Raw genomic sequence first — 144,179 nt, 5'->3', positions numbered from 1 at the left:
CTGTGAAAATGCTTTTTTAAGAAACGTTTTGAAAAATACATTCAATTTTGCATAGCTCGCTGTCACCATCTAGTGTCACATTTGTATATTGCACTTTACAACACATTTAAAATGTTTTATTTGCAGCTGTATAGCTGAGTCCCAGCTTTCAAAATTCACACTCATCTGAATTTTGCAAGCCAGTTGTCTAACCAAAGAATGTCCACACAAATGCATATATTAGGGGGAAGTGTACATAAGAATTAATATATTAACAAAAATAACATACAGAAATGCATTACAGTAGAGGAAATTGCTTGTAAAATGTGCACATCAGTCAAACCTGCATTCAGAATGTTTTTATTCAGAGAAATTTTCACTGAAATGCTAATGAATTTTCATGGACAGTTGTTTTTTTTTTAATGCAAATTGCTGCAGAAATGTCAAGAATTGAATTTAAGGTTGGAAAAGTGAAAATTAAAATTGACAGGTCCTTCAATCTCCATTTGGCAATCTCTCTATTGAACTCAGTCGGGCTTATTTCTGATTCGATTTGCATATGATATGATTGCTCTCAGTTTCCAACCTTCCCCCCCCAACCCCCCAGCAAGGGGCACCTTCTACACCTCAGGGTAGAGGCAAAGCAAAGCATATCTGAGTTTTATCAAACATTATTAAAAGAAAGAAAAGTATTCATGTATAAAAGAAGTTTCTCTTGTATTTCAGGTTTATAAATAAGCTCGCATAGAATGGCAACATTATATGCTTAACAAGCCTGCTTCAATCATTGCACTTTCTTTGCAGTGTATTTTAATAATCTCAAATAAAATAAGCGGCTTGAGAAACCGTCTGCCCATTCTTTAAAAGCGTCTGCTTTTCTGTAAATATTCTACTTCTGTACACTATAATGGTAGCCCTCCGTGAGTGGAAAGAGGTAGCATTTGTGGTGTGGTGGTATTCAAATACACTGCTGAGATCAATGTTTTCTCAGAACAAAATACCATAGATTTGTTTTCCCTGAGACAATATCACATCCATCATGAAATACTTACTCCCAAAGTGGGCAAAATGATTGCAAACTAGTCAGTTTGCTACAGCTGTCCTCTGGCAGCTCTTTGGGGTCCAACAACCTGGCAGGGTCTACCACTGATGCCCGCCCCCTTTAAAAAAACACATTCCAATCAGTGCTGGGCATCTGGGTCTGGGAGATGCCAGTTTAATTTTCCAGAATGTCCCCAATGTAGCATCACCATGGAGCACTGTGGCAAATTTAAATGCTCCATGTGCCTTGGGCTGATTCAGACAGCTATTGCCACTGCTAGACTAGCCCTCCAGAATCTCTGTTTCCCTTTTACCTTAAACATTTGCACCTGCAAATAAATTCCTTTACAATATTACCAGATCTATATTAGGTACCCGTCTCAAAATGCAAAATACAACTTTCCCCCACTTCATCTAATTAATAACTTGGGGGAAAGGGGGGGAGGGGGGAGCCTACAGAATTGCATTGGTACAGCTGAGCTTTCTACAAACATCTTCAAAATCTCATCACTAGATGGCAGCGACCTTCACAAATTTCCAATCAATGAAATCTTTATACGAACTCAACATATGAGCCAGCCTTTTGCATTTCCCTTATTAAATGCTGATTAGTGCCTAATGTGGATGTTTTGTTTCCATCCGCAAATACTATTCACTCGGATTCCTCACAATATTACCAAACCATTTGTCAGGAAATTAAATAGGCAGGTTTTCAAGATATGCCATTTAGAAAATGAATATTTGCATGCAGGGAAAGCGTCACCTTCATTTAAAGTAGAGTTCTGCAGCAAACTTAAGGAAAACTTCTAAACAGCTTCTAGCTGATTTTGGTTAAATGGAGAATGTGCATACAGACCAGCCGTTGTGCACATTTATCCAAAAGTGGATAATGTGTACAAATGAGAATGGACAATGGTCAGGGACTATGCAGACCTTCTGATCATCAATGGTACCATATTTTGCACATTGCCTGTTGCACAAATTCATATTCTCCATTTGGAGACTATGGGCATTAGCTGGTCAATGTGTGTAATATATTGTCCAACATGATGTGACGTCTATGCATATGAAACAGACAATGTGCACAGCTCTCTATTCCTGATGTCCATGAATGAGCATAACAGACCATTTTTATGCACATTCTCTATTAAACTCACATCAATTAACCCATTGTAAAGGAATGAGCTGTTGGAAAGTGCCCAAAGATTTTTTTAAAAGCACAATATACAGTAAGCATCACTTAAACCAAAGCGATGGGTTGAAGAATTAACCAGATCAGTTGAGCCCTAGATACTAGTGAGTCCAATTCTCAAGAAGGTGGCTACTGCACATGCTGTAGAGCAGGGGCCCCCAAACTCAGCCCTCCAGATGTTTTGGGACTACAATTCACATCATCTCTGACTACTGGTCCTGTTAGCTAGGGATGATGGGAGTTGTAGTCTCAAAACAGCTGGAGGTCTGAATTTGGAGATGCCTGCTGTAGAGGGAAGTAAAGGATAGATGGGGCTCCTCAACCTGGGAAGGTAGCCCATCTAGGAGAAAGAAAACTCTGATCCTAAACCTCCTCTGCCTTGCAGGATATCTTCAGAAGAAGAAAAGGCTAAGGAGTAAACCCTACACCAATCCACAGTGGAGTTGGGTGGCATTTGTACACTCCCTTCCAGCAACTCCTGGTGCCAAATGTACTGTCCTGCTTTCCTTTGGACCACATCAATGAAGTCAAGAGGGGGTTCTTATTGTCTGGGCAGCCCAGAACCTCTGCACACACTGCCAAGGCTTCCTCAACCTTGGCCCTCCAGATGATTTGAGACTAGAATTCCCAGCATCCCTGACCACTGGTCCTGCTAGCTAGGGATCATGGGAGTTGTAGGCCAAAAGCATCTGGAGGACCGAGGTTGAGGAAGCCTGTCCTAGGGCTTGCACCTGAGGTCATTTCAGTGCTGCTAACACAGCCATTTGACTTCACCCCCGGAGGCACATTCCATTGTCTCTTGAGACAGATGGATGCCAACAACAGATGCTAGGCAAGGAGGCTCACAGGGGAAGAATAGGAAGAGGAAGAATAAGCCTATTTGTCTCTACAGTTGAGTGTCTGGTGTTATAAAGAGTTCCAGGAGGAGGATAGATGATGGTACATATGGCATGGAAAGGAAGGGGCAAAATAAGAGATACTGAGGCAGAACAGGACGAGTCAGAGCTGAGGCTAGGCTGCTGCAAGGCTATGCTAAGGTCAGAAATGATTCAGTGAGGAAAGATGAGCTGAAGGCAAACAAATCTGAACAAAAACCAAGAGCACAGAGAGGTTTAGTAATCGATAGTATGCACCAAATCGTGTTGCCCCCAGTGCATCTGCCTGATGCTCAAGTCACACACCTCTATAATTAAAAGTTGGGTTTATCTCTCCACTCCTTTCAGGTCATGATTATTGATAGATGGGGGAAACAATTAGTGATTAATTCCAGATAATTACTGGCAATTACTCTAGATTAATAAATCAGGAGTAAAAGGTTGAACTGTATGTACATAGTACTGACTGGTGGCGCTTGTAAATTCGACCTATACAATTTATTATCACGATCCTCTTTAATAATGAACTTGCATGTTTGAGTGATTGCAAGTTTGGAAGTGAAACAGGGCCACCCAAAAATAAGAAAGGGGTTTCTACATCCTTGTGGGAGCTCTCTAGGTACAGAAATTGTGCAAACTAATAAACTGAAAGGGGGGGACTAAACAAAAAGAGGTTGCAGTCTTTCAGGACCCGAGAGCTTCCAGCACTTTTTGGAATGTTTAGGGCATATCAATTATAAAAGTCTAGAGCAACTCATTTTTCTGGAGTGGGGGCATCCATATTCACACTGAATGCTACTTTTTGCTTGGCGTGAGATACCCTCCCTATCACATGCACACAAAAACCATGCATCTCGCCATCCCTTTGCCATGGACAGATCTCCCATTTGCTCCAGAAAAAGGAGGGGAAAGGGTTTAAATGAATTGGAATACTTGCAGATGTGGGTGTTGCAAGCCAGTCTTTAATTAAGGGCAGTTGAGTCATAGTATGTTTGAAGTGTCAGCTGAAGAAGAAAATATGAAAACAAAGAGAGGATTCTGGGCTGCTTGAGCTCCTAACATCTTCTGCTATACTTCTCTCCACCCCACTTCTCAAATTTGTTGTTGTTGTGGTTGTTGTTGTTGTTGTTGTTGTTTAAAGGAACAGGGTCAGCACTGACAGTCCTGATACTGATACCTTCTGAACAGCAGGAGGTGGTTTGAGGAGAATGAGAAAGCAAAATATGTCTCTTCTTATGAGCACTAAGCCAGGTGTGGAGAACTTTTTGCCCTCCAAGCTCTTGCTGAGCTACAATGCCCATCAGCCCAGGGGTGTAGCGTGGGGAGGGCCAGGGAAGCCGTAGCCCTGGGCACATGATTTTGAGGGGGTGTGAGCCAGGCACACCCATGCAGAACTCTCTGCCCTGTCTGCCGCTGGGGGTGGTGTCTCTGGGCCCCAGAGCCTGCCCTGGCCTTACTGCCACACCCCTCAGCTCCTCGCTGAATTGCTGCCTGGACAGTGTTGGGGAGATGCTCCTGCCAAGGGCAGCCGCCTGGGCTCTCACCTGCACAGGCAGGCAGGCAGCACAGCGCAGCCCCATTAACCCTCTGTGCCCTGCACCCACCTGGCTGGCGCAATGGGTTTTGTTCAGCCCCAGCAAGGATAACAGCCGGAGCTGATGGAAATTGTAGTTTGAAACAGTTGGTGGACCAGAATTTTCCTACACCTGCCCTAAGGAATGCTATGCTATGAGGTTCTTGTTTCATAATAGCTGGAGCTCTGATCAGGAATACTCCTGTTAGGGACTGGGGAGACACAGCGCCACAGGGACACACATAAGTCCCTATTCACTCCCTCTAATGCCAAATGTGAGTGGTCTGGTGCCACCCAAAAATAAAAGGAGTGTAAGGAAACTCTGTAGGAATTTATTGCTTTTAAAAAAATAAAATAAAAAGAAATGTTTATAACCTCCAAACATAGCCAACAAAAAAAACCTATGCCCAGTGACTTCCAAGAAAACATTGAAGGAAACCGAGCCACAGAATGCCAGCAGTAGGTACTTCCAGTTGGGGCTAATGTTAAAATTGGGTCGCTCAGATACAGTGGTACCTCAGGTTAAGTACTTAATTCGTTCCAGAGGTCCGTTCTTAACCTGAAACTGTTCTTAACCTGAAGCACCACTTTAGCTAATGGGGCCTCCTGCTGCCGCTGTGCCACCACTGCACAATTTCTGTTCTCATCCTGAAGCAAAGTTCTTAACCCAAGGTAGTATTTCTGGGTTAGCGGAGTCTGTAACCTGAAGCGTATGTAACCTGAAGCGTATGTAACCCGAGGTACTACTGTATCACAAAGAGTACACTGGCAATAGAGGTTTGTTTCCTAACATACTGAATTTCCTTTGGAAGAGGAAAATCTAAATTGAATTGGGTGGGGACGGGGGAAATATCGGCTGGCATTTTGATGGCAAGAATGTTGCATGAACCCTGCGGGGGGAAGAGAGACATGTATGTGGAACATCAACCTCACAATAAATACAGTGGTACCTTGGGTTACAGACGCTTCAGGTTACAGACTCCACCAACCCAGAAATAGTACCTCAGGTTAAGAACTTTGCTTCAGGATGAGAATAGAAATCGCACGGCGGCAGCAGCAGGAGGCCCCATTAGCTAAAGTGGTACCTCAGGTTAAGAACAGTTTCAGCTTAAGACCTCCAGAACGAATTAAGTTCTTAACCCAAGGTATCACTGTGCTGGCCTGGAAGCATAACTTGTAAGGTGAAGAAATGGAGTGGGTTTATAAGAGTCTTGGAGGGAGGGTTAGAGATTGTGTGTGTTTCCATGCATGCATGCACGCAGGGGCAGCACATCTCATTTCACCACCTGAGGCGAGACAAGAACGTGCCGCTGCCCCGCCCCTGCCACCCCGCCACCAGCACTGCTCCCTCTCTTACTTGCATTGCATAGCCGCACCCATGAAAAACCAGCAGCAGCACTGGTTTCTGGCGAGATCTCACCAAAATCTCGCAAGATCTTACCGGAAACTGGTGCCAGGGTAGCTTTCCCACTGGCAGCAGAGACAGCAGAGTGGGCAGTAGAAGCAAGGGGGGTACCGTTCCTTGGGCTTCCGCTGCTCAAAGCAGGCGCCTCACCTTGCCTCATCACTGGGCTGGGCCTAGGTGTGTGCATGTGCGTGTATATGACATGAGATTCTTAAAAACTCTCTTCTCTGCACTGCATGGGGAGGTTTCTAGAGGAGGAAAACAAAAGAGGACAACTTCGTTCTCCTTGTTCTCCAAAACACTCTCCAGCACATCCTACATAACACCAGGGAAAGGGGGTGGGTAGTTTCTGAAACAGAAAAGGAAACGATCTTATTTGTCCCTCCTCACTGCCAAAACTCTCTGCCCAAGCCCTGAACTCCAGATCTGAACACTTGTTTGTTTTAGACTACTTATAACCACTGCTTTTTTCTGGGGGGACGCAGGAGTATGCATACCCCTAAATATTTTGTGAATCTAAGTTTGGCCTCATTGAGGGGCAGTATTTCAATGCGTGGAGGAAAATGATAGTGCCCCTAAACATTTTTTAAAAGGAAAAAAATAGCACTGTTTATAACCAACTTTAGGGGATATAAATAGAGATGCTTCCAAAAAAACCTTCTCACAATAAAAAGGATGCCCACAGAAATGTCCCACAGAGGTCCTCTGAAGCAAAGGAGAGGGGTTGAGCAGCTGGGCCTCACTCAGAAAATCAAAGAGGCCAGTCAACCCTTGCTGGTAGTTAGCATTGCCAGACAACAGCTCATACTGAGACTGTAGAATGCGCTGCAAGGTTTTGTTGCCGATTCCTAGTTGTGACTTAATATTTATAAGATTTGTTATTTATAATGACTATTTATGTAGAACCAGCAATACCCAATGACACCTTATGGAGGACAAGCCTCAAGGTAAAGGTAAAGGGACCCTTGACCATTAGGTCCAGTCGTGACCGACTCTGGGGTTGCGGCGCTCATCTCGCTTTATTGGCCGAGGGAGCTGGTGCACAGCTTCCGGGTCATGTGGCCAGCATGATTAAGCCGCTTCTGGCGAACCAGAGCAGCACACGGAAATGCCGTTTACCTTCCCGCTGGAGCGGTTCCTATTTGTCTACTAGCACTTTGACATGCTTTCGAACTGCTAGGTTGGCAGGAGCAGGGACCGAGGAACAGGAGCTGACCCCGTTGCGGGGGTTTGAACCACCAACCTTCTGATCGGCAAGTCCTAGGCTCTGTGGTTTAACCCACAGCGCCACCCACGTCCCAGCCTCAAGGTACATACCATCAAAAATATGACACAGGAGGATTTAACATAACATGTTCAAAATCAATGCACAGGAAGAAGCAAAAGAAAGAGAGTCGATTGAACTCTACACAAAGGGTTTAACAAGGTGCTCAGGCAGTGGTGCATAAGAAAAGAAATGCAGTGTTAACGCTGAACCTGCTAATTTTCTTATTGACACCTGTATAAGTAACTTATAGATGTTTTGACCTCAGAGAAGCTGCTCTGCCTTCATACTGATTTAACACCCCGAATTGTGAGCCCAGAGAAAAGGGAGGCTGTAAAATTGAACCCTGCTTTAGAAAATGGAATTGCATGTCATCCGTCAAAAAATGGTCAGAGGCAGAGAAAAGACAAAATCAAGTTCATAAGTTCAGTTTCTGGGATCAGAGAGGCTGATTCACAGAAGTTAAGTACAGTTTAAAAATCCATAAAATTGACTTTTCAGAAACCTTAGCATTGCTTGATGTTCATAACGCAAATAAGAACACAGCATATTTTTAATCAGTAGCCCTCAAATCTCTAAGACAGAAATAACACTGCTGCTCTTCCTTTCTCTGCAGGCAGAGTAATTCATACATTCATACACAAGAGGGAGTCTCTCTTTTCAAATAAATAATTGTTTATGCGACACACAATCTGCCTTGCGTATTGATACAGAGTCAGTCAATGGAGATTGCACTGTAATTTTGTGCTTTTTATTTCCAACAATAACAATACAGTAGTGATAATAACAGAACAGAAGCTGTTTTGATTTTCTTCCTCATTCAGCTAATCTGCAGGGTTTATTAACTGATGCTGAAGTTTGGTGAGATGAGTTAGCAGCACAATTCCATACAAGTCTATTGAGAAATATGTGCCATTGATATCAATGGGACTCACTCCCAGGTAAGTGGGTATATGATTGCAGCATCAGATACACAAAACCAGCTAGTTGCTGCATTTTAGCAGACTAGCTTGATTTGAGAAAGACCATCCAAGATCAGGCCTGCCAACTGAGGGAAGGCAGATCAAAAACTGGAGAGCATGCATATACATTTAAATCAACAGAAGTATAGTCTCCAGATCAAGGGAAGTAATAGTGCCGTTCTTAATTTTTCTCCTGCAGTTTTCACCTGTTCTGAAACCAATGGCTTAAAGTTACAAGAAAGGAGATTCCGACAAGAAAAACTTTGTGTCAGTAAGAGCTGTTTGGCAGTGGAACTGTCTCCCTCAGGAGGTTGTGGACTCCCCTTCCTTGGATGTTTTTAAGCAGAGGTTGGGTGGCCATCTGTCATGGATGCTTTAGCTGAGATTCTTACATTTCAGATGACCCTCAGGATACCTTCCAGTTCTACAACTCTATGAAACCTGGAAGGACAGAGATCAATGTCTGACAAGCAAGCTATGTCGTCACATTTGTAACCAGCCCTTTGCAAAAAGAACTCAAGGTGGTGTGTGCTCCGTAACTCTACAGAGAATCCCAAGTACCCCTTCCAAAGGCAGCTCCCAGTTCCAGCCAACCAGCCACAGCTAGCAACTTAGGTTGACTTTGGACGTGTCTTCTAAAAGCACAAAGAAATGCAGAGGTGGGGGAGAGTGAAAGGACTCCAAGCAGTCTTGAAGAGACCTTAGGTACCCCAGAATGCAAGCTTTTTTGTATGGACGGGCCTTCACCCACCAGTCTTTGTTAGACAGAATGAGAAAGTAGCTAATTCTCAGCTCTACTCACAATATGGATTACTTACAAAGACCGGTGCAAATATTTTCAAGCCCTTAAACAAATAGTGCCGCAGGCACAAAAACAGATAATGCTCAAATTATCTTGTACACAATGCAAATGCAGCTAAGGCAGAGGCAATCTTGTGCAGAACTTGAACACAACAAGGATTGATTTCCACTTGGTCTTTGCATTCTTACCAGGACTGCCAAAGTTCCATCTGAATTCAGGAATGATTTCTGTGAGTTGCATCAGCTCCTACAGTAGCAGCTCTCAAACCATTCCCCTTCTGAAAGTTGTGCCTTTGTTTTAAAGCTTCCTTTTCACTTGGACTGAAAAATCACTTCTCTCCGGGGCATCAAGCAGCATTTCCTCCACCATCTAATCCTAAAAACTTGACACTTTACCTGCAACCCTTTGATGTCCCACCAGGCCTTTTCACAGACCTTTAATTCAAGACTCCAACAATATCTGAAGGGCCACAGGTTGCCCACCCCTTATTTATAAAAAAAAAACCACAAGACCATCTTATTTGTCTAGAACAGCCAAACAACAAGGAATATATATGTAGGGTTTTCATTATGTGCACAAGCTTTTTGTTTCAGTGAACAAAAAGTCAGTCCGAGTTCTACATAAGGGCTGCTTCTCAAGTCTTAAAACAGTCACCTTCAGAGCTGCAATGGCTAGAGTCTAGACCTTTCCATTGTAGAGAAATCGGGGAAAGTGCAAACAACGTTTTACCCAATTGCTCACTAGTAAGTAATAGAAACATATCACTTTTAACAGTTCCAGAGTACCTGTGTTTATATGCTGGCTATTATTCGGTGACTCGCATGGCCACCATGTCCTATCAGAACAACATTTCCTGTTATAGCCCTGGTCCTCTTGCAAGAGATGAATGCTACAGGTGGCTTCTAATTAACCTCCTAATGACTTTATGATCGGGGGATGGGAATGCACCTGCTGGCCACCCCCTCCCATACTAATATGTCTGTTGGCCATGTATTAACATAGAGAAAGGAGCTGTGGACACACATGTAAGTCTTCTTCATCTGGTCAGGAATGTTCATTTACCAGACTTTCCCAATTAGGTGGAGGAGTCCACAGACCTACAGCAGAATGTACGTATTACGTCCCTTTTCTTACTAACGTCGAATATGCAGAGCTGCTATGGGCATGTTTTCAGTATGTGAAGTGTCTGGCCAGAAGATGGCCTGTTTCCACTACCCCTTCATACCACTGAATGTGTGAAGGGAATCGTTGGAACCCCCTTTATATGCAAATATAGTGTGAGACCACTCATACACAGAGGACATGGTCCCTTTGAAAGAAATGGGACTTAAGGTAGAAAAAGAGGCACCAGAACTTACTGTGAACACCTCCCTCATTCTCTTATAATGGCAGAGAATGAGAGGTGCCAGAACTGAATTCTGGAGAGTTCAGGCTGAAAAAAAGCACTGAATAGGACCACAGTCACAACTGGGGTCAGAATTAGGCTGGAAAGAAGACATTGGGAGTAAATAACTGTTCTCTCAGTACATTTATGTACCCTCCAGGTTTGTTGCATTCAATGTGTTGGGAGAATATTATATACGGAGAGATGAAGGTGTCTTATCTGAGTGCGCCAGTGTCATTAAAATGTGACCTGAGGAAATGGCCCTCGTTTCATGTTCTCTATTCATACGTGTGTGTTTTCCCCCCTGCTTTGAAGCAAGGTGAGAACGTGGAGCTGGAACAGGAAAGTCGTAATGTATAGATGTTTTGTGCTAATACAAAGGGAAAGGTTATCATCTCTCAGCTCCTTCTCACAGAGTGCTGGGAAGAAAAACGAGATAAGAATTCTAAAGCTCTTTGTGCATTGAAAAAAGGCAGCAGAAGTATATTTCATAATGGTAAGGTTAAGAAAACGCATCACGTTTGTCTAGAGGGCCCTAATAAAACGCCTGCTTTTTCTCCCAAAGCTGGAGCACTTAAAGTATGAGCATTGGAGGAACAAGCAGGTCGGTCTGCATTTCACCGTAATAACAACATCCTTTAAGATCCTTTCAGGGAAATTCTATGCCAAAACCTGTCAAAGATTTGCAATGAACTGACATTACATGTGGGCAGCCTCCTGGGGGGGGGGGGAGGACGACCACCAATGCTCATTTTCAGCCCATCACTCAATCTTGGGGGAGGGAGAACGAGAGAAACTCTTGTGGAAATCCTAAAAGCAGGGGGTCAAGAGGAGGTTGCAATAGCAATGAAAATATGAATGGAACCAAATATTAATGGTTCTTCTGGCTCAATTGTGGTCATTTTGCGTTGAAAGCTTCTGTACTGTTTCAAGCTTCCTAACAGTCAACGTCGATTAACATAGCCATTCAGTAAAAAGCAGGGAGAGAGGTACATAATGAGCACCTGCCTGTACACGTGGAAAATGGAAACTCTTAACGCTATTTCACTTCTCTGTACCAAGCGGCAAGTCGTTATTGTAAAAATGCAAATGCCCTCTGTGAAGGACTGTTTCATTCTGGCGTTTCGTTCTGCCTTAGGTATTCCATTCTATTCCACCTAAAGGGCATTTGAAGACAAGGGGGCTAGTATTACATGGAAGAGGCTAATTCTGCAGAATAACGTTAAGAGAATGAGCTTGCAAATGCAAGTCGGGCTAATTCTCCCTGAGATGGTAAACCTGTGTCTGTGGTCTGTGTACCACATAAGTGCTGGGTGACTCATGCAATTAAATCTTCCTTAAACAAAACAAACATTTCCCAGATAGAAAATGAGAAATCAAGGGCAAAGGATTCTATCAAAATCATTTATTTTAAATTCTAGTTTTCTATACTCAATCATCATTGTTGCTCGTGTCTGCTGGTTCGTGCAGGGGTGCATTCAGGTATGTGAATTGCCACCACTTGCGGTCAGCATTTGGCTGACAATGCAAAATAACTTCCCCAAATGAATTACCGTATTTTTCGCTCTATAGGACGCACCCGACCATAGGACGCACCTTGTTTTAGAGGGGGAGAACAAGAAAAAAAATCTCCCCCTCTCTGCTCAGCGCCCCTTCAGCGAAGCAGCAGGAGAAACGGAGCCCCTTCCATTTCTCCTCCCGCTTGGCTGAAGGGGCACTGCACAGGTATCCCTCTCTGCTGAAGCCAGGAGAGCCTTACTCTCCCGGCTTCATGCAGCTATCCCTGAAGCCTGGAGAGTGAGAGGGGTCAGTGCGCACCAACCCCTCTCGCTCTCCAGGCTTCAGCGAAAGCAACGTGAAGCCTCCGGAGCGTGGAGGGAACGCTCCCTCTGCGCTTCGGAGGCTTCGCATTGCTATCGCTGAAGCCAAGGAGCCTGCATTCACCCCATAGGATGCACAAACATTTCCCCTTAATTTTTGGAGGGGGAAAAGTGCGTCCTATAGAGCAAAAAATACGGTAGGTCATTTAAGACTCTCTGTATTAGTCATTCACTTACTCTTTTTGGAAAAAAAGAGCTTCTCTATCCGAAAACTATCAAGTCACCACAGGAAAGCAGAAAAATGGCTATTTGGCAGCCTTAATTTAGGGAGCTGTGCAGGTCAGGACAGAGGTAATTAGAACTTTGCAGGTTGTGGGTGTAAAGCACAGTAAAATCTGAAATCTACCAAATTTTCAGACCCCCAGTACCTGTCACCTGAAACACAATTTTTCAGCAGTCAAACTCATGAAAGACAGCATGTTGACAACCCTACATGAAATGGTAAGAAGAATATGAAGCATGGTTTTAATTTGCTACAGGGAAAGAAAGCTCTTCGTGCTGGCATGACTCAAGAAAGCTCCAAAAGTAATGTTTCCTCTTTGATCAAATGGCAGCAATGCGCATGAAACATTTCACAAGAGTGAATCACTATAATTCAAAGAACCTATGACTTTGAGCACCAGGTGCCCTTTGGAGCTCAGACTTGAGATTCGGTAACCTCTAGTCACATAGCAAACATCTTTTGAAACTGAATGGGGAGGAGTAGGAAAAAGAGGGGGGGTGGGAGAGACAGTGATGTGGCAAATAAGCCAAAAAAACTGAAAGAAAATATTCTCTGGGCACAAATGAGACCTTGCTTTAGCCTAAAGTAGTTCTCTGGATCCTGGCCAACATCTCTGGACAAGTTCAGCCAACGAGAAATGTATACAAGCTCTCAGCTTGAAGAGCCTTGCTTGCAAAACATGTGCAGAAGTATAAGGCACTCATGTAAGAGTTGGGAACTGTCATGACCAGGACAACAGGTCGCACAGCTGCTGCATCCCCACGCCACTCTCCCCGAGTGGCCTTGAAAGGCTCAGATCCCGGGAAGGTGCTGCAAGAAGGATGCAACAGTCATGCACCTCTCAAAGATGAGCCTGGGAACGAAAGGCACATGGCTGCGGCCCCACTTCCTACATGGTCGCTCCCATGAGCGGCCCTTGCAAGGCTGGGATCCAGCAAGAGCAGCGCAAGGAGGATGCAACAGTCATGTGCTCCTTGATCCCAGCCTCACCTTTACTGGCAAGGCTGGGATTGAAGGGCTCATGTCCACCCTCTCATAGCACCCTTCCTGAGCTGCTTTGCAAGGTCTTGGGGAGGGCAGCAGGGGCAGTCATCCCAACAGCCCCACCACGACACACTATGCCCCTGGTAGCAAAAGGAGGAGGAGAGTGAGAGGAAGCTGTATATGTGATTTTAATAAGCACATTTGCTGGGCAACCACCAGGTAGACGGTCTTTTCAGTAGCTGGTTATGCAACAGCCTTTTCCAAGAAGGCTCACCTGGTTCCAACCTCTGTGGTCCTTTCAGTGCCTGGTGAAGACTTTTCAACTCAACTAACCAAGCATATATCCACCCATCTTAAACTGTTCCCCATCAGCCAAAGATAACCCACCAATTCAAACAATCCAATTCTGGAACGTAAAACAAGTGTAGAAAGAAGTTAAAGTCATGAGTGTTTTAGAAGTACAAATGAAACAGAATTTACATGATAATGATTCATCCAAGTTGGCACCGCTCGTTCAAAGTGAAGCCATCGCTTGAATTGTAAGTGGCACTTCCATTGTGGGTTAATAATCAGTCTCTACTGTCATCAAAGGAATTATTAGTATGGGGGACAGCCATTCAAGGTTGGGCTGGGCAGAAGGATATGTTGGCAGTTTGCAAATATTTGATAGGACCTCGGATAGGAGAAGAATACCAAGCGCTGACTCTGTTCCAGTGCTGGGCAATAGTTTAACTAGTTGTTTACTACTCGGGCATAAGAAAAGCCTGGTGGATCAGGCCAATGGCTCATCTAGTCCTTCATCCTGGTCTCACACTGGCCAACCAGATGCTTATGGGATGCCAGAAAGGAGGACCAGAGCAGAGCAGCCCTCTCCCTGCTAGTGATTTCCAGTTCAACAACTTTACATGTAGTTGAATGACAATTGCAACTACTTTCAGAAAAGTGGTTTAAACTATGTTGTAGTGGAGGCTGACAGAGTTTGGTAGGGCTAAATGGAAGGACACCTCTGCCCCATAAAGTCATATCTAGGGTCCCTTGGGCCCTTGGCAAGGAGCTGTATTGGCATCCCCACTCCCAAAAAAAAACCCGCAACAAACCTGTGGGAATGTTCAGGGATGCAGGAGAGGATATATTGTTTGATTATATCCTTTCCAACTTGTGTTAACAAGTTCTACAATTTAGCAGAGTAACATTCCCCTTTTTAAACTTGCACAGCGGATGTGTTTGCTCAGGCTTGCTAAAGCCTCTAAAATACTTTTGATTGGCAATTTCCCCTTTAGTCCCTCACAAAAAGATAGACACGACATAGTCTTCTATAAAAGTACAAAAATAGTTTACTCAGTCACAATCTGTTCACAAATGGATCCCAGAAGGCAGATTTAAGTTACAAAAGTAATATACCTGGAATCTATCCCATAAAGAGACAGTCCCTTTGTCCTCTCTTCGCTGGAAGACAAGAGAGCATCTTAGGCTAAGCAAATGTTGCTTCTACGACAAATGTAGTCAGAGAGAGAGAGAGAGAGAGAGAGAGAGAGAGAGAGAGAGAGAGAGAGAGATGGCTGACCAGTCCTGCTCTTTTGTTACCTGGGCAGGTGAGGTCACACCCACCTCTAGTCACATGCAGAGGAAGTCTGTCCCAGCCTAGGAGAAACAGGAAGTTCCGACTGGCTGGTCCAGACATCCCCTTTTATGTCTATTCTAGGGATGTTGTACTTGTCTGCTCTTGTGTTTCACATCCCGCAAAACCCTTTTCCACAACAGCCACATTATTTGTCTAAAAATTACTGCAAAAACGACATTAATGACTGTCAATTTAGTTGTGAATGCTTTCGTTTCATTGATGAAATGTGGCATGTAATTTAATGGTGTAAATAATAAAGTATATAAATCAATTAGACAGTAAATCAATATACACTATGAGCATAAATCAGTTACCACTATAATACATGGGCTAAATGTATTAACTTAACTCTGGATTACTAACCCTGACTAAAACTTACGTTGTAACTAACCCATCATATTTGTTGCAACTTGAGTAACCTTTTTTAAAAAACTTTTTTCCCCTATTCATGTTTATTTGGGCGGTGGGTTACATGATCTACTATGGTATAATATGGGGATGCAGGATAAAATAAATAAAGGCCAATCTAATTTCATTACTTATATAGTTACATTTAGGAAAACGTTAGCTTTCTAAATGCACTATCAGATGGCTTTTTAGGTCCCATGTTGTTTTATACCATTTTATTACACTTTATACACTGCACAATACTGTACGCTGAACCAGCATTGCATGCTGGCATCTACAACAATCAACTACCACTACTTTACAAAGGGACACACCTATCTTACCATCTAGAAAAAGACAGTATTGAGAAATAATATTTTTTTTTACAAATGAATGTGTGACAAGCATTTGAATTTCCCAACATCTCTATAGGTGATCCGAGGATGACCAGCTTCCCAGTTGATTGATTAGCCTTCTGTTCATGTAACATAATCCTCCCTGTCAACAAAATCCAGCATAATCTAATTTACTACTCTACATTTATAAGTGAAGAAATCAAAGTACATTCAGGTTCCATAGTGCCCAAAGGAGTGGGAGGCATCAGGGCGATCTCCTGACAGGTTTCACACAATCAATTTTAGCCGCTCTGGAGTGTTGAAGTTCTACATAATTTTCCCTGTCATCTTGCAGGGCATGAAAACCAAGTTCTGAGCTTCTTGTGTGTGCGCATGTCATTTCAGAACGAAGTCCGATGCAATGTATCATAAGGCACAAGGTGCTAATGGATGAGCAATGATGTGATAACAGGCAGATTCCAACATAGTAGCACGCCCTGCTTCTGCAAAAGAGCTGGATGCAAAGCTACTTGTGGAATTGGAAACAGTGGTTGGTGGCCATAGAACATGCCGTTCAGGAGCTGGCAGCCCAACGGCACCAAGTCACAGTGTGGTTTTTCGCCCCCTGCCGGCCTGCATCCATGGCAGGAGCTGGTTCTGCCAATCCCTAGGTATGTCCTTGCCACCCGATCCAAACCTGCTCTAGATGAGAAATTTGGATTGCTCTGTTAGTGCCCATCAGTACTTTTATCCACTTATTATTTGAAGCCTGCAAAGTGTGCCTCTCCTTAGTCAGACTCAAAGCCGCTAACAAGAGTAAATTAAGGCAACTTTAACACACACACACACACACACACACACACACACACACACACACACTGGTACCTCTGGTTGCGGACGGGATCCATTCCGTAGGTCCAGCCGGATCCCGAGGTTTTTGCAACTGGAGAGACCGCTTCTGCGCATGCACATGCATGCATGGCAGTAGAGCGCTTCAAATATCCTTCCGGGTTTGCAGCTTATGTATCCCGAAGTTTGCGTAACCGGAGGGATACGTAAGCGGAGGTACGAATGCATATACTCAAAGCTGCCATAAAATAATAAAAGGGGAATCAATAGAGTATTTCACAAACACACACTCACACAAGCTTAGGAAAGCAGGTGGAGTAACTCTGAAACAGTTTCCTGCCATGACGCATACAGATGTTTCAGGTGTGCTTTACAACACAGTGGGAGGCAGGACCTGGCGTCACCTCCCAGTCACATATACAGCAAGGAATGTAGCATAAGTACAAGCGTGAGCATGTGTGACACACACACACACACACACATTCCTGACCATTGGTCATGCTGTCTGGGGTTGATGGAAGATGGAGTCCCACAACATCTGGAAGGCAGTGCATGAGCTACCACTGTACCATTCCTGGGGTAAACATCCACCCGTCTTCCCTGCCCAAGGAGATTGAATATGCTGCTGGGAAGTGACACAGAGAAGCAACCTCTGTCTCCCCAGTCAGGGTGCAAGAAGGGTGATATTCAATAGCCTTTGTAATGGATTTCCCCATTGAGCAAAAGAACAGAAATGTATTCCCTTTACCTGTTTATTCAATGCAACAAGATGGCAGAAAGAAAGAAAAACTAGTCAAAAGATTAATTTCAGTTCCTTGGGCAATATCTGGGCTTGAATTCATACCAGCTTGAGCAAATCATTCATGTGTCACCAGGTTATCTCCTATGATAGCTTTCATTACGTTTTTACTACCACATTATGCAATTATAAACTGCTAGACACCTATATAACTATATAGCATTAAGTTTGCTTTTAATTTTATTTTTAGAATTCATACCAGCCTTTCAGGAGGACTGTCTCAGCGTGGCATGCCCTCCAGTTCCATGAGAGCTTGAAGCTCACAGGGGAAGCAGGCATGGCAGTGCCATGGCAAAGCAAAGGGCAGACAAGAGCAGGACCATGGACAGCTCCAAGAGGAGCCTTGCTGGATGAAACATTCTTATCCTATGGCAAGGATGCTAACTAACAGCAGCACGTCATCATCGTAGTCCAAAGGGAGGAGGAGTGGGAGTAAGTTTTTACCTGGTACCGAAAAAGATGTCAGCAAAGGTGCCAGGCATACCTCACTGGGGAGAGCATCTCATGAATAGAGCCACAACTGAAAAGGCCCTTTTATCGTATCAAGCCACCCTGATCTGCTTGCGACATTGTACATATAGGAACTCCAGCACAAACACATACCTCCATACATGAATCTACATCGCCTTCTTGAGGAGTTGGATAATAGGTGGGTGGAGTGTGCCTTCCCTGTTTGGGGAAAGGGTCATAGCTCATGCTTTGCACACAGGTTCAGTCTCTGAATCTTCAGTTAAGAGGACTTGGGTAGTGTGACAGGATCTCACAGAGCTTTTGAAGGAAAGCAGTGAAGGAACACCTGCCTTGCATCCAGAAGGCCAATGTCCAGTCTCTAGTATCCCCACTTAAAAGAATCTAAGCTGCAAGGCTGAGAAAAAGCTCAGGGCCTGGAGAGTCACAGCCGATTAGGCACTAATGAGCTGACCCACCATAGGTGCATTACACAGCAGTGTAAACCTAGTAGCCTTCTAGACCAGGGTTTCCCAAACTTGTTTTTGGACTACAACTCCCATCATCCCTGGCTAGCAGGACCAGTGGTCAGGGATGGTGGGAACTGTAGTGGAAAAACAGCTGGACACACACCCAAGTTTGAGAAACTCTGATCTGGATGTTGCTAAACTACATCTCCTACCACCCCTGGTCATTAATGGTAGAGCATTCATAAGGCCCCAGTTTCAGCCACTGCTAGCTCCACATTAGGGCTGGGGAAGTCTCCTGCCTGGAACCTCAGATAACTGCTGCCATTCAGAATGGATAGTACTTTAATAAATATTACTTTAAATAAATACTTTATTTAAATACTTTAAATAAATATGCAGGGAGGTGGGACCAATTTGGATGGTCTGCCCCCGCCACTTAATGGATCCAAATGGTTTCCAGAGAGCGGTAGGGAATGCTTTATCCCATGTTAATGGCCTTTCAGCCAATTCCCTGGTAGCCCGCTGGAATGTGGAGTTAACCAGGGCTATTGACTGTTTGGCTCCGAAGCGCCCTCTCTGATTGCATGGAGCCCGGACAGCCCCGTGGTTTTCCACGGATCTGAGGGCAATGAAACAATCGTTGAGACAGCTAGAGCGCCGGTGGCGGATAACTCATTCCGAATCTTACCGGACACAGGTTAGAGCTCAACGTTGAGCCTACCAAGTGGCGATAGCGATGGCGAAGAAGACTTTCTTCGCCGCCTCTATTGCATCTGCAGAAAACAGCAGCAGGAGACTTTTTCAGGTGATTCGCAATTTAGCGGAACCACCTGCGACATCTGGGCCCGGTACGGGCCACATGATCTCCTGCAATGATTTTGCAAAGTTTTTTGCAGATAAAATCGCTCAGATTCGGGAAGAAGTAGACTCCACCGTGGGAGCAGGGCCAGGGCGGGAGAGTGCTAGAGTCCTGTCTAGTCAAGTTGCGTGGGATCAATTCCAACCTGTTACCTCCGAGGATGTGGACAGGCTGCTTGGACGAGTGAAGCCAACCACCTGTCTCCTGGATCCTTGCCCATCCTGGCTTATAAAAGCTAGCCGGGAAGGACTGGGCGATGGGCTTCGTGGGGTGGTGAATGCTTCCCTTCGTGAGGGAGCCTTCCCAGACCCGCTGAAGGAGGCGGTTATTAAACCGCTTCTTAAAAAACCATCTTTAGATGCGGCCACGATGGCCAATTATCGCCCAGTCTCAAATCTTCCATTCTTGGGCAAGGTGATTGAGCGAGTGGTTGCTGAACAACTCCAGGCACGCCTGGAAGAAGCGGACCATTTGGATCCCTTCCAGTCGGGATTCAGGCCTCATCATGGGACTGAAACTGCCTTGGTCGCACTGGTTGATGATCTCCGGCGGGCTAGGGACAAAGGTGAGAGCTGTTTCCTAGTTCTGCTGAATCTCTCACCATCGACCATAACATCCTTCTGGACCGTCTTGAGGGGCTGGGAGCACTGACATACAGTGGTTCTGCTCCTTCCTCCTGGGCCGTGTTCAGAAAGTGGTGGTGGGGGATGAGTGTTCAGACCCCTGGGCTCTCACTTGTGGGGTGCCTCAGGGTTCTGTCCTCTCCCCCATGCTTTTCAACATTTACATGCAGCCACTGGGAGAGATCACCAGGAGGTTTGGGCTGGGTGTTCATCAGTATGCGGATGATACCCAGCTCTACCTCTCTTTTAAATCAGAACCAGTGAAGGAGGTGAAGGTCCTGTGTGAGTGTCTGGAGGCAGTTGGAGGATGGATGGCGGCTAACAGATTGAGGTTGAATGCTGACAAGACAGAAGTACTGTTTTGGGGGGACAGGAGGCGGGCAGGTGTGGAGGATTCCCTGGTCCTGAATGGGGTAACTGTGCCCCTGAAGGACCAGGTGCGCAGCCTGGGAGTCATTTTGGACTCACAGCTGTCCATGGAGGCACAGGTCAAATCTGTATCCAGGGCAGCTGTTTACCAGTTCCATCTGGTACGTAGGCTGAGACCCTATCTGCCTGCAGACTGTCTCGCCAGAGTGGTGCATGCTCTGGTTATCTCCCGCTTGGGCTACTGCAATGCGCTCTACGTGGGGCTACCTTTGAAGGTGACCCGGAAACTACAACTAATCCAGAATGCGGCAGCTAGACTGGTGACTGGGAGCGGCCGCCGAGACCATATAACACCAGTCTTGAAAGACCTACATTGGTTCCCAGTACGTTTCCGAGCACAATTCAAAGTGTTGGTGCTGACCTTTAAAGCCCTAACTGGCTTTAAGTATATCTGAAGGAGCGTCTCCACCCCCATTGTTCTGCCCGGACACTGAGGTCCAGCTCCGAGGGCCTTCTGGCGGTTCCCTCACTGCAGGGAACCAGGCAGAGGGCCTTCTCGGTAGTGGCGCCCGCCCTGTGGAACGCCCTCCCGTCAGATGTCAAAGCAATAAACAACTACCTGACATTCAGAAGACATCTGAAGGCAGCCCTGTTCAGGGAAGTTTTTAATATGTGACATTTTAGTGTATTTTTCATCTTTGTTGGAAGCTGCCCTGAGTGGCTGGGGAAACCCAGCCAGATGGGTGGGGTACAAATAAATTATTATTATTATTATTATTATTATTATTATTATTATTATTATTATATACTGAATCAGACCATTGGCCTAAGACAGCCACCTACTATCCTAAAGGAACTTAGGTTTTCATTCCCATGCAGCATTTCCTGAAATGGAAGGATTCATGAAGGAGCAGGGTGTGTCACAAGGCACTCTGTATGTTCACAGGAACTCGGTCATATCAATTCCTAGTCCGTCCGTCCCAGAACTAAAGAATCAAAGCCAGAGTGATATGGACTCTCTAATACAGCAATGCTAAATATTTCCATTTTTAGCTTTTCAGCATGATGTTAAAATATTATGTATATAAATGTATATAAAACGTTCAAGCAAGTTTAAAGTAACATGATGCAAAAATCAGGAAAGAACTATGTATGTTGGATTACAGCCACTATGTATGTTGGATTACAACTGTGATGAATACTGAAGTTCATGGCATTATTTTGTCAATATTTCTGTCAGGTAGTTTCAAAGGAGAATGTAAAATTATTAAGGTATTTCTGTGTTGTATCCAAAAATACTTTTTTTTTTACAGCATAATATTCAGAGATGTTTTCTAGATAAGGTCAGCCATGATGACCACAAAACCACTGAGATCAGGGATAAAACGTTTAAGTGGTGCTTACATAGGTATCACAGAAGCAGTAAACAAATGTAATTCAAAGCTCATTCTGCTTACATGTTCATCTTAACCTTAGGTCACCCCAGTACATTTCATTTCCTCCTCATTCATTCCTCCTTTATTCATGAAGAGGAAAATCTAGCAGAGCATCATCAACATTTTCCCCAAGCAGAAGAAACTATATTACCATTAATCTTACTATTTATACCAAAGATAACCGGTATATATAGCCACTGTAAAATAAAAACATGCAAAAAAAAACCCTGAATGCTACTCAAAACATTGAAAATAAAAATATGTGTTACTCAAGGGTCCGTTGTGCCATTAAGAAACTAGTGACAAGGATGACCAAAACTTCCAAAGCATATCAAAATCATTTCTACACTCATTTTGTAATGGAGTGTCAAAAGGACGACTCACAAATGCAATTCTCTGCTTGACTCTTTAAGAGTGCTTGTTTTGGAAGCTCATCTGCTGATAAGAATTTGCCTAGGAACATTTAAGAACACCAACAGAAAAGTGTTCCTATGTTCATTGCGAATGTCTAAAGTATTCTGTAAAATGTCTGTCTGTAAAAAATGGAGAGACAGTGGACAGTCTGTTCAAATGAAAGGACAGCCAACGCAAGAAGCCTATAGTCCCAGCTTTTTTCCCCCACTATATGATTATGTGAATACTTTGAACAATGTGCTGGTACTTGACCATTTTGGATCATATACAGAGCTTTGCATAATGTTAAATATTTTTAGATTACAGTACCTAAATTTTGTTCATTTCACTTGCAGGTCCAGGCACCTTCTAAGAAAAAGCTGTTCTGCTAGAAATTTGCGAGACACAAAAATGTTTGCAAAAAATAATAATAGTTTTTTATAGTTAAACTATTTTTTTCCAGAACTTTAGAATTTGTTGCCTTTTCTGGCCCGAAGTTGTGCTTTCTCCCACTCATTTTGTCTTTCTGGTACTATAAGGGAAACGGTCAATGAATACTGTGAACATTCGAATTCCAACTGCCACTGGCCAACAGCAACTTTGTTGTTGAACCTAGCCATCTATGAGGGTGTAAATGTGTGTCAGATTGTGCAGCAAAAATGTACTTCTAGGAATTAGAGCAGATCTGCAGCAGGGATGGGGAATCTGAGGTTCTCCAGGTGTTGACAAGACTAGAATTCCCATCATCCCTTGGTCACTGACCATGCTGACTGGGGTTGATCAGATTTGGAGTCCAACAATACCTGAAGGTTCTCCATCCCTGATCCAGAAGAAGGCATAGTCAGGTGTTGTTGGATTCCAACGCCAATTAGTCTCAGCATGACCAATAGGTGGGGATGGTGTGAACTGTAATCCATCAACTTCTTGGGGGAGGGGACAGCACCACAGTAGCTACCTCTGAAGAGACTAGAGTAGATCTGAAAATGCATGTTGTTGTTGTTGTTGTTGTTGTTGTGTCATTTAGTCGTGTCCAACTCTTCGTGACCCCATGGACCAGAGCACTCCAGGCACTTCTGTCTTCCACTGCCTCCCACAGTTTGGTCAAACTCATGCTGGTAGCTTCAAGAACACTGTCCAACCATCTCGTCCTCTGTCATCCCCTTCTCCTTGTGCCCTCCATCTTTCCCCACATCAGGGTCTTTTCCAGGGAGTCTTCTCTTCTCATGAGGTGGCCAAAGTATTGGAGCCTCAGCTTCAGGATCTGTCCTTCCAGTGAGCACTCAGGGCTGATTTCCTTAAGAATGGATAGGTTTGATCTTCTTGCAGTCCATAGGACTCTCAAGAGTCTCCTCCAGCACCATAATTCAAAAGCATCAATTCTTCGGTGATCAGCCTTCTTTATGGTCCAGCTTTCACTTCCATACATCACTACTGGGAAAACCATAGCTTTTACTATACGGACCTTTGTTGGCAAGGTGATTCTCTATTTTTTATTATGCATGTTAGCCATCCCTAAATTCTATGCTATCCAACACATTTATTGATATATTTCATTCTTTTGAAAAACCCTCCCTTCCAAACAGGGTAATGACCACTGTGAGAACACAATGGTAGATTCAATGGACCTTTGGTCTGGCCCAGCAAAAATCATCTTCTAATTTTCTTACACATATTTAGGTCCAAGCACCTCTCTTTTTTTGTTGCCCATGGCAGCCATTTGGCAGCCATTTGGTGCTGGCATCCATGGCACTTTTATCAAGATATGACTTCACTATCACTTCATTATTATTCATTATTATTATTTTTCAAAAAAGGCATTGTATATCTTCCTCTGTTATCACATGCATGCTTTCTTGATAATAAATCCGTTATAATAAGCTTGTTGATCCTGCATCTTCTACCAGTTCCCATCAGGTGGTTTTCTTTTCCTGACACAGCTTATATACCTGGGATGCTAACCTCACAGACATTAGATGAACTCACTTCCACATAAATGCATCTAGGACTTGAACTGCAGGAAGGGGCATGGTTATGTCCCAATTAAACATCCACAACATTTGTTGATATCAGCTAAAATGACACTGACCTATATTAACATAAGGTAGCTATCAGCAGTAGACTTGCCAAAAAAAATATTTGGGCGGTTCTTGTTTGTGTTATTACTTAAGTACAGTGGTACCTCGAGTTGCATACACTTCAGGTTACATATGCTTCAGGTTACAGACTCCGCTAACCCAGAAATAGTACCTCGGGTTAAGAACTTTGCTTCAGGATGAGAACAGAAATCGTGCTCTAGCGGTGCGGCAGCAGCAGGAGGCCCCATTAGCTAAAGTGGTGCTTCAAGTTAAGAACAGTTTCAGGTTAAGAACGGACCTCCAGAACGAATTAAGTACGTAACCAGAGGTACCACTGTAACTTGGTTTCACATAATTGCATTGGGTAATTATGGATGGGAGGGTATTCCTTTGAAAAACAACTGCAGTTATCAAAAAGTGTGTTCATAAAAACACTTAAACCAGCAAAAGTTGTGGTGCATTTGAAGTCCTCCGGTCCTACCAGATGAATAATAAGCAGTGAGGTCCCTGACACTGAGGGAGACGGCAGGTATATTATAAAGAGAGCTCCACTGGTTCTCTCATCCATGAAGGAGTGACCCCTATCCACACTCACGACTTAAGGCTGTAATCATAATCATACTTATTGGGGAGTAAGCCCCACCACTCAGGGATAGCCCTACCATTAAGAGTATAACTTGATTGCCTAAACTGGCAGATACTGGGCAGTAATGGCTGCCCTCGACCATGTCACCTACTTCCTTCTCTCAACCAAACACAGGTAGCGTTCTTGGGAAAGGGCCCTGACTGATTAAGTGAGCTAACAGAATAATGGCCAGGCCATGCGCTCCAGAGGGCATTGTGCATGTGTTGCGCAGCTCATGCGATGCACCCTGAGGCTGCTGCTGCTGCATCACAACATTTGTTTCAGTGGGCTGTGAGCAGCTGCCAGGTGGAGCAGTGAGTGAGTAGAGATTAGTTGGTGAGGAAAGAGCTCTGTGTGAGATGAGGCCTGTCTTGTACCCGTAAGCTAGCCTGCTGCCCCTCTGCTTCAGTGAAAGCTGCTTTCCAGTGACTAGTCTTGAAGTCAGATTCAGCTTCGAGTTTTTTTAATATTATTATGCCCCCATCCAACTGGGTTGCCCCAGCCACACTGGACAGCTCCAAGCAAATAATAGTAATAATAATAGTAATAGTAAAAACACAACACAACATCACACACTAAAAACTACCCCGTACAGGGCTGCTTTCAGACGTCTTTTAAAAACCACATACAGTGGTACCTTGGGTTACATACGCTTCAGGTTACATACGCTTCAGGTTGCAGACTCCGCTAAACCCAGAAATAGTACCTCGGGTTAAGAACTTTGCTTCAGGATGAGAACAGAAATCGTGCTCCAGCAGCGCGGCGGCAGCAGGAGGCCCCATTAGCTAAAGTGGTGCTTCAGGTTAAGAACAGTTTCAGGTTAAGAACGGACCTCCAGAACGAATTAAGTACTTAACCCGAGGTACCACTGTAACTATCTGTTTGGCATCTGCTGGGAGGGCGTTCCACAGGTGGATGTGACTACCGAAAAGGCCCGCTTGGCCTCTCTACGTCGATTGGTGAGGGACTCCGTCTTGTCCATCAGCTAGGAAAGATGCATTATGCCAGCCTAAATACTCCCCCCCCCCCAAAAAAAAGAGCAATGGAAAGTTCCCAAGTAAGCACTCAAAAGATTGTACAGATGTGAATCAAACTCTGGCTCAGCTGTCAGCCTTGTTCCACTACCAAGGCTCCAGGTGTCTTGTACTTTAATTTATTTCCGAGTGCTCCAATCCATTTGCCTTCTTTAATACATTTTTTTCCAAAGCACAAAACTGATTCAGAAATAAGAGGATAGGAGTTCACAGTCTCAGGAAGGAGACCTGGGAAAGAATGTCTGGGTCATTATGAGGTGATCTAGGAACATTGACGTATCCATTGCAACATTTCATTTTCATGTCCTAACTGTAAAGTTAACACGGTCATTATACATTATAGAGGGTCTTTCTTGAGCCTCCATATCTCAGATTAATGTTGGTAGTTTATGGAAGGGGCAGGCGGGGGGCTGATCAAGATCTAGTGGTGGATCTCTGAGCGATTTGCCTGAGATCAGCAAAGAGTTTCTATCTCCCAGTTGATTAACAATAGCAACAGCAACCTTACTGCCCCACCTAAATTAGGCTGTTGAAGTGAAGAAAGCTTGAAGTATCCAGTAGTGGTTGGAGGAAATGTGAGTTCAGTTTTGTTTTGCAACTTAGAATAAATTTCTGGGCTCAGATGTATCCTGTTCTTTAATATGAAATACATGCCTTTAGTACCTTGTTCTGGTTGCTAGATCTTGAGGTTCTTAATAAAAAGCAAAATGTCTGAAGTCTGTCTACCCCTGGTTTAGGGCAACAATGTAAACTACCTAAACTTATATAAAATATGATGTATTGGTGTTAGGTGCCATTTTCGAAGCAATTCCTTAAAGGTGCCATTTTAATATCCAAAACTGGGCAAAATGTTGGGTGATACTGCACTAGCTGAACTTCCAACTTCAGTTAATGTGATGTTATGGGGCACAGCTCTGAGAAAGCTGGATGTGATTATATCCTGCTGAGATAGGGGAAATTCTGAAGTCCCATTTCTGAAGTGTGCATGCTTTGTTTTGTTTTTACTGAATTATGACCTTTGGGGTTTTTTTGTTTTGTTTTCCTCTCATTTCCCTCCAGTGGTTCCTTCCTGAGGTGCTTCTGGGATCAAGAGATTTACAAAGCAATCATGATACATAAGTAAGTACATGACGATCCCAACGCAAGATGAAAAGGCAAAGTGGTGGGATTCATGTTATACCATAAACCTACATAGACAGTTATCACTTTATACCAAAATACCACCACTAAGCATGCTGAATTTGCATATCAACATTTCCATGTATCTTCCATAAGTGTTGCAACAGATATTGAACCAATGAGATATACCAACTAGCTTTATCCATTTCTTATATGTATAACCTTCCAAAACATTATATATATATATATATATATATATATATATATATATATATATATATATATTCAAAAATATGTTTGAAATAAAACTTCATCGTCCTGCAAAGTCCAATGACCAGCATTTTTATCTATTTCTAAAACATGTACACCGCAGTTCTAAAGCAGAACTCATTTGGATGTACATCTCATTGAAAGCGGAAAGAAAAGTTGAAGTATATTACACTATTACTCAACAACCAAGCAACTATAAAGCACATGCAGGCGAATGCTGGGAAGCAAATTCAACTGAAGTCAGTTAGCTTGAGGCTAGTTCTACATAGACAGAAAAATGAGGGGGTGGGATGGACTGTCCCATTTTTTCCAAATGCAGGTAGAGAAAACTGGTTTTGAATGCTGCCCATAACAAAACGTAATCTGGGAGGACACTAACCTTGGCTTCTGCCTGTTCTTCTAGGCTTATTTGAAGTGATTATTTCAAATATTTTTATGCCACCTTTATTAACTCGCTATATAATTTAAGACCATATGTCTACTTTCAGGAAGCATTTTACAAAGAGGAGAATTCCAGTCAAATTAACACCCCCTGCAGCCTGAAGCAGTACAACCCATTTTTACCATCCAGGGGCTACACCTGACGACTTTACCACCTTTTCCAGCCTTCAAGCTGTTCTACACTTTAAGCAGAACAAGGCAGTGGGATGAGGTGGTAGAATTCTGGACTAAGCCACTCTTGTAAACTTTTCTAAATACAGGGAAATTTTCATTCTGTGAGAGAGTACTACAGAATACAGCCTCCCCATTCTCCACCTTGCAATCTGAATTCTACCACCTCAGTTTTTCACCTCATTCTGCCTAATATGTGGGATGGATCTTGTTGTGTACAAAACCGCTTAGAAATTCTAAGGATTAAGCAGTATATAAATGCCTTAAACAAACAAACAAGTACATGTGTGATGGGCTGAGGCGCAAGGGATTCGTCCAAAGATGAAGTAGCAGGCATACTTAACTTGGAAGGGCATTCCACTTCAATAAATAACAGTTTCAGGAAAATGTATTATTTTACTTCCACTCCAGGTGAACAAAATAGTGACAACCACAAATGTTTGCACTCTGTATCATGTGCGTGAGAGCCAGAAAGAAAGGTATGTTTAAATCACCCAACCTTCAACGCCCCCCCCCCCCGCCCAACATGCTGGTTTTACTAATTGGATAATAACACATATTACCATGACTGTCAGTTACCACTGTGCTCATAAAAGTTATGTGACTTAAGTGTGCAATTTCATCACTGAACTGCATAAATAATCAAGTAATGGCAAATCATTTAATGTGAGGCATATTCCCCCCTCTTTCTCTATTTCTTCCAACACAGCATTTGGGTTTCTCTGCTACAGTGATGTGTACATTTCAAGCTCTTGTCCGAATTCTACACTGCAAAGGTAAGCATTTCCTTTACCTTATTGTAAACCCAACTCAAGAGTTTACCAAGATAAAACCCAAAAAGACATGGTGTGCATCTGGTCTCTTTACTTCATAGCATAAGACTGGAGTTTCTGGACCTGCTGTTGTGAACAGTGTAATCTCTCATTATAAAAGCTGAGGGGGGGGGTGTCATTAATCCATCGGTACATCATCTCGCTGTCTTCTAACAGAGTTTCAGTCTGCATGCAGGAACCCTTTTCTGACACATTCTTCTAACACTGATCTTAATCTATAAATCTGCAAGCAACTGAAAGATATACTGCCCACTGCTTTCTTCCAACCAACATCTGTAGACTAACAAAACTACTGACATCTTTAATATAGTAGGGATTCCAGATGTTGAAAGAATGTGTGGTTTGCTGAAGGTTGAATGTAGCTTCTGCAAATATTAATAAATGTCTCACAAACTTGAGACCTGTGGCTGAATTTTTAAAATAGTTTTTATATGAGAATTCATGAACATGACAGGTACTAAACAATATCCAAAGTCGAAATAAATGTAAGCACACACACACACACACACACACATTCATTCACAGATAACTTCTCCTTCCCCAGCCTCCAAGTTAAGGCAGAGAACAACATCCACTTTGGACAATAGAGCGTCTTCTTCATATACCCAAAAAGTCTCTGTCTAAAAGTACCAAGAAAATGTATGGCACGGGACAAGCAAATGCATCCATAAAGCAATACTGGTGTGTCTATTGCCATGTGTCAGATAATGCACGTTAAAGATTCTCCAGATTGTGTGCTAGAACCATATAGCCGACATCTCTCTTTAAGAAAAACCAAACCAAAAGCACTTCACACAGTTTCCAGTGCAGTCTTAGCATACATGTCCTTACCAAAAAAAAAAAAAAAGACTCTACTCCATCTCAAAAATAATACAACTTCCATTCTGGTAAAGTAGCCAAGCACACACACTCTTTCCTTAGTTGTTCCTTCAACACCACTTCCAAGTTCACCGGTAGAACTTTCCCCAGTTTCTTTTCCCTCATCTATTCCTTGACTCACACTTAAAAGCGAAGGGGATTTCAGCCTACCTCTGGGTGTCTTGCGGTCCAGTCGCCCGTACTGTATGTACACAGTGATGGAGAGCAGGGAACTCTTCTGTGATAATCAGTGCTGAGAGGCTGCTCCCTTGCATAATGTACATCCTCTAGCAGCAGGCTCTGTTCCCCGCAGCTGGCAGCAGCCTTTGCAGGAGCAGTGATGAGCACAGCTTGAGACTATCCACAATTAACCAAATATTGTATGGCAGCAACAAATCAACAACTGAAAAAAAAGGGGGGGAGAAACCGAGCTTATAAATAAGAGCAAAGTACAATTTCAGATGGGAGCTGAAAGCTTCGAGTCACCGAACAGTACATTTCGTCTTGAAGATTATTCCAGCAAAGCTCCTTCTGCTATTTTTTTTTTTTTTTACTGTACCATAATGCACTAGGTCTGGCTTTTACCCTATTGAAAGAACATGAATATATTATTATCCACACAAAAGAGCAGGTTATTGTTTATGAATTACCAGCCTTCCCAGCAACAAAGGCTATTTTCATAAGAAAACTCAATTTCATTTTAGCTCCAATTTGATTACCAGCTGAAGAAAAGAAACCCTATGCCTAAACCTCAAAGGATTTTTATTCATGCCACTGAATGGGCTTTATTGCTTCCCTTTCAAGACTGACGTAGAAAGCTTTTAGAGTAAAACATTGACAAAAAATTATTGCGCTGCTATTTTGTGCAATAACAGAGCTGAAGAGGGGCAATGATTTCTCAGTCATCCTTCACTGTACTTCAGAATAGCAAAGGCTGGAATTAATGACAGACCATAGAGAGGAGCCAAGCTAAGGTCTCACAATGCATGTCAAATCTAAATGATCACTATACATTGAAAAGGCCCCCAAAAAAGAGCTTGCAGCTGATTGATTCATGGCTTTCACAAGAAAGACAGGCTTGAAGAGTTTATTGCACCACAATTTACTCTGAATTATCATAAAAATGAATGTAGAGGCTGAATGTCACCCCGGCACACTCCAAAATCACACATCCAATGACAAAGTTCAACCAGGAATTATAGCAAGGCTGTTCATGCTACTGTAGTTAAAGGTCTGACAGGGGTTTTTTTTGGGGGGGGGGTTGCTCCCCCTATTATAAGCCTGTTGGTCGTTGTTGTTTTTAGCTCAGCTGTAAAACTAGGATTTAAAAAGAACTTGGCGCACAGGGTTTCCTTTTAAAAAGAGTATTCTTTTAGCAAATTTAACAATTTCCCCCTCCTTCCTGCCTGGTTTAAAGTTAAACATTTGGAAAAGAAAAACACAGAGCAACAGCTTAGCAATTTCTTCTGACTCAACCATTCTGTGTCGCTTGAGAACACTGTGTGAGATGTTTGTGATGCGTGTCTTTAAAAATAAGATTAACTATCAGATCACTGGTTATGAAGGTTGGCTTCAGTGGTAAAGTCTTTTATCTAACTTATATAGAAACATCTTTACATGTTGTGTAATTCACTTATATCAGTATCTATACATTCTTGGGCATTTCCTTCCCACTCAGAGTAGTTTCCATCTTCCTCCTCCTTCTCCTCCTCTTCCCCCTCATCTTCTGTATTCACAACTTGACTGAAGTAACTGATCAGTCGATGATTATTTCTGCTAAGAAATCTCCACACACCTAAGAATATGTAAACCAAAATAATTCTGCAACTTATAAATATTAAAAAATGGTCTCACTCCGTTTTTATACAACATTGTGTTTGCTGCCTTCTGCACCGCATCTAGAATTGGCTTCACCACAGTGCACAAGTTTGATTCAATCAGACCTAGGCTTCAGTCCTCTATATCAGCCTTCCCTAACTTGATGCCCTCTCAGAACCACACCTCTCATCATCCCTAACCATTACCTGTGGTTGACTGGAGTTGTATTCCAAAACACCGTTAGGGCATCTAATTGAGAAAGGCTGCTATACACCTTTCCATGCGAGAATGCCCCACTGAATTCAGCAGTAAACTTATTTCTGCCACAGATGGCAATATTGGAGGCTTAACGCCTACCTGATAAGGAAGGTGTACGAATGTGCCTCAACACAAGAGGAATAACCAGTATCAATACAATCATACATTATTATTCTAAATGAATGGAATCTAATGTAAGAGATCTTTGCTTCTTCTTTGACTTAAACTTGTACTTGAACTCTGAGTTAGACACTTCCCCTAAAGGAGGCATTCTGAAAGTGGGCATGAGTGAATGATTTAGCATTCAGTAAAACAATAAACTACAAAACAGACTTTCAGCAGGCTCGGCTCTATCATGGTTTCCTTTTGGGTTTAGAAATCCAAGTATTGAATAGCTTGTCCCTAAATCCTTAACTTCTGGTGCCTTACACTTAATCTGATTTTATGTTCTTTTCTTCATCAGTAAATGGTAATTTGACTTCTAAAAAATAATAATAAAGAAATTGAACAGCCCTTGGAAACTTGGATGGAGATCCTAAGTTAGAAGAGGTACCGACAACACAGCTTAAGTCAACATCACACCAGGGCTGCCATAAGGCTTGGCATCTGAGATCCCTTTCAGATACCCTCCCTATGCAGAAATCTCACCCCTCCATTAATCTCTGCTGTAATAACATGAAAATTACTAAATTTAGGATCCCAGATCATAAGAAGTCTGTCAGCTACCCCCCACCTCAGTACTCAACCAACAAGAAATATTGTTTACCTTTTAATCGACAATGTGGCTTTAGATGTGAAATGCTGCTTTTCTAAAACTGCATTTATTAGACTTCAACTAAAAGCCAACAAGCACAATCGCTAGGTCACAAAGCAGCATCTTATTTGCATGTTATGTTTGCATCCTGCTAGTCTTTCAAAGCCTTCACAGCAACTCAGGTAGTTCCCAGGTGGTCTCTCATTTACATGCTGCTCGGGGCCAGACCTGGTTAGCTTCAGGCATTCTATACCTTCAGACAATGCTCTGAATTACGATTACATGAAGTAACTTCAGAGGAAGTAATGCTTCTAAATGCTTCTAAACCACAGGAGGGGAGACTGCCCTTGTGCTTGGGGTTCCCTCAAGCATCTGGGTGGCCACTATGAGAACAGAATACTAGACTAGGTGGACCATTGGCCTAAGCCATCAAGTTCTTCTTTTGTTCTTCTGTTAACTGCATATTCCTAAGCATGTTGATTCATTTTCTATCACCAGCCATTTGTGCACACGGTAGCAGAGCCATGTAGCCGTATGTTGTTCCTCATATCTCCACACACTTGAAAAATGGCATTTGCTGCAATGTGCAAATGCTGGAATCTGCGTGGCAGTAGGTAGTTGCACATGACTAGCCAATCATAGGCAAGGAATCAACAGGCACAGAAAGCTCAAGTAACTAACACACCCCAAAGACAGAATCTTTTGTTTTACAAGCCAGAGTTGTCCTGCCAACCTAGTAATTCGAAAGCATACCAACATGAGTAGATAAATAGGTACGGCTGTGGTGGGAGGTAAACAGCGTTTCCGTGCGCTCTGGCACTTGTCACAGTGTTCCGTTGTGCTAGAAGCAGTTTAGTCATGCTGGCCACAGGACCCAGAAAGCTGTCTGCGGACAAACGCCAGCTCCCTTGGCCTGAAAGTGGAGATAAGTGCCTCAACCTATAGTCAAATTTGACTGGACTTAACCATCCAGCAGTCCTTTACAGCCTTTTTGAAAACTTACGGTGATCCATAACCTCTCAACATATCAGTGATGCATTCAGGTGAACATTATCATAAAGGGACTTTCATTAGTTTTTCCTTTACTGATCAATGCAAATCTCTTTCCCAAACTTACTGTCCTCCTTGCAGTAATTTGAGGCACTATTATTTTGCAAAACACAGGTAATGAAGGAAGTCTGAAATTTATTTCACAGCAGGCTTATCACACACAAGAATAAAGTAGACTAACATACCAGGCAAATGACAATCTCGCCTTTCAGTTGCTGGGAGCCCCAAGGATGTAGCAGCAGAGTAGACCTCATTCTGGCCAGCCTATGCAGCACATATGTCACTTTATTCCTGCATCAAAGCTCCCCCACTCAAGCCCTAAGGTTTTTAAGCTACCTTCCCCTGGCTTGATTGTTAAGCTACCTTCACCAGGCATGGGGGTCTCATGACCTAGACCAGCAGGCAAACAAAGTATTTAACTACAGCTGTGTTATCTCAGTGCCAGGAGCACAGCTGTAAGCAATCAAGTCAGCATTAGAATCACTACTGCTGGGCTTTAGGAGAGCCATGAAGCCCTGTTTTCATATGGTGATAGGTAAAGATAAAGGGACCCCTGACTATTAGGTCCAATCATGGACGACTCTGGGGTTGCGGCGCTCATCTCGCTTTATTGGCCGAGGGAGCCAGCATACAGCTTCCAGGTCATGTAACCAGCATGACTAAGCCGCTTCTGGTGAACCAGAGCAGCGCACGGAAACACCATTTGCCTTCCCACCAGAGCAGTACCTATTTATCTACTTGCACTTTGACATGCTTTCGAACTGCTAGGTGGGCAGGAGCAGGGACCGAGTAACGGGAGCTCACCCCGTAGCGGGGATCCGAACCGCCAACCTTCTGATCAGCAAGTCCTAGGCTCTGTGGTTTAACCCACAGCGCCACCCGCGTCACTTCATATGGTGATATGAAGGGTTAATTGTGCAAGGCCACATGCACATTTTCAGATTAACCATTCATCTTCCACATTTCTACTACAGTTCCTAATATGGAGTTCCCGTGCAACTCGCTCTTTGATCCTGAGGTAACATTCTCACATACTTCCAGTGGCATGGGACCTCATGGTAAAATGCAGGTAAGGAATCTAGAGTACTAAAACAATAATTCTCTGTGGGGTGACTCCAAGTCACTTGGAGTACGAGTATATTTCACATTTGTGTATTGGAGTACTACTTTTTGTGGGTCTTTCCCAGCCAAAGGGCACCCTCTCTACCAGGCAGTGATCAGGTAAATGTTTTATTGAGGTGGAGATAATTACTACTCCTTGGTTTAAAAAAGTACTCCCTGCTGTTCTCAGCAATTAATATATCGTCTGCTGCAGTTCTGCTCCCCCAACTGCACCCCAGCATCCTTTCATCTTTTTACAGCATGGCACAGATAGTGAAGAAGCCTGCGTGCCATTAATAAGCACACTCTCCAAAAAGGAGTGCAGCCAATTCAGAACTCACCAAACAGTCTCTGTTCAATCTAATCTCTGTAGAGGAGAGAAGGGTGAAGATCCGTGCCAGCTGGCTAACAATGTCACCAGGGATGCACAGAAGCAAATAGAAAGCTTGAAGAAAAGCCATGGAAAATGAGAAGAAGCCTGAGATACAGAGCTGAGGGCAGAATGGTTGCTTGTGAGATAGCACTGCATGAGTCAGTCAAACCGGTCAATTAGTCAGAGGGGTTGGAGCTGGGAGTTAAGAGCACGTATCTTCTGTTTTTCAGGTTATTCCCCCCCCCCCGGTGTGTTATTGGTAATAATATGAAACAAAAAATAAAATATTAAAGGTGGCCTTTCCTTCTAACAATGAGAGCTTTTGTTTATTCAATTGTACAATACCACAGGATCCCTAAAAGACACATTTAATTAGCAGGGATGCTCTGCAAATCTACTTAAATGTTCTACATGTGGACATCATAATCAGTGAAAAAGCAAACGCTTAAAACTGAAAACTATTTAATCATTTGACAACTCTAATATGTGGTTGTCTTAAGCCTGCCTTGTTAATTCTGGTTTTCCAGTTTGGGGTTTTCATTTCATTTTTAGAAATGAATGCTATTTACTAGTTATACCATTCAAGAGTTTCTTAACAAGGCGGGCTGTAAGGAGGGGGGATTCCTCTGATTCTGAGCAATTTATAAATGTGAAATAAGTGAAAATACCCAGTGGGGTGGGGGAAGGGAACTAGAGAGTCAAAAGCATGCGCCGATCAAAGCACATTTCCTGGTTATTGGGAACTGCTTACAAATCATGAGGAAAATACAAGGTTTCTCATCAGGTATTCTGGGAAGGTCAGTTTATTCACACATGTGGAATAGTAGAGAATGGAGTACTCAGAAAGTAGTAAACTTTGGCCATTGCTAGAATGACAGTGATGGAACGGTTCCTTATTTAGAACCAAGCATGCCTACACACAACACCTCAAAGGGCCCACAAGATCTGCGTATCCCAGCTTTGTTATCATGGCCAGAGATTCCTTTTGCAAGCCAAGCCCCATTCTGTGGAACCCAGAGATGAAATAGAGAGATATCATTAAAATCTATCCTTGTTGATAACATTGTAGAATAGGGAACTTGGCGTCTAATGCTGACGCCCCGAGACATTTCCCACCTTGGAAACATGAAGTCAAAATGTCTCTTGTTCCTCCTCCCAGCTTTCAAGATGGATGCTGGAAGCCTCTCAAAACAACTGCTTTACTTCACTTTGTGGCAAGACCAGCCCCTTTGCCTTTGTCTTATTTTAAGTACAATCCTGGCATTCAATTGCATTTTGTTTTATAGTTGTTTGGTTGTTTAATAACACAGTGACATACCTCAAGTTTTCTTTCAGCCTTCAGTGAGTTATACCCAGTGCTTTTTCCTCAGAAAAAAGTATGCATTTCCTCCAGAAGAAGCCCAAAGAGATCCTCTTCTCCTTTCCAGTCAGAGGCTTGCTGAGGCTGCTCAGCTGAGGCGATGGGAGCCTTCCACAACCAGCCAAGCAGCTTAACGAGCCCCCACTGCACCTGTCTGGCTCATGTGAGCTGGAACAGCTGGGGCCTTGCTCAGCTGAGGTGAGGCTTTCCCGCGGGTCACCTGTTAGCTGGGAGGCTGAAGAGCCTCAGTAAAGCCCTGCTGTGCCTCTGGCTCGCGAGGAGACCCTCTCCAGAGCCCTTGGACAATGTCCGCTTTGGACTCTAGGGTGGGTCTCCTCGTGAGCCAGGAGCATAGTGGGGCTTTGCTGAGGACTGGTCAGATCCAGCATTCTCTTACTATGTTCTTAGGTTTCGTTCTCACTTAATTCTTTGTGCTCCGGTCGCTATGTAAAAGGTGATCTTGATGCAACCACTTGCTCTGCAAAAAGTAAATCTACAGGGTGACATCTAGTACAATGGTACCTCGGTTTACGAACTTAATCCGTTCCGGAAGTCCGTTCTTAAACCGAAACCATTCTTAAACCGAGGCGTGCTTTCCCTAATGAGGCCTGCCCTTCTACCGTTCGGATTCCATTCTTAGACCGAGGTAAAGTTCGCAAACCGGGACACTACTTCCGGTTTTGCGGAGTTCGTAAACCGAATAGTTCGTAAACAGGGCTGTTCTTAAACCGAGGTATTAGTACAGTGGTACCTCGGGTTACATACACTTCAGGTTACATATGCTTCAGGTTACAGACTCCGCTAACCCAGAAATATTACCTCGGGTTAAGAACTTTGCTTCAGGATGAGAACAGAAATAGTGCTCCGGCGGTGCTGCGGCAACGGGAGGCCCCATTAGCTAAAGTGGTGCCTCAGGTTAAGAACAGTTTCAGGTTAAGAACAGACCTCCGGAACGAATTAAGTTCTTAACCCGAGGTACCACTGTACACCCATTGAAAGCAATGGATGTGTTCTGACTATCTCCTTTTTTACACACGGACACAACATTTTTGTGGAACTGGGGTTATGCTGGTCTTCAGGAACAAGAAATGCAAAGCAATGGCTTTATTAAGCCCACTTGTTTGTTTGCAACCTTTTTATATATATATTTATATATATATTATATAAAAATAAAAAATGGTGTTGCAGAAGAATTAAAGTTTTGGCTCTATACAAACACTATTCAAGGTGTGGCACCGTTTTTCATGCTAAGAAAAAGTGACTTCTCTATTCCAAAAGAAAGAAAGTATGCAAGAGAGAATCAGAACTGGAAGCAGATAAGAGGGAATTGAAAGCAACATAAATTAACTGGTGGCACCCTTTGCGTTCTCCTCAGTATAGTGCATTAAGCGCATTATGTTTCAAAATATTAAGAAGGGCTTCTTCTTCTTTTTAAGTCCACTGTTATTGAACTTGAAGCCTTTAATGGTGAGCAAAGCAGTGTTTTTCTTTAATATAATTTTACTATTGATTTCTTCATTCATTCAATCTGAATGATTCTGACAGTTTTTTGAAAAGATACATTACCTTGATGAAAGATGCAATATTTCGCATCCAAGGAAGCAAAGGCTGATAGCCTTGCCTCCTGTGCCATGGAACTGAATACTAAACTGCAGCTTCGTAGCATCAGCAAATGGAGCAATGCATTAAGTTTGCATTCTTTCATTATGCACCATCATAATGTATATGTTAAAATGCAGGAGTTAACCAAGGTGGGACTATGTCTTCATCTTCTATTCATCTTGGTCCTCTCTAGAATAGCAGAACGCTATTTTCTTTGGCCATGATTTATGCAAGTTGGTTGGGGTCCCTGACGCATGGAGGCGGGGAGGGGAAGGGAGCAAGATTGTCCCACCTTGGTGTGGCTGTGCTGCTGAGGGAGGAGGCCGTATAGTGACATCAGCACAGGTGGGGGCGGTGGTTTGCCCATGGCAGTCAATTCGGTGGGACCCCCAAGCAGACCAGAGAGAAGAGTGCTATTTAAATAGGCCCACCCCCAGCTTGCTCAACCAGTCTGTCAAAAAAAGGTTGTTTGAGTTTTGTTTTGATTATTGAGAAAGCATACAGAGAAGTTCCATGAACAACCAATGAGGGGTTTATTTACTTTCAATTTCTTCATGGCCCCACTGGATAAAAATTCAATGGGGAGGACCTATAAGGCAATACAGTGGTACCTCTGGTTGCGAATGGGATCCATTCCGGAGCAGCGAAACCCAGAAATAACCCTTTCTGGTACTTCCGGGTTGCCGCGGGACGCAACCTGAAAATGCGCAGCCTGAAGCAAACGTAACATGAGGTATGACTGTATGGTAAAACAGCACTACCTGGTGTGCGCAGGTTGAGAAGCCTGGACTAAAATCAGATGCTGGAAATTAGTTCATATTCCAGTACTGTCTCACTCTGTACTATCACTGTGTTGTCACACCGGTTGATGCTGCAATGCACTCGCCCTTTTCATGCGTTGAAAAGAATGCATGTGAGCAGAGAGTGTAAACGGTGTGGCGGGCCTGGCCCACTCATGGGGCAGGGTGAAGGAGCTGCCTAGAAGCAGCAGAGGCCCCTGAGGGGACAACCCCATGGATGCTCTACCAGTAACTCCATGGCTGATGCAAGAACCGCTTCTCCCATTGGTGATGAAGATGGCGGAGCAGGCAGAACAGAGGGAGCCATGTGGGATGCTACTTCCTGCTTCACCTCAAGTGGATGCACTGGCTATGCAATGTGGACATACCTTCTCCAGCCCCAGTCTTCCTGTGTCAAACAGAAAGGTCAGAAGGTGTTTTCTTGTTTTTAAAGTACGCTCAGCATCAAGTACACAACAGTATCAAGTACACGTAGAAGGCTCTTCATGATGAGTGAACCCATCTTTAGGTACTAAGTAGGGTTCACAATTTCAGGGAATCTGACCACATCTTTAGCTATCAGACTTGATTGTATGATAAGAGAGAGTGAGCTGGTGTCAGAAAATGGCAGCCAATCTGCTCAGCAGCTTAATGAAGTATGCTTCCTAGGAGGAGGAAGGCATCATACCAACTGTGTGACTGTCAGTGGTACAAGCAAGGATGTAGACACAGCACTGCTGGATCAGGGGAAAGTAGGAAAACTTAGGCAGAGTGTGTGCAACATCTTGTTTAACAAGGTTGGAAACAAAGGGCAAACATGGAAGGGCCATCTATCCCCTGCTCCTTCCTCCAGACAACCAATCAATGTGCCAACCAAAGTGAACAGCAGTTGCATGCTGGATTTTGCATTGTGAATGTATCCAGTTCTCTTTCGAACTTGTTCAACCAATGTTTATTCCAGGGAGACTATTCTAGAATGTTGTATCGCCAACCATTGGAAACGTTCTTTGGATTTCGACTCTAAATTCCATGTTGCAGTCACCGGAGTTTGTACACACAACACTCTTTAACCTAATTAGGTGGCTTTCCTATTATCCGTTGCTAATATATTAGCATCATATCTTCTCTTAGCCTCGTTTCCAAGCTAAAAAGGACAAGCTCCCTTTAATCTCTTGTCACAAAATGAATTTGGATGAAATTATCTAAACCAGATAATATTATTTAGTTCTTTTATCTTCTTCATTGCACTCTCTCAGTCTCTCGTTCTCTGGCAGGCATCTAGACCAGCTTTAATTCTTTCCTATTGAACTTGGTTACTAACAATGGACAATACTATTCCAGATGTAACCTCACCAGTGTCTTGTACAAAGGTCCAAACATTCTCCTGTCCTTACTAAAAATGCTTTGCCTAATTAATTAATCCAACTATGTAATCTACCCTCTTTGTATAATCATCACATTATACTTTTTTTTCCATGCAGGAGGATGTAATGGTGCCTACCCCTGGCTTGGCCTACCACACACTCAGCAAACATTTGCACATGCAAGTTTATGGATGTAGGTTCCATGCAATGGGCAGCGCTGCCTTTTGCAGGGTTTCCAGCTGCGTGGAGAGCAGCTACAATATGCATTGGCCAAGAACAGAGACAGCAGGCACAACCCCCAGTTGGTCTGTTGACAATTCTGTGATCTCTTCAATCTGTCCTGGATGCTTTCGCTAAAATTCTTATATTGTTGTCCTTACAATAATGATCAGTTACTTGAGCTGTTGAATTCGGTTCTGTATTTCTCCACATGATGAAGTCACACAATGTTGACTCCAGATCTTGGGTGGGTCTGTGGTTGGACCCTAAGCAGAACACCTCCATGCCTCCTCGTTCTTTTGACCACACCCTCTTGCAACAATTTGTAAAGGTAAAGGTAACCCTGACCATTAGGTCCAGTCGTGACCGACTCTGGGGTTGCGGCGCTCATCTCGCTTTATTGGAAGAGGGAGCCGGCGTACAGCTTCCAGGTCATGGGGCCAGCATGACTAGGCCGCTTCTGGAGAACCAGAGCAGCGCACAGAAACGCCGTTTACCTTCCCGCCGGAGCGGTACCTATTTATCTGCTTGCACTTTGACGTGCTTTCGAACTGCTAGGTTGGCAGGAGCAGGGACCAAGCAACGGGAGCTCACCCCGTCACGGGGATTCGAACCGCCAACCTTCTGATCGGCAAATCCTAGGCTCTGTGATTTAACCCACAGCGCCATCTGCAACAATTTGTACCTCTGCCCAAAGGGCAAGGCAAGTGGAGACCTTCTCTTTGCATTGCTCCGAAATTGAGAGAGTGCCATTGAACAGGGAGCAACCGTGAGGAAGAGGAAGGATGCATCGGGGGGATCAGCAGTGATACCCTCAGGTAAATTGAAGGCTTGAGCCCTATGATGCCAACCTTTGATGCCCAGCCTGTATCTGGTTCACACAGTGTAATTTTTAAATCCCCCAGCGGTGTTAACAATGCCTCCCAACTTTGTATTTATTTACACATGCCATACCCGCCCCACCTCCTGCTGTTCAATTGTCCAGATTTCTGCATAAACTTTCTTACAGAGATAATTACATGATTCTGTCTAGGCCAGCAAAGTATGAATTTCTGTGAAATTCTTATTCAAATGCTCCGGTTGAATGAAAGTGCATGGATCAATACAGTCATTCTGTGTCGAGCTTTCATCAAACCTTCTTAAAGCTACCTATTTGAAGAAAGAAAGAAAGAAAATACTACTTTTTCCATAAAATTTAATCTAAGTTGTGTCCACACAAAGGGGAAAAAACACCCTCAGCATTAAGGTAGAAATTAACCTAATTGAAATTATTGGATGAGAACAGCATGCCACAGGATCTAATTCATGTACAATTCATATACTGATGATAGGTTTTACTGGACCAAGTGAATATATTTAAAATATTGAACATTAAGACCAAAGTTCAGCTGAGTCGACAGCTGAGTAACCATTTTTTAAATGAAATTCATTATTGTTGCCCTGGCTAGTCTTAAACTACAGAACAAGGAAATAGAAGTTCCCCTATAGTCAAGCTACACCAAACGTTAACCCTTCAATCATCTTTTAACTTGACCACTTCCACATTCTAGGATGACAGGAGGAGAGTGACTTAACTAATATAGTGAAAAACAGCAGGATTTAGCTAGATGTTGCAGCTGATCAGGAAGTTATGGGATGGTAGTGTAAAAGGCCTCTTCCACATAAATCTCCATGTATTAACATGGGATGGTATTTTTCAAATGAAAAGGAAAATGCAAATTGCAGGATGCTATCCATTTGAATAGATTCCCCTCCCCTATTGTTACCCTGTTAAGCTCTGCTGGGACATGGAATAAGCAAACTGTACAAATATGAATACAGTAGGGTGCTTTCTTGGGGCTTGCAGAATTTGCAGATTACTACTGAGTGTGGTGAAGTCATTATTTTTCTCTTAGCCAGGATGTCTGGTTTTTCCTCTTTGAAAACACAGTATTCAGGCCCAACTGAAGTGAACTGCAATTGCTGCGTACTTTGCAAAATCTGGTGCAGAACAATTTACACTGGCCAGAGTTGCAGATGAACGCACGTATCAAAGCAATTTCAGAATGCTCATGTTCAAGATTTTCCCGGTCTGTATAAGCTTTGTAAATTGGTTTTCTCCCCTTCAGAGATGTTTGGCATGCTGGGTTTTGCAGGTCTGTCTTCCTGCCACACATTCTACACCTGGACGGTTCTATAATTGATAACATAATTATCAGCAGAGTCATATTACTTCACCTGGAACATTCTCAACCATTTATCACAATGTTGATCTTTATTTTAAACATAAAAAAATCGGGCGATCATTTATGTCTCCCGTGCTCTTTGTATTTATTCAAGAATATTTAACAGGAGACAAAAGGTGACTTATTCATTATTCATCCCGAACAAGGCAAGTATGGCAATTTGAAAAGCCTGACATTTGAGCTTTTTGCCAACACTAGCAAAATTATATCCTTCCCATTGTAAATCAATGAAGTAGAATCATTGTGCACAAAAGAATTAAATTGCCTTGTCACTTTAATAAGGCCACCTTATATACATCCTTCAGCCAGTGCCATTGAGCAAAGAAAGAGTGCTTCCTTTGCCTCAGCTGCCTTAGATCTCAGTAGGCTTTCCAATTAAACGAACATCCTCTTAGTCTTTTGCAGCACTCTGGGCAAAGAGGAGGAATGAAGTTAGGATGGCTTTGGCACGAACCTTCTACCAATGGCACATACCTATCAACGTGAATTAACACTCACCTTTCCTCCCTATTTTTTTTTGGGGGGGGCAAACTTTTAACTGGTTTACCCATTATCAAAATGCGAGAGAAGCACTTGAAAAAAAATCCATTGAAGATTTTGCCCTCTGGGATACAAATATTAGTATCCTGGACAGTACCACCAAGACACCATGTCCAATCAAGCTGAATACAAGTGGCATGAGAAAGAATGGGCATAATTTTCTGTATTGTTAACCTACGACTCTGTTATTATAATCAGAACTGGGTCCGTCCCCCCTTTTGCTAGCCTAACCCCTTCAGCACTTCTCTCCCTAGAACGCTAACCTTTGGCGTTGCTATTTTAGTTCTCCGAGACAAACAGCGATTTGATGATTCAGAATCAATGGTCCTCCTCATCCATTGAATCCATTGCACACTAACATTCATGGAGCAAAAGTGTGTACTCAAACGACATTTCCCCCGTCCTTGAGAAAGAGAAGGAGATGGGAGGGAGAGAATACTGCCATTAATTTCTCTCCTAGGGCAGTCTTTCAATAGAATCTTCATATTTCAAAACATGTGCAAACTGCTGCAACCTCAAATTTATGTGGGGCATCAATATTTGGCATTGTTTTGATATTGTTCTGGAATATAGATAATGGGGTGGTTAAGAGGGGTGGGAAGGAGGGATAAAAATAAGACCATGGCAAGGAGCCTTGAATAGTCTCAATGCCGCCAACATTTCAAGTTTTCGTCAGAAAATGTTAATGCCAAATGACCTTTTTTCTGAAGGGCGTTTTGAGGAGACCAGGCGAAAAGATCATTTCTGTAATATGGTTACCATAGTGATCAGCCCTTTTTAAAAGGCTGGAGGGGGGTGGGAGAATGGATGTACATTTGCAATCAACTAGTGACTATAACAACAAATGGGCTTGATAAAGCAACACTTTGAATTTAATTCCAAGCAACAAGGATAGCAGGGAAGAAAAGAAGCTATTCAAGGAGGTGGACAAAGGGGACCTTTGGTAACATTTATGATGAACTGGGAAGCATTTTGCTTGAAAAGGATATACTTGAACATAATAGCAGCCAGGTTTCTCTTCCCAGCTATGATTTCACCATATGTACTGGAATAATGAAACGTGTGATGCAGTGATTCTCAAACTGTGGGGGTTGGGGCGACAGTTCCACACATTTAAAGGGCAGGACTTCTCCCAAAGAATCATGGGAACTGTAGTGTTTACCCTCACAGATATACAATTCCCGGGATCCTTCACAAACCAGTTACCAGGATACTTTGGGGGAAGCCATGTGCATTGAATGTGCTTTAAATGTATGGTACGGGGCAATCTAGTGTGTCAAGAAACACTAGTGTGCTAAGAGATGAGCAGATATAGGAACATAGGGCCATTGATCCATCTACCTCAGTACTGTCTACAGCAGCCTTTCTCACCCATGGGTTTCCAAATGTTTTCAGACTACCACTACCATAATCCCTGACTGCTGCCCCTGCAGTATGTTAAGTGGGAAAAACAAGTCCCCATTGATTCTAGAATTAAACATCATTTGTACACACCCTTTGGGAAAGATTTTGAACCAAGCTTTTTTTTTTACAAAATTTTATTTTGTGTGTGTGCACAAACCTCCCCTTCCAACACAACTCCATAACTGCCTCTTAGGATTTTGGGGTTTTTAATTTTCTTTTTAATGGGCATGTTGCAGCTATTCTAAAGCAAGCACAGTAAGATTTTAAAAGGGCACAGTTGGGACTTGTTTAATAAGACCCTATTGTTTCAGGAGTCAGCGCTGGGCAGGCTCTTAGTAAGCAATGAAGTCATCATGGCCAAATTAAATCCAAGTTTGGTGTCCACTTCTGTCTTGCCATTCTACAATGCAGTGAGAGCTAAACAGAACAAAATTTAGATTTTGGATTTAGAATCAATCAAATCCAGAAAGAGAGAGAGCGAGCAATTTTTTTTCTGACATGTCCACTTCCAGTACTAACCCTTTCTGTCTCAATCAGTACTTTGAGTGCTGTCTGCTGGAAAGAGAATTGATTGATTGATTGATTGATTGATTGATAATCCACACGGTCATAAAAATATATCAAGGTAGTATACAGCATTTAAGAATAAAGTCAGCAATAAGCATCCATTAAAATATAATCAAAACAACAGTCAGTTTTGCTTCTCTCTGTTTCTCTTTTCTCCAATCTTCAATTCAGTTCTCTGCATTTGTGCAACAACTTGTGATTTTTAAAAAAACAACAACCTCATGAAATGTCTTTAAAAATTTGGTGCAAATTTCTCCTAACACATTTTTGTATGTGATTCTGACTAGTGGACACATTTTTGCCAGCCATTTCTCCTAATATTAGGCATTTCTGAATGTTATGCTCACTAGTATGTTCCTTTTTATGCATGCACAATTTCTCCTAATGCATGCCTTAAAAAAAATTGGTTGGTTTGAGAACTGCATTGCAAAATTTTTTTAAAAAGGTGAATTTCAAAAGATGGCTGCATTTCAGTTCTCTTACCGTTTCAAAAAGTGCAAATTTGATTCATTCAGTTTTAAATGTGAATGTGAATCAAATTTCGCCTCCATCCCTAACAGGGATGGAATCTGAGCTGGGATCTTAAGTAAACTTTTGCTTCTATGTACATGTCTGAATACCATCTTGGACTTCCCCAGTGATCACTACTGTATCAGATAATGAGAAAGCATTCAGTGATTGCTTCCACAGGGCAACACACACACAAAAACCACTTACTTTTCATATACCTGGAGCTAATCTTCATCAGACTCTGCAGAACTGTCACTTTCATCTGATGAACTTTTCACTTCCTCCTCTAAAGATGACTTTCTCTTTTTTCCTGCACAACAACTGTTTTGAAATTTTGTTATTTGCTATTAATAATAACCAGGGTGGATTTGATTTGAATAAAATTGATTTAAATCACGATTTAAATCACGTCAGTTAGAATTGATTTAAATCTCTTTTTTACAGAAAGACTCATTCTTGCTGGTATAATCTATAATTTACAACCAGATGAAGATTTCATTTTTGGAATAATAAATTTTCAGAGTAGATTTTACAATTATATCAAAAATTACTGATTTGGTTATACTATTAGAAGATAGACAGATAATTGGGAAATTATTGTGAGGTTTAATAAGTTAACTGTTTATATTTGGACAACTTTTCTGCTGTACTTTACTGGAAGGAAAAAATCATTTCCTTAATAACAATTTAAACAATTTAACTAAAACAATAACATTATAGCATATGTATCCATGTTTGTTAACTGATTTGGTTAAACAATAAAAAGAAAAATTTAGACTGAGTTTTAGGCACATATGAAAAACTTAAAAAACAAATACCGGTACTTATTTCCTGATGAATAGCCTTTGGACTATAATGTAACTTAAATGTAACTTAAATAGAAAACTATCTTTAGAAATATTTTTTCTCCTAAAGCTTTTTATTTTAAAAATCCAATTTAAATTTAAATTTTAAAAATCTGTTTTAAAATTTTAAAAATCTGGTTTCTTTAATCATTTTTATCCACTCTGATAACAATAATAATAGTACAAATTCCACACTGCACTGTTGGATTGAGGCGGACTTTATGTTAAACTAGTGGTTTTCAAACAGTTTCAGGAATCCCTGGATTTTCTCAAAAGCTCATTAGCAGCTCCTCAGCTTGAAGATCAGTAATACTAGAAGAGGCAGTTTTACGGTAGACCCATGTGACCATACTGGGCATTGCACAGCAGAGGGTGCCACAACAATGCTGTAGAACAGAGTGAATGAGGCGGTGTGTGCGTGCCAAAATTTAGCATCACCCAGGGCACCACCAAAATTTGAGAGTCCAAAGTCCGCCACTGATACAGGCCAAGTTTCCCCAAAGATTAAAATTTAAAAACTCATTCTCTATCACTTATCTCACCCTGCAGTGTGCAGTCCCAAGATAATATTGGGTTCATGCGCTTTTATGTCAGGGGTGTTCCAATGTTTTGCCCTCCAGCTGTTTTGGACTACAACTCCCATCAGCCCTGGTCCTCATGGCCTATGTAGGTGTGTGGGGATCTGTAGTTCACATCATTCAGAAGGCCACAGGTTACCCACACTTTGCTATCTGAGAAACCATTCCTGGGGAAAGCTTCCTTACAGGTGCTTCTCGATGGAATGGGACCCTGATCTTACCTGTAGTTAAGCTATTAATAGCCTTTTGATGAAAACACACACATAAAACCAAAGAAAATTGCCTTGCTTGTCCCAGTGCAGCATGTTGATTAATTTAGGAATCTAAAGCTTAAGATTTTAAATTTAGAATTCTACTGGTATATATTGGTGTGATGTATTCCCTGTATAGGGAACTTTTTAAATGTCTACCATTTTATTAGGTTTTCGTATGTTGGAAGCTGCCAAGAGTGGCTGGGACAACCCAGTCAGATGGACAGGGTGCAAATAATAAAGTTATTTATTATTATTATTATTATTATTATTATTATTATTATTATTATTATTTCCCACTCTTCCATATAGTTAGACCACCAAACAAGAAAGCCCCCTCTTCCAGATGCAACCAGTTTAAAATATTACAAACGATCTAAACTTTCTTACAAAGAAAATAAAGGCATTTTATAGGCTCTAGATTGAACTATCCCATTCATTCATTTATTCAGTCAGTCAGTCCAAAACCTATACCCCTCAGCCACACATCTCTCAATCTCCTCTTTTTTGTGGATCTCATAACTTCTTTCATGAATCAATATGAAGAAAAAAATAAACTCCTGCTCTCCTTTTCTAAACTATAACATTAGAAACGTTTTCTTGGGGCTAAATCCTGGAATATTTTAAGTAACTCATGGGAGGCCAACATTTAGCTAATCAAGTTTGTATAAAGCGTCAACTTACCTATACAGCACAAATATACAGAAGGCCACCATGACGATCACTATTAAGCAAATAAACGCTTTCATGTATTCTAAAAATAAAAATGCAACTTCAAATTTCTGACAGAATGAAGTTCACAATTGAATTCCAGTGCAAAGAGAACACTGAAAATGAAATGCAATAAAAAATAAATAAAAAATGGAACGTCACCATTCCTGTGCAAAATCAAAGTTCCCTTTCCAGAAACTTTTCTGCCTACTCCATTATATAGCTCTAAAGCACTTAGGCATGAGATTGGCTGGCTGCCCCAAATCTGAGTTCTTTAACACAGGAGTGGAAATATTTGGATAATGATTCCTCCCCCCCCCCCACTTCGTCTCTTTTTATAATTTTCCATGTCTCCGTAAACCAGGGGTCCTCAAACTTGTTTAAACAGGGGGCCGATTCACTGTCCCTCAGACACTGTTGGGGGCCGGACGGGAAGTTTTGAAGAGTGGGCTGGTGCGCTCGCAGGAGCTGGGCGCCTCAGAAGCTGGGAGCCTGCAGGAGCTGGCCGAGAGCGGCACGCACTACCCGGTGCACCTCTTTCAAGGCACACAGAGATGGAGACAAGGACAAGCTGGTGCCTCGCCTGCATCTGCCGCCACGTGCAGGTGTTTCCACCCCTTCATCTTCCTGAGGTGAAGGCCACCGCCTGGGCCACTTCACTGCAGCAGAAGAGCGGCGGCGGCTCTGCCAATCAAACGCCGCGCCTGGTTTACCTCAGCGCAGCGCGGGGATGTCTCTGCCAATCAAACGCTGCGCCTGGTGCAGTGCAGCATTTGAGTGGCAGAGACGTCCCCATGCCATGAGGTAAACCAGGCATGGCGATTGATTGGCAGAGCCACCACTTGGTTTCTTCCTCCCGTCACCATCGCCGTGAGTCTTGGCTTCGCAGTGGGTTCTTAAATGGCCGGGCGGGCCGGATTTAGAACCCTGGTGGGCCTGATCTGGCCCGTGGACAGCAGTTTGCTGACCCCTGCTGTAAACCTTCAATACACTACAAGGCTCCTGTTAAAGACTGGAAGGAACAACTGGGACATTTTGTCTTTCCTCCAGTCGCAAAATTCATGGTGCCATGTCTGTCAGTTTGGTTGTGATACAAAACCATCCACAGTAAAGTCAAGCTGATGGATGCAATACTACTATCCATACATATACATATACATACATAGTATATTCATTAGTAAATGAAAGAAAAGAGCTCTCCTGCCAGAGAGAGAGAAACTAGGAATGAGCATGCTCAGTAGCCATGGGGTGTTGATAGTGTCCATTGGAGAGGAGGAAGGAAAAACAGGGTGGGCCGATAGGAGTTGCCTTGCTTAAGCGATGGGATCTTATAGGATTCTTGAAATAAGGACTTGGGTGTAGGAGAAGTGCACACCATGAGTTTTAAGAAAAGCTCTTCTCCTTGTGCTATATACAATGTGCTATATACAAAGAGGGAAGAAAGGGGAAATGATACGTTTCCTTTCCTACTCTCCCGAACCCCCGTCATCACATCTCGTTTTTGTGCAGTAATTGCCAAGTTAATTTCTGGCTGTCCCAGGAAAACTGCTTTCTAGAAGCAGCCACAGAGGGATAATAATAATAATAATAATAATAATAATAAATGTTCTTGAAGAAAGGGGAATTTGCTCTTAAGGTTGGCAACTGAGATTGAGTTTGGGCTACAAAATTATAGTTACTTACGTGGTACAGCTTTCTTATAGCACGTTTCTTTGTGGTAACAGCACCCCAACTCTGAACACTCAATTCTTGATACATTTTCACGGCATATTTCATAAAACGGGAATTCACATACTTCAAAAAAGAGAAATACCCAAAGAGCCAAAATGAATTGCAAGCATGATCTTTTAAATAGATCTGTTCAAATAAGTTAAGAGTTCTGTTTATTTTAAATAGATTACGAGCTGCATTCAATAGCCTTAATCAATAGCCTGCATTCAATAACCTTATATCCAAAGACTTTTTGCACATATGTGGATCTGTCATGCTCCCATATGACTGTTTTGGTACAGGGAAACCAAACTTCTCACAAAATTTCTGTGTCAGGTGGAATGCAAACAGCAGGCAGATATTGTAAGACACTTCTGCACACAGATTTCCATGCTGAAGTTAACGTAGCAGGTCAAAGTAAATGGGAAATGAGTCACTTGAGGTGTGGGACAGGATGAAGCCCCAAAAGACTAGATTCCAGCCATACCCCTTCCTCTCAATAGTTCTTCAAGTCGGAAGTTTCTTTTTCTGTACTCCTGCATCTCCTGACCCATGTTTCCCACTGACACTTCCTTCGTGGTTCTACTTAATGACCTTTGGCAAGTAGACATTGGAGACTGTAACTCAGCAGCCTCTCAACAGATATGGATACCATGAACCACAGTGTCCTTCTGGACTGGCTGTTCAGGATAGAAACTCTGGCACACTTTCATTGCTACCTAGTGTGCCCCACAGAAGGCAGTACTTGTGGGACCATTACTCGGCCAGCATCCTGCACATATTTGCAGGACCATATTTTGGAACACAGGAAGCTGAGCTTTAGACAGGCAGCCAGATCACTGACCCACCAAGCTCAGTTTTGTTGACAATGAGTGGTAGCTGCTCTCTGGGGTCTCAGGCAAGGGCCCTTCCCTGTCCTACCTGGACATGCCAGGAATTGGACCAAAGATCTTTTGCATGAGAAGCAAATGCTCAACCACTGAACTATGGTGGCTCTTCCCCATCCCCTCTATGTGAGAGACCTTCACATATTTGACGATGGCTACCATTTTGCCTCTTTTCCAGAATAAAGATACTCCTTCAAACATTCCTCATCGGACTTGGTTTCCTAGCCCCTTTAGGGCTGGGCAATATCTGGTTTTCAATGCTGTGAAATTTCAGCAGCTAAATACCGCAATATGCTGATATATCAGGGGGTTGGACTCGATGGCCCTTGTGGTCTCTTCCAACTCTATGATTCTATGATCATGTCTGACTCTGGTATGTATCACGGCTGCTTCTTCCTCCCTGCCCAGCCCTACAAAGCCCCCATACCACTCCAGCTCACGCGAGCTAGAGGAGCATCAGGGCTTCGTTCAGTTGCTCAGCTGTGGGACAGGAGGTTTCCTTAAAGGTGCAAGCAAGCAGGCAGATGGAGCCCATCTGCAGGCAATTTGAGCTGGCGTGTTTTAGCACCAGCTCAAATTGTCTGAAACTGGTATCGTGATCTGAATGCCATACCAGTTTCAGACGATTTATCAATTTATCTATGCACATATATATGTAATTTTTTTATATTAAAAAATACGTTCAAAAATGCCAGTTTCAACTGCTCCTTTGCTCTTGTATGTGTCCACTTGCATGCACTCTTCCCATTTTTAACAGATTTATATGTGGTTGCCACCAGAGGGAGCTCCCCAGCAGATAATATAACACCTGCACAACTTTTGCCAGAAGTCTTATGGTGGTGGCCTCAGTTGCAAAGAACGATTGAAAACGTTTCCTGAAATAATTGAATCATCATTGTTTCAGCCAGGAACAGCACAGCCAACAGCAAAATTAGTCCACAAATGTTGTAAAAGATGTTTGTTTTTAGCACGATGCCCCCCACCCCCATTTGCTTGATCTGCTTGAAAACATAGATTTTTACTTATTCCATTAAGGACTTCCAGCAGTGAGGCATAGCTGAATAGCTTTCAAACACAGAGCTAGGGAAGCAGCTTGTGTTAGTGTAGTAAAGATTGTTTTATTATGAGCAACAGGTTAAATACAACTCTGTACTATTAAAACACACAGAAAAACCAAGGTTACCAGAACACTTCCTGTGTAACTTAATTTGTTCTGTATCCCAACAGTGAACATGAATATAGTGCAAAGTTAACTTGAGCGTCTCTTGCAAAATGTCATCTTATTATAGGGTACTTTAATCAGTTCATGGCAGCAAAGCAATAGTTTGCTAACTTCTTACCTGCAAACCCGTAACGGAGGAAATTGGTATTTCGTTTTTCCAGCCGATGAGGCAAGGGTGGAGATTGTATTGCCCTGTTCAACTTCAGAGGCGACTGAACACACAAGCCAGGAGGAGACCACAATGTTAGGCAATACATTAAGAAAATAAGCCTTGGATTCTGCCCATGTTCTTCCAGGTCTTTCATTAATGGGCTTAATTATACTGATCCGTAAAAAAATATTTAATGCAGTCATGTAAACAAAAAAACCAGTTACATTCTTGTGGATTTGCCAACAGCTTTGATTCGTAAGTTCTTTCAGGAAAAAAATACTCAAGATATTGGTTAAGTGCTACTATTTCCATACATTTAGCAGGTGGCTGATCTAGCTAGTGTGGAAACCTGCCTTGACCCCTCTCTGATTCTTTCTCTCCACCAAGTCTGCCAAATGATCTCCCCGCTGTCATGGGGAACAACTAAAGGATGCTGCAAGTTATGACATCACAGTTGACTGTGTGTTGTCATTAAACTGGTTGCCTAGGGTACTGAAAGTTGAGAGGATACAGGTATGGAAGTAAAAAATGCAACACAAAGCCTGAACAAAGAAAGGAGAAGATGAGGTTTGTAGCTCTCTCCAAAACTGCCCATGGCTTGGAGAAGTTATCTCTTGCTTCTAGCTGAGGAGGCTGTACCACATTGTCCATACAGGGTGTACTGCTAAGTTAACAGGAATTGAGCAGACTCTGAAGCCTAAGGCTCAAGTGTCAGGTGGAGGGAAGCACATTCAGTGCTGGTGCTGGTGAAGATTACAGCACAGACACTAGAAATTGATAAGCTAGCTCCCTTTATATGAATGTAGAAATCTGTCTCGACTTGGGGTTGGGGATCTAGCCACCCAAAAATTATTATGTACCAGTTCCTTTTGTGGCTGAAAAGCCGGGAAAGTCCAGACATGCAGAGGGTTGCAATGAGAGAACAGGACTATTCATTAATGTTTTCCCCATTCCCTAGATTGCAGAATGATCTCCCCAAGAAAACTCAGCTTTCCAATGCCAGGCAAATACATATTTGTTCTCAAAAACTGATACCATTTTTAGCCTGTCTTGATGCTCCTCATTTAATGGGGTAGAAAAGCACATGCTTTTTTGTGTGTGTGTATGTTTATTTATTTTTGTTTATTTTGGGGGCATTTTTATATTTCAATTCCTTGCAAGTCACTTTTCCTTGCAAAAAGATATGGGGGGAAATCGTAAATAAAAATAATGCAGCATAACTCAAAAGTGTCAAAGGTAAGCCTGGCGAAACCTGTTGAAAGTTTCAGTTGTAAGCTCCTCAAGGCAAGGGACTGTCCTTTAAGCTCCTGCACATTTGCACTAACATATACTGTGCGGTAATGCAATGCCAAACAGGGTTAGTCCCAGGATTGGGATTAGTTCCTATTTCCAAATTCACAACACCACTTAAGTATTTAGATATTTAGCCCCACGAAATTTACTCCCACTCCTAAAATTATGTGTGTATGAAGCCAGTTCATAAAATAAGCAGCCACATAAGCCCTTTATCATCACAATAAACATTTATTTTCAACGGAAGTATAGCTGCCCATTTCTGGTTGCTGACAGCGAGAAACAATAAACAGCTGAGTCTTATTGCTTTGTGGGTGGGGAATGTGGATTGCCTGTTTGATGGAAGAATCAACCATACAGCATACGGTATCAGAGACATGTGTCATCTTTTAGGGGTGACATTACAAGAAACACAAGAGCTACCTCCTTAGATGGCTCCCCTATGTTGGGTTCGCTCCTCCTGTAACATGCAGTAAAAGCAATCTTGACTTCTGATCTCATCACAAGTGTTCCCCCCTACTCCAAATCACCAGCTGAGGGGCAGGAAAAGTAACATATGTGATGTCATTAAGAGTCAGGCAAAAGTTTTACTACGCCATAAGGCAGGGGAAGAGCTCAGAACAAGGGTGCGTTCTGCTGCAGGATCCTGCCTAGACTCAGCAGTAAGACTGATATTTAACACCCACCAGGATTTGAACTGATTCACTGACTTCAGGAGCCAAATCCCTTAGTTCCTTTGTCTTCAAGAAATGTTACGCAACCTTCAGTCTGACGCACTGACATGGTACATGATCACAATGGTAATTTAAAAGTATATACTGCCAAAACTGCACGTCATAGAGTCCCTGATTACCAACACATTGCAGAGTCCCAGGCTGCAACCCAAAATGTCACAGTGCCGCGTTTCACCGTAACAGCCATTTTATACGGACAGAGAAAACTAAAGAGACTTCTTTTCATAAAGCACTGGGTTTTCCCCCTCATTCCTTTCTTTGTTATTTATTACTTGTATAAAGGGAATGGAGGTTATGTGGACTATAATTTCATTTGACCTTAAAGGATGGAGGGGATGTTTTCTGCACAGTAGTGGAAGATCAAATGTCAGTTCTGAGGTTTGAGTTTTGCAAATGCTTTACATGCATACATTAACCTAAACTTGCTACGATCATGATAAAAATAAATAATACATTTTTTTTCCATCCCAAAACAAAAACAAAAAACCCTACACACACTTGATTGGGACTTTTTGTTTTGACAGCAGTGCTTGAGTGTTCAATTAAAATACTAGCCAGCTGTATGTTAAAAGTATATGCACAACCATAAAAAACAACGTACTACACAAATCATCTAATAACTAGCCATTAAAAAAAAAGAGCAAGTACATCCACCTTTAACTAGTAATTCTGCATATTGGCATGCCAAAAGAAACTTAACTGTCTGTCTTGGATCTTTAAGATGCTAGCTTGAATACAAAATGGTGCCAAGTGTCACTGCATTGACAGCTTGGTGTTTTTAAAAAGCGGGTTAAAATTGTGTCTGAAGCTTTAAACAGACATAAATAAATTTAAGTTATTAAAACAGGCTGGTGAATACTGGGAAATAGGTCGGGAAATTACAAAAAAGAAAAAAATTGCAACTAACATCTACTATGTCTAGAACAATTTTAAACAATCCAACTCAGAGCAGAATTTTCAGTAAATTTTAGAGGAGCATCAGGCACTGCCATGTCTGTCTGCTGCAATCATTACAGGAAGAAACTATAACACTATATCAGTCCTGATACATTGATCACATATGCATTCAAAATTACAGATAATATTTACAAAGTGTTTTTGGGGGTGGGGTGGCGTCATGGACTGCTTAGCCAGCTGTTGCACTTGCTGCAAAAATGAGGTAATTTAAATGCACACAAGTTAATTCTAGTTCAGTTCAGGGTCCATGCTATCTACACTTAAGTACAGACAGCTTAAGTGGATGGATTATTATCATCATTATTATCATCATCATTATTATTATTATACATTGTAAGAAATAAAAATAATTTGATCCAGTTAAGTCCTACTTTGTAGTGCTTGTTATGCAACACTGACTAAATGTCAGAAGACTTCCCAGCTTGATTTGACAACTGGTCTTTCAATAGAAAGAAAAAGAAAAGAACAACAGTAAGTTTGTTATAAATTGGTTTCATCCCAAGATGGATCATTCATACTCTTTAGAACTTTCCGGACAAGTTTTTCCAACTCCTTGCGAGCTCTTTGTTCTTCTTCCAGCGACTTCTTCATCTTTTTGTTATCCTAACAAAAGACAAACATATCATGGTAACTTGGTCTGAACAGCTGGAAGATTAGTTTCTCATCGAGATGTTTTTATAAGGAGAAGACATGAGGATCTCATGGAGCACTAGTCTGTTGCTCTAGAATATTATCCAGGGACCAGAGATATTTTGCCTCATGAGGTAAAAAAAACATTTCTACATCAGTAGGCCCAAGCCACAAATGGAAGAAAGGGTATCATATTAGAAGGGGCTCCATTTTAAGTACATGAACAATGTTAAGTAAATAGTCATAAAGTATAACTATCGGGTGGCACTGTGGGTTAAACCACAGAGCCTAGGACGTGCTGATCAGAAGGTTGCCGGTTTGAATCCCTGCAACGGGGTGAGCTCCTGTTGCTCGGTCCCTGTGCCTGCCAACCTAGCAGTTCGAAAGCACGTCAAAGTGCAAGTAGATAAATAGGTACCGCTCTGGCGGGAAGGTAAACGGCGTTTCCATGCGCTGCTCTGGTTCTCCAGAAGCGGCTTAGTCATGCTGGCCACATGACCCGGAAGCTGTACGCCAGCTCCCTTGGCCAATAAAGCGAGATGAGTGCCGCAACCCCAGAGTCGGTCACACTGGACCTAATGGTCGGGGGTACCTTTACTATAACGGGGGGAATTCCACAAAACATTAAAATCATGGCACTACTCAAAACTTAACATGTCTCCAAAAATAATAATCTTGTACAAGTTAATGCTGAAATGTAGGACGAAGTTATCTGTCCTGTCATCACAAGAATTTCCACTTGCACAACGAGACTTTCCCACCTCTACTACCCCTGTGCGCCCCCTAAATCTGTTCCCCAAATGCTTCAGAGCTGATCTAGGAAGGGCATGGGCTGTGCACAGGACAGGGGGTAAGGAGACAGGGAAAGCAGAAATCCTTGAGCTGACAGCATGATTACTTAACACTACTGAAAGGTTCATTTTATTCCTTTTAGTCTCTGACCAAGAAATCCTGATATTTAGGGATATATTTCACTTTGGAAACTTGGAACACTGAGAGCAAAACACTGACTAGCCAACGTTCTAGACATGTGTCCAGCATACATTTCCGCATCTGCATTACTTGGGAATCGCTTTCCGGGGTTTGTCTTATATGGCTTTCATTTTCACAAACTGTTTACAATAATGCATCTGCTTAAATGCCGCAACAGTTAGTAAGCATCAAAAGCAAAGAGAAGGCCGTGTGTTTATAGCTGATGATGGGGGGTAAGGGGAGTTGCGACGCAGCTTCACGTTCACTGTTTCTCGATAGGGCTTATGCATTTCCATAGTATGACTCGGCTTTTCACAGTTAGTACACTAGGTATTACATTGCCGTCAGGTCATAGGAGAGCAAGTGCAAAGGCCTAGTGCCTATATGTCACAAGGAAGAGACCAGCAGGGAAGAAGGAGGGAGCTGTATGGAGTAATGCTGACCCCACATTAGTAACAGTGATAGCAGTAATCAGCAAAGTAAGGAGGATATGTAGAATGTTGGCCCACCTTGACACCTGACAGACAGATCTAAAGGAGGCAGAGCACACTCTTCAGACATTTGCTATATAGCCCATGGTGCAGGGAGCAGAAAATTAATGCTCCTCCTTCAACCTCCACTCCAGCATCGATGCTATGAAACAGCATTGCTACTGGGGCTTACTGATTCTATTGCTAACTCTTTCAAATCTTAAATGGCCTAAAGCACAGCATACGGCCCCTCCTAGTCTGTGTTGATAAAGGGTGGGATATATATCTTTTACCAACCTGTCTTAATTCCTGAACTTCATCCTTTAATGCATATACTGTGTCAACAAGACTTCTAAAACAGAAAATTAAGATAGAATACTTGGTAAATATATTACATTAAAATAAATATAAAAATCACATCAAGAACTATCAATACACATTTAAATGAGAATTTTTAAGGTGGAAAAGACAGGGAAACAAAAATGGCCAACGTATTCCTCCGCAGTATCTCTTGGTCTTTTCTGGCATATTCTTAATTTAGCCTTTCTTGGAATAGAGGTTATACAACTAGGCAGCATAAAATCACTTTGCTTGGTTAGGGAGCAATCTGCTATAGCAGATGCTGTTCATCTGCAAATCCTCTTTGTTTTAATGGGCTTTGAGATGAAGCAACTCTTAACTGCACATTTTAAAATGGAAACAATAACGTTAACTGGTACCAAAAAAAAAGCACCTAGTAGTGATTCTATATATTAATAAGAGCAGAAATCCCGGAGCACTCAAGAATGCTACCTTACCCAACAAAACTGATCAATTCCAAGCTGGTACAAGGATGAAGGGGAAAAGATGCAAAGAGAAAAGTTAGAGAATCGAAGATTGTTGATATTAGTCTTAATGGGCTAGAGAGGAACGACAGTGCACATTTATACGCAAGTCAGCAATGAACTCCAGTAGGATATTCATCTGCTTAAATATAAAGCCAGAGAGTATATAAGGAACAAGTTTATATGCAGCTCAAGTTATCACACAAAAACTTCCTGTGCTCAAGAACGTGGACTGCTTAAAAGCCATCATTTTGCTAAAAGAAATGAAAAAATCTTACTTTTCTTCTATCACAGTCTGACCATTACTTTTTGTTTCTTCTACAATAATTTTCTCCTCCTCTGGAAGCAGTACTTGGGGAGCAGATTCTTTACGGGAGCCTAATGCAAAATAATAGAATTAAAAGATAAACATCCAGGCACTATTAAAAGCATATGAAAGAATACGTTTCTAAAAACTGCAGGATTGTTATTACATAGCAGCTATTTGAAATATTGGACATGGGGACATATCATGTCTAGTTCTCTTTTTTGGGAGGGGGGCGTATGCCAATTACTTCCATAGGTGTATTCACACTAGTTTATGTGAGACTGACCCACAAACTGCCACTTATGTTTTTTGAGCTATGAGCAGATTAGATTAGCACTGCCTAGTTAAATCTAAGAAAACTCTATAGAGAGAGCCTAGTAACATAACCAGGCAAAATGATCTTTCGCCAGTAACTTAATCAGGCAATAATGAATTTTCACTAATATAATTGAAATTTCTATAGATACTGCAAAAGCACGCCGTATGAAAATATCTTAGTTGGTTGTGATCGCCTGACTATATAATACACCTAATAAAAGAGGCATTTCTGATAAAATATTTAGGAATCGCAACTGCTTCAATGGAGTAACCTGGCTCTAAAATTGGTTGGTCATTAGAAAAAAAATTGTAATGATGCTCTACTATATTGCTAAGCATAATTCAATGTATTAGCCTTCACTCTGAAAATCTATTTGATCTGAGTCACATAATATAGAGGCTGCTACTTCTCTTATTTGTCACTATAAATTTTAGGATCAAGGGGGGGGGGAACACATTCTTGACAATATTCTCAGAACTAAACACAAATCAGGAGTAGATACAAAGGAACAACCATACAAGAGGTGTAGAGGAAAATATTTCTGCCACAACAGCTAAAGAAACACACCACCACAAAGCCTATATAGAGAATTGTTTTACCACTTATCTGTACCAAATGTGTAGTTAAAGCCTCCTTACAACCTGACAGGATGATACCAGTTTACCAGGTGGCAAGTTCCCATTTGGCAAATGGTCACTAGTTAAACCGAAAACCTATGGTACAGAAATCTTAATAAGCCACTTACACACAGGAGTTGTTCTGAAAATAGGATCAAAACCAGATCTTTTATGCTGCAAACGTAGGAAAAAGAAGATACAAAACAAGTGTTTTCCGTCTAACTTGCTCGAACTCAAGAACTTTAAGAAGTAAAATCAAAGCACAAGGCAAGGTAACATAAAAATAGATGTTCTTTAAAACAAGGAGTACTTCATCATTACCCAGAACAATTAGGCAGAAGAAATATCTTTGACACATCACTGCAACTAATTTTAAAAGAATAAACACCATAAAAAACCACCATGTCGTAAAAAGAGGCAACACTGAATGAATTGTGCTATTCTTTGCACACAACGATGACACATCATTAACATTTTAAATACAGTGTAAATCAAGTAATTTCTTGTTACTGTACTGAAATAAAGGATGCTATTGCAATAATGACACTGAAATTGATGACATGGAAACACTGTTATCCCTTTGTGTGTGGTAAGGAATAGCTATTTATTTCCAAACATTTTTATCAGTAGCTCCCGGACATAAATTAAAAACCTAAATCCAAACTATCAGTTCAGTCCCCTGGAAATTAGGTAACTATCATTTTAGAATGTATGAGATCTGAAGCACAATTTCAACAAATAATGCTTTGATTTAATGGATGTTACAATAAACAGAGAAGGAAAGGGAACTGGAAGGAATGTAAGCCTTATGGATGGCATCAAAAACGGTTAAATTACTAAATGTTTTTTGATACATGGTAAGACAACTATTACAGAATGTCATGAACAGATTCTAGCGAACATGACTACACAATAGGCCAGATCCGCTTCTCGACTCTAATTTATTTACGTACTAAATAACAATCTAAACACAACCTTCAGCTTGACCTGTTGTCACTTATTTCCCAATAATAATGCACACTTAGAAGCACAGTCCTTGTGTCTCAAAACAACTTTGTTAAATGTTTAGGATATTAAAACCATCCAAGACTTGTATCTTCTTAAAAAAACATGCAGTTGCATGGCAAGAAAAAGCATGGTTTTGAAGTGACGGAATGGGCTGAAATGAAGGCATATCAAAGCTCTGAATACGAGAAGGGGAAAACAAAGACACTTCCACACTTTTGATCTAGAAAAACCACAAAAACCCCACCAATCATTTCAAAACATTTTAATTACATAAATCTGAAAGGTTTATCTAGAGATCCCACAGACAATTCATTTAGCAAAGGCTTGGGATGGAAATCTACTGATTGACCTCCAGCTCATTTCACAAAACGACCACAACTTTTCAATATTGAAATTAATTTATGCCCACTGAAGTGAATGTTTCTAACTTGTACTTACAAGCCAGGAAGTAGTGAGTAAGTGGTAGTGACTTGTAAATGAGCCCATGTTATGTTGATTTTCTTCTATTATTACAAATGCTTTGATTAGCCCAAGAGAACTTAAGTTCTTCTGTTTCCCAGAAGCCAAGAAAGCCATCTATGCTGCAAATTTGCATCGTACAGTATATACAGAAATGTGTAAACAACCAGCAGGAACAAATACATGTTTAGAATTACATTAAAACAGAAGCAAACTAAAGCAAGATAAACTTTTGCAACAAACAGGTAGACTGTTAATAATGGAAGAAGAGTTTTGAAAAACAATACCCAGTAACATCAAGCCCAAGCCGCCCATGTTATAAAATTCTGCACTTAAAAAAAATTTACAAATACAAATAGCAGCTGCTGGGGAAGGGAGATTGGAGGGGACAGTTAACCCTTTCCTCCCTTGCAGTGGTCCTCATGAAACTTGCTCATTTGAAGCTATTTGCATTGGGAGGATATATTCATTTGTGTTAATGGAGGATTTCATCCCAAAGCAAACAGCAGCTTTAAAAGGGAGTGATTTTCACTGACAAAATCCTATCATTCCTACTGAAGTTGAAAAGTGTCCCCAGATTCATTGAAAAATATCTGGTAACCTTATGATAGAGTTTTAAAGGTTTCCCCAATGTTGATTTCCAAGTGTGCATTCTACAAGAATCATAAGCCAATATCCACTGAGTATTTTGCAAATAAGGAAGTTGAGAGACTTTCCTGTTTTGCCTCCCACTCCCCAATATTTCCACATCATGGCTTCTGGCTTCCTGCATTACAAAAGCATGTGATTTACTCCTGCAGGCTCTTCATCATTTATAAAATAAGTGAATGTTCTTGTTTAACTTAAATTTAATTGGATTTGTAAATATACTTCACAGTGCTGTGTTACCAAAGTAAGGCATGAATATGTCTAAAATTACAACCACCAGCTGCTCTTTTTCTTTCATCTCTGTAAGAAAAGCTCTATTCCTTATATGGGTATGTTTTGTTCCTTGAAATTAAAAATCAAGTAAATAAATAAATAGGAGATTTTTCCAGGTTGCAATTCTAGAGGTAATCCTGTATGACCTGCATGCATGTACCTGGGACCAAAATAACTTAATTTTTATATCTGGGTAATCCAAATTCTGCACCATGACATGTATAAAATTGGAACATATATAAATTAAGCAACATTTGCACACACACCCAAATGTGTTGCATAATGTTATGCTTTTTACATTCCTGAATAATTTGAGTTTGCTTGCAATTAAAAACAGCAAGGTCAATGAAGCCCACCCCTTGATTTCAGTGGGACTCAAGCTCAATTTGCAAACTCCTTTAAGTAAGATACTATACATCTTTTGGTTTGATTTACAAATACCTATAGATGTGATTTGCAAAATGACATGTTCAGTGGTCTTTAAAACTGTGGTAAAAATAAAACTAATATCGTATCAAGGTTAAAAACTACTGCAGTTTGCACTAACAATCTCATTACTTAGGAAATACAGGACACACACACATGGCAATCATTATTTTATTCACATCTCAACTGGCACTCCAATAACAAATTCAGAGGGGCTTGCTTTGCTGATTGTTATACTTTAGATAAATAATGCATAAAATCAAGAAAATAGCTGGTGAAAAGAGAGCGAGAAAAGAATAAAGGATTAACCATGATTAAAGATAAAACTTTCTGATCTGTAGATTTAAAACCAAACTATGGAACACTGAAAGGTATAAACCATTTGAAGAAGTTCATCTGAAGATATGTCAAAGTAAATCATCACAAAAGATGCCTGCACATCAATAGGAAGTCCCAGTCAAACCATTAGAACAGCACACCTCGTGACATGGCAACGTGGGTGAATTTACTGGGAGACAGACATGCGAAAGGGTTGAAATCAGAGCTTGACAGCCTCCACACAAATACACCAAAGCAGCATCAGCCAAAGTTCTCTGGACTGGTGTCAAGAACATGCTTACATCCTCAGGGATGTAGCCAACACTGCTGTTCCACTCGCCAGGCTTCTGCATGTGCAATGAAACTTCCTTCTCTGCTCCCCTGCGCACCTGCAAAATATGCTACATAGTGATGGGAGATTTTGGAGATGCAAAGGGAGGGGAGATGAGAAGTGGAACTCCATTCATGCAGCGTTGAATACATCCTTCCATCTAGGAGGACAAGTGTCTACTTCCAGGCATTCTGGCTTGTCTTTAAATATGACAAACCTTGAGGGGAGATGACAGCACTGCTGAAAGAGGTAGCGACAAGAGACCCTTGTAATGGCAATGCTTCCACTTACAAAGCACCTTGTCGATCCATATGCATTACTCAGCTAAACGGGCCAATTGTCTGGCTCGGTATAAGGTGTGTTTCTGTCAATTCCAGTACTAATGATAATGAAGCAAAGAACAGATAGGAAAGACAAGAACATTCCCCAGCCCTCAAGGAGAATAAGTACATGGGTCCTTACATGAAGAAGGAATTGTGTACTTTGCCCAGTCAGTATAGATAATCTTCAACAGGCCTTTGAGAAAGTTCATATATGGACTGAATTTTGTATGTTCTCTGGCTAATATGCATACTCAACAGACCTTGGGGTATGTGCATATCTCAGCTGAATCTTGTACATTGTCCTACCAACATGCACATTCTCTGGTCAGTATGCATATAATCTAAGAAACATGCACATTTTCCCCCTGTTTCTTGTTTACAAGTGCAGCCAGCTGCTTCTAGACCACTGTCAGTACTTACATGGCCCACATCATACTGATCAGGCAAGTAGCAGAAAGACAGGGGGGCAGGAAAATATCAATTTTTTTCTGTTGTCCAGCCCCCTTTTCATCTCTCAGCTGTTCACCAGTCAGCTGAGCAGCACAAGGGGAGCTGCAAGGAGAGGGAAAGTTTAAACCAGCCATGATTATGATGGAAATTGCCCTCAAGTATGTCTATTAAACTTAGGAAAAAGCTTAATAGCAGCATGAGGTCAATCATCATGGGAAAAGAGCTGGGAGAGAAAGAGTGTAAAGTACCTCTGATTCAGGTCAGGAAAACAGCAGTCAGGCATAATCAAAAACCTGCCTGAGGAACGTACAAAATTCTATCAAAATATGCACATTTCCCAAGGCCTATTGGAGGTTAGATATATTGACTGAGAAATGTGTACCATCTCCACCTCATGAAAGAATTATGTGCACATTCTCCATGATGCCTGGTGAATGTGCACAATGGTCAGTTGTTATGCACAATAACCGCTTAACTCACATTCCACTTAACATATATATGAAGTTAGAATTTTTTACCCCAATGTGCATCAATTTACACTTGCCTACATCGGATTGCATATGCCATTCCATTCAGTTTGGAGAAATCCTTTTGGAGCAGCCTGCAATCGCTTTTTGTACTTACCACCCTGAACAATTTGGTGTCATCAGCAAACTTCGCCATCTCACTGCTCACCCCTAACTCCAGGTCATCTACGAACAAGTTAAAAAGCACAGGTCCCAACACTAACCATTGGGAGGTCTCACTTTTTACACCCCTCCATTGTGAGAATCAATTTATCCCTACTCTCCATTTCCTGTTCTTTAATCAGTTATCCTTTAATCAGAGGATCTGTCTGTTTATCCTGTGACTGCTAACCTTACAGGAGTCTTTAGGAATTTTATTAACATTTTGATAGTCCAACTACACAATGTGTACTGGATTACCCCATCCATATGCTTACTGACACTCAACTCTGAAAATTGGTTAGACGGAACTTACCCTTGTGGAAGCCATGCTGGTTCTTCTTCAGCAAGATTTGTTCTTCTACATGTGTGGCAATTATATCTTTAAGAATGCTTTCTACCATCAGAACAAATGCTAACTGGCCTATAATTCCCCAGATTCCCATAGGATCTAAAAACTGCTGTTACATTGGCACTTTCCAGTTAGGGACAAGTTACAAATTTTAATTTAAAGTTTTTACATTCGAGTTCAAGAACTCTGGGTGGATTCCATCTGGACCCACTGATTTGTTCATTTTTAATTTGTCATTAGGCATGGAACATAATCTCCTGGAACCACTAATTGCCCCAGTCTCCCTTTCTGAGAAAGTTAGTTTAGGAACAGGGATCTTGCCTTCATCTTCCACAATGAAGACAGATTCAAATAATTCAGTTAGCTTCTCTGCTATTTGCTTTTCCTCATTTAGCACATATATGATCGTGCTAGCCCCTTTCTTGCCTCTAATATATCTAAGGATTTATTATTATTTTATTATTATTATTGGAGGTGGTGGTCTTAATGTTTTTAGTGATGTGCTCTTCAAATTATTGTTTTGCTTTCCTTATCATCTGCTTGCATTTCTTTTGCTAAAGTGTATGTTGTTTTTTTCATCTGGAGACTCCCTTTTCTGAAAGAAGTTTCCCTTGCCTCTGACAAGCTCCAACTTTTTGCACACAATAAGATTATTTTACAAAATATTTGAAACTCACCTACACTGCCAAGGTGTTACAATACTGGTGGCCATTTGGTTAAACGTGAATAGTTGGGAATCAGAAACATTATGAGTATGGGCAAAAACCAAGAGCCGATGAGAGGCTAACTGGGAGGGTCTTGTATGGAAAGAGTTCATTCCTGTTTATGGAACTTGGGAATCTGCAGTGATGGTAGTGAATGGGAATGTATACACATCCATGAGATTCTGTGAAGGTCAATAAATTGCCATTTTGACTGGCTTCCCCCATTGGAATATGTGCCATTTGACAAGCTTTGTAAAGTTAAGGTGGCTCTCTAATCTCTTGACAATTATAAGATTAACACCCAAGGTCAACTAATACAACAATAACATTATTTTTCAAGTATTGAATGAATCCTTGCTCCACAAGGACAAATGGCCTGGAATTGTATGGAGAGCATCCTCCTGTTGCTCCTCTACACTGGTTGGAAGAGAACTGTAACTGGAGTTGGCTGTTCCTTCCAATAGTGTTCATGAACGTGTTCTCACAATTGTTTAGTGGTCAAATATTCTTGCTGTGAGGCTTGTAAGGGACACCCGTAATCCAAAAATGGGAAGGGAGGAACAAGCAATCTAAGTGAGCATGTTAGGTTAGGGGGAAAATTAAAGCCGTACATTAATCCCCCTAGAGCTACACTACAGTGCTATGGCATAATACTCCAAACACAACAGACACGCCTTCTGAAAACCAGTCTTAGAAACTTAATATTCCCCCCATAATAATAAGAATAATAAGAATAAAGTGTATGAATGATGGGTGGAAATTCCTGTTCCAAACATGCTGAGGAGTTTTCACCTAGTAAATGCTGAAATTTGTCTACATTTTAAGAGCCTGCTTTTCATGTTTCTCCTTCCCAGCCCTATGCCTTAGGGTGAAGGTGGGTGGCAGGATTGGCGGGTAATTTGTGGGGTCAGGGCATTTGGCTTTCTGCTTTCTCTCTATTCTCATGGAGGCCAGTACTAGTATATCTGACCACCAACGTGCAAATCAAATTAAAAACCTCTGGGTGAACACCCACACCCACTATGCTGGACAGGAGTGGGTGTCCATCCTTGGCCCAAAAGTTCATGCTTTTTTCTGCCAAGTGAGCAGCAGTCCTAGGTTGGTGGTGTCCCCATTCCTGCTGGTTCCTAGTACCCCAGGGGCTAACCACCTATTTATGGGTAGCCAATGAAGCATCCTGTTCCTAGACTGGTGATTGTTGAAACATTATCAGCATGATCTTTGCTCCTCACTTTTTCTTCTTCTTCTAAGTACTTTCTAAAGGTGAAGCTGTGTGTTGGCTCCCTTCCTGATCAGACTCTAAAACTCAAGGAGGGAAGGCGACAATAAAAAAGGAGCGCCAGCAGTCTGTTTGGCTCCACAGCAATGCTAGTGCACCAACCTTGTTTACTCAGAACAGAGAGAGAAAGAACTTGGAAGTCTCCCCCTACCAGAAGGGCCAAGAAGGACTTGAATAGAGCCACCTTCAGAGCAAGTGGGATGAGTAATGTGCTCCGGAAATCCCTCCACCACTGAAGACGAACTATATTTAACCATGGTGAAACATATACCTCCTGTCATAAGTGATTATATAAACTCACCCAGAGTAAAAAAATAATTTTCAGTTTAGTTTGACAATTCTGCTCATTCAGTTTGAACTCATGGTTGAGATAGAAGACTGTTGTGTCCTGATCTGAGTAAATGACACATAAACAATAAAACCTTTTAAAATACAAGGATGAGAGGAGTGATTATAAAACAAAACATTTTGGACTACACATAGGAGCTTAAACCAAATCAATAAACAAGGTAGACAAGCTAACAATTGTTCACTTATTCCAGTAAGCTATGTAACACATTATTTACAGTTGTAAAGAAACACCCCTTGTACAGGTTTCTATCTTGTCTTTTCATGAAAATGGTCTCAAGAAATGAAGAGACCACAAGATGAGGAAAGGATAATATATTTTTATATAGCAGATCACCTGTATTCACTTTTTAAAAACAGAAGGACGAGAGGGCATATATTTAAAAGGTAATTATGAATTATATGCTTAAAAAAGCCCCTGCTCAATTTTTTTCACGAAACTCAACAAGCTGTAGATTCTTGCAGCACTGAGTAGGAAAAAAAATCTAATCCTACCATTCATTCTGGATCACAGCCTGACAGCTTAACTGGAAAACATCTGAAGTGTTTTAACTGTGTTTACTTAAGTTAATTGGATTTCCCTAGCACAATACAAAGCTGATGAAGCATTTGGGTATACTTTTGGAACTAAAACAATATACACAACAGTACCGCTCATATTGAAAGTCTGCTTCTGAATACCTTTAGCCAAAAACCTACAAGTGTTGCATTTCAGAGTGAAAATTGACTGGCAAGTGTCACCTGGCAAAATATTAATTAGTTAAGTCAACCATTAACAGCACATTTCATTGGCTTGGATCTTTGTTTTCCTTCCCTGAAAGGAACACAGTTCATGGAGCAGGAATTCCCCTTCTCCCACTACAGACCCCTACCTGCCCAACCCAATAAATGCTATTGGCAGATGGGGGACTCTTGGAAGTAGTGTGGATCATGATGTGAGGTGCTGCAGAAAATCACTGATGTTTACATTAACAAAAGAATAACTTCAGATTTGAGACCTTGTATTTATGAAGTCAGTTGTTTATGCTTTGCAATATTCAAACTAATAAAGGGGAAATATTTAATTGTGTTTTATTTTAAGGCCATTACCATGGATTACTGTTACAATTAAGCTTCATGTTCACTTCTAAATAAAATTTCTTTATCTCTGTTTTCAACATTAGCTGTTTACATAACACTTTTCTGCATTTTATTCCTTTAGCTATTGCTCCCACCTTACCACACATCCTATTATTCTTCAGTTTTATACTGTCAATATTTGCATATGGAAATGCACTGAAAATTTATGTAGCTAAACAAGCATGTCATAAATCATTTTACGTCACAGACAATGACCAATATTCTTTATTACCAAGAACAAGTGATGAACATAAAAAAACTCAATGTCTGAGTTCACACGTAATGCTAAACCATGGTTAATATCAACCAAGGTTTATAAACCAATAATAAACCAAGCCTCATGAGCATGGCTTGTTCATGATTAACAAACCAAGGTTAAGATGGTTAACAAACCAAGATTAAGATTCTATTGTTTGGACAATAGAAAAATGTAATTTAATAAACCATGGCTTAGCATTACATGCTAACCAAGTCAATAAAATATTTCAGGGAACTACTGAAATAAAAATCTGTTAAAACAGCCTTACAGCCTGATCCTATGCATGTTTACTCAGAAGAAAATTTTGCCATCCAATGAGACTTAATTCCTAAGTAAGTATATACAAGATTGCAGTCTTAAGAGACACCAAACTCCAATGTTACAAAGTTACAGTATTAGCTCCTGTATTTTGACAAAGGAAGTCAGAGGAAAGTGCACATTGTTTCCCTTTTTTGGGGGGGGGGGAGTTTTAAGGAATGACACAGCAATACTTACTTCAGAAAGAGACCTGCTCATAAATCCCTAACTGATATGGATGCTCAGTAGGGAAAAAAGCAGTCGTGATTAGTTCAGATGAATTGCCAACATAGCAGTAACAATACAAATATTTACATAGCAGAACCTTTTCCAGTATTTTACTTAGTTCACACAATGACAATGTTTAAGAACAACAACATCACACACATTTACTCTTTGAAAATCCAGGTACCTCGGTGAAAATTCTGTGGCACTCTCAAGAGCCAGTTGATGGATATATGCTCCATCCAAATCTAGTCACTTCTCATGGGTGCCAGAGCACAGCCACATCAGAAAGGTCCCTCACTCACCTGGGATGCCCCACTGGATCTGCTGCTGCTATTTATACTATTGATCAGCCTATACAACAGAGCTCCAAATATGTAAACATATACCTTGAAAACATCTGAGACATTTCTCACTAATTTTTTGTTTAAGTCATTTAAGCATGCTCCCTGCCAAATACCAGAGGAGTAACACTACCATATTAAAATGTATTGAATCATGTGTACCCTGATCCAGCAAATAAAATCTTCATACACAGCTGATGTTTTGGGTGCACATCCCTTTCCCATCTAATCTAGAAAGACACATTTGATGCAGATGAACACCCACAATCTGAGGTCGCCCACTGCACAGAATGAAACGCAACTACAGTAGTACCAGAGCCATGTTCTATAAATAGCAAATAACTGGAAATTTAGAACTTTACAGGGTGGTGGTTGTTGTTTTTAGAAAGCTAAAACCCTACATAAAGCAAAATCTGTGTGAAATAACTCATCAGAGCACAAAAGGTGTTATATATACACACCCAGTCCCTAAATGAAACATGTTTACTTTAGTGCTTGGCTTCCATATTGCTTGACTACATCCAAAAGGAATATTTTTAAAAAGGAATTATAAAAAGCTGCCCTTTTCAGAGCATAATAATTTTAATATTAAAGGCATAGGCTAGTAAATGCAAAATTTATTTCAACTGTACATAACAGAAACCTTTTTAAAAAAAAAGAAAAAGAAAACACGCAGTTGTTATATGCCACCACAAACAAGAAAATGCAAACTGTACAATACAATGCACATTCAGATATACATCTATTATAATTGTCTTCAAAAGTCAGTAACTTACTAAAGATGGCTTCTCCCATTCACAAATGAAATGAACAATATATATATTTGTTCTTTTTTAAAACATCACTATATACACATTTTATTGTGTTTTGGCATGATCTATGCAAAACACACAATTAATAATAGCTTACTGTCACCTTATAGCAAATACTTATTGAATGGCAGTATCATTTAAGCTGTGTGAAAGGGACTGACAATGGTTCACACCTAACATTCTAATTCAAATTCTGTACGCCTTCATTTTAATACTAACTGTACACACTTATCTTACAGATTGTATAACATTAGGTACCATTATTAATATCATTTAAGTTTCACAAAAATAAAACACTAAAACTTTGGGCTGAATACCACCATTTTAACACTGGATTATTATTATTATAATTATATTTTAATGCTGGTTGCATTAACACTTCTGTTCCATTCACAAAAGCCAGCAGTCTGCCACAGTGAGAACACTGATAAGGACCTTTTAATGGCATGGTTAAACCAAAGAAAATTACCGTAAAAAGACTCCATTGTTCTGATGGTTCGCAGCTCTTGTAATAATTAATGGTGGCAATTTTTTCAGTGCTTTAGATATTCAAAATTAGTTAAACATAATTCTGAGAAGGGGAGGGGGGAGTTCCAAGGAAACCATGGTATACCATATCCATAATACATTATCTTGAGAGCAACAGAATCAATTAAAAAGCTTTCAGCCACTGTAAGAAACATCTATTGTCTAAAAGCCAGAACACGATTGCTTAAATTTATGCCTTCAATGTTGTCTGTTTTGTTTTGTTTTTAAACTGAGCTTTGAGAATTCTCAGGGTCAAATTAGGCTTTATGCAGCAGACATGTTTGAATAGTTTCCTGGTTTCCCTTTTTTGTTTTTATGAAGGGCAACAGAGGCCTGGCCATTTTGACTCAAGCTGCCTCCTTCCAGCTGCTTCTGCACTTGTGGTATATGTGCATGAGTACCCTATATATTTTTCCCCAAGGAAGGAAAGCATTCCAGCAGGGGGCACATTTTGAAACGGAAGATCTTCTGAATGTAGTGTGCTAAGAAAACCCACCCCTGCCATTTCCCTACTCAAAACTTGAGCCGACTCCTATAAACCACTGGAACTGCAGCATAGGCCTCCTGTTGCTACCACAGGGGCGCAACAGAAGCTAGAAAGTGACTCAAAACCGATAAAACAACAGCAATCTGTAGATTGGTGCTCCTGGCTCATCCCTCTGGGTCACTGCTATGCTGCATACGGTTCCTCATGTTACTTTCTGCAGCCTTAGGGATGTGCAAAGGTAGAGCACTACAATGAAATGCTGGTATTAAGTCAAGGCTGCAGCAGCAGGTAGCTTACTGGTTAAGTGGGGCCAGACTGCAGGCAGTGTCTTGCCTTCCACGCCATGTGACCTGAAGCAAACCTCTCTCTCTCTCTCTCTCTCTCTCTCTCTCTCTCTCTTTCTCTCTCCAGCCAAAACTGGACCATCGGCTGGCAGTTGAATTAAGGTAAAGGTAAAGGGATCCCTGGCCATTAGGTCCAGTCGTGGCCGACTCGGGGGTTGCGGCGATCATCTTGTTTTATCGGCCAAGGGAGCCGGCATACAGCTTCCGGGTCATGTGGCCAGCAGGACTAAGCTGCTTCTGGTGAACCAGAGCAGCGCACGGAAACGCCATTTACCTTCCCGCCGGAGCGGTACCTATTTATCTACTTGCACTTTGACGTGCTTTCGAACTGCTAGGTTGGCAGGAGCAGGGAACGAGCAACAGGAGCTCACCCTGTTGCGGGGATTCGAACCGCCGACCTTCTGATCAGCAAGTCCTAGGCTCCGTGGTTTAACCCACAGCGCCACCCGCATCCCAGCAGTTGAATTAGGTGCAGCTGAAACAGGTCCATGCTATTTCATTGCTAACAATCCTCTCTTGAGTGCTTCAGTTTGGGGACATTTATTCATAAATTGCTTAAAGTTAAGTGCAAGTAATTTTACACCTACTGGGTCAGTTTGTTTGTTCCTTAGGCCCTTTGTATCCTGTTCAGTCATTAAGCAGTGGAAACTAAAGATTACCTGCATAGATGTGTGTTGTCATCTGAGGAGTCATAAGCATTTATGATTAAGTTTCTAGAAAGCAGCAATAGAACATTATGCTTGGTTTAATTTATTCAAACAATAATGTCAGGACAGTGGGTACAGTAGTTTCAGCATCCTAGGGGGAAAGAAGTTGCCAGTTTCTAATAGCAATTCTGATTCTTTGTTGTTTTATTTTAGATTACATTTCCTAGTAATTTTATCTGTAAAACACAGCTTCCCAAAAAGTGTATTGGGCTCCTATAATACAAAAAGGTGTCTCAAAGTATTCAATGGTACTATCAGTGTTATTTTTCTAGAAAAAGAGGTGTTGGAACTCAAGAATGAGCACCTCTCTTATAACAGCAATGGCCCCCACCTGAGAAGTACAGAGACTGGTTTCTGGTGAGTTCTGGCTGGAAAAAAGCCCTGGGTACTATTAATCCAAATGAAAAGTGTGCTTATGAAAGAAATTAATAAACTTATACAGTCATACCTCGGAAGTCAAACAGAATCCATTCCAGAAGTCCGTTTGACTTCCAAAATGTTCAGAAACCAAGGCACGGCTTCCGATTGGCTGCAGGAAGCTCCTGCACCCAATCGGAAGCCACGTCGGACGTTTGGGTTCCAAAGAACGCTCACAAACCGGAACACTCACTTCCGGATTTGCTGCGTTCAGGAGCCAAAACATTTGAGTCGCAGGGCGTTCAACTTCCGAGGTACTACTATAGTTACATGCAATTGCAGACATAAGCAAGATCTGGAGAGCTGAATGAACTTCAAAAAGTCAACAGGGAGAGGCATGGCACTTCTAAAAACTGGACATTTTTTAAAAGGGATCTTAGAAAGTGTTTTTATCGTCAAATAAAATTTAGGAATTCCTTCCTACCACAGAAAGTAATGATTTACTGTTGCACATGTATTGGTTAACATTGCCTTATAACTTATCAGCCACAGGCCAGAGAGCTTTTTTAGACACAGGAGCTTACGAATCCTTCAGCGCACTGACATTCTTTTTGTCACACCAGGCAGCTGTGCTGAAAACTGCTTTTGAAATTCCCTTAAGTATCAAACATGGTCTGCTGTGAAGACAGGGGAAGGAAGGGTCTGCTGTTAAAGGAAACACATCCAAATCCCTGATGGATGTGTGGAGCTAGCTGCAGACCTCTCTGACTTGTAGGCATAAAGTGGCAGTGAACTTCACCTTGCCAATAGTTATCAGAACAGTATTTTACAATTGTGAACCATCCCATGCTTGCTCAACTTTTTAAACGTATATGTGGTTCTCCCAGCTTTTTAAGAACTGTAGACAGGATAGTAACACACTTGGCTTGCTCTTCGAAAATGAATACACAGAGTTAACTGCATATGCACCTCTCTGGGATTTTCCTTGTACATTTATGCAGTTGTTGTGTTTGGTTTCCCCTGTTTTATTGTTAATACACACCAACCTAAACACTGTAAGGCTAAAAGAATTTCCATACAGATGGCACAAGTGTTGCTTCACAGAATACGAGCCATGTGCTGTAAAAATGGGGCTGGGAAGGGGGCTAAGGAAGTAAGTGTTATGGCTACACCAAAACTTAAAAACCAAACAAAAACTAAACCATTCATAGCTACATATCAATGCTCCCAATCTTTATATAAAAAAGAGATCCGATTAGTGTATCCCAACAAGGTGTGACTGAAGTATCAGAAATTGGTTTTCCCCCACCCCGAAGGTTGTTAAAATATCACATTAAAAGAGACAAGGAACTGCAAGAAAACATCTAAGAAAAGCAGGCTGTGATACAACAAGCATTTGTTAAGAAAAGCTCAGAAGTGCATTAGTTCTGGTGAGAGATATATGAGCAACAGCTCTTACGAGATGTAGACCCCATTCTGTAACTATGGGCTGTCCATATACTGTCATAGTCAGAGTCTTCAGAGAGGTCGGAAGGCTCCAAACGAGAAAGGCTACTGCGACGACCCAAGGAGTCTAGACTTGATTGGTCATCATCAGCCAAGACGTGATTATGCATCAGGTCAGTGCCTTGCCATGCTAAGGATGTATGGGGTGAAATGAAATGGTGGATGTAGACAGGCAAAGGTGGGATGAGGAGGAGAACATACAGGATAAGCCACAACCAAAACACATGAAAACAAAAGCAAAAGGTGACGGGAAGAAAAGGAAAAGAGAAAATATTGTTAAAAAGGCACCAAATCTTGCTGTCCTTATTTTGGCTGGGTTTTATGTACAAATTACATTTTTCTTAAAAAAAGAAAAGACATTTGTCACAATAAGAATCTGAATTTGTTTTGGTTGGCTTGGATACAGACTTGAGACTTTCCTAGAAGACACCCATTTAAATCCATGGGACTTAAGAGTAAGTTCCAGTGATTTCAATGGACTACTCCAAGCATGACCGGCAGTACAATCCTATGTGTGTCTTCCCAGAAGTAAGCTTACAGGACTTACTCCCAGGTAAAGGTGTACAAGATTGCATCAAAGTCTGGGTCCAACCCACAGTCACATTTAGAAGGTGCTTCTGCTAACAGATTCATTTTAATGCTATTAGGACCAATTACTCTGGTTAAAATTGGGTATTTAAAAATGAAAATAAGTGGAAGCACAGACTAATGTATCAAAAGAGCAGTCTCTATTATTATTTTTTAAATGAAAATATTTCTTACGGCTCTGCTGCTTTGCATTTCCAGAAGAAATGTCTTCTGAAAAGTGCTATAAAGCCAATCTAAATGTAAACCAAATCAGACTTTTTAAAAAAAAATGTTTAAAGTATTCTGGATTTAAGTGGAATTCAGCTGTCAATGATCTAAGTCTTTGTGCCCACTTTATTATTCACTACCTCTAAATCACTTCCCCCTTATAAGTGGATTTCAGCAATATTGTCCTTCATGAGAGGGCCTTGGTTAGGCCTGGGCGATGTACTGATACATCACCCAGGACCGGTTTGAGGACCAGAGTGCGATGGCATCTTCACCCGGTGGCATATCACGGGTGAGGCTTGCCTGTGCCTGACTCCACCGCCACCAGCGCCTGGAAGAAGGAACGAGCTGCATCGACCCCAACCCCACAAGGCTGAGGGAGCTGAGGCACCACCGCTCCCTCGCAGAACCAGGGCCGATGCAGTTTGTTCCTCCCTCCACTTTTCAACATCATGATGTATCACTATATTGGGATGTTTGGCTGGTGATACATCATGATGTTGAAAAGCTGACATCACCCAGCCCTAGTCTTCCCATGGAGAACTACTTTGGGGGGTGTGGGGTTTGAAATTAGTAACAAGGAGCTGTCAGCACTCTACCATCCCACACAAAGACTTTTCTGGGAGACTACGTGAGAAATGCCATTTCTCCACAGGAACTATTCCAAACCATGCCCGTGGAAGGAAAAACTTGGCCCCAGAAGATTTAGCTTGAAAAATAAAGGAGAACCTTAAAGTGATGCAAAACTGGATTCTCAAGATGGGAGAAACAGAAGGCTCACTAACTGTACAGACACCTAACACAGATAGTATTGGATCAGTCTGATCCAGGGAAAGAAAACCCATGTAGGAGCTAAGGCCCAATTCACATGTGCAATCTCTGGGTTTGGTACCCTCTGGGCATAATTACGTACAGCCACACCCAGCTGCTTGCACAAGCAATGTTTTGTACAGCTGCAGCCAGTTCAGCAGCACCAACACATCTGAACACCCCACCCCACATCAGAGGAGGTTTGTAGCAGCTTAGTCAAAATAGCCATGGTCATATGGGTTGATGTGTTAGGCAAATGTAACGCCGGAGCTGCTGCTGTGGCGCTGCCCTTTCCATCATCAACCATGCCACAGACTGGACATGTGAAGAGGGCCCCCCAAATCTGTCGCTCCCACAGATTCTCCATTTGCTTCAATGGAGGGAACAAAACTGTACACACAGAAGCACTGTGTGCACATTGTGGCACACATGGATTTCCCTACTAGGGCAAGTGATCGCAGACCATTCATACAGACATTAAAAGCAAACTAACCCAGGGCTTAAAAGGGAAGCTGGGCTCCACCTGCTGTTCTTCCCACTTGTTTTCAACAATACTTAAGGACCTTTTCACATGATCAGTGAATGGAGTCATGGCCTTATCGGTGGCATTTTAGGCTGTGGGCAATGTTTCTCTAAGTCACTGTTGAATGAATATTCAATATTTTGTCCACATCCGCAAAGGCCGGGTGGCCATTTGTCATGTATGATTTCGTTGAGATTCCTGCATTGCAAGGGGTTGGACTAGATGGCCCTTGGGGTCCCTTTCCAACGCTACAATTCTATGATTCTATATAATAAAGGAGGCAGATAGCCTTGCCACATGGAAGAGAGAAGCTGAATATTAGTGACACTAATAGCTGGTGCTCCAGCATCAAGAACTGTACGGTGGGGTGGGTGTGAGTGGGTGGACGTTGTCTTTTTTGCTGGGAGAGGAAGATGAGGAAACTTTTTAAAACACAAATATGCTAGATTAACACTCCTATGCTTAACAACCCCAGCAAAAATGTATGAAAACTGAATAAATGTTTTCAATCTCTCTCTCTTAAGGGATTAAAGAATGATGCAGGCACTAACTAGAGGAGAATAATATTCAGTAGGAACGTTAGTGACGAGCATGATAATAATCCCTAAATGTAATAAAATAAATCCTGGGACCTGTGATGCCTATGCAACCAAATTCCATTTGGCAATTGCAATAGATCTCCGCAGGAAAGGACTGCTTCTCTGCAGTCTCCCCTCAAAAGTAATATACCTCCTTCCAGAAGATGTGTGAACTATACTCAAAAGAAGAAGCAAATACACATTTGCTGCGCAACAGATTGATTGTGTGGAAAGGCCCTTAGAAAAATGCTTTTATTGCCCTGAAAGCAGCATAGAGCACACAGAGTTGAAGACATGGTTTAACTAGAAGGAGAAGAGGGGCGGAGGCAGAAACCCTGGTGGCCAGCCATTTCCCTTTTCATGCCCATCTCCCAAAAACCTTTCCCAAAACATGGGGTGTGCTTTTCCACTGGAGGGAAAAGGCTTCTGTCCTACCCTCTGATGCCACAGATTTCCAGGGCAATGGGGTTCCCCTATCCCCTGGCCATACTTAATGTGCATTTCCAGAAGCAACACCTCCAAAATGAGAGATGGACGGTGCTACTAACGGAATTGCGGACCTGCACTATGAGGAACAGTCAGGATGTGAACACAGAGGTGAGGACAGACTGGAGACAAAGAAATGGTGTTGTGCTAAAGGGGCCTATTTAGCTATTGCATGTCCTCTCGAGTCTGATGCAGGCACACACGTTTCCCAGTCTCCTAAACCACACGCAAGAGACTGAGAAGCATTACATCTATACTTGGCCTCATTCCTAAAGCACAAGGCCAAATCCTGTTCCTTTTGCCAATTCCTGTTAAATTACACACGGGCAGATAATTTTAAAAAACGAAAACAAATATAATTTTAACAATATCAGCAGCCTTGAAAAAAAGAAGCCGTGCATCTAATAGCTATTACCTTTATTTTCATTGCAGATAATGCAAATAAAAGTTGCAGATTTTTTGATGTATGCAATGAAATTTATTGCACTATGTATATTTACAAAATATACATAGAAAGGGGGAAACAGCAAAAAAGCAAAATACATTTTGTACCAGCTGTGAGCTTCCGTAAGCACACTGTTGCATAAACTAAAAAAAAGTATGCTTCACAAAACACTTCTTTTCACTTTGTGTTTTTTTTTCTTATAAAAATAATGACAAACACCAACTGAGCACAGTTGTGCCATTCAAAACATCAGCAATTTATCTCATCCCACCCTAGTGCAATCGCCCATAGAAACGTAATAGCTGCCACTTCAAAACAATTGTAGGACTAGAATAAAGTCTGATTTTAGAAAAGAATGATTAAAACAGCCTAAACGTAACAGCACAAAGACATAACACAGCACCAACAATTTGATACCGTGGCTTACAAACATTACGAACCTTTTCATAAAGGTTCTAACCAGAAAATCTAAATATGAAAAGACTAAAAAGTAGTCCTACAATAAATTCCTAAGATTTAAACAGGTCAAATTTCAGTTTTTGGTGGACATGTATGACCTCTGATTAATGATCCAAAGCAGCAAGCAGCATGAGAGTCTTAGCTCCCAGTCTAGTAAGACTGGCACTGGCATTAGATATTCTCAACAATACATGTTGCTGAAAACCTGATTAAATGTAAGAAGTTTTAATAGACAAAACCCAAACCAATGTCTACATTGATTTCTGCCAATAGCAAACTATTTGACGAATTTGGAGCATGGAAATATAGATTGTAAACTAGTTTTATAGACTAATGGCAAAACTGTGCAAACTGGAATAAACCAAAGAGTATTTTATTCCCTTATGTAGATGTGATACATGCTGGCAGATTCTCCTGATAGGTGCAATGCTTTACTTACAATAGAGGATCTCCACCATTGCAGCCTTGTTTAAGATTAAATAACCTGGGTCCTCAAGACACAGTGTAAGTTGGATATATATCTGAGTAATTGAAAACAGCAGCTTTGCTCAACATACAGGTATTTACAAAAATACATATATTTTTTTCTGGAATAAAGGGGAATTATTGATATCTGTAACAAAAAAAAATTTAAACTGCTATTAGTTGTTTATGCCCCGTTACCTTTTTTTAAAAAAGTAAAACTAAATGTCTCTTAAATGCCTTTGAAAAAATGTGCATCTCACTGAATATGATGCCCTACAATCAACACTTAACCATTCTTAAAAAGAAAATTTTTGACTTAGGGTATTGAAGATCACCTGTTCTTAGACACAAGTTTTATGCACAATTAATAGTTTTCTAAGACTTGCTGCATCAATAAATGAACATTTAGGTTGGGCTTCAGCATCACCTGTGCTAACATACAAAACCATGACAATCTACCAAGTTTGTAAGAATATTATTCCAGAAGTGGAAAGGTTAGAGTAGGGCTGAAATGCTTATGGCAGCAGTTTCCTAACTGTACCACGAGAGATTGTGATGTGTGCCTTGCATGCACTACTTTATACCTCTCAGAGAAGACAGTCCTTAGACAACTTATATATCTTCTTTCTCCATTATGTGGTGAGTGACATCATCCCAAACAGAGGAAGTAAGGATGTACAGGAAATGCCTATCACAACCCACATTGGAGCGGAAAGGCTCTATATCTGAAACTTGGCTGATTAGACAACAGAAATGGCAGAAGGCTATTAAATGGGTTGCCTATGCAAAGTTGAAAGAAGGATCTCTGTTCCCTATTCTAAGAGCTGACTGAGAAAATGCACATTTATCTTTCTGAGCGTCACTTGAAGTGTGCCTCCAATTCGAACCACACCTTAGCAATCAAACATTTAGAAAATACGGGTATAGAATGGTAGTTTACAGTCCTCTTATTCTAGAATAGCCCTGTGGCATTTCCAGTGACTTCAGTTGGGTAAGTCTAAAACAAATGGGTGCATGGACTACAAGTGTTGGCACAAATATCCAAAACGAAAATGTTAGTATGCGTAATTCGAGAAATCCAGTATGAAAACATGGCAGTCACTGCTCTGTTCACAGGCCTGACCCTTACAGTGCTTCTCCGACGGCTGAATCTTGGAATTGTCCCGAGTGTGGGGTGCAAACGACCACAAAATGTCACCTGCCAAACTTGCACCGCTATGCAGAACAAGCTGTATTTACATCATTGCAAATATTTTTACCTGTGCTATTCTTAGCACATTTATCTGATAATCACTTGACATGCCACTTGTCAGCCAAAAGAAGATGAAGGAGAAGAGCTGGAGTCACCACTAGAGATATTGCTTACTGAATAAGTAGGACAGTTGTAATGTTATTTATGTTTTTTCTAAAACTTACTTGAATTTAATGTTTGGCGCGTTTTGGCACTTGTGCAGTAAGCTTCAATGACTTTTAGAATCTGAGCATCTTCCTCCAATGCAGCAGTGCCTGCAGAAAATAAAAAGAAGGCGTTGGTCAATTCAAGACAATATTAACAGATGCAACAGCTGGCGCACCAATCCCATACACATACCTTTGAAAGCATCAACTGTCTTATGTCAACATGGCCATGGCATCCGGTCTTCCTGGGTCTTGACCGGCTGCATGAGCACCTATCTCCACTAATCCTGTATACCCCCAGGTGATTCTCCTAGGTGACTTCGCACAGTGACTATTGTTGCTAGTATGGTGCTGCTAGTCCCTACCGCTTCGCCAGCATGGTATCATTCAACGCAACAAAATGTGAGAAATGTTAAATTCTTGCTGAGATAATGTAAAAACGCTTGCCTATCACAGGGCAGTCCTGTTAGCAACAACTAACTGTGGAATGGTGACTGCGGCCTTGGCGTTCAGAACATTAAAGGTAAAGGGACCCCCGACCATTAGGTCCAGTCGTGGCCGACTCTGGGGCTGCGGCGCTCATCTCGCTTTATTGGCTGAGGGAGCCGGCGTACAGCTTCTGCGTCATGTGGCCAGCATGACTAAGCCGCTTCTGGCAAACCAGAGCAGCACACGGAAACGCCGTTTACTTTCCTGCCTGAGAGCTACCTATTTATCTACTTGCACTTTGACGTGCTTTCGAACTGCTAGGTTGGCAGGAGCAGGGACCGAGCAACGGGAGCTCACCCCGTCGTGGGGATTTTAACTGCCGACCTTCTGATCGGCAAGTCCTAGGCTCTGTGGTTTAACCCACAGCGCCACCCGCGTCCCAGTCGGAACATTAAGCTGTATGCAAATGAGTCATGCTCAAGATTAGATCCGCAGAAATCAATGGACTTTTAAGTTAGTCAGGACTAATTCAAGTCTGCTGATTTTAATGGGCCTAGCTCTGAATGTGACTTAGATGTGTACAGCTCATTATACCTGCATTTATGAAAGGAAGTGAGAGCAAGCCATATAACCAATATAACCAATGACCTTGTGAGTTTAAGTTGAACGATATGGATTTTGGTGGGCAGAAGGTATTTGGTGGGCAGAACGATATGGATATGGTGGGCAGAAGGTATTGGTATCTAATGGTAGATCCAAGTGGTTTGCAGTAAATCAGCAAAGATTCTGATTCCCATTTGTTTAACAACAGTAATTTTTGGACTAAGCAGAAGGAATGAAAAGCCTTCACTCGCCCACACAGCAAAACACACTTACTTTTTCTCAGCGAAAACTCTTCTTCTGATGGTTTCCGTTCAGGTTTTCGCTTGGGCAGTAGTTTTTTCATGGTTTTGGGACTTTTGCTGAGATCCTGGAGTTAAAAGAAAAAGGGGGGGGGGACACAGATACATACAAACACAGTGAAAACCTACTTGTGTCAAGGTATCAAAACACACCAATAGAATAGCAATTCACTATTACAAACTTTCATTCACATGAAACATTTCTCTCCATTCTGGGCTGTTGCCTAGAAATACATAACAATAAAAATGGTGTTTTTTTCTTTATTTATTAAAGTTTATATTCAACTTTTATATTAGTGCAAAACGTAGCTAACAAAAATCAAGTTTGCATAAATAACTACAATTTAAAATCACAACATAAGAATCATAAGAATCTGATGGAGAAATGATAAGCCGGTTTTGGTCTTCTGAAACATGGGACTCAGCTAGACTGGTAAAGAAAAGCGATTTACAGTCATACCTCGGAAGTCGAACGGAATCCATTCTGGAAGTCCGTTTGACTTCAGAAATGTTCGGAAACCAAAGCATGGCTTCTGATTGGATGCAGGAAGCTCCTGCAGCCAATCGGAAGCCGCAGAATCCCAGTCGGACATTCGGCTTCCAAAAGAACATTTGAAAACTGGAACAATCATTTCCAGTTTTCGATAGTTCAGGAGCCAGAACTTTTAACTCCCAAGGTGTTCGGGAGCCGAGGTATGACTGTATATGTGTTGTATGTGCGATATAACATTGTGCCACCAGATGGCGATCTGGAGTCCTATTTTTCTCTACCTGCTTTCCCTGTTTAAATTTACAACGCTTTAAACTGAAACACTTCTTTGATGTGTCTAGATCCAGCTGCGACCTTCTACTGTGGATGTAGCCTCGAGAATTCAACTTGGCACATTTCCTTGGTTTCAAACAGTTGACAAATAATAAATTTCCAGCAGTATCCAGTGAAATCATCCCGCCCCCACCAAGGTACTTCCTCTCCCCCTCCTCTCCCTGTGTGACCCCCAAATCTGCTCCAGAAGCCCTAAAGCAGGTAGGGATGCACAGGTGAGCAGAGGGAGAAGAAGTTCCAATGCACAGGTGGAAGTTCTTGTGCTAATAGGATGATGATACAACCCTGTGCATTAAATTAGGATACTGAAAAGAGGAGACCAACAGACACAGAGCACTTCAGTTCTGCTGAGCAAACAAGCTAATTTACAGGAATTCCAAGATATGCTAGTCTGTCTGTAAACTAGACATCTGTTTAAAAAGTGGGCAAGGAAGTGGTGGAAAAACATGACAGAAGTCTACTGAATGGCCTGAGTCAAATGTGTTTGCACACTGGGTCTCTCTTTGCCCTTTTGCTCATGCATATCCAATTCTTCCTCCCTCGCGTCCCAGTTCGATCAAATTTTGCCTGGCTCCAATGTAACAGAAAACTGTGGTTTGATCATATTACTGTGGTTTGATCATTACAGAGGAGGAAGTGTATGAGCCCAATATCTGGTCACTGTGGTTTGCTGTTATAAGCCATTGGGCTGCTTTGCCTCGAACACTGAACTATGGCTTATCACTATGTGGATATGCCCAAGTGAAGTGTTGGGCTCATGTACCCCCAGTCCACTCCTGTATGATGGATACATCAATTTTACTTTCAGTTTCCAAGCTTCATATGAAGCTGGCTTGTTGAGCAACTATCCATTGTTTCTTCTAAATCAAGATTCCTTGTTTGCACATAATACTAATGGTTTGCACTGAAAGTAATCTCCATTGTAATCTTCCTCCAAGCTGCACTGGAGGAGGAAAGCCCCAAGACAAAAAGATTTTGAACTCCTATATAATCTTGCTGCTCTAAAGATATGAGTGTGTGTCGATTTTAGGAGCTGCTATTAATAAAACCCGTTTAAACTATTAAACTACAAGAGACATTTGCTGGGCAAAAACTACTGGTGAAAACAGAAGGCCTGTGCAAATTCAGAAACAGAGCAAACAGGAACCCTGCTGTCTCGATTTCTATTTTTACAATACTAAATTTTGGCTGAAGAAAACTGCAAGTGGCCTGGAGACAGTGAAAGTGCAACTGAGGGAGGATTTGCTTTTTATATGCCAACACACAGGACACATTTTCCCTAGTGTCTGATCCATCATCATTTCAAGAACATTACTCTTTCTATTAAATATTTTTCCCCATCCTTTCTTCCAGTAAGAAACGTGGCTGAAGAGACAAAGTGTATGGTGTCCCAAAGTCAAATCAGATATTCCCACTCACTGCCTAGAAAGCACAGCCTTGGTTAATTGGGACTGACTCAATGCAAACTGAATCTCAGCTGGAATCCTTTATGTTATCCGTACAGAATTCTGACCTGGAAAGAATTTAGACTTCTCATTGGGTTGCACACACTCACCTCTTTGTAACAGAGTGCTGCTGAAGGCCGTAATGGAGGTGCAGGCCGCAAGCAGCTCAAACTCCACGGCTTAGGAGTTTTGGGAGGCTCCAGGGGTCCCCAGTTTATAGTGGTATGAGGCGTCCCATGATGTGAAGGATGTGGAAGAGTGTGGTATACTGGAGTCAGGGGCATTTGCTTGCTGTCTGCATGCTTGCTGGATGGTGTTACAGGATGAGAAGGAAGCTGCCAAAATGAACAAACATCACACAAGCAAAGAAAGAACAATCAAAAGGGAATGCCACGTATAACCCTACACCAGTAAGCTTTCGTTATTAAATTTGCTGCAGTAAGACTTAAAAACAGGTTTGTTGGAACTTACCAATCTATTAACACCATGGTATGGTTAGCACATCACATTAAACCATAGTTTAAAATGAGCTATGGTTGAATGTGAATGCTTCTACCTACTGCAAACAAAACAAATCAGAGTTTGGTTTATCTTTGTGCCCGAACACAAAGTGCTTCTTTCCCCCCAAACAAATCACAATATTTCATTAATACCCTACTTTAACACAGCTCCAACACTGACTACAATTTTCAGGATGCATTCGTTTGTCTCCAGGAACACAGAAAAAAATGACCCATTTTAAACCCAATGGTACTAAAGGCCTCTTACCGTGTGAGATGGCACAGAATGAGGTTTAATAGCAGGCATCCCAAGAGTAGTCACTTTGGTTTGCTTCTGCAGATGATCTACCCATTCATGCAAATCTTGTTGGTTGTTACAAGATACCAATATCCGTTCAATCATACTTCCTGGAACCCAACAGAAAATACAGAAGGAAAGAGCGGTTGTGTTGAATTCTCACATTAGCAACAGCCAACACGGCAAAACGCTTTCCTGTTTCAAACAAATGAACATATTCTGCTTCTTAAGGATCAGCACACTTCTCCTGAATCTGGTGTCTCCTCCACATCATCACCTTACCAAAATTTGGGAATGAGGAAAGAAGAATGCTTCCAGTTAAACAAGCATTCCTTAAGATTTCTCTTGTCCCTTTAAGGATGAGTAATACTTGGTTACAGAATATATGGGAGGTTTGCAGGTTACAAATACAAATACAAATGATGTTTAGGGCTTTACTCCCTATGAACCACTACTACCCCTGCACAACGATGGCCACCTCACAGAGAATCACCACTACATCTTCAAGAACCAGTGCTCTTGTTTGGAGTGCTACAGTCAGCTAACTCTGCTTAGCAGAGAATATGGCTTGCTCAGGTTTTAGCTGGTGTTAAGTCTCAATATACCTGTGCTGTATAATTTCCAGGCACAAATCAAGGTGCTGATTTCGACCTCTGGAACTCTAAATCAGGGGTGGGGAGCCTATGGCCCTCCAGATGTTATTGGGCTCCAACTTCCATCAGTCCCAGCCAACATGGCAAAAGATTAGGGATGATGGGAGTTGTAGTTCAGCATTATATGGTGGGCCATGTGTTCCTCACCCACTGACTCTGGCCCTGTGCATCAGAATATCTGTTCCTCTAGTGAATCTCTCTGGGATCAACTGAGGAAGCCTTGCTCCAAATGCCGCACCCTCACCCCGGACTTACTGTGACTTTGGGGAGGACCTTTTTAGCTGTGTTGCCCTGTTTTTGGAACAGCCAATCAGTTTGCAAGAGCTTTGGGGGGTGAGTGCAGTGAAGGCACTAAAATCCCCTTCCACTAAAGCCCTCTTCAGGTGTTCAGCTGGGCAGGTGATGGCAAAAATATAAAGAGGGAAAGGGACACACAAATGGGCACTGCAGACAACTTATTATGAAGATCAGAGTGGAGGAGAAGGAGGCATTGGAGCAGGGCTGACATGTATACTCCTATTCCTCTACCCACATCCCCCCTCGCATGTGCAGGATGAAGGCTTGAAGTGATTGCTGGCCCAGTGATCGAGTGGATTACAATTCCAGGCATCGAGACCATATTGTTATTTTACTGGTATACTGCTGATTTTTTTATTGGCGAAGCCTGTCTTGAGTTATTTTTTTAAAAAAAACAAACAAACCCACATACTATTTTAAAAATGATTAAATTATAAACAGTATGACCAGAGAGGTCACTTAAAACTGTCTTGTGACTTATTTTTTCAAGCTGGCTTTTGTCACATAAAATGATACAAACAGAACCAGACAGGGAAGCACAAGGACATTACCTGATATTTCAAATGCATTTCTGTGATTTTCACTGTCTTCTAGCTTTGCAATGGTCATGCCTGTTAGCGGCAATTTCCCCTAAAAAACAGATATATCAAACCATTCTTTAAACAAACTCCAAAAACATGGCAGCCTTGTATTTAAGCACTAGCCTAGGAGCCATGGGTGACAAGGAACTGTGTGCAGGGAAGCAAGCGTTCTGCCAAACAAAAAGAAGGGAGTTCTCTGTCTCTTCTCTGCCAGCCCCCAGCAGATCAGTAACTTTTGTGAGCTTATTTACATTGATAAATCCTAAAATACATTCAGTAAATGAAAACAAATGTATGAATTGTTTTTGAGCCAGGGGGTGGTTAAGCAAAGATTGGGACACAGCTTGCTCTTGGAGAGTGGTTTATGTTCAATATCCACAGTTCTGCCTTTATGCTCCTTACTTGCTCCTCTACCACAGTAGAAGCAGGCTGAGGAATCTTTTTCAGTTGTTGAGGACCACATTCTCTTGTGAGAAACATTGCAGAGGTTGTATGTTCATGGTGGTTGGAGGTGGAAGCAGAAAAAAGGGGTGCGCCTCCTCCACGAGAGGGCAGCAACACGAGAATGGGCCTTTTCCGCAGTGGATCCCTGCTTGTGGAATGGTCTGCCCAGGAAGGCTTGCCTTGCGTCTTCGTTACCCATCTACAGATGCCAGTCAAAAGCAGTCCTCTTCTCCCAGGCCTTTGGCCACCGTATTTTTCGCTCCATAAGACGCACTTTTTCCCTCCTAAAAAGTAAGGGAAAATGTATGTGCGTCTTATGGAGCGAATGCAGGGGGTAGGCAGGCAGGGAAAGCCCCCAAGAGCCGCACACAAGCTCCGCGCGGCTCCTGCGCGCTTTTCTACGATGAGGGAGAAGGGACTGATGCAGCCAGTCAGTCCTTTCTCCCTCCTCGTAGAAAAGCCTGCAGGAGCTGCGCGCTCCTTTTTTCTTGATTTCCCCCTCTAAAAACTAGGTGCGCCTTATGGTCAGGTGCGCCTTATGGAGCGAAAAATACGGTAATTAAGCAATCTATAGCATTTTAAACTGTGGGGATGTGTTGTTTTTGTTTGCTATTATGGTACTTTTTGGTGTTTTTATATGATGAAGATGAAGGGCGGTATAGAAATTTAACAATCAAACAAACAAACAAACAAACAAACAAACAAACAAGTGACTCTTGCTGCTGTACGGTAGACTTCATTCCAGTCACACAAAGGCCAGCCATTTCCACAAACATATATATCTCCAGCGAAGCAAGAGGCATTATGACAATTCAAGGCCACATCTGAGCCACACAAAAGTACTTCAGGGTGCTAAGAAGGGGTGGTGAAGGGGGCATGATGTGGGGGAGGGGGAGTCCTAAGGTCATGGAGGGAGGCCTAGAGGGTCATTTTGGCCTTCAGACATAATGTTGCCCACTTCTGCCTTATAGGATCAGGCAGAGGATATGATACAAATGTTCCAAAAGCTAAAGATCACACAAACATAGTACGCAGAAAAAGTTATACTAAAAGTTGTTTTACCTGATAGATAAACCCACTCATTCTAGGACTGGCGGACAACATGAGCAATATGTTAGGAAAGAGAAGAAGGTATCTTTCATTCTTTTCCTTATTAAAAAAAAAGGGAGAGAGAGAAGGCGAATCATTAAAACACAAAGTTACAATTAAGTGACAAAAGAAAATTTCATATGGTATATTATGATCGAAAGCACTGGTATGTGTTGTTACTTTAGTAATATTAAGGCATGTCAGGCAATTTTTAAAAACAAGATTATCCAGGGGTGTAGTAAAGTTGGGAAATCTTAGTATGTAAAACTTTGGTTCACGCAAGAGTGAGGCATTGTGGGGTAGTTAAAACTGTGGATTTCTGGGAATAGATATCTAGGTTCTGCAAACCTCCCTGTCTTTAGAAGTGTGAATCAAATTGCATCCTGACTTGGGCAGGAAGGAGATGTTATCTGATTTGTAAATTCTGGCAGCTGGGGGCTCGGACTGGAATGGGTGTGAAAAGGCTATGGGTAATTTACAGCCCAAGAGCCTGGTACATGTCAGAAAAGTATGGGAACAAAGAAGCAGTCTTTTGATCTCAAGGTTCTTTGAGCATAAACAAAGTTCAGCTGTGCTGGCCTCCTGACAATCAGGAGATATAGTCTCATCATACAGCCATTGGTAATTGGTAATTAACTTAAATAAATGATTGGTCCCTAAACCCCTTCTCCACCTGGGATTCTCAAGGATAAAAGTTTGGGGAATTGAGATGCAAATTGCAGACTATCTTGCCCTGGTGTTCGCCTGAAGGTGTTTGACCAGAAGAATGGACTTTGTGACTTCTTGCTATGCTTTGAACTACTGATGCTTTGTGAGTATGTTGTAGTTAGCTATATTGCACAGTACGTACAATGTTTTTATTTTTTTTGTTTGTAACCTTCCAAGAAATGTGCAAGCTTTTACTTTCCAACTGGCTTTTTCAATAAATTTGGAAAAGGACTTTTGCCTTTTGTATTTTGTGCCTTTTGCCGGAGAAGCTACACTGGTGCCTGACCCTTGGTGCATCTATCTGTTGGATTACTGCCTGCGTCACGGTACAGTGACACAGGTCTGGGCAACCTGGTAAATATCGAAGGGGGGGGGTTCTTCTCCTTCGACCCCATTCGAGGGTTGACCCAGGAAAGGAGGTGGTGGCAGCTTTCTACTGTTTGGCTTGTGACTTGCAACACCTCGCGTCCTCTCCCTTTGGAGGACTGGTTGGGGGGTGGATAGGGGCCCGCGAACACAACAGGGGGGCGGCAACCACTTCGGGTTTTCTTTTAAACAGAGCTGCATTACCTCACTTCCAGCACACTGAATCATGACTTGTGACATGTAAATAACATTTCCAAGTGTTTTAATGTCCTCTCCTTCCCAGCAGCGGATAGCTTCTGTTAGTATCTGAAGTTCAAGCTCCTTTCTTTTCCGTACTTCTTGACACTGTGCCTATTGGACCAGGAGAAAATACTATGAGCCAGGATGCAAGCACAACTGAAATAGCCCAGAAACAACAGTTACTCAGTGCCATGCCTGGATCTTTTCATTTGATTTGGCTATAGAAGAGGAGAGACACTCACGGACGTAACTGCATCTTGAACTCTCCAGACCACCAAATCCCAACTACTCTTTTTTTTTTTACTTAAGACGGCTATGCATTGTATCATTGCTGCTTTAAAGGCTATTCTATACTTGAAGCCAAAATAGAAACTTGAGGCACCTCAACAGTAGTGGGACAGCTGGTTACCAAACAGTTTTGTTTTCCCTTGACTTTTTTTTTTTAATCCCTTAACGTCTATCTCTTACCTTTCCTCAAGGTGTCATTATGATTGCAAGCTACGGGTAGGGGTTGTCTCTACTTAACTGTTTCATGTATAACATATAGCTCCTATAGGCACTTGAAAAAATATTATTAAAGTATAATCAGTTATAATGACTTAGCCGTCCTAGTCTGACATTTCAAGTGTTTTGTTTTTAAGCTGTTTCTACGCAAAATATTCCAACACTTGGTTTGACTTCTTACCAATTCTTTTTGTCCTCTTTTAACAACTGAAATATTTTACAAAGAGCTATATATATCCTTTCAGTCACTGTGCTCAGTAAATAGAGAACACAATCAATTTTAACCCAAGGATTACATTATATAGGACATTTATCGCCATATAAGGGTGTGTGAAACGTGTGAAACATCCTAAACAAAGGAAGCTGCTCAAGAAACTTCAAGCACAAATAACTTTTTTAAGGAGTTTCAGCATACTGGGGTTTGCTTCTTTTCCCCTCTGTGAACCTCAACTGCAGAATGCTTTCTCAAATTTGCCTTCCTCGAACTACTTTACACATTAAGCATTTGCACAGGAGGATTATATCCAATTTTAACAGGAAAAGCACCTGCTAGTTCTGCATTCCGAATGACCAGGTTCACATTTAAATTCTGTTGGCATGCCAGAGATCCATGGGAAGAATGATGTGTAGGCAGCCTAACACCGCATAATCCAACAGGAAGCTGGCTATGTGGACCAACCACAACATGGGTGCTTTTATCCTTATATGGATTTATAGTACTTGAATTCACTCAGATAGATTTCTATATGCAAAGGTTTGAGTCATGGTATTTCATGTAGCACCATGTGACTCCTCTTTTATCCTATAAACTGTCTGTCCCTTGAACCCAGACCATAGTTTCCAGTGGAACCATCTTTTTAAAAATTCTTCCATAGTGATTCATCTTTAAATACAGTTCCCTCATGATACCCACCCAAAGTGCTCTCGTGACTTTGATACACTACTTCGTATTATGTTTAGACTAGTATGTTGCCATCTATCACCTATGTAACTTACAGAAAGATTTTTGAAAGCTGTCATGGATTTCTGAATGTCAGGCCGGTCTGGATGATAATCCTAAAAGAATATTAAAAGATACTTATATGTAATATGAAAGGAACAAAATGTACTTTACATTCTATACAAGGTTTACACATTCTTCTGGTATTATATATAAATCAAATGTTAAGATACAATTCTCACACCTACGCTGCTTTAAATGCAGCAAACCTCTAGATCAGGTCATGCCAGATCTAGAGAACCAGTTTTATTTTAAATAAGCCTATTCCCTCCCACTGGCCTGGTGACACTTCGCCTGATGGACTAGCCATAAATCTGTATCCTTCACTCACTTCTATATAAATACCTAGGGGATACAGGTGGCACTGTGGTCTAAACCACTGAGCCTCTTGGGCTTGCTGGTCGGAAAGTTGGCAGTTCAAATCTGCGCGACGGGGTGAGCTCCCATTGCTCTGTCCCAGCTGCCAACCTAGCAGTACAAAAGCACACCAGTGCAAGTAGATAAATAGGTATCACTGCGGAGGGAAGGTAAATGGTGTTTCCGTGCGCTCTGGCACTTGTCACGGTGTCCTGTTGCGCCAGCAGCAGTTTAGTCATGCTGGCCACATGACCTGGAAAGCTGTCTGTGGACAAACACCAGCTCCCTCAGCCTGAAAGCAAGATGAGCGCCGCACCCCATAGTCACCTTTGACTGGACTTAACTGTCCAGGGATCTTTTACCTTTAACCTTTATTATAAATACAATTTGAGCAAGATTTCCCTGGCGCACAATTTAAAAATAAGTTGATTTACTACTGTAGATGTAACACTAGCAGCTGGTGTGGCTGCCCTGCTCTGCCTTCTGAACATGCTGGGTCACTTACCAAAAAGGGAAAGAGCAAGGCAGCTGGAGTTCAGTGTGGTGCAGGTGCTGTGGCAGAACCAGCCCAATGCTCCAGATGCTGTGTCCTTACTGTGCCTACACCATACCAAGCTCTCAATGCCTTGCCCCTCTCCCTCTTGGTAAGCAGGTGTGACCTGACATATTCAGAAGACGGGAGAGCAGAACAGTTCCATTGGCTGCTACTGGATGTAAAGAGGAAAAGGAATTTTGTTCCAGCCCTAAAGCTAATCAAAATATGTTTGACCCTTGCAACTAAAAATTCTATGTCTCATCGTAATTTAACATTGAAACTAACCTTTCAGCCCAACTCTATACGACGTTGTCAAACCAAGTATGTTAAACTAGGTTTGGTAATGAGGACCAAGCCTACAAGTCGGATTACTGTGAATTTGTACACACTGTTGAACAGCAGTTAAATAGCCAAAGAACCAGGGGGGGGCAGTTCCCAAATGTTAAAATTAGACAATTATGCCAATGTAGGTTTCATGGTAAGTTAGGAGTGCCAAGAAAAACACATATGCAATGGGGATGCACAGTCCTCTCAAGTCCACTTTGCTGTCCAAGCAACTGCTCACAAAACTCCAAAGGAATGTCAGAAAAGGACTTCAACAAGGCTTGACAGCCAAGATTCATATATGAGAAGCACAAACAAGGCAGTTGTGTAACAGTGGAGAGACACAGGGAAGTGTAGCTCTGGGACTTTTTCCAGAGCATGCGCAATGACATCATCTGTCGGGAGTGTCTTGCTCCAGCAAATGAGTGGGCTAATATCAAGACTTTCAGGTTTCACTACTGTCTGTGACAAATTAGAATCAGAGAATGAGGTCAGCTCACTAGTCTAAGGCTGCTATAGCCAATCCTGAAGCACTGGCTTTTATGCTATGCATTAATGTGGTTGTGAGGGTATGATCAGAACAGCTCCTTGCATTTTGGACTTTCCATGGGGGTCATCATTATGACCTCTTGCACTTCCAAGATTTACCATTACAGCACTGCTGTTAAATACCCACCCTGTCTGAGACATCCACAAGTGCCTCTTGGGAGACTGGAGTAATAAAAAAGCAACAGGTGCAGTGCCATATAAAATGTGGCAATACACTCATACTATAGGCCAGAGCAAGCCACAGTTTTAGGATCAGGGCATCTTATTTTTATCTTTGAAATCACAGCCCCAGACCTCTAATGGAGTTGATCTTTCCAGACTACTATGACTTCCTTTACATCAGAAGAACCAGAGCATAGTAATGTCCTTTAGGACTCATCATTCCTGAAATGTACCTTTAAGGTCATCATTGTCAAATCATCATTAAGGTGGAATGTTAATGCTGCTGAGATATACCTCCATGTGTCTTTCAAGTTCTTTGAGCAATGTGGGATATTTATCCAGGCGCATAAAAGGTTTGCTCAGGCCTGTGGTCAATACAAGAATCCCAGGGCTGTTGGCTCCTTTCATCTCCATGAATTCTCCCAGCTCTTCACTGTTCATAAAAAAAGAAGTTAAAGTTAAAACAAAAGCAAAGAAGTAAAATCAGCCAAACCAGAGAAAAATAAATCATTTAACTTCTTCGGCAATAGTCTGCTTTTCATTTTCTGAGAAAGGGTTAAGCTTCCTCATAAAATAAAATATGAACAAGCCTAATCTTATCCGTATTTTTTTGATGGAAAAGCAGTTCTTCAAGCTTAGCTTTAATTCTCTGAATCCCAGTTGAAAAGAATGCATCAATTTAGAGCTAAAATTAGGACTCCCAGCACTATAAATAATCAAGTATTTCAGGTGATGTTAAACATATTATTCATACTGATGACGAGAGCTAACGTCCAAGAAGATTAACAGTTCAACCCTGTGCTCATGTACTTGGAATTAAGCACTATGTTGTTCAATGGCGTTTAAACCCAAGCAAATCTGCACAGGGCCAAAGCATCGGGGAAAATCACACTACCAAAATAATAACAAGCCACACTGTGAAATGAACATACTGGCCTTTAAGCAGGCATTGAAAGTTGCTTTCGTCTAATTATAGGTATTTTCAAGATCTGGTTCCTTTAATGCTGTTTTTTCATCTACTGTTTTTATTTTATTTATTTATTTATTGTATTTTATGCTATTGTTTTGTTTAATTTGTTGTTTTATTGTTATTGTTTAAAGTTAAGATATACTCAGGACAACATGTTAATGTAGAAGGGTTAAGGATAATTTAAATATATACCCATTTCCCCTTACTTTCTAGGAGGAAAAAAGTGAGTGTTATGGTGCAAAAAATACGGTGAATACACGGAACACAAAGTTAAATAATAGATTACTGAACGTTTTCCAGAAGAAACACAAATAAAAAGTACATTTTTAAGAACCGCCATCGCAGTTGCATTTGTATAGCCTCAAAACTCCCACAGCAATTTAATCCACTTTAGCACAACTGAGAGAATGTCAAGAAAGCATTGTATGTTGGCACACCCACCATCAACACATACACACCCTTTTCAGCTAAGTCACAACATTCCTCTAAAAGGAAGTCTAGTCTACCTACACATCTGCAATGTTGCATTTAACTACTGTCATACTTTAAATAACAATCCAACAAGCGGAATTCCCAAAACTTTCCTCTGCTAGGTTCTCTTATGATTCCTTGCAAGATCTAGGGGTCTTAGTAGAACACAAGCTTAACATGAGTCAACAGTGTGATGCAGCAGCAAAAAAAAAGCTAATGCTACTCTAGGCTACATCAACTAAAGTATGGTGTCCAGATCAAGGGAAGTCATAGTACCACTCTATTCTGCCTTGGTCAGACCACAGCTGGAGTACTGTGCCCAGTTCTGGGCACCACAATTTAAGAAGGATGTTGACATGTTGAAATGTGTGCAGAGGCGGGCGACCAAGATGATCAAGGGTCTGGAAACCAAGCCTTATGAGGAACGGTTGAGGGAGCTGAGTATGTTTAGCCTGGAAAAGAAGAGACTGAGAGGAGATATGATAGCCATCTTCAAACATCTTAAGGGCTGTCACATGGAAGAGGGAGCATGCTTGTTTTCTCCTGCTCTGGACGGTGCAACTCAAACCAATGGATTCAAGTTACAAGAAAGAAGAACCCAACTAAACATCAGAAAGATTTTTTTGATAGTAAGAGCTGTAAGACTCCTGCATTTCAGGGGGTTGGGCTACATGACCTTTGGAGTCCCTCCCAACTTGACAATTCTATGATTCTGTAAGTCTGAACTGACCTTTCCCCATCCATACACTGAAGAGTCAAATGCGTCCTTCCCACTGAACATTCTCATTGCCAAGAAAGTCCAAGGTTAGCTGCAACACGTTCCTACTACCGCAACACTTCAGGAAAATATAGTTTTGATTTCAGGAGTAATATCAAGCTTCCTTATTTTGTGTTTAAACCAAATCCCTAAGACCATAAAAATGGTCCACACCACCACCAATATGTTCATGGACATGTGCTTGACAGAAGGCTGTATGTACATACGCTATATACAAAATGTGAAGTACACAGAGCAGAAACAGTTTTTATATTCAAGAGTCTGTGTATATTCAAACATAACACAGCCCTGCTTTAGCTACAAAACTCACTACATGGGATAGAATCAACTAGCCAAGCACTTAAAAATAGAATCTTTTAAATAGTCTTCTGATCAAGAAAGAACTTTTCTTTTTTTAAAAAAAAACTGCCATTAATGAACTATTTAAAGACTGTGCATAGTTAATTTATTTCCTTCAACAACCATTACATCTACAAATCAGTGTGGTTAGTTCAAGATCACAGCTGTTTTAACAAAGACACTAAGTTTTTATAATATGCACTTTTGTCCAAATGCTGCTGAATATTTCACAATGAATCCACTCCATATTTAGCTAAAACAGCACACAGGGAAGAAACAAAATGAGATATGCAAGAGATAGTAGTTTAGCCAAGAAACAAATAGGCCTATTATTAAAATCTTAAATCTATCCAAAACAGACTAGGTATGTAAAATAAATAAGCATAAATATTATTACGAAGCTAGTATACATTTACAAAATTTGGGTATCAAGGAATTTTTGAAACCTCTCCTATAAAGATAGTCCTGAGAACTGACTGTTTTTATCATCCGTGCTTCGTGAAGTCTCCTAGGTTAGTAAGGTATTAAAATAGAATTTGCCTCTAAAAGGGATCCAAACCAACAACATTTTTAACATGTAAAATCACTTAAAAAAAACAACAACTAGGAAGAGTATCTTTAAAAACCTCAAAGCACCTACAACCATGTGAACAATAGGAAAACTCTTAGCATTAAATGAACAAACAAATGGAAAAAGAAACATTTAAAACTGCAACTTACACTTCCAATTCCTGTCTATAGTAGACGGAACATGAACTCTCACTGCTGAAAGGTCTAAATATGTCACATAGACAATGCATGCTGAAAACCCTCCACTAAACCCTTGGCTCACTTAATGACTCTAAGCTTTTTACTGTCTCTAGTGCAGCATTTCTAGATAGAATGCCTTATTCTTGGGCTGTTGCTTCAAGTATGACATCACCCTCTATGTTAGCAGCCCTTTTTCTGAAGCAAAGTGGAGGAGGGACAAAAGGTTCTCTGACTCAGATGCTTATCTGTATTCCATGCTCCCATTATCTTCCATAAATGCTATTTAAGCTTCACATTTCGAAATCTGTTTTTGTTAAAAAATGCAATCAAGTAATTTCAAATCAGGTTCCAGCTACAGGATCTTCTAACACTCTGTTAAACTGTACTTTAAAAGAAAAAGTGGCTTTAAGCCTTGCTCCAGTTCTACAGATGCAATTTTTAGCCTGAAGCATGCAGAAGTCTTGTGTGTCGTGCTTGGTTGTAGTTTCTTTTTATAATCTGCTCTCTCATTTGGGTTAATGCTGGAAAAAGATTGCTTCCATTTGCCTCCACGGAAAGTATTCTTACCTTTGTTTTAAGACTTTTCTGCCTTTGGTAAAGATTTAACTGAGGCTGCATCAGTAAGACTGATGGGTAAAGGTAAAGGTAAAGGGACCCCTGACCATTAGGTCCAGTCGTGGATGACTCTGGGGTTGCGGCACTCATCTTGCTTTATTGGCCGAGGGAGCCGGTGTACAGCTTCGGGATCATGTGGCCAACATGACTAAGCTGCTTCTGGCGAACCAGAGCAGCACACGGAAACACCATTTACCTGCCCGCCAGAGCGGTACCTATTTATCTACTTGCACTTTGACGTGCTTTCGAACTGCTAAGTTGGCAGGAGCAGGGACCGAGCAACGGGACCTCACCCCGTCGCGGGGATTTGAACCGCCGACCTTCTGATCAGCAAGTCCTAGGCTCTGTGGTTTAACCCACAGCGCCACCCACGTCCCTCAGACTGATGGAGATGTAGCCTTTAACTATGGTTAAGGGGGCAGAGTAAGCTGCAGCTCTCCACCTCATATGCAAATTTTCCGACAATCCTTTTCTCCATAGTGGTTAAGGGTTATGTCATTAATCACAGTTAACGCTAAAGCAGATCCGCTCTTAGTGATATTTCCTTGGGTCAAATTCATGGTGAAGTGCAAAAGAGGGAAGGGAGGGAAATGTCCAACACAGGGATGAGGAACTTGTAAGCCCTCCAGATGTTGCTGCACTACAACTCCCATCATTCTTGACCACTGGCCTTGTCGGCTGGGGCCAATGGGAACTGGAGTCCAACAACATCTGGAGGGCCACAGGTTCCCCATCCCTGGTCTAAAACAAAAATGAGACGCTCTGGGGAAAGAACGTATGATCCTACAGCCTGATTCTGATCACTTTACCTCATCTAAGGTTACATTTGCACCATGACTATAAATATTTTTATGTACAATAATTTACAAACACTGTGCATGGCAGGCATCAGCCTAGAAGCAGCATTTCTTCTCCTCCCTAGAGGAACAGAAGGCCTCCTCTTAATATGTTGCCTGCATAATCTAAACAACAAGGGAACCCTGTTGTTTCCCTTGTCTGAACTTCTTCAAATGTTTTGTTTTATTTGTATATAATTAAACTCAACCAACTAAATTCATACATTTGAATTGACTTGCTCATTTTATGGAAAGGCAAGGTACTAAAACAAAAACATTTTAAAGTAAAGACCTAAAGGTAAAGGGTAAAGGGACCCCTGACCATTAGGTCCAGTCGTGACCAACTCTGGGGTTGCGGCGCTCATCTCGCTTTATTGGCCAAGGGAGCCGGCGTACAGCTTCCAGGTCATGTGGCCAGCATAACTAAGCCACTTCTGGCGAACCAGAGCAGCACACGGAAACGCCGTTTACCTTCCCACCAGAGTGGTACCTATTTATCTACTTGCACTTTGACATGCTTTCAAACTGCTAGGTTGGCAGGAGCAGGGACTGAGCAGCGGGAGCTCACCCCGTCGCGGGGATTCGAATCGCCTACCTTCTGATCGGCAAGCCCTAGGCTCTGTGTTTTAACCCACAGCGCCACCCCCCGTCCCTTAAGTAAAGACCTAAGATTGCTTTAAACCAAGTGACAATCCTGCCAGAGGGTGTTAAGAACTTCCAAAGTGAGAAATAGTCAGGTTACTTTGATATGTGGCTAAATACAGGTTTCTGAATAAGGAGTGAGGGCTAACGATGGATGGAAATGTCCACATTCCTTCCAAGTCTAAAATAATATAGTTATAAGCTGAATCAATTAATGGCCCTATTGGTCCGTAGATAATCATTTCAAAACATCGGGTATCAGAAAAAGGAAACCCTATTCATCTGACCAAGGATAGTGATGTAGACCTCAAATTTTATTATTAAAATATATTTGTTTTAAATGAAAGCACTTCTGTGGCAAGCTAGTTTCTACTGTCTATTATACTCAAAGCACAATCACATTCAATCAATACCACAGTAGGCTTGACACAGCCCTTGATAACAACACTGAGTGGAACTTGAACCCCTGAACCTTAGGAATGTAGCCAAAGCCTCAATACACTCAACCAATGTGCGTCTTTTGAAAATGAAGTAAAAAAATATATATTAGGAAGTGTCAACACTGTGCTTCCAGCCACAGAATTAAACACACCGGAAAATATTATAAAGATTGCTACCGTAGGTGCTAGCATTAGCCTGGAATCCTCAGAAAGAATCATGTCTTTCCACAGGCTGTGCAAGATTACTTTTACTTATTGTAACATCCCACCCAACATTCAGCCATTCGATCACACCATTCCAAAAGCACAATGGTTTAATTTCAGTTTTAATGCATTAAGCAAATATAATTGAAACAGAAAATCCTAACCCTATTCAGGTACTCCAACTTTTAATATGGCACTTGCCTAAGAAAAGGAACAACTCTGATTGATCGGACCAAAGTTGCATCTAGTCTGCATTCTGCTTCCCAAAATGGCTAACCAGATCTTGAATGCAATAGCTCTCGCCTGCTGTTGTTTCCCTAGCAGCTGGCATTCAAGGGGATACTGCCCCTGGAGATGGAGGTTCCATATATAGTCGTCATGGCCAACAGCCAGAGATAGCTCTATCATCCAGGAATTCATCTAATCCCCTTTAAAAGCCATACAAGCCACCATCATTATCTTGGAGCAGTGAGTTCCATAGATTAACAATGCACTGTTCAAAGTGCTTAAGTGAAGGAAAAGGAGGGAATATGCAAGTGTTGGAAACTACCTTTTTTATTTTTAAAAAATGAATTTTATTAGTATTTTCCACACAACAACAACACGAAAGATATTAAAAAATAACAATACGCAACACACAAAAATCAACATTTGAAAACTAAAAACAAAACAAAACAAAAATCCATCTTACAAGTTAATATTATAAACCCTAAAACAACAAGACATTGACTTCCACCAATCCCAAAACACCACCTTTATCTCTCATTGTGTCTTCTTGTTTTCCTGTTTTCTTTATCATCTCTATCCTAACATCTAGATATAAATCCTTCTTTCATATCCTTTCACTTCACAAGGTTATTCCAGACTCAGCCAGATTTCTGCCCTCGAACCTTGACTTTTGAGGTATTCATTTAGGCACTCCCATTCTTTTTTTACTTCACTTTTTGGTTTTTGTCTTATTATGTCTGTCAATTTGGCTAATTCTAAGTATTCTGAGAGCTTACATAGCCACTCTAGTCTAGTTCATGTAGGGCAGGGGTGGGAAACCTATGTGGCCCTCCAGATGTTGCCAGACTACAACTCCCATCATCCCTGGCCACTGGCCACACTAGCTGAAGCTGGAGCCCAGCATCATTTCAAGGGTCTCAGGTTGCTTATCCCCGACTTAGAACCAAGGTATCATATGCCTGAACTACCTCTGTAACTATTATCTCACACATCCAATGAACAAAATTATTTAAGGCATTTTATGGACTGCTGAATCCTGAGCGTTTCTAAGTGATGTATATAAAAATAGATCACACAAGAGATTAAAACAATATAAATTCATTGTGAAACTGGACAGTAACACAACCGCCACCTTAAAATGCCTGCCGGAATAAGAAAGCCTTTGTCATGTGCCTGAAAAAAAAGTATTTGATTTATTTCAGGCACTGAACTAAATATGACTAGCACTACAGGCCTTGTAAGGTTGCAAACCTGTGCACACTCCCTCAGGAGTAAGGACTCAGCCACACTACTGCCTCTTTCCTCTAAGAAAACCTGCTGTTTACCACTAAATACAAATAAATATCAATTGGGTTTTCTCTAGACTGATGTTTGTTCCAATTTAGCAATAAAGACCATGTTTTCTGGGGGGAGGTGGTGGGGCAAAGGCTAAACTGATTTGACTAATGCCTACAAGCTACAGGACAAGTGATGCACACTTAGCTCAGTTGGCAGAGTATGAGATTCTTAATCTCAGGGTTGTGGGTTTGAACCCCATGTTGGGTGAAAGATTCCTGCGTTGCAGGAGGTTGGACTGGATGATCCTTGTGGACCCTTCCAACACTATGATTCTAAGTGGAAGTGTTAACGAGCCCCAAGTTATATTGAAATCAATCTACATGCCTATTTTCAAATACTCCACTAAAAAAAGCTGATTTCAAAACTGATGCTCACATCTGCTGCCACTTCATCTTCGGTCTTGTGCCTGATAAAACACCTCAATTTGTTTGCAAAACACCATTAAAAAGTGGAAAGAAAAACAAAGTTTAATTTACAAGGTTTTCTTGTTCTTCATGCACATACCTGTGTTCTGTGAGGACGGTTACTGCCGACGGGTGGTTGGCACAGTACGCAAGGTATAAATTTTTCATTTGTGGCATCAGATTTAGGAAGCAACCACCAACCCGCTGCTGAGTTTCAGGCAACCTGAAAGAAAGCAATATAAATGTAATTTTTTAAATGTTCTGAAGCTTAATGAGCAATGCATTCCAAATTCACCAAGGCCATTTGTTTTAGTAATCTTAAAGACCAAGTGTAGCTTTGGGAGTCTAGTGTTGGGGAAACTGTTGTAAAATTGTTATATATTTGATATCTCATTATGTGTTGCTGTTACTTGGAATGCGATGCCTTCTATTTTTTACAATCGATGTCCTTGCTTTTGTGCCGAATGCCCATAAGCATGACAAACACGGAGGAGGAGAGATAACTCAGCGAGGAAGAGAATGAAGCTAGAAGCAGGGATAAAAGGTAAGGGTAAAGGGACCCCTGACCATTAGGTCCAGTCGTGGCCAACTCTGGGGTCGCGGCGCTCATCTCGCTTTACTGGCCGAGGGAGCCGGCATACAGTTTCCGGGTCATGTGGCCAGTATGACTAAGCCGCTTCTGGCAAACCAAAGCAGTGCACGGAAACACCGTTTACCTTCCCACCGGAGCAGTACCTATTTATCCACTTGCACTTTGACGTGCTTTTGAACTGCTAGGTTGGAAGGAGCAGGGACAGAGCAACGGGAGCTCACCCCGTCGCAAGGATTTGAATTGCCTACCTTCTGATCGGCAAGCCCTAGGCTCTGCGGCTTAACCCACAGCGCCACCCACATCCCCTAGAAGCAGGGATACAATAACCCAACAGCTGACTCTCATGATCCTAACTGAAGAGTCAAAATTATTACAGCTGCACCAACTTTATGTTTTGAAATTATTTACTTCAAGAATGTTTACTGCTGGAAAGCGTATTTTTTAAAAAATAGAGAATAAAAATCACCTGCTTTAATATCCTTTATCACATTGCATAAAACTACTGGTGGTGGTTGTTGTTTGTGCACAGTACTTTCATTATTTTTATTTTTTATTTTTGGAGAAGTCACTCCTGTTCTTTGTTCATACTTTGCAATTGAACTGCAAGATTTACACATTTACATCAACGTGTGGGCTACAAATGTCTATAGATGCCAGGTGTCATTCTAAACAGTTAAACATAAACAGGTCTGCTAGATTGAATAGTACGTACTTGGTGCATTCTTCTAAAGACTGTACAAGCATTTGCTGAAAAGAACTGATTTCTTCTAGATTTCCCATTAAATATGAAGTATCTGTAGAGTTTAACCTGGAGCCAAAAAGAAAATAAGAAAATTAAGCACTTGTACGAAAAACAGCCCACATCATTTCTGGTGTTGCTTATATGGCCGAGACTAGCTTCCAATATAGGAGGCATAAAATCACTTTCCTTTCACATCTCTGACGTAACAGACCCCGCCCCTTTCCTCCAATTTCCCACTTGGGGGCTAAGGAAGCTAAAGAGACGGGGAGACAGGCCAGAGCTCTTTCCCACTATATACATCCCAGAAGATGCTTTCCATACGCTCTGATTGACAGCTTCCCCCATAGCCAGATTCACTGCATATTCCTGCATTCCAGGGGGTTGGACCAAATGATCGAACTCTACGATTCTATGCCAGAGTCCTCTGCAATACATAAAAGATGTGTGAGGTGGGGAACGGGGAGTGGGGGGTTTTCTCTGGGGCTAACTTGCTAACTTGCATAGGGAGCTTGCCAGAACAGAATAATGTTTGACAACCGCTGTAGAACCCTGTGATGTCATACACTGCGGCAGTTATTTCAGTTGGTTCGGTTATTAACAGTCTCGCGATTCTCAACAACTTGATTCTCTTGAGAGTTCTTTTTGGATCATCTTTTAATAAAAATTTTTTTTTATCTTTCATCTTGTTATTTATTATGAAGTAGCTGTCTTATTGCAAAAGAATTTTAGAAATACACTTGAAAGAGAAGTTGCTGAGTTACAACTCATTACCAAACTAAAAAACTATGGAGAGACCTGGTCTGAATAGTGATATTGGATTCATGTCCCATTATACATGCTAAAGCTAATTTTGGTCATCTGTCCTTTTAAAAATCCCTTGCCCTTCCCTGTGGAACCAACTGCCATCATTAACAGCCATCAACAGTTATAAGGATGTAGCGACCTCTCCCTCAGAGTATCTGAAGAAGTGTGTATACACACAAAAGCTCCTACCTAGAAAGCTTATACTTAGTTGGTCTTGAAGGTGCTACTGGAATTATTTAATAAAAATTTTTTTGGAAAGATCCTTTTAAAGCCTGTCTTAAGACAAAAAGACTTGATTCTCTTAAGGGAGTTCTTTTTGGATCATCTTTTAATAAATAAATATATATATATCTTTCATCTTATTTATTGCGATTCTCAACAGTTAAAGCAGCAGGTTATGTTGTGTTGTGCTGCTGTCTGCCTCAGACTATCAGTCTGTAAATGTTTGTTCGTCTGTAACAGTTTAATCAACATAAGGTGCTTTAGCAACAACAACAAAAAATCCACCTGCACTGTATATATATTTTTACACCGTAACTGCAAGTACACCAGGTAAAAGTTACACATTCTTTAAATTTTAAAAGAGAGCATCTTTCGTAGTTTTTAACAGGAGGGAAAAGAGAATTAAAGGGTCAAACAACTCACATACACATAGTTCTCTGTAAATAAGAACTAAAGTCTAATTCCCACAATATACACCTCTAACAAACTAAAAATCAGGGTCTCTTTCACCCATAAGCCCTTGGAACCATTGGTTGTGATGTCACATTGCTAAAAGGAAAGATCAGGGTCAATATAAATTCTACAGCGCCCCCACCACTAGCCTCCAAACAACAGATATAATATTGTGTGCATCTCTATTATAGTGCCACAGAGTACTACTATGACCCCTGAGGGTTGAAATTCCTGCATTTTAGGGGGTTGGACTAGATGACCCTCAAGAGTCCCTTCCAACACAATTCTAGGATTCTACTACTATTATGAATGCTTTTTGAATTTATTGCCTGCCCTTCACCATAGCCTCGCAGAGCAGGTTTTAAGCAACTTAAGGTAAAGGGTAAAGGAACCCCTGACCATTAGGTCCAGTTGTGACCGACTCTGGGGTTGCGGTGCTCATCTCGCTTTATTGGCCCAGGGAGCTGGCATACAGCTTCCGGGTCATGTGGCCAGCATGACTGAGCCGCTTCTGGCAAACCAGAGCAGCGCAAGGAAACGCCATTTACCTTCCCGCCGGAGCAGTACCTACTGATCTACTTGCACTTTGAGGTGCTTTCGAACTGCTAGGTTGGCAGGAGCAGGGACAGAGCAACAGGAGCTCACCCCGTCACGGGGATTTGAACCGCCGACCTTCTGATCGGCAAGTCCTAGGCTCTGTGGTTTAACCCACAGCACCACCCGCATCCCTTAAGCAACTTATGCATGGTGGCTCAAATAAGGTTTTTCAACGGCAAGATGTACTTACTTTTCACTAGCTTGTAAGGGTCGCAGGTAGTTAGAAAGCATGGTCTGTAGTTCCTTAGCATATTCGTTTTCTGTCTCTAGAATGTTTTGTAGCACCTATAATACATTAAAAAAAGCCTGTGACTGTCATGTTAAAGCTACAGAGAGGAGGAAACCAAAATGTCAAGACACCAATATTGTTTTCTATAGTTTGACTGTAAATAGGAGAGGAAGAAGCGTGCACTTGATTAAAGGTAAGCAATTAGCGTAGTAAAAAAAGCACGTTTTTAAAGAGTCAAAATGGTAGGAAAGGGCTGTAGTAGAACCAACACTTTGCAGGTGTGATCCTCAGCATCTCCAGGTTAGGGCTGGAAAAAAATCCTGCCTGCATAAGGCAATATGTCTGGCATATCTTCCTTATAGCACCTTGATTATTTAAGGCACCGATGGCTAATATTTCTCGACAAAGGTGTGCTAGAAATTAAAAAGTGTGAGATGGTACTCCGCTCTGCAGCTCTCCTTCCTGCCTTGGGTGTGGTTTTTGCCACACTCTACAAACAGCGGCACACAGGAGTGATATCGGAAACTCCAAATCTTATTGTACTGCAACCCTGAATTTCTTTCTCACACCTTTGTCTAACATACACACACACACGGCCACTAGAGTACAGGCGCAGCTAGATGTCAGTGTTCAAAATTAGCCAGGTGCATTTTGCGACCAAGTGAAGATGCCCAGGCACCAGGCACCACCATCTGGTTGTGCATGCCTGGGGATCATTGGCTCTGGGCTGTTTACGCACACTAATACCACAATCAATTATATTTTATCTGCACAATCGGAATCAATTTCTGGAACCCAAATGCTTTTTCTGCGTAGCCTGAGCGGGAGCAGTCACCATGAAGAAAAAGAGGTCTGAATAGGCCAATATATACGGTACATGAGGACTGTCCCTGGATCAAGTGACTTTTCTTCTTTAAGTTTTCAATGCTCTTAACCCAGTTCAAGGCTGTCGTCTGTCCTAGCCAGATGTTTAACTGAGAATCAATCACAGTCAGCCCAGTATATCTGAAGGAGCGTCTCCACCCCCATCGTTCTGCCCGGACACTGAGGCCTTCTGGCGGTTCCCTCACTGCGAGAGGCGAAGTTACAGGGAACCAGGCAGAGGGCCTTCTCGGTAGTGGCGCCCGCCCTGTGGAACGCCCTCCCATCAGATGTCAAAGCGATAAACAACTACCTGACATTCAGAAGACATCTGAAGGCAGCCCTGTTCAGGGAAGTTTTTAATATGTGACATTTTAGTGTATTTTTCATCTTTGTTGGAAGCCGCCCAGAGTGGCTGGGGAAACCCAGCCAGATGGGCGGGGTACAAATAATAAATTAATTATTATTATTATTTTATTATTATTATTATTATTATTATTATTATTATTATCATCATCATTTGAAAAATAAGACTTTGGAGATGTCTTACCCAAAAATGGCAACCAGACATTCCATGACTATAACCTTGGTTTAAGGAGCCATTTAGCACCTAGCTTATATATGAGTTTCTAACACTGCTAGGTGTACAACAGAACTGCCCTAGGAGTAGGGAAATGTAGTAGTTTTCAATAGTTGCTAAGAGCATTGCAATCTGCAAGAATAAGCTATCTGTTTTTACCACTACTTTCCCTTTTAAACCCCCAATTTTTTATTACTTTGGGAAGGCCAATATAATGCAATGGATCTCCTAGGACCCCCATGATCTTAGGATGTCGTTAGCCTAACTACATTATTCAATACAGCAGTTTATAGTTGGTATGGGCATAAAACCATTATTCATGCCAGATGTCTATATGAAAACCTGATGAAACAAGTGGCATGCTGAACTATTTGAAACAGAGAATTCACTGCTTCTTTCATTAGTGTTGCTGAACTCAGTTTTATTCCTTTGAATAGGCCTATTCAGCTGAAGAGAGGGCGCGGAGGGTGGGGGGGGGAGACAATTTCTGAGTTCATTCTTTTGTTGGTAACTTGACTCCTGCCCCGAAGATTAAAATGTCTCCATTTTGCAAGAAGCGCTACGAAGGACAGATGTCACAAAGAACACATAAGCTATTAATTAGTCAGTCAGAAAGTACTGGCTTGCACACAAGAAGCAGAAAGATTAATAAATTATATCTTAGAAAGAAAAGACAATGTTGAAACATCAGCAGACCACAACACTATTGCATGCAAAACTAGGCGATGCATAGAAACCTGTTGCCTGCTGCATTACAAAACCAACAATCAGCAAAAGTTGCCTTGTATGTGGGGAAGGGGGTATTAAATAAGCATCTAGAAGAAAAATTTTATAAGGCTTTCAAGTATTACACTGGAACTATTTTGCATCATTTTTACGCAGGAGTCATCAAGGTGCATTCTCATGATCTAATCTCTGAAAAAACATTAATTAACTGTATTAGTCTTCGAATTAAGAGTGATCCTATTAAGAGACGCTTAATAGTACCACTCTTAAATGTTTTTAAATTAACTGTTTTTAATTTTAAAATGCACACAGTATTATTTGCTAATCTGAGAAAATAAACCGTATCTAAATTAAAACATGCTGTGTAACACAGTTTCTTAATTACCAACAGCTAACAGAGCTGCATTTCGGCTAAGTGTAAATTAAATTCCCACAAATAAGCATGTTCCCGAAGTTTAAATAATTCTCCTTTACATTACCTGCATTCATGAAGTACCATTTTTTTAAAAAGTCTATTTTGACTTTCAAGATTCATACTGATTTTTATACAGAAAGTTCTCAATTCTCATAATTTCTTTCTGTCTCACTGTTCTTGGATGGGCTTCAAGTTCACTTACCTGCCTCCCAGGGCAGACAATTCACATTTACAATATTTTTGGAGGTTACAAAGCATCAAACATAGTAATACTTCACATTCAGCGTAGCTGCCCCTCACGGTTTCTAATCTCGCCACCCTGCTTGTCTGCTCTAATAATCACCTTTCTCCTCTTTCCTGCTTTCTGCACATTCTGGCTGCTGCAAGAACCCATGAGATTTCAAAGACCCCGTTCCAAAAGCTCCATCACCATCTGATGGAACTAGGTACCAACTGTGGACTGCTTTCACAGACATGGTAACCTTTAGCAGTCTGCACACAAATGAAAAGCATAAAGAGCTGGATTCATTCAGTGTGAGCTATTCCCTCAGTCACAAGAGGGGATAAAAATATCAAGTATGTCTAACAGTTCGCTCACACAATGTCCAGTTATCATCCCTAACTTTGACTATTCTTTTATTCAAAAGAATAAATAACAAAACTGCTTAAATGACTGTTTTGATATCAGGTGAAAGGAAACTAAGGGCCACTTTACAATGTTTTTTCTTCCACTACACTAAAAAAAGGGGGGGGGGGGAGAGATACACAATCATAAAGAGAAGCTGCCTAAGTATCTACAAACTTTTTGAAGCAAAATAGATCCTTGCATTATTTTGTGTTTTTTTTTTTGCATGTAATAGCATATACTTTCCCCCCGCCCATCCTAGAAACAGAAGAACTGAGAATATGCAGAATAAAAAGTCAAAAATATGTAATGCAGAAATAATGGTGTGTATCTCTAAATAGACAAATTTCAAATAGTCACAAAAGATAATAACAGATAAAACCAAATTCAACACTATACAAGAGATTGCTAAAAGTCCACAAAATTACAGGGGCCTGTCTCCTGATCTATTTTAGGAAATCTTCATCAAGTCCGTTTACATGCAACTCATAACATGTGTGAACATTCCTTTTTAAAAAACACACACAAAAACAAAGCCATGAAAAATGTGGGCTGAGTTTAATAACTTCACAGCGACTTTTCTGAATTTTCTGAGGAATGTTTTTGGACCCTGGGAGTCATTATGAAAAAGCTTTCCCCAAGAAATACTCTTCACAGATTCACATGTCAACTACCAAGTGAGAGACAAGTGACAGATTTACTCAGCATTCTCAAAGACTAACATTCCAGCTGTGACAAGCACCCTTTTAATATTTTTCAGCAATGTTTAGATTTTGTGCCCTCATCAAGAGTGCAAGTTACATTTCATCAGTGAAGTTCTCTAAAATTTGCATATCACATATTCACTTTTCAAACATTCTTTAAAAAAAAATTACTATCCCAATCAGCTCAATTGTTCCCTTTCTTAATTCATTGGAATAACCTCCTTTGAGGAGGGCAATGGTAGGGGACACAGGGGACTCCAGATATTGGTGTTCTACAACTTCCATCATCTTTGAACGCTGGCCAGCTGACTGCTGGAAATGGGAACTGGAGTCCAACAACATCTGGAGGAAGGCCATAAATAGGCTCCCTACAAACAGATGTAGGGGAACCGCCACCATTGTTCCACAGGAAGAAGTCCTGAGAGAAAATGGCCAAAGATGGCGTCTTGTCATAAGATTTGAACATACAGTTGTAAGTCTAAGTCCCAGTCTGGGTGACGGAGAACCATTCCTGCAAGGTGCAGAAGAGACCTTGCCTTCTTCCTTCTGTGACATCAATAAAATAGAAATAAAAGTATTCCATGTAAGAGGGAAAAACTGCACAGACTAGGCCTCTACATCACTGATCAGACATTCTTATGGAATGTATCCATTGTATATTTAGTAGAACAGGGCTCTTCCACAATCACATGAGGATGGTGCACTCCCTTCCCAATGTATGACACGGCCAATATGTGGAACTGGAAAAGCTCCTTTAAATACCTGATTCAGGTGCTATTAAGGCACACATCAAAAACCTTCCTTCCTTTTCCTATGAAGATCATAAGGAGAACAGGAATAGCAATGTGTGCATTAGCCCTCACTCACTCTTTTCTGACAAAAGAATTTGCAAATACAAGAGAGCTCAGGAGCACAGCCTCTAGACTTTCATTTCATTTTTTACATAGTGCTTAATACCAAATCAAGACTAAATAGTTTACAAAAAAGATAGCAAATACAATGCACATAACAAAAGAAACGTATCAAGTGTCAGGATGCAGTAGCCTGGCCAACAAGTATCTGTAAGATGGGTGGAAGTTCAGAGAGAGGGGGGTATGGTTTGCAACGCTCTGACCTCCCCGCCCTTCACTCCCCATACTCTCTCCTACCGATAACCACCTGAATAAAAGCACCATCCATTCCCTCTTCAACCGCCCTCTTGCCAAGGCACATTCTGACTCGCAAAATATGCAACACTCACCCCACCAACACATACACATCACACCAGTTCTGTCTTACATCAGCTCCCACCTGATCTCCCTACCGCAATCATTCACACTGCATAAACACAAATCATGCAGTACCCACTACTTATGGAAACACCTTTTCATTTTTGCACAAAGACAGTCTTCAAACTGAGCTGGGTATTTGGGGCGGTCTTCAACAAAGTAGTTCTGTTAGTGCAAAGACATTCACCTGTGTAATTGGATGCCTTGTCTTCTCCTCTCCCCCTGCACTCCCTAAATCTGCTATGGGGTTTTCCCCCAACCCTCCGAAGCAGATTCGGGGAGGGTGCAGGAAGCATGTAGGGAGGAGATTCCATTTTGCAGACAGGAAGATCTTGCGCTAACAAAACCACTTATTTGGATAACGTCCTTGGAATCTACTCAGACTTGATCATGGGCTCTTCCTTATTCATCTTGTGCTGTTTTGTATCACTAGAATCATATACAGTGGTACCTCAGGTTAAATACTTAATTCGTTCGGGAGGTCCGTTCTTAACCTGAAACTGTTCTTAACCTGAAGCACCACTTTAGCTAATGGGGCTTCCTGCTGCCGCCGCACCGCCAGAGCGCGATTTCTGTTCTCATCCTGAAGCAAAGTTCTTAACCCGAGGTACTATTTCTGGGTTAGCGGATTCTGTAACCTGAAGCATATGTAACCCGAGGTACCACAGTATTTTGTGCCAGTAGGCATATAAGGTGCCAGCTCTTCCAAATACTGGCCGATATTTAAACATCAGCCTTTCACTTCAGCATTTGGGTTCCAATTCTTTAAGCCAAGACTGTAAACCTGTGAGCCTTCAAGCCACATATAGTGGCATACTGGGAGCTGGGCAGCTTTCTGGTTTGTTGCCTATGTTGGAATACAAAAACGGGCAGGAGTTTTTGCCACATCCTGGTTGTGGCATCCTGGTTTGCCACAATACATGGCTAGTGGGCTCTCTGTAGCTTAGCAAATAATGGTTTAAGGTGCCCAGATCCTGCAGATGAACATCATTTGCAAAAAAAAAAAAAAACAAAAAAAAACACCACACCAAACCATGACATCATCAACTTCGGTGCTCTAGCCTTAAGCAAGATTCTATGGATAAGTAGTGCACAATAAATTCAAATAAAGATTACTCACCACATTATAATAGCTTTTGCTAATTGCAGATGTATCAAATCCCTTTGGTGGACTCTTCAGGCTTCCTGATTTTGGGGAGACAGGTTTTTCTGAAATAGGGAATATATTAGCAGTAGGATGCAATTTCACAGCTCAGACACTAGAGGTCAAACAAAATGCTCTTCTTAAATCTTGTTGCAGCAAGGTTCAGGACCATTTACCTCAGCTATTTATTTACAAGCACACAGCTCATTCATATGGATCCGTCTCGGCTTAGTAAACAAAGATATGAATGAGTCCTTTTGCCTGAGTGTTTCATGTTCGCAGAGTCCGTTCCATCAGCACACTGCGGTAAGCTAAGAAGTCTTCAATTAATAACAGTTCCTTGTTCCACTTTTAGAACAAGCCAGGATCTTAAACCACAATTTGAAGATTTTTTTAAAAGTCTGCCTTGTTCCAAACCCATTGTTTCCCAGTTTGGACAATACAGAAAACTGTAGTTGACTGAAAACTTATGGAGTTAAATTGCTGTGTGACAAGAAGGAAAAGCACTGAATATGGGTCATTTGTTATAAATCCTAGGCTGGAGACTCTGGAACACATTACACAGTGTATTCTTTTAAAATGAAAGATAAGACCTGGAGCTTTACATTCCCTACCACTGGTCAGTGAACCATCTTCACTAGGGCTAGAAATCCAAATGTGAAAACTAGTAACTTGTAAACAAGTGTCAGAGCATACACCTGCTTAGCAGTCACGTAATGTGTGGGGATCTTACTGAGGCTGCTAAACATGAAAGAATTCTGTGTATCTGCGTGCAATGCACCTAACAATATTGTCAATATATTCTGGAGTTTTCAGAATAAAACCTCTCATTCAGTGCCCTGCCCTGATGCACAAAAGGTAGATTAAAGAATTTCACACACTGGCATGCATCATCACAAATATATATGTTACATAGAAATCCACAAAGAAAGCAAGTTTGAGCAGTTTATAAGCAGACTCTTGAAACTCACCATTTGATTTTACTTCTCGTACGTAATTGCTGGGAAACCAGCCTGTCTTGCCATTGTGAGTTCCTTCCCACCAGCCTCCTTCTTCCACTCTTGTAACGTGAATAATATCTCCTTTTGTAAAAGAAAGTTCATCTTCATTTGTTTGTTGAAAATTAAACTTTGCTCTTACCACCAGCTGGTGGTTGCTGTTATCTGTCATATCCTAGAAGTGACAAGACAAGCGAAAACAAAAGTTTTAGGTACTTTTTCAAAATGTTAACAGAATTTAACTGAGTGAGATGTATGAAACGGCATCTGCAAATCCCCAGTGCAGGATAATAAGACAGCTTTTTCACAGGCTGAAGAACAAGAAAGGTCTCCGTGGTTGTACAATGGGTTAACCATGCCATTTCTATAACATTTGGGAGTCTAGGAACATGTAGTAAACAGTCATGGTCCCCAGGCACACAAGACAGGCAAAGGTCCTAGAATATTATGAAGCCCATGATACTTTCCCAAGCTTATACTGTGAAACTTGGCATGAATTGAAAATTCACCCACCCACACATATTTGCTGCAACATTTTCCAAACTGAACCTGCAACTGCGTACTGATGGAAAAGTTAAGTCAAAACAGATGCCTGCTATCACTTTCCTAGGAGTGCCCTAAGAGCTCTTTCATTTAATGTCCCAGCCTGTATGTGTGAATCAGTATAAGCTGACATCGCCGACTGATGCAAAACGAAGTGTATGAAAGGATACAAGCACTCCTTCACATCCCTGGGTGGAGTCATTCAAAACAGACTGGAATAAAGCCAGCCACTGATTTCAGGATTTACGGCTGCCTTGACTAGTGGAAAGTATGCAGTACTTTCAGCTGCTTAGAAACTTCAGGAGTAAAGAGTACAAGACAGCCTCAAAAGAAGTGGCATGGCCGCTTACTCAATTCTAGAACATGGACGCCAATTCCTCCATCAGCTTGACACCAACCTTGCCCTTTGCAAACAGTGTGAACAGTCATTGTTCGGCAGATTTGCCATTTCTGGAAATGCACAGGATACCTTGACCATACCAAGCTAACCTCAAAATCAAACACAGAGGCTATTTCTACATAGTTCTGTAAAAGTTCACACAATAGGAAGAAAGTGAGCATCAAATGGCAAGGACTGATCATAAGACGTGGGCCTCATTTTGTTCATTTAATTTATATCAGGGGTGAGGCACTGTAATGTTGCTGGACAGCAATTCCCATCATTCCCTTGACCAACAGCCATGTAAGCTGGGGCTGATAGGATCTGGGAGTCCGACAGCATCTAGAAAACCACTGGTTCTCTGCACCTGGTGCATATCATTGGTTAGTTGCCTTTCAGCAGAAAAAGTCTGAGATGACAAGCAGAGGAACAACATTTATATGAACTAATATGATTTACTCTCACAGATTTTAATCATACTTCAAAAACTGAAAAAAACACGGATTCAAACAAAATCTGAACCAAGAAACAGGGTTCGAATTCAACCACTCACTGGGTAACCATGGGCCAGTCACTGCCTGATGACCTAATATACCTCACAGGGTTGTTATGAAGATAAATTGAATAGGGCGGGAAACAAGCATGCCACTGTGTCCTCCTTCCAGAAAATATGGGATATAAGTGTAATAAATAAACAAACTAGAATAAACCCTTATTTTTTCCTGAAGCGGAACAGAACTTGAACCATTATCCAGAAGTCTTAGCCAAGTATGAAACAGAATAGAACCACCCCCTCCCTAAACAAAAAATCAGGTTACCGGGTTCAGACCAAAAGCATAGGTTGCTTCTTCACCTATGTATGTGTATGATTGTATAATTAAAAAGTACAAATGAAAGAAGCCTTTGGGATTTATTTAGTACTTAGGTAGTATGCTTTTAAAGTAGGATTCATACCCCTTAGCTGTAAAAGTTTTAGACCTATTATTTTGCTTTGAACTGCTTTATCGTGTGCCTTATTTTCTCATCACACATTTTGTCGTGCGAACTGGATCTGAACGAATTCATTTGACACTGGCCAACTTGGTTGCCGACGGCAGTAACTAGCACTAGCCTTCCTCAGAGCAGAACCATTAAAGTGAATGGGCATGGCTAACTTAAATACATTGGTTTGAATGGGTCATTTCTAAGTAGGACCAATGTTCGACGCAACGCTGACATTTAATTGGTTAAACCCTAAGCGGAAAATGAAACACAAATGTAATTCTTGGACACACACCCTCCCCAGCGAGTAAAGAGGTCTTTTCTTCCGTATATTATGACTTAAGATAGTGCACAGAACAACAACAACAACAACAACAACAACAACAACAACAACAACAACAACATGCTGCCCATTTGACTGGGTTGCCCCTGATAACAAACATGGAGGAACTAGATGGCTATGGGCTCTGTTTACAAATACACCATTTCTAGGACTCTATGGCCACAAGCCAGTAGTTAAGCACACTTAAACCTCACTGGTGCACTAGTGGGTTTAAGCAACACCTGACTGCACTGAATTGTTGATCTCAACCCATGAATCTGCATAATCTGAAAGCAGATTCCTCAAAACAGCACAAAACATATTTAAAGTCTCAAAGGCTTATGCTACAGATAGGTGAGAAGGCAATGATCAAGTATCTGTGAATCTGAGTCAAGCTTCTCACTTTGCAGCACTAATAAAGGAGAGTGAAAAGAAAAAGAGAATAGAAATAGGTCAACACTTACCAGACTTCGATACTGGCCCTGAAAAAGTTTTGAGGTTCTGCTATGTAAAGATTGGGATCCCAGGGAATCAAAAGATTTTATTCGATGAGATGATGGCCTTGCGCACACAGAATCACTTCCTAGCCCAATATCTGAAAAGAGATAACCATGAAACATTAGCATTTCAGTAAGGCACACATATAAAATTTGTGCTGGGGACAAGCATTTATATTTGATTTCCTAAAACAGAAGTGCAGAATTCCCAGAAATGCACGTGTAAGATGCCAATTACTTGAATTAACCTACTTCTATGCAAGACAACAGAACTATATTTTATCATCCCTTGGATCTGTAAAGCGAGTTGTCTTCATAGGAATATACTGAGTACCAAAACGGGAAGAGATGGGCTTGGAAAGGATCTCTGGGCAGATGCATCCAACAGGTATGCAGGCAAAATTCACTTCAAAAGCAAATGATAATAATCGCACCCCTCATTCCCCAAAATCAAATGGAATGCATGAGGACACACTTTCATATCCACACCAGGAGGCACATTTAGACCAATTTAGACCACCTGTCCCTGACCCCAGAAGTGATATTATTATTGAAATGATTAGGATGGTGTACCACTTCCATGTATGTGTCTCCTTAGTTGGATCAGGCAAGAAATCCAGGAGACATGGGGTGGGAAGAAGAGGCCGGTAGGTAAAGTCCTCACTGTCTCATTTGGGAAAGGAAGGAACCGTACACCAACAACAGTAGCAAAATAAATCATGAAACATTTTCAGGGGTCTAAACTTATTTAAATGTATATAGCCCACTCTTCCTATACTCAGGGAGACACATCTCCACCCCCATCGTTCAGCCCGGACACTGAGATCCAGCGCTGAGGGCCTTCTGGCGGTTCCCTCATTGCAAGAAGCGAAGTTACAGGGAACCAGACAGAGGGCCTTCTTGGTAGTGGTGCCTACCCTGTGGAACGCCCTCCCATCAGATGTCAAGGAAATAAGCAGCTATCCTATTTTTAAAAGACATCTGAAGGCAGCCCTTTTTAACACTCGATTGGGAGCCACCCAGAGTGGCTGGGGAAACTCAGCCAGATGGGTGGGGTATAAATAATAAATTGTGGTTGTTGTATTATAATAGGCACATCATATGGAAATGTTAGTGGCACTGAATTCAATGAGGCTCATACAATTGAGCACTTAAATGCATCTTTATAATCTACTAGCCCCCCAAGTCCACTTGCAGCTCCTTCTCTCTCTGGAAGAAATCCTACAACCATCCTAGACTATGACACCAACTACCAGGAACCAGAATAGCCTACCACAAAACCTATATCCGTAATATATGGTATATTGTAGATGTAAACTGGTTTGAGAACCAGTTTTGGAAAAAAAAGTGAGTGACACATATAATAAATTCAATTAGATTGTTTTCAAAGGGACTTCTGCCAGATTATTCCTCAGCTCTACTGTTGTCCAGCTTCAATGATGTGTGCAAACACATCAGAGGAACCCAGTTCTTGTGTTGCCACTCTCCGGGCCTCACATGGGCTTTATGCAATAAAAAAGGCATTAACACAAACACTAATATTATGAACTGTTAGGTGTATGCTTGTGCATGCACGCACATGAGTGCTTTAAGAGACAGTGACATTTATGCCCCATATTCATGGGGTATCAAAATCATTAGAGGTGAACCTATAATCAAAACAACAAACGTACACACCACAGTATTACTAGAAAAATCTGAAAATGGGACAATTGTCCATCTATCCTCTTAAAATGGAAAAAAGGGAGCATGGGATGAATACCAAAACAGACACAGTAGGCATATATTACTACTTAGAAAATAGAGGTGTTCTGTAAGGTAAAGGTAAAGGGACCCCTGACCATTTGGTCCAGTCGTGACCGACTCTGGGGTTGCGGCGCTCATCTCGCTTTATTGGCCGAGGGAGCCGGCTTACAGCTTCCGGGTCATGTAGCAAGCATGACTAAGCCACTTCTGGCAAACCAGAGCAGCGCACGGAAACGCCATTTACCTTCCTACCGGAGCGGTACCTATTTATCTACTTGCACTTTGACGTGCTTTCAAACTGCTAGGTGGGCAGGAGCTGGGACCGAGCAATGGGAGCTCACCCCATCGCGGGGATTCGAACCGCTGACCTTCTGATCAGCAAATCCTAGGCTCTGTGGTTTAACCCACAGCGCCACCCACGCCAAATATATTCCAAATAGTATCAAAGTACAGAAATGGTCGCTTGTGCAGGTAACACTGAAAACCAAGCAAATTCCAAGCTAATGACTTGGGCGTGATCATCAACAGAGCTATTCAGCTATAGTTTGTTTATTTAGTTAAGGAAGCATATTCAGCTCAAGGACAACTGGGGGAGTTGTGAGCCGGAGTGTCACAAGAGCGGAGCAAGAAATGAAATGAAATAAAAATCCTGCTGCTGAATGGTAAATGCTGTGAATTCTTTTTTTAAAAAAAACCTGAAACATAGACACTTTCAGTTCAGAGCAAAACAAACAAACAAAATACAGAACAGCGAGTAAATGAAGTAGGAGGAAATGGATTCTACTTACCTGCTGTTACTTTATTTAGAGCAACCAAGGAGCTAAGCACCTTGCTGAAGTTCTGTCCCTGATAGAGATCATTTGCATCAAACGTCTTTAAAAAAAAAGAAACATAAATACATATTAAGTCATGCTAGAAAGAAAGCCACTGCAAGTTCAAAACGATTTTTTTCTAAAAGATCTCAGCCAAGTTTTGATCCATTGTTTATTTTTTATACACACAAACGTGAGTTGCAAAGAGCGTACAACTTCTGTTTCGGTTGCGAGGACCACCTACCTTATTAGCTTCCAGGTCCAATTCAAAGTGTCGACAATGGATTTTAAAGCCCCGGGCATTATGCAGTCTGCCTACCTGAATGAACATCTCCTGCTATATGCGTCACCCATAGACCTGCCAAAGGGAATTGGCTGTGTTCACACAGAACTGCAAGGCCACAGGACCAAGTGTTCTCTCTTGAACAACCTCCTTATGGAATCCATTTCCAATCGGCTGTGTTCACACAGAACTGCAAGGCCACAGGACCAAGTGTTCTCTCTTGAACAATCTCCTTATGGAATCCATTTCCCAAAACACCCCTACCTGGCCTATTTTATGCCCATCTTCCATAGGCCACGTAAAGGTTGTCCAGATGTTGTCCCTTTTACAGGCTGATGAGTCAACTGCGGTACAGAGGGGCAGTTATGCCAATCTGTTTCAGCAAACATAATAGCCCTCTTCAGGCATTAGATTTGGGGGGAGGGGGGGTTGGGGAGAACGGCCTTACCCTACAGGATGTATTAGCCAATCCTGCTAAGTCTCCCAGAAAGGATTACAGTGATACCTCAGGTTAAGAACTTAATTCGATCCGGAGGTCCATTCTTAACCTGAGGTACCACTTTAGCTAATGGGGCCTCCCGCTGCCACCGCCACACAATTTCTGTTCTCATCCTGAAGCAAAGTTCTTAACCTGAAGTACCGTACTATTTAGCGGAGTCTGTAACCTGAAGCGTACAGGTACCACTGTAAAGGCATAAAAGTTGTTTCCAAAAGCCACTCCCTACCCCTCACCCCGTCCACCCTAGAGAGATAAGTATCAACCGGAAGAAAAATCCTGCCCGAGATATACCAGGACTACTTTTCAAAACAGCCATCACAAAATAAAAATGGGTTAGGAAGCAAGAGAATCTATATAAAGAGCACACAAGAGAAGGATTTGGGCTCACCATTGTGAATTCTCTCTCAACAAAAGTAGACTGCTAAACGTGTATGTTCAAAGAAGTCAAGGAAAAACAGGATGTGAAGAGGCTTATGTTTCCTGCCAGTCTGAGGCTATCTGGGACGGTGGGAGCGAGTTGATTGGCCATTCCAACAGCCAGTTCATCATTGGAATAACACACGCACCTAGGCGGCGTTACTCAACAGGAAGCCAAACAAGAGGATGAACGACAGGGGATTGCAGAGAGAAGAGTATGTATGAATGTGTAATGGTTTCATGGAAGTGATTTCATGTCATCTGGGAATTCTCTTTAAACAGAATAGTAAGAATCGCCAACAATGTACCAAGGGGGGGGGGAGTCAACTTGTTTTTGAACACTCAACATTTCTTTGCACCTGAGAAATTATGTGGGGGTGCCAAATTTCATGATGGTATGCTCCGCAGCATAAAGATGAAAACAAAAATAGGTGGGGGAAGAAGAGCAGCTGATTCGTGATGACATGGCTCAAGGTTCAGCCCACGACAGTTCAGTTCAAAGCATCAAAGGAAGCAGCACTTGGGAAGGGAGCTTTCCACCAGAGACTCTGGAAAGCCACCTATGGTCAGTGCTGGAAATACCAACTGAGAGGCTTCCTAGATGCTTCTGCCCATCTCCTCTAGTTAGCCAGTCAGAATAATCACTACCAGCAGGTCCCACCCAGTCTCCCGCAACTCTCTATCCCACAGAAACGGCTTCCGTAGGGCAGTGGATGCTTTTGCTCATTCCCCTCCCCTTTTTTCTGTAAGAAGCCACTGAGGGGGGTGAAAACCAAGCTATGGCTTATACAGGTGGCAATCCTTTTGGCCGGGCGTTCCATTCCTGACCCCCCATGCATGTAAGCAGAGCTTACATAAGCCCACCCCGCCCCTTTTTCAGACCACTTCCATATTGGCAGCGATGAGCATGAGCATGATTTGCATAAAATGGTCGCTGCCTGTAATGAGCTGAGGGGGGCAGACTCAGTTTCCCCAACCTAAGTCAATCAGCCCACCCTAAGCCAATCAGAACCATGCATTCTTTCTGTGGGTGTTCGCCTTTCTGAGTCTGCAGAGAGGGATTTGAAGAAGCAGCAAGCGAGCCAGTAAGAATGTTTATAAACTTATTGTTCCGCTGGGTTTTCCCAGTGCAGAAAGAGCTTTTAAGCTGTCTCTCTTGCTTGCCAGGCAAGGCTCACTCAGCACGCCAACCCTGGAAGGGTAGGGATGCTTGCATGAGACCTCGCAGGAACTGGACAGCCCTGTGAGATCTTGCACCAGTGCGCCAAATCTGTGTGCGCCTTGCCCCCACCCCCCAAGCAAAGCAGAGAGCTGAAAGTTATTTTCATGCAGGCAAAACTCAGTGCAGAAAGAGCTTTAAAGCCTTCTATCTTCCTTGCATTTAACTTGCAAAATTTCAGTCAACCAGCCTTCAACTGCATATGGTTCGAATCATGCAAGTTAAATATTTGTAAAATGCAACTGTACTGAAGACTAGTTCACCCAAGCACTTTTTTTAAATGGCAAACGCTGGCGCAAGTTGATGCTCTGAGATACTGATCAGTTATCAGTACCACATATTCTGCTGATCATGTACAGTACTTGGCGCCATTTGAATCAGTGACAGCTGTAAAACGGAAGGCAGCAACTTGCGGTCTACAGAAAATCAGCCTAAATGGCTCTGGGTCTCTTCTCACTATTATCTGGTATTTAAAGTCCTATCGTTTTTCAAGGTAATAAACCATGTTCTCAAGAAACCAAGCCAAACACTTCTGATCTGCCTAGATACAGAAAACTCTGTACACACCATTTTTTTTTCATCTACAGAAGTAAGAATACAGACAGTTTTGACTCTCAAGCAAACTTCTTTCCTTCCAGAAACCTGTGCAGTGAATGGTTACACACATATCGCCCAACCGTCTCTTCTTTAGTAAAGGAATGCTTTCAAGTCTCTACCAAAATGAGAGCTCAATACTTTTCCTGTCTTCTCTTCTTCCTCTGCTCCCCTTCTCCTGTCAATAATTCAACTTCTCCTGGCCTAGAACTGCATAAGCAGATATAAAACTATAAATGGGACAGAAAGCTATAACCCACTGGCAGCCTAATCCTATGCATGTTTATTTGGAAAACGCAGCAACAGCGTGAGGGCCTGAGAGTCTACACAAAACAGTAAGCCTCTGCCTGGATTGTATCACTAGTGACTACAGAGTCCTCCATGCAAAAGAAATCAATAACCGCTGCATATAGAAAATAACCCTTTCCCTCTAAGGAGAGGAATTTTATTTATGCATTAGTATGGAAGAACATTTAATTTTGTGACTTCCCATTTACAGCCCAGTAGCACAGCCCAAGGGACGCGGGTGGCGCTCTGGGTTAAACCACAGAGCCTAGGACTTGCTGATCAGAAGGTCGGCTGTTCGAATCCCTGCGACAGGGTGAGCTCCCATTGCTCGGTCCCTGCTCCTGCCAACCTAGCAGTTCGAAAGCACGACAAAGTGCAAGTAGATAAATAGGTACCGCTCCGGCGGGAAGGTAAACGACGTTTCCGTGCGCTGCTCTGGTTAGCCAGAAGCGGCTTAGTCATGCTTGCCACATGACCCGGAAGCTGTACGCCGACTCCCTCGGCCAATAAAGCGAGATGAGTGCCGCAACCCCAGTCGGTCACGACTGGACCTAATGGTCGGGGGTCCCTTTACCTTTACCTAGCACAGCCCAAAGACACACCTACCCCTAAATGAGAATTAAAGGTAAAGGTAAAGGACCCCTGACAGTTAAGTGTAGTCACAGACGACTCTGGGGTTGCGGTGCTCATCTCACTTTACAGGTCGAGGGAGCCGGTGTTTGTCCGCAGACAGTTTTTCCGGGTCATATGGCCAGCATGACTAAGCAGCTTATGGCACAGCGGAACACCAAAACCAGAGCAGCGCATGGAAACGTTGTTTACCTTCCTGCCAGACCGGTACCTATTTATCTACTTGCATTTTTTGGTGTGCTTTCAAACTGCTAGGTTGGCAGGAGCTGGGACCGAGCAATGGGAGCTCACCCCATTGCAGGGATTCAAACCACCAACCTTCTGATCGGCAAGCCCGAGAGGCTCAGTAGTTTAGACCACAGCTAACACTGATTTTAATACAGTGGTACCTCTGGATGCGAACGGGATCCGTTCCAGAGCCCCGTTCGCATCCTGAAGTCAACGCAACCCGCGTCTGCTCGTGCATGGGTCGCGATTTGCTGCTTCTGCGCATGCACGTGACATCATTTTGAGCATCTGCGCATGCGCGAGCGGTGAAACCCGGAAGTAACATGTTCCATTACTTCAGGGTCGCCGCAGGGCACAACCCGAAAATGCTCAACCTGAAGACTGTAGTTATTCTAGGTTTCCAGGGAACTATAGTTCTACAACAGATAATTCTAAGCAGGTTTGCCAACCAACCATTCCCGTAATTTCCTACAGTAAACATGAGATTTATAGGTTTGCAGTGTAGATATATTCCTATGCTTTTCCCAAGGCAGAACATTAAGGCCAGGGATATCTGAAATGTGCTGAAGAGGTCAACAATATTATCTAGAACGCAAAATGGCCCCCAAAAAACCTGCAGTTCAAGTACAATATATGATGCAATAGGGTACAGCTGGGTTTTTTCCTATCCAGCATTCTCTTAAACTATCTAGTTGTTATCTTGTTCACAACTTTAAAGCGACTCGTGCCTGGGTTCAAAATATTTCCAATTTTCCCCAAACCTTGAAAATACAGAAGTCTCCCCTCAACTCCCCCCTCCCGCAAAAAGTGAGTCATATAGTCTTGAACTGTCCCACAATTTTGGCAGACTTTGTTCCTGTTATTATACGTAATGCCCATTCAATTTTTAAAATACGTTTCCAACTAACAATTTTTAAGTTCCATGTCTTAACAGAAAGGCAAGTGCAGGCAAGAAGAAAACAACTTGACAAATGAATTCAAACAGCACTGACCACTTAATATAGTAAATTGCATATTGTTTATGGCCAATAATCAAAAAGTTTCAACTCAGGGTAGCCAATCACAACTGTTCCTCAGATGGCCCTGTGAATTCCACCCCCTGCACCCCACCTAAATAAAGCTAAGTCATTTTATAAAACTCTTATTCTTTCTGTCTTTCCCCTGGAAAGATAAGAAACATGGGTGAGGCTTTACCTTGGGTAAACAAAGCCAGAAGTTCAATTGTCTCACATTTCTACTGTAGTTCACAAGCTTGTTTCAACACGTCTGCCATAACTGTAGTCCCACACAGGGTTCACAGACAAAAATGAAGCAAGGTAGGTGTGCAATTGATCATGTGACCAAAATCTAGGTCTCTATGTTCTAATCAATTACTCATTAAAAGGAAAGGCAATAAATTTGCTAGGTATTAAAGTTATCAAGTGTTAAATCTACAAGGCCCTTTAAAGTCAGATTCACTAACCCAAGGGAAAGTTAGCAAGCTTGGGGGGACGACAACACTAATTTAAATAGCTGTGTAGAAAGTAAGTAGAGGGGGAGTTCATCATTAACTAATTGACTCTGACTCAGCAATGTAGCGACACTGCCAAAAGGAAGAAAACACCATACTTGGATGCAACAAGAGAATTATACACAGAAGACTCAGAAGATACTTGTCCCGTTCTAAACTGTACTCCTTATAACAAAGAAGTCATAAGGAAACCAAAGCCAACAAAAACCAAGGCAATCAAGGGTCTGAATAAATGAGGAAAACATGTAGAAACCAACTAGTTTCATAGAGAAATCTGAGAAAGTGTCACCTAGCAGTCAGAACAGAAGAAGAGCATTTAGACTGATTATCACCTACACATTTCCTCTAGTTATCTCACTACGGAAAAGGGCTGGAATCATAGAATCACAGAGTTGGAAGGGATCCCGAGGATCATCAACAAACAAATGAAAAATTAAAGAAAGGCCTGGAATAGCCATCGTTCCCCAGCCTCAGAATCTAATAGAAGTATTCAAATGCATTGAGATTAGTTATATTATTTGTCTACTGTATACGAGACATAAAAAGATGGAACCTTGCTGTGCATCCTCTGTCAACAGGGGCCTTAAATATCAAGTTAGACCACCGTTGATTAAGATTTGTTTAGGTGCTGTCCTTGAGGAAGGAGGGTTGACTTGATGATTTAGTGTCACTTCCAGCCATATATCCAGGGACTTCTTTAAGTAGAGAGGATAAATGCCTTTGACAGCAACACCTTTGGGTAGGATTCCTGAAATGGCTGGACATGCTCACCCATGATGTTCCTTCTACAAGTAGGGTAAATTTTTCATCGTTCAAAGTGTTTGAGCAGGTAGAACCAGAACAAGCTGTTTCTCCTTGCTCCATAGCCCAGGGATACACAAGAAAACCCTCTTTCTGCCTCCAGTGTTAGGATTTTTTCTGGTCATGCTGAGCAGAAATCCACCACCTCTGAGGAGGCGTGAACACATCAGCTATCACCTTCATTTTAAAGTAGTATAACACCACATTAAACAGTCATGGCTTCCCCAAAGATTCCTGAGAACTGTAGTTTGTTAATAAATAAATAAATAAATAATAATAATAATAATAATAATAATAATAATAATAAACAATAATAATTTATTATTTATACCCCGCCCATCTGGCAGTTTCCCCAGACACTCTGGGCGGCTTCCAATAGAATATTAAAATACAATAACCTATTAAACATTAAAAGCTTCCCTAAACAGGGCTGCCTTCAGATGTCTTTTAAAAGTCTAAAAGTTAAGAGAGTTGGGAGTTGCTATGAGGCTCCTATTCCCCTCACACAGCTACAGTTCCCAGAGTTCCATGGGGAAAGGGACAACCAGTTAAACCACTCTGAGTATCGTAGCTCTGGGGTGGGAATAGGGGTCTCCTAACAACTCACTGTACACTTAAACACAGTTTTCAAGGATTCTTTGGCTGAAGCCTAGGTGCATAATAGCGCTTTCAATATATTGTGCAGATATGGCATTAAAAATCTGATTCTGAGATGATCTATGGTTCGTTCCCTACAAAACAAAAAAACCTCAATATACAGTACTTCATGGGAGGGCATGGATTGAGTTTTATGAAACTAGAGAGTGTATATTTTAATATGTTTGCATTACACAATGATATTAATCAGGCTATTTTAAAGGGATGACTCTCTCCTATATATATAAAATTTGGAAGAATCCAAATAAAATCAGTGCGAAGACAAACACAGTAGAAAACAATATATCTCTTTGAAAAACAAGGCTAGATTTGGGGCCAGATGAGACAAGAAACAAGAGGTGTGGAACAATCTCATGACATTTTCATTTTTACTTAACAGTAAAAAAACAAAAACCTCTGTGTGTGTGTGTGTGTGTGTGCATGCGTGCTTGGGCTTTGACTATGATCAAAGCACCAACATTGGGGGAGTGGAAGTTAACTGCCCCTACCCAAAAAAAACTTAATACAGTACTCTCAACAAGCAGTTAATAACCTCCCAGCAGAAAACAGAGATGCCTTCTACTTCAGGACTAATAGCAGCTGTAAAGAGGTATTAAACAGTGAAAGCGGGGAAATGTAAAAGCCTCACTCCCCCTGCACCATGGCTCCAATAAAATCCAGGCTTCTCCATGGCTGCTTTTAAGTAAAAATGCCAGGACTCACAATCCTCCTGTATTTCATCTGGTCTGGCCTTCAGTGAGAGTTAACAGGAGGTGGGAAAGCTTGTTCAATATCTGGCTGTTAAAACAGCTACCCGTACAAAATGATATATAGCATTCGCAAGGCAATATTAAAGGGGAGGCGTGCAAAAAAAAAAAAAGGACAGCGTGGCTGCACAGACACGAGTGTGCTGAATAGGTGCGTGGGTAAGAAGAACCACCAACGTGGCATTACGCTGGAGGAGAAAGAAACGCCTGTGTGCAGAGAGAGAGGATGGAACAGGTAGGCGTTTGTTTGCTGCCAACCGTCCGGCACAGTGGCTCCCTTAACTTTTAATTCATTCCTTAGCACGGCCCTCTACCCTCTTTAACACCCTCCACCCTCACCCCATATTACATGTTCATATATACACGTGTGTCTGTGTGCGATTATACACACACATGCAAGCAAGCAAACACACACATATTGCAAACACACACACGTGTGTGTGTGTGTGTGTGTGTGTGTTGGCAATATGCACAATTCTCCCCCACCTCACCTCCAGGCGGAGAGTGGCGCCGCAGGCGCGGAGGAACTCGCGGATATTGCTCAGGCACTCGCTCTCGGTGCGCGGCTCCGGATAAACCTGCAAGAGGAAGAGAAGGAGAAGCGGCTCAAGTCAGTTTCGCGGTGGCGGGTTGAGACCGTGGAGAGAAGCAGGGGCTTCGGAGCACCCACCCAGGTCTAACTCGCCCTCCGTGGGCTCCGGGCTCTCGCTTCCACCCGCCCACCCACCGCACTTTCTCCCCTCCAGGCTTCACTTGGAAAGCAGCTTTTGGATTTGATTTGCCCGGAAGTAAACATGCCGACAGGAAATGGCGTGTGAACGGGGTACGAGGGAAGTCCCTCGTTCCCCCACTCCGGGATGATTTTCCCTTCTCTTCCCTCCCTCCCGCCCGCGTCACCCCCTCTGCAGGGGTAGGGCTAGAGAGGTGGTGTCTTATTAGCTATGCAAATACAGTAGACAATATAGAGAGCACCCCACCAGTGCAGCAGCAGCCAATGTGTGCAGAACGGAGTTGCCAGGATCTTGCCACCGTGCCTTTCTGGAAGGGCTCTCTAAGAAACTGCTCCGGCGGGCAGTTTTGCTAATGGGCTCAACTCTTGTCCTTAAGTTACCAGTTAATAAAGATCCACCTGTTGGATTTGGGCTAGCTATTTCCAAGGCACGGGGAGCCTGCCGGAAATAAATGGTAGCCACCTTCAGGAAAATAATATATAAGGCAGGCTGACTGACGTTCTTTCATAGGCTTTCCCCATCAGCAACGTTCTGCAATGGCCTGTCGGCATTCTTCCAGCGTGTCTTCCCAGGGGGCCAATCTCCCCCTTAATGTAGGAGCATCCACATAATGTCCTCCCCATCTCAAGTTTTACCCTGGACCTTTCCACCTTGAAATGCAGAGGGCTTTGATGCTTAGGAAATCAGAAAAGGCCAGGATCAAAACACCCAGCATTTAAAGGAGGAAGGGTCTGAGAAAACATTGGGATGGGGGTCCACATTTTGCTCCAGTGTGGGCAAGCCCCGAGTCTGCTGTTGCCCACAGTAGGACCATCTGCATTCCAGGGCACGGCATTCAGTTCATGGTGTGCTACAAAACAGCACCGGTGCTTGCAGAACAAATAGGTTACAGGAGACTCGAGAAATCAAGCCAAGCTCCATTGTACAGTCAGTAGGGAGGTGGGGAACCTACTTAACTTTTAACTCCAATCTTGCAAGCTGCTAAATGTAGCCTACGTACGTGATGAAGCCACCTTGAGTGGCTTCTTGCCATGTTCCTACACCCTCCTTCTTTCCACTTGTTTCTCTCAGGTGGAACCTGCTGAATTTGCATAATGGTGCAAAACACAGTGAAAGTGGGGAAATCTGCTGATGTCACATTTACAGAGTTTCTGCAAGCAAATCATTTCGCCGCACTAGAAGCTGAACCAGAGAAACGGGCCCCTCCTTGAAGCAGTGATTTCACTGCATTGATGCCACATACAGTGGTACCTCGGGTTACAAACTTCATTCGTTCCGGAGGTCCGTTCTTAACCTGAAACCGTTCTTAACCTGAGGCGCGCTTTCACTAATGGAGCCTCCCGCTGCCGCCACTGTACAATTTCCGTTCTCATCCTGGGGAAAAGTTTGCAACCCGAGGCACTACTTCCAGGTTAGTGGAGTTTGTAACCTGAAGTATTTGTAACCCGAAGCATTTGTAACCCAAGATACCACTGTACACTGGTTTCCATACGTTGTCAGTGCAGATGCAGGAGGCTAGGTGAATGGTACAGAAGTCTGTATTGTTGACTTCTACTGTATTGCTATTAACTTTACTGTATTGTTATTTAAGACATTTGTGCTCCACCTTTCCAAATGTGTTCAAGACAGCTAACAATCCTTAAATAATAAAACACATGGTAAACATCAACAGCAAAACAAAGTGCCGTATTTTTCCATCTATAAGATGCCCCCATGTATAAGGCGCCCCCTATTAAGAAAATGGGGGAAGATGGCCCAGAGAATAAGCAGAGTATAAACTTTTGACATTATTTTTAGGGGGGGGGGAACCTAGTCTTATGCACAGAAAAATACACTACATAGAGACAGCCTCCTTGAATAAACCCGTTTCAACTTCTTCCCGCCAGCCCATGGGTCTAGTAACAGACACAAGCATGGTCCCCTAAACCACAGAAAATACAACTTCAACTCTCATACAGAGAGCCCAGAGTAGAGTCACAAAATCATAGCATGCAGAACTACTTATCTATGCACCCACTATAAGCATGCACCAGTTTCATGCCGCTGTAATTTCCATGGCTTCTCCCCATGATATAGTGGGGGTTATAGTTTGCTGTGGGTTAAACCACAGAACCTAGGACTTGCCGATCAGAAGGTCGGCGGTTCGAATCCCTGCAACGGGGTGAGCTCCCGTTGCTTGGTCCCTGCTCCTGCCAACCTAGCAGTTCGAAAGCACATCAAAGTGCAAGTAGATAAATAGGTACCGCTCCGGCCGGAAGGTAAACGGCGTTTCCGTGCACTGCACGCCGGCTCCCTCGCCCAATAAAGCGAGATGAGCGCCGCAACCCCAGAGTCGGCCACGACTGGACCTAATGGTCGGGGGTCCCTTTACCTTTACCTTCATAGTTTGCTGAAGACACCAAGAATGCTTTTGCATAAATTGTTAGCCCCCAGCCCCTCAAAGGACCACAATTCCCAGGGTTTCCTTGGGGTAAAGGAATGATTGTTAAAACCATGGGTAGGCAAACTAAGGCCTGGAGGCCGGATCCAGCCCAATCACCTTCTAAATCTGTCCCACAGATGGTCTGGGAATCAGCATGTTTTTACATGAGTAGAATGTGTCCTTTTATTTAAAATGCATCTCTGGGTTATTTGTGGGGCATAGGAATTCATTCATATTTTTTAAAAAAATATAGTCCAGCCCCTCACAAGGCCTGAGGGACAGTGGACCGGCCCCCTGCTGAAAAAGTTTGCTGACCCCTGGTTAAAACAGCTTAGGTTTGTAATGTGAGTATGCCCTTAATGTATGTATAACCCTATGGCTAAATGCATTCAGTGTTAGTATTTTTGGTATGTTTCAACTTAGGCTACTAAACATTTTCACTACAAAGCACACAGATGGGCTCTCCAGGAAACTACTGAATACACGTGGTCTGAAAATCAAATTTCCAATGAATGTGGAAAATAAGAATCTGAATGTATGTACATGCATACAGTCAAACTACTTTCTTCTGGCAGAAACAGGAGAAGTAAGGTGGGAGCACACTTGCGTTTGTCCCCCAAACCCCTTCCCTATTTTATTTTATTTTTAATGGAGCTATGAGAACTCCCTCACAGGCAGTTTTACGTGCCCTAAAGCAGTGGCAATGAGTACTCAGGTAGGTAGTAGCTGGCAGGCTCTGCTAGCACAAAATGGCCTGCTCTGTGTATCTGCACAAAATCTCAAGCGCGTAAACACCTCACTTTTGTGGGGAAATTCGCAGTTTGGCTTGTGACGCTCACAGAGTTGGCTCCAAGTGAATGAATATAAAACCAACTATCCCAGAGTTCAAGGGAAACAACTGAAAAATCCAAAAATAGTTTTCTTACTTCTACTTTGGAAACATTTCTGAAGACTGCCAAATTGTTCTTCAAGCTGCCTTAAAATAAATGAGTTGGAACTAAAACCTGTGTGATAAATTAAGTGTTACATAAGCAACCTTTATAATGCAGGAGGAAACATGGGAGCCTGTAACACTTCAGCTGCGATAAGTCTTTCCATTGGTTATTTAAAACATAGGTACTGTACACTAGAACAGAAACAAATAGCCAGCATTCATCATGAAAAGAGGTCAAAGAGGACTACCCTACATGTTTCTGAGGTAAAATTGATCTGTTAGAAGAGAGTCCATACAATCCTTTGACATTTTATTACATATTTTTGCCTAATGTGTGGCACCATGTTCTGTATCACTTGGCAAAACACTCAAGCTAAGAGGTGAGGCTTCATTGCAGGGCAGGGCTCTATATCTGTTAACAGTCTGAAAGACTTAATAGCACATGGATTCAAAATTAACTTCATAATGGCAAGAACAGCTTACACACTTACTTGTGAATACTCCCACAGGGATCGGTGGGGTCGATTTACAAGTGATTCAGTCATTTAAAGCAAACTCCAATATAGTAGGCCGAAGATCTCCATGACTATATTTATTATTATTATTATTATTATTATTATTATTATTATTATTATTATTATTTATTTTTAAAAATCTTTTGCCCCACAGTTGTGGGCAAAAACCTCAAAACTGGGCAGTTTCTGCTTCAACAGCTTGATTTTGAGTGCTACCTCACATAACACATTAGCTGTGGCACAAAATCATCATCGTTTGTCATTTTTGGGTGTGCTTACCCATCCTTTGACTGTTCGCTTCATAGTTAAGTTTTCTCCTATCCAAATTAATTGCATGTAGTAAGCAACAGCCTCATCACATATTGGTGCGTTCACAGAACCAGTCACTAAGTGTCCCGCTATAAAAAGAATCCACACTCATGCTGAGTCATTGCTGGGTCATTGCCATATAAACATAGTCATCCAAACACTGTCCTGAGTCTTGGAAGTCTGGAGAAGTTTCTATAAGTCACAGTCTACAGCTCTTTCATACCACACAATAAACAGTATTTCTGGGTTCCAACTTAACAACCCCTATACACACACACAAAAAAAGAACTTCGCATTAGCGTGCATGAATTATTCGTAACCCAACTTCCTGCCAAATAACTCAGAGTAAGAACCAGCAGGAGACTAGATTGGCTCCGCTGGCGCACTTGCACCACGCTGACCTGGCTGCCACCCCACTCCCATTGTGCAGGCCACTCTGCTGCAGTGGCTCAGCTGGGCAGAGGTCAGGTGTGGGGCCCAGCCCCACATCACTGTCTGCCGCTGAGCAAGCTCAAACCTTGGTGAGACTGAGAGATGGCGACTTGCGTAAGGCCACCCACCAAACTTCACAACTGTCTGGAGAGCTGAACCTGAGTTTTCCGTGTCTTAAACCCAATCCAGGCTTGAGCAACGTGCCACACACTAACGTAAGTGCAGCCCACTGGCCGTGGCACCCCATCACGTGATGGGTTAACCCCTTTTTTGCCATTACCTGGGTCTAACATAAAAAGGGAATGTCGGTGAGCCTCTTGCAATACATTGCTCGTGGGCTTGGTGAGTCACGAGTTGCACAGATTTGCTGTAGCCTCCTACACTGGCTGAGACTCCAGATATAGTGCTGTGCCAACACAAGAGATTCCCAAGCGGTCTACAGTAGAAGTCAATTAGCACATGGAATCTGGAGTCATCAGCTCTGTAGTGGAGCTCTAGACCTTCAGGAGCAAATGTCAGTTCCCCACTCCCTGAGCCACCAGGACAGCTGGTGTCAAAATTAATTTGATGCACATTCAGGGAATGTTTGCACAGCCAGTTTTCAGAGAATTAACATTCTAAACGAATAGTTAATGTGCAGTGTTATTCCTCAAACAGACCAAACACAGCTGTCCTGTACAGATTATTTCTGTCAGGGGCATATATAAATCTCCACAGGAGGCTGCACATAGTGAGTATTGTCAGGGAAGGAGACCATATGCGTGTAAATATGCAGGCCATGCCTCAGGCCCCAATGTAAAGACCTAAAATGCTTCTGAAAAACTGTCACTATTTCACACTGGTGTCTTTAGGATTGCCAGGGAAGGAAAAGAGCTGCAGCTTACACCATGAAGCCCTCTGCTTGCGATGCCTTGGTGCTTAGCTCAGCAGTTCAAGGCAACCTGGTCCCATAGTCTGTGCCTCATTATCAGTTCTCAATTATCTCCTCAGAAAAAAGCATTCATATTTCTTAACACACTGGTCCCCCACTCCTCCCTTCCCCCAAAGTACTTTCGTCTAATTCTTGTCCTATTTATGGTTCCTCTCCAAAATCTATAAAACACCAGGTTCCATCTCCATAGCTGAAAAGGCAAGCACATGAGATGTCCTCACATCCAGAGCCAGTTTATGTAAGCGATGAAGTAGTGGCAGTGGCAGTGATGAGGTCTGCAACAGCTTGAATGCTCTCCCATGAGAGAGGACAACTTTGGATGGTGACAGCCTGAAGACACATTAAACCACAACCTACTGTGGCTAAATACGTCTGGGTCTCATCCATGCCTAGATGAGAGAACCTTCTATGCCACCTTGCAGTTTATGATGGAAGAAATATGGGGTATAAATGTAAGGGGGAAATTAAAAGTAAAAATGCACAATTTGTTTGTTTTAAAACTTATATTCCACCTTTTGCCTTTATACGGCTTGCATAAAAAAAAACACAGTTCAAATGCAAATCAAATCTCCTCAAAAATAAATAAATGTGCCTCCAGATTGTGACTGCTTTATGAGTGAGATTCAAGTGCATATCAGAATTTTAAGTTTTACATAGTTAAGAGTGGGATATACGGCTCTGTTGCCCCAGCACAAGAAACATACATTTTTATATGCCTTTCCGTAGTTTGGAAAGTGATAGGGAAATGAAAAGTGATAGGGATGAAAAATAAAGACTAATAGAAATAGATATCAACATCCCACAAGCAAACCAAGACGAATGCTCCTTGTTGTATAGCGGCCCTACAAACAAATAATGAATGCTCAATAAAGACTGGATATAATCTAACCTCCATGTAAGCTTTGTGCAAGCAAAACTGGATTAATGCTCAATAAACAGGTTGTTGGGGAGATGGGACCCTAGTGCACAATAAAATATCTGGAGTGCAAGGTATCTGTAAGCTCTTGCACCTCCTGGTAGTTCATCATAACCTACAACTGGATCATGCCCGGACCTACACCACTGGCATTTTCTTTTTGGGCAAGTTTTTAAGAGGAGAGGAGAAAGAGAAGAGGAGAGAAGGAGAGGCGAGAGGACAAAGACAAACACATAGGTTGAAAAAGGATGATCCTCCATGTGAAAACTGAAACAGTGATGTTCTAAAACTGATATGCACAAGCAAGAGTTCAATGCCTCTCTTCCTATAACATGTGCGGACCCTTATCACATGCCCTGCTTCTCATGCCCTGCTTCTCAGCAACAACTGAAGTGTGTGTAGGGGACAGTTAAGAAAATGCATAATATGGTATCACAGCATGTGGATGGCACATTATGTCAACGGTAACATAAACAGAGAGTTGTGGTCGATAATTAAAGTGTGAGCCTTACATGCCATGTTCTGCACATGCAATGCAAGATCCTCCTTGTCGGACCATGCCTATGAGCTGTTGTTGTTTTTTAATAGTGTGGTGGTGAAATAAAACTAAGTAGTTACTAGTCATGATAGTTATGCACTACCCATAGTATCAGAGGCTATATGCCTCTGAATACTAGTTGCTCCAGATCACACGTGCAGAGAGTATCACTCTGTTCATGAGCTTCTCACATCTGGTGGGCCAATATGAGAAGGAAATGCAGGAATAGATGGCTCCTCTGGTTTTGACCCTGCACAAGGTCTTCTTACGTTCTCAGTATAAATGTAAGCAGTCATTCCCAGAGCGATCCTAAGAATTGTGCACTCAGAAGTAATTCTTGCCTTTGGCTGCAAACTAGGTACCTTGGGAGGAAGCCCCATTATGCCCAATGAGTCTTACTTTTGAGTTAACATCACGGGACTGTGATGTTACCCCCCCCCCATTCCAAATAAATGTCTTCTCCAATATAAACCCACATAAAACACGTAAAAAATTAACATACGGAAAATGTTGCATGTTGTTCATATTAAATGTTACTTTTTTCTGTATACTTCACATGAAAGCACTATTTCTCATCGGGTTCTAATTACTACCTCCATTAGTGCTGAAACATTCCTGTGTAAGGCTAGCTTGCTGGGTATTTACTTCATGGTAATTAATGAGCTGGTCAGCTGTCAGCAAAAGGGGCTTCCAGATGGAAGTTTATTATGGAATCACAGCTGCTCATGTGTGCAAGTTTCTTTCTTTCTTTTTTTATAACAATCTTTTATTCTTTTTTCCATACAGTTACATTTGTTACTCAACAATTATATTCCAATTCAACAAAACTAGTGACTTCCTGCTCACACCCAACATCAATGTTTATAACCCAAAACTCATACAACTGTGTTTTAAGGTTCCCTCTTATTTAAATTCATCCTCTCTCTAACTTGTTTCTTCATATATTCTGCAGTTTTCTTACACTTCAAACCCCACTGTGGTCTTCGCATATGGGAAATAACTTTTTTATATATAAACTAGAAAGGGTTTCCAGTCTTCTTTAAAAGATTCTCAATTTGTGTCTTTCATCAGTGCCGTCAGTTTTGCCATCTCTGCATATTCCGATATTTTCATCAACCATTCTTGTGTGCGCAAGTCTCTTTCCATCATCCATATCACATGAAAATGCCAGTTTGTACTCTTTCCATCCATTTAAATCCAAATTTGCTCTTATTGCAGAAATTCTGTTAAGTAAAAATAACGTGTTATGCATCTGCAGTCACAGCTTGTGTGGAAGCTCATTAGCAACTGTTTTGGGGTGGGTTCTGTGGGGGGGGGAGACATTTCAGCAAGGTCTCTATCACCTAATTCTATCACTCCTAATTCTATTCACTCCTTACTTGAGCACAACCTAGCCTTTTTGTTTTTGGTGGTCCAAATGATAAAAGAATGGCTACTTTCACCAGTTGCCACGCACGCTGGGCATAGTGGAATTTCAGCAACCCAGTTTGGATGGTACTTGCTATTTTGACGTCAAAGACTCAGGTCTCTTTCTATGCCAGGTTCTCTGCACTGTGCATACAGATACACACCTAGAAGAGCCATCTCAGTGAAAGCTGCTTTTCAATGGTGCGGCATCACTCATCATATTGCAAAGGATAATAATGCAACTTTCTGTTACGTGTCAATGTGCTAGCAGAAATCATACATCCAAAAAATGCGGACCTTGTCAAGGTACCTGAATGTGTAAATTACATCTAAATTTGTTTATTGTAGCATGAGCTTTCATAGGCAGTATCAGGTAGTGAATAAATGTTAGAAAGCCTGAGAAAAACCATAGTTTACCATTTCATTCAAACCAGGAAACCATGGGTTGGTCTACATTACCATCTCAGAGCACAGTAAAGTTGTTTTTTTCTCAGTGCATTTCACAGCTCTTTCCCCGCTAGCTGTTCATTTCTGCACAGCTTCAATTAATTTGAGTGTGTAAAAACGTCAGGGGCTGTTGATGACAGGGATGTCTTACCCTATGCAAAGGTGTTCATACCTTGGATAGAGACAAATTAAGGTCCACTTAAGGACTCCAGTTGGTGTGAAGTGACACCACTGGTTGGAGAAACAACACATCAAACATTGGTATATCACAGCAAAGTACAGGATACATATGCATTTTGGATAATGTTGTGTGGAAGGGATTAAAAACCCAACACTGAAACGCAGTGAGTACACAGTAAATGGGAGTATAAATGCAACATATGGTTCCCAAGTTTATAACAAGCCAGAGCATTCAACCACGATCTGAAGCCAGCTTAACATCATGACTTGCTGGTAACTCTAGCCTCCCAGTTTGGATGAAATGGTAAACTATGGTTAATTCCCTTCCTGGTTCAATTATGGATCAATCAAGGGGGTTGTGTGTGCGCAAGCAAAACACTCATTCATTTCTCAGCTTATTAGGCTGGGAGTGGATTGTCCAAATGCAACCAATGTTAAGTCAGCTTTTCGGTGTCATGCAGATTGTTTACAAAAAGAACTATAAACCCACAACAACAAAGCCCACTCCAAACCCTCTGGCTGCCATCCTGAGAAAAGTTGTTGTGCTTAGGCTTGTTGACTAGCAAAGGCAAAAGAGCCAGCTGAGCAGCCCTCTTTGCTGACTTAAATCCCGCAAGCAGCTTGTATCTCCTTCTAGTTTGATCTCCATCCCTGGTGAGCCATCTTTGTTCTGGCCACAATTGGAAAGATAAGTTTTCCTGATTTGGAAAGGTTTCCTACCATATACATTCAAGCAGTAGAGGGGATGCGGCGGCAGTGATTTAGAGGTCTAGGCGCCATACTCAAACAAACTTCTATGAGGGTTTACACTGGCAGTTCAGCCTTAAGCCATGTTTCTCAAAGCACAAGGCAGTACGATGCTCTCTGGGAATTGCACGATTCTCCATTGCCTCCAATCAAACCAACGGTTGCTTGAGCTCCCACCATCAATTCCCTATCCAGTAGGGTCCACACCGCACATTTTCCATTCACACTGTTTCAGGGCAGCAGCAGATAGTAGCTAACATCCAATTTATCTGGTTTCTAGCACCTCCCTGCAACTCCCAATTCCTTCTCTCCCCCTGCCCTCCGGCCACACACACACACACACACACACATACAGTCTAAGCTTTCTTCTCGTGTGCCACTGCTTGCCCTCCAAAATCCTCCCACATGCCAAAACACCAGCTATCTTGCCAACCCAAACAGCCCTGTCATCTAAGATGCACTCTCCCCAGGATGTCCCCACGACCCCTTCCACACTCCCTTCTCCCTTGCCTGCCTATGCAAGCAAACAGCACATTCCACACTCTGCCCCACCCTGCCCCAAGGACTCATCTACGCATCCCTTAGCCCTGCAAATTTAAAAGGAATGGTGGTGCTGGGGTTAAACCAGGGCTGCACTACCACGGTTGGCTTTTGAATCCATGAACACACAGAGGACGTTGCCTCTTGGTGCAGAGTTATCCTGTAATTCCTTGAGAGGCCCTGTTGTTTGATGTGTTTTCTGTCAACCCGAAAGGAAAACTTAAGCCTCTGAAATATCCTCAGAGTTGAGTGTGGATTTCATGCTCTTTATTCAGCTCATAGTAGTGGGGAATGAAAGCTCCCCCAAAATATCTGCTTTATATACATTATTTACACAAAGGGCCGCATGTGATTGGCTAATTCCGGGATTCTCTCATGGGCCAATCAGGTTGCGGATTCACTTCCACCTGGAGCTGGATTGGGTGGCTCCTGCGGACCAATCATACTGCTGCATTGTTCTAGGACGAATCAGACTGCTGCATTCTGAATCCTATTGTTCTAGGACCAATCAGACTGCTGCCTTTTGGATCCTATTCAACTCCGTACATAACAGCCTCATTCACCTTGCTGTTAAGATGAGGTGTGTATGCGTAACTGCCACTGTACATGCGCAGACGGCAGCTTCCTGAATAGGTTGCAAGGCTAGAGAAATCAAACAGGTTCACGCGCATCAGGTGAAGACACCCCTGTCTCCGCCCCAATGTTCGCAGCACTGTGCAATTTGCAGCAATGTGCAAATGCAACTTGATACGCAGCATGGAGAAAACGACATTGCTGTGTTTTAAGCCTAGAAGTGGGTGAAAGGGAGACTGGAATCTGCTGGTAGATCTCTGGGTAATTTGAAGCAGATGAGCAAGGAAAGCTGGCTTCCTTAAAAAATAAAAAAAAAAACAGGACAACCACAAAAGTACTTGTCACCCCCAAATTATACTGCTAAGACTGCTCAGGGAGAAGAGGCAATGAGGAGTGGGTTTTTTGTGTGTGGAAGGGCAGTTCCAGTACTCAGCCATTTTGGGGGGTCAGAATTATTTCATTCTAAGTATATGTCTTTTGCACCTGGGCTCCACTTGATGGATCTTGAAAGGTTCTAATACACCCCCCTCCAAAAAAAAAAAAAATCAAAGGTGATTCTGCCAACCTGGTCTAAGTCACACTGCCCACCAGACAAGATTTGCTTAAAGCTATAGTTTTGGATTACCCAGTAGCAAGCCCTGTGCTGCCAATTTATCCAAGGTTAGAAAAAAGGAAGGTGGGAATTCAAATTCCACATGCTCTGCAAATGCAGCTGGGAGTTGCAGCTCCAACGCTAACAACCACTACACCCTCTAGAGGCCACCACTGTACAAATAATATTCTGAATCCACAAACCTATGTAGAATAGTGCCGAAACTTATGGCAAAAATGCTACAGCCAGAGCAATATTGTTTTTCTTGTTGCGTTCATGCAGGTTCGTGCATTATGATGATGCATCTGTAACCAGCGACAAAGCTGAACTTTCCCTTTCTCCCTCTACCCGCACATAAACTAGACAACTAGTATGAACGCGAAAGTTAGCCAATATGTAGGTCAAAGTTCACATTAATTTACAAGGGTGGAGTGGGATCAGCAAACAGGCACCGATTTTCCCAAGTTTGGAAAAGTCTACAGTCAAAACTATACCCAGAGATAAGAAAATACAATAAGCCAATCTGAATACATTGTTTATAGACCTTGAAATAAAGCAGCTGGCCTTTTTTTGCCTGCAAAATACACCGGGGGTAGGGGGGGGGGCTTTCTCTGGCTTTGAATCAATGTTTGAAAAAGACAAGTACCATATTCAATTTTTTTTAACACACAACAGAAAATTTTAAGGTGCTTTGTTTTCAGCTAAAATGCTGCTTCATCTACCGAGGGTCAAGCTGTAAGACACTAAAGACTTCAAAATAACACTTACAATAAATCACCAGCGCTCCTTCGAAAACTAGGTCAGCGTACTGCAATGTGAGCAAGCAGAGCTATCTCTTAGTATAAGGGGTATTTTTAAGTAATAGCAACAGTAGTGCTATAGTAGTTTGAATTATGTGATCTGCACCTCACCCATGCTAGAACTGTAAGTCTAAGTGCAGGACTTCATGCAAGATTGTCTATCTTTCTAGCTCTCTAATCAGTCATATTTTGTGAAATTTGTATGTTCCATTGCAAGCCTGTAGCCTGAGAGTATGTCCTTTCTGTCACACCCATTCTCCCGTCCAACAGGCCCAAAATGGGCCTTTGGATCTGTGAAGGCCTCAGCAGATCCTTAGCATCCATGCAAAATTATAAACTGCACCAATCCATAAATTCTAGAACGGATTGTTAATTTCAGCTGGAACCTTCTGTCTGCATGCCTATCAGACCACAGCTGTAATATTACTTCTCAGTAAGAACAATGAATAACAGTGCTTGTGCAAAAAAGGAGAGGCACGCTTTTAGTTTAGATTGCTAATGTCTTAAATAAAAGAAGGAAAACTAATTTTCTCTTATACATTATATGATTTTTTGGAAAACGTTTTATTCTTCCCATGCTAAATCACTGTGGGTCTTGTAGGGCGATTACAAACGTTTTACTCTTAATTTTCGTTCAGGCTAGATCTGCAAACGTTCGACGATTCCTGCCCCTTTAAGAGAAAATCGAAAAGTACAGCAGCTTAGCCCTGCTCCAAACTCTGCTCCTATATTTACCCCACTCCCCACCCATTTCCCACCCCCTTCCTCTTTGACAATGGCGCCTTTCGCTTGGGATGTCCGCGCCGTCGGCTGAAGGAAGGCAACTGCATTCCCCAGGAAAAGGCCGCACGTTTCCTGCGTTTGCGAGGGTGGGGAGACTCCTTGGACAAAGGAAAAGCGCTTAGATGCGATCGGCTCACTTCCTTGCATGTCCAGATCGACTGGGATGGAAGGAGCCTCTTCGGGTTGCGCCCATGCGCGCTGTGCGCGCCTCTTTTATCTGGCAAGGGCGGCGGAGCCTCTGGCTACCTGGGTGACTGTTGCGCCCTGTGCCAAAGAGGATCGGAAAAGCAGCCGGGGCCGCTGCATTATTCAGCACCCAGCCCGGGCATTTTTATTTGTCTGCTGCACTCGTGGGTTATCAGATCCGAGGGCAGCATGGTGTGCTGCATGCGCTGTGCGAGCACTCTGGTGGTGAAACCCAAGTATAAAATCCGCTTGCCTTACCCGTGTGATGGTGGGGGGGGGGGAGGGAAGGAGGGCGGTGGAGGGAGAAGAGGAGGCTTAAAGGGGAAATATAGGGACATAAATGCCACTTACTTTATCGATGGTCCCCGGCAGCAGGCGATCCAGCAGCCTGCACAGCACCACCCCGTCTTTCAGGGACGCCTGCAAAAATCCCTCCGGATCCGAGATGCTCTTTTTGGGCGATTCCAGCACCCCCAGAGTAATCAGCCATGTAACGGTTTGCTCAGCTGAATTCATGGCTGCTGCTCTTGCCAAGAGGCGGTTTTTAATCCCAGCGAAGAGCCAGCGCGAGAAAGCAATTGCGACGAAGGAGGATCTGATGGATTTTTTTGTGTGAAAATATCAGTGATCTCCTCCTCCCTTAATTTTCCCCCAACCACCCCACCCTCCCCCTTCTTCCCCTCTTTATTTTTGCTTGTGGTTTCACATGGAGGCTGCCGAGTCTGGAATCGCTGCTTCTGCCGCCGCCACTGCTCCCCCCTCCTCCTTCCCCATGTAGTTGCAGATGATGACGATTCGCTTTACGAAATCCAGTAGGTCCAGTTTCTCCCTCCCGTGCGTTTTGGCAGATTGTCAAATGCCTTTTCATTATATACACATGAACCTGCAGTGTCTCCTCCTTTTTCCTCTCTGCCTCCCCCCCTCCCTCCTTCGCCTGCTGCCTCTCCATGACATCATTGAAGCGGGAGGAGGGGGAGAAGAAGAGACGGGCCCCCTCTCGGCAAACAGACCTTGCACAAATTCAGCACCCCGCCGCGCCTGGGCGTTTTGCATGAAAGGCACATGGGTGGCGCGCGCGCACACATACACGCGCTCCGCTTCCCGTTACAAATTCTTTAGGCAAACCGCTTGCAGATTTTTTTTTTTTTTTTTTTTTTTTTTTAGACGGCGCTCCAAAGCCTGTCCCTGTTGCAAATGCAGACGTTCGATCCAGCGTGAAACCTGCACGGATACGAAAAGCATTTGCACGCGAATGCTCTGGGACATGCGATCCCCCTCTTTTGGCTTTTGTGCCCCTATGCGTACCACGCACACAATAGACGTAGATAAAATTGGAAGCGTACATAATAATTCTGAAGAGCAATATCTGGATCATAATTCTAAACTCCCTGTGAGAAATACCGTCTCCTGTATGCGAAGGGCTGTGGTTTTTTTTTTTTTTTTTAAATCCAGTTGAAAATCCTATGCATGCCTACTCAGAAGTAAGGGCTGCTTAGTTGAATGGGACTTACTCCCAGGAAAGTGGCTATTACCAGGGTTCCTCCTTTAAATGTGTAGTCAAAAACGGTTGCAACAGGATCTCTCAGATTAGGCTTTAAAAACTGAATCACTTGACAAAGAAGGAGACAAGCCAGCAACCAGGAGAGGAGAAGATGCTACTGCAGCTGCCGAGCCTTCTTTTACGCGCGCGCTACAAATGCGTGCCAAGGTGCGCAACGACAGGGAGGGCAGGTGAGGAGACCTAAGCCGGGCAGCTTCCGGGCTGGGTTAGGGGGGAGATGCCGTTCTGACACTGATGGAGGGGCGGGGCTTTGCACTTCTCCAGGAACAGCTTCGGATGTCTGTAAAATACCGAATTAGAAGAGCAACGCGCTGCCCTTTCGGGCGTTTGAATGAAGAGTCGCAGCGTTGCGCGCCCCCCGGCGGAGGGTCGGTTTGTTCACACCAAAGGATGAGATCATCAAATCAAAATAGCAGGACTACGTTAACGGTTTTATGGTGCAATGAATTAAAAGGGAGGGATTTTTTCTTTTCTTGGTGACAAGGGAATGCAGACTCTTAACAGCCAAAAGGAATATTTATCTGGGTCACAGATCTAGGAATAGAAGTTATTGAAAATAGGATGTGATGGCTCAAAAGAAAGCGGGAGAGACTAAAAAATCCTCATTGTATATTTTTAATATGGATCACAGATTCTGAAATCTGCCACAAATAATCTCTCTCACCTAACAGCATTTGGATCATATTGTTCAATGCTAAAAAATACATTAGAAAAGCAAATGGCTGGTTAAAATTAATAAAAATGTGGACATTTCCCTTTATTCAAATGAGGCACTCCTTTTATATGTGTGGTGGAGTTCAGGGGGGAAACCCTTCTAGTAAAGACCTTGATTAGCTATTTTGAAATCAGAATATGTTTTTTCTTTGCATTTAGCTGCTGTGGCAATGTAACCCAAGATGACCGCATTTCTATTTGCTTCACCTGCTGATTAGTCATAGCTGTTGGATAAATTAGATTGTACCATACACTTTTCACAAGTTCTTTTGTATGCTGTTATGAGAAGCTATATTCTTTCTTTCCCCACCACCCTTTTTCTGTTGCATTTTGGCATTCTGCCAGCAATGCTTTTAGCAAGACACAAGTTTGGCAAGAAGTGGGGGAAATGTGAAGCCATGGCAACCCAGGACCCTTCGCCTATCTTTGTGCCAGATGTGGGGAACCACTGACTCCAGATGTTGCTGGACTACAACTCCCATCAGCCCCTGAAAGCATGGTCAATGGCCAGGGATGAAGGGAAGACCAAAGATTGCCAAACCTGCTTAATACCAAAAGGTTGTTAAAAGGTGACAAGGTTCCCCCTCCACAATTAAAAACTGGTGTATCTAATACTGAAATCTTTAATAAAGGCACTCTTCTCCTTCAACTGTTCATTCAAGATGTCCACTGCAACAAATTACGTTACTTTAAGAACTGGTGCCTGAGCTTGTTTTTTCCCTCGTGTCATGTCTTTCAGACATGGATGGTATTGTTATTTTTTGTGTGTGCGTACTCTGATTTTTATGTGTACCTGTCAAATGGTTTTAATAGGCACATAAAAACATGGCATATAACATGATCCTGAGAGAGAATGTGAAAAAGTAGAGAGATGCATATGATAAGGAGTAAGAGATAATTGTTTTATGTAGGGTTTGTTAATCTTTTTTAAAAGAAGCAGGGAATTGGCTTTGTGCATTTTTCCCCGTGTTCATATTTTTATATAATGTGCAATGCTATGTTGCTGGAAATTGCCTTGGATGAAGTGGCACATATTCTGTTACAGCATAGTTGCGCAAATTTTAACTATGTGAACTACTTGTGGCCCATAACCACTGAGGCATTGATATAATAGATTCTGTCTATATCTTCTGTTCCTTTGCTGACACCGTTTGACTTTGAAATGCTGGTTAATCTTTGGAAATAGGGATTACCAGCCTACTGAAGTTAAATTAGTTGTGCTGTTGCCTGAAATAAGTCTGCTGTAGTGCCAAATGTTGGCATCATTATTATCATTATCTATAAAGCACATAGAATTTACTAAGTGCTATATAAAGATGGGGGGAGAGAGAATCCCTGCCTGCAGGTTTACAAATGCAGTAGACACAATGCAACAAGAACAACAAGGGTGGGAAGAGAAGAGGAAAATAAGCAAACTCAGACACTGCTTCTTAATTGCACATAGCAGTTCTTATACTGACCACATAGGAGGAGAAAAATTCAGAGAGGAAAGGAACTAAATTCCGGTTTATTCCAGCTTAGCTGGTGGAGTAGGTTCTGCTTATAGGTACTGAAAGAATAAAATGCCATGTACCGGTATCAGGAAATCAGCCCTGAGTGCTCACTGGAAGGACAGGTCCTGAAGCTGAGGCTCCAATACTTTGGCCACCTCATAAGAAGAGAAGACTCTCTGGAAAAGACCCTGATGTTGGGAAAGATGGAGGGCACAAGGAGAAGGGGATGACAGAGGACGAAATGGTTGGACAGTGTTCTCGAAGCTACCAGCATGAGTTTGACCAAACTGTGGGAGGCAGTGGAAGACAGGAGTGCCTGGCGTGCTCTGGTCCATGGGGTCACGAAGAGTCGGACACGACTAAACGACTAAACAACAACAACACCGGTATCTAGCAGAATATATTGCACAAAGCCTAGTTCCCCTGATTAGCTTGCCTAGGAACATTAATTTTAGCAACATTCTTTTGCCAAGCACTGATAAAAGCCCGTACACAATGACTGAAGTCCAGCTCAGCCTCGGCACCATTTTTAAAGTGAAAAAAATGCAAAATATAATGTGTGACATCTACTTCAGCATTGACAGACTGCAATATAATTTTCTATCTATAAATATAATTTATAAAACAATTCCCTTTTTGAATTTCACTCACCAACTTGAGTTCAGCACCTGTTTTACCAGAGTGGGGGGTGAGAGCAAAAATACAAAATACACTGAATATGATATCTGCGACTAGGCCTTTCAGATGCTGGTGCTGCCTTATTAACTAGTCACTGTAACCATTTAGCTTTCAGGCAAACATCTTTTTTGCATTAGTTTTCTCTCTAAATTCTTCTAAATTCCCCCTCCCTTCAGATGCTTGCTTGCCTCCCTGCATGCTTGCCTGTTCAAGTTTACACTCCCCGTGTGGACTGTAGTCCACAAATGTTTAAGCCATACTCAAATTTGTTAGTTTTTAACATGTTCCAAAACACTGTTGGTTTTGCTAAAACAGACTAAGACAGTTACCCTTCCCAGGAACTTGTGCTCTGTTAACATTTACAGTGGTACCTCGGGTTAAGAACTTAATTCGTTCTTAACCTGAGGTACCACTTTAACTAATGGGGCCTCCCGCTGCCGCCGCACTGCAATTTCTGTTCTCATCCTGAAGTAAAGTTCTTAAGCTGAGGTACTATTTCTGGGTTAGCGGAGTCTGTAACCTGAAGCGTCTGTAACCCGAGGTACCACTGTATTTATGTTTACTATGTTGCCTTTTACTTCTTTTCTACTTTAATTAAAGAAGGAAAATATTTTCTTTGCATCCATTTTCCACACTGTGCATGCAGATTATTGTGTCCCTGTTTGCACAATTATGAAACTGGGCCCAGTGAGTGACAGTCTAGATCTGCCATTGAGGCTTTCACTTCATTGCCCAACATAATTGCACACAGATGCCTAATTGCTACTTAGCTTGAGTGTACCTGTGTACAATATCACAGTAAAGAGTCAGCAATACTCGGTAACTTAATTAAATTAAGCAGCCTGTGCACAAGTATGCTTGTGATCAAGCACATCACCTTCAAGTATTGAGACTTATATTCTAATCGGGAACACTTCTTGTGAAGTTTATGCATTCTCTTTACGTTTGTCTGAATTCATGCATCTTCTGTATTGTATGTGATTCAGCTTCATCACAAGGTAATAAACTGATACATATATATCGGTATGTCTCCAGTTCAAGCACTTTGTGTGAACAAACTTGTACACTGATTGAGCAGGCACTTAAATCAACCGCTTGGCTGCTCAATAATGACAGCACTTATCTCCCAACAGAATTCTAACCATGTTGACTGAGGCACACCTGATACTTCCAGGTAGGTAAGCACAAGGGATGCCCCAAAATCTTATTTCCTTGCACTCATAAGCAAAGACATACCAAGAATCTGATCATCCCCACCAATCCACAGTCAAGATTCATATGGGATCCAATTGATCTGCCTCTCAAGGCCATACCCAAGACCTGTTCATCTTGCTCATGCAATACCAAGGATTCGGGACTGCTTTTGTGCTAATATATAGCAATATGCAGTGACTTTGCTGCATGTGCTGACGTCTTTCACTTCAGTTTTCCAAAGACTAGGTAATTGCGAAGTTGCCAGCAGGTGGTGTGCTGAGAGCTCAAGTTCAGGAACAATGAAAAAATGGGTTGGTGGGAGTGGAATGGCTCTTCCTTTTGTCTCCTTGTGATGTGCCAAGTCTTAGATGTGATGGATTGCTATTCCTGTTTCCTTCCCCTCGTCACTGCTCTCCAATGTCCAGTTTTATGTTCTTACTGGTATGATTGATGAGGCCATTCACTGAGGAAGCATAACAGAAACGTACGAAATCTGTCCATGCTAAAGGATGAGCAAAAATAGATCTATGCAGTGCCATAATAAACTAGCCAGTGTTAGAACCTGAGATATGAAAGCTAGGAGCTAAATGGCCCCTTAAACCTAGGTTATGGGCGCAACAACAGAATGTCTAGGTACACTTTTTTATAACAAGAATACAAAGCTGAAAATTAATGAACTGCAGCTAAACTATTTTGTTCATTTTTCACATGGTCT

At 42.0% G+C, this 144,179-nt stretch overlaps 2 protein-coding genes across 13 annotated transcripts; both read right to left on the bottom strand.

Annotated features, from left to right (window-relative positions):
• Nucleotides 1-41,228: 41,228 nt before the first annotated feature.
• Nucleotides 41,229-53,245, bottom strand: TEX29 (testis expressed 29). 4 transcript variants are annotated; one of them, XM_083501407.1, is made up of 5 exons: nt 51,825-53,245; nt 49,571-49,681; nt 47,861-47,930; nt 45,710-45,823; nt 41,229-41,405 (listed from the first exon to the last, which is right to left on the bottom strand). In XM_083501407.1, the coding sequence occupies exons 1-4, from the start codon at nt 52,009-52,011 to the stop codon at nt 45,727-45,729; spliced, it is 465 nt and encodes a 154-aa protein (XP_083357533.1). In that variant the 5' UTR covers nt 52,012-53,245; the 3' UTR covers nt 41,229-41,405; nt 45,710-45,726. The 4 variants fall into 4 exon arrangements, with proteins under 4 accessions (XP_083357533.1, XP_083357532.1, XP_083357531.1 ...); XM_083501406.1 differs by lacking the exon at nt 41,229-41,405 and adding an exon at nt 42,738-42,890; XM_083501405.1 differs by lacking the exon at nt 41,229-41,405 and adding an exon at nt 44,621-44,842.
• A 116-nt stretch (nt 53,246-53,361) lies between these two features.
• Nucleotides 53,362-138,854, bottom strand: ARHGEF7 (Rho guanine nucleotide exchange factor 7). 9 transcript variants are annotated; one of them, XR_014525567.1, is made up of 23 exons: nt 138,176-138,854; nt 124,333-124,419; nt 115,946-116,030; nt 113,379-113,509; nt 110,663-110,864; nt 109,668-109,756; nt 103,330-103,424; nt 101,034-101,129; nt 99,830-99,952; nt 92,009-92,147; nt 89,784-89,843; nt 88,248-88,394; nt 86,943-87,029; nt 85,407-85,485; nt 83,876-84,015; nt 83,218-83,442; nt 80,814-80,907; nt 79,527-79,616; nt 73,503-73,679; nt 66,518-66,609; nt 58,016-58,115; nt 57,211-57,265; nt 53,362-55,444 (listed from the first exon to the last, which is right to left on the bottom strand). XR_014525567.1 is itself a non-coding variant. In XM_083501157.1 (22 exons), the coding sequence occupies exons 1-22, from the start codon at nt 138,338-138,340 to the stop codon at nt 55,322-55,324; spliced, it is 2,589 nt and encodes an 862-aa protein (XP_083357283.1). In that variant the 5' UTR covers nt 138,341-138,853; the 3' UTR covers nt 53,362-55,321. The 9 variants fall into 9 exon arrangements, 7 of the variants coding, with proteins under 7 accessions (XP_083357283.1, XP_083357288.1, XP_083357286.1 ...); XR_014525568.1 differs by lacking the exon at nt 73,503-73,679 and having other exon boundaries at nt 138,176-138,852; XM_083501157.1 differs by lacking the exon at nt 66,518-66,609 and having other exon boundaries at nt 138,176-138,853.
• Between the last annotated feature and the right edge of the window lie 5,325 nt (nt 138,855-144,179).

The sequence above is a fragment of the Podarcis liolepis genome (assembly GCF_965112155.1).
Source record: "Podarcis liolepis genome assembly, chromosome: 4".
NCBI classification, from domain to species: Eukaryota; Metazoa; Chordata; class Lepidosauria; order Squamata; family Lacertidae; genus Podarcis; species Podarcis liolepis.
The sequence above is the reverse complement of the archived record's forward strand: the minus strand, read 5'-3'. Positions and strand labels throughout refer to the sequence as shown.

What these genes read in the sequence shown, in the direction of transcription:
- TEX29 (XM_083501407.1), bottom strand. Translation starts at nt 52,011, where the DNA reads ATGAAAGACCTGGAAGAACATGGGCAGAATCCAAGGCTTATTTTCTTA. An exon ending in CTATAAGAAAGCTGTACCAC is followed by an intron (nt 47,931 to 49,570) that starts GTAAGTAACTAT and finishes TTTTATTTTTAG; the next exon opens with AATACATGAAAGCGTTTATT. An exon ending in TGTATATTTGTGCTGTATAG is followed by an intron (nt 45,824 to 47,860) that starts GTAAGTTGACGC and finishes ATTTCAAAACAG; the next exon opens with TTGTTGTGCAGGAAAAAAGA.
- ARHGEF7 (XM_083501157.1), bottom strand. Translation starts at nt 138,340, where the DNA reads ATGAATTCAGCTGAGCAAACCGTTACATGGCTGATTACTCTGGGGGTG. An exon ending in TGCCGGGGACCATCGATAAA is followed by an intron (nt 124,420 to 138,175) that starts GTAAGTGGCATT and finishes TTCCTCTTGCAG; the next exon opens with GTTTATCCGGAGCCGCGCAC. An exon ending in GCAAAAGCTATTATAATGTG is followed by an intron (nt 103,425 to 109,667) that starts GTGAGTAATCTT and finishes AATGTATTATAG; the next exon opens with GTGCTACAAAACATTCTAGA.